This window comes from Diceros bicornis, chromosome 16 (assembly GCF_020826845.1).
Source record: "Diceros bicornis minor isolate mBicDic1 chromosome 16, mDicBic1.mat.cur, whole genome shotgun sequence".
In the NCBI taxonomy this organism is placed as follows: Eukaryota; Metazoa; Chordata; class Mammalia; order Perissodactyla; family Rhinocerotidae; genus Diceros; species Diceros bicornis.
Window position 1 is genome coordinate 12,305,394 of NC_080755.1, and position 144,179 is coordinate 12,449,572.

At 37.6% G+C, this 144,179-nt stretch overlaps 1 protein-coding gene across 1 annotated transcript; it reads right to left on the reverse strand.

Moving 5' to 3' along the window:
* Window positions 1-27,482: 27,482 nt before the first annotated feature.
* RBBP8 (RB binding protein 8, endonuclease) lies at window positions 27,483-114,712 on the reverse strand. Its single transcript, XM_058556815.1, has 19 exons — window positions 114,650-114,712; window positions 111,838-112,044; window positions 96,837-96,879; window positions 89,182-89,277; window positions 74,781-74,893; window positions 67,297-67,363; window positions 59,652-59,827; window positions 57,327-57,431; window positions 52,939-53,036; window positions 50,894-51,006; window positions 48,922-49,819; window positions 48,713-48,839; window positions 46,854-46,942; window positions 45,346-45,463; window positions 41,551-41,694; window positions 36,649-36,718; window positions 32,689-32,785; window positions 29,508-29,649; window positions 27,483-27,894 (listed from the first exon to the last, which is right to left on the reverse strand). The coding sequence occupies exons 2-19, from the start codon at window positions 111,944-111,946 to the stop codon at window positions 27,797-27,799; spliced, it is 2,703 nt and encodes a 900-aa protein (XP_058412798.1). The 5' UTR covers window positions 111,947-112,044; window positions 114,650-114,712; the 3' UTR covers window positions 27,483-27,796.
* Window positions 114,713-144,179: the final 29,467 nt, after the last annotated feature.

The window sequence follows — 144,179 nt, forward strand, 5'->3', positions numbered from 1 at the left end:
TAAGGTGGGCCTGTGTTGCTCTGAGTTTCCCTCTCAGGACCACTTTTGCTGCATCCCATATGAGCTGGTATGGTGTATTTTCATTTTCATTTGTCTCCAGATATTTTTTGATTTCTCCTTTAATTTCTTCAATGATCCATTGGTTGTTCAGTAGCATGTTTTTTAGTCTCCACATCTTTGTCACTTTCCTAGTTTTTTTCTTGTAGTTGATTTCTAGTTTCATAGCATTATGGTCAGAAAAGATGCTTGTTATGATTTCAATCTTAAATTTATAGAGGCTTGCCTTGTTTCCCAATATATGGTCTGTCCTTGAGAATGTTCCATGCCTGCTTGAGAAGAATGTGTATTCTTCTGTGTTTGGATGGAGTGTTCTATATATATCTATTAAGTCCATCTCATCTAGTTTTTCATTTAAGTCCACTATTTCCTTATTGACTTTCTGTCTGGGTGATCTATCCATTGATGTAAGTGGGGTGTTAAGATCCCCTACTATTATTGTGTTGTTGTTAATATCTCCTTTTAGGTTTGTTAATAGTTGCTTTATGTATTTTGGTACTTCTGTGTTGGGTGCATATATATTTATAAGTGATATGTCTTCTTGGTGGAGTGTCCCTTTTATCATTATTTATTGCCCCTCTTTGTCTCTCATTACCTGTTTTATCTTGAAGTCTACTTTGTCTGATATAAGCATGGCAACACCTGCTTTCTTTTGTTTACCATTAGCTTGGAGTATTGTCTTCCATCCTTTCACTCTGAGCCTGGGCTTGTCTTTAGAGCTGAGATGTGTTTCCTGGAGGCAGCATATTGTTGGGTCTTGCTTTTTAATCCATCCCACCACTCTGTCTTTTGATTGGAGAATTCAATCCATTTACATTTAGAGTGATTATTGACATATGGGGGCTTGTTGTTGTTATTTTTTTGCTCATTTTCCGGTTCTTCTGCATTTCCTTTGTTTCTCGTCCCATGTGTTTCAGACTACCAATTCAGTTTGGTAGTTCTGTATGATGGTTTTCTTAGTTTTCTCTTTATTTATCATATGTTGTTCTGATTATTAGTTTAGTGGTTACCATAAGGTTTGTATTAAAAAACTCATAGATGAGATAGTCCATTTTCTGATGGCCTCTTATTTCCTTCGACTAAGTCAATTCCACGTCTTTCCTCTTTCCCTTCTACATTATTATTGTCACAACTTATTCCATCTTGTGTTGTGAGTTTGTGGTTAAAGTGATGAGGTTATATTTATTTTTGGTGTTTTCTTTCCCTTTATCTTTGATGTTATAATTAAGTGTTTGCTAACCTGTTCTAATAGAGTGTTGCAATTTTTCCGATTTTGTCTACCTATTTTTCTCCTTGCTCAAGGCTTTGTATCCCCTTTCTCTTTTTTTTTCAGGCATGAGGGCCTTCTTGAGCATTTCTTGTAGTGGGGATGTTGTGGCAATGAACTCTCTTAGCTTTTGTTTATGTGGGAAAGTTTTTATTTCTCCATCACGTATGAAGGATATTTTCGCTGGATAGAGTATTCTTGGCTGAAAGTTTTTGTCTTTCACAATTTTGAATATATCATTCCACTCTCTCCTAGCCTGTAAGGTTTCTGCTGAGAAATATGCTGACAGCCTGATAGGGGTTCCTTTGTACATTATTATTGTTTTTTGTCTTGCTGCCCTTAATACTTTTGTTTTTGTCATTGACTTTTGCCAGCTTTACTATTATGTGCCTTGGCGAGGGTCTTTTTATGTTGATATAGTTAGAAGATCTATTGACTTCATTCACTTGTAATTCCAGCTCCTTCCCCAGGTTTGGGAAGTTTTCAGCTATTATTTCTTTGAACAAGCTCTCTGCTCCTTTTTCCCTCTCTTCTCCCTCTGGAATACCTATAATCCTTATGTTGCATTTCCTAATTGAGTTGGATATGTCTTGGAGAATTTTTTCATTTCTTTTTAGTCTTAGTTCTCCCTCCTCCCCCATCTGGAGCATTTCTGCATTCCTATCCTCTATATCCCTGTCCTCTCTCTGTATATCTATATCCTCTATAATTCTTTCCTCCATATTGTCAGCTCTGTTCTTTAAAAATTCCAGATTTTTCTTTGTCTTCTCCATTGTGTTTTTCATCTCCAACATTTCTGATTGGTTTTTTTTATAGTTTCAATCTCTTTTGTGAATAAGTTCCTGATTTCATTGAACTGTCTATCTGTATTTTTCTTGTAACTCATTGAGCTTTTTTATGATAGCTATTTTGAATTTTCTGTCATTTAGATTGTAAATTTCTGTGCCTTCAGGATTGGTTTCTGGATGCTTGTCATTTTCCATCTGGTCTGGAGATTTAATATATTTTTGCCTACTGTTTGAGGGTGTGGGTTTGTTTTTCCTTGTAGTGATAGTATCTGGTCTCAGCTTCCACCTGCTGCCACTGGGTGGGGTCAAGAGCTGTGTATTCAGAGCCTGTCTTGATCCTTTGGAGCTCTGACTGACAGGCTGAGCTGAAGCACTGGGCTGGGGCAGGGGCACTTTCTTTCACCTGCCCGATCCCAGGGGGTTCTCGCTCTTCCCTCACTATCTGCTTTCCTGGGGTGCTAGCTTGATGAAGACACCCCTGCAACAATTCAGTCACCTCTGTGTCGGGAGTTTTCCATGGGCTGTGAGGGAACTTGGAGAGTGACAGTTTTCCCACAGAGAGCCACCCCTCCCCCACCCTGAGAGCTGCACGCTCCCAGTCCTGGGGTTGCTGCTGTTGTGGATGGAAAGGAGTTCTCCTTACCTCCTTCCACTTCCTCCGGGGGTTCCAGCACCTCCAGCTACAGATATATGGCTGCGTGGGTCTCTCAGGCATCTTTTGTGTTGTGTGAATGTCTTCTGTTGGTATATGAATGTCCTTTTTGTTGTATCTTAGTGAGGGAGAGCTCACTCTTCTATGATGCTGACAAGGCAATTCTTAATCACTCTGTTGATAAGAGATGGAGTCAGTTGAACTGGTCCTGGAGGGCCCATGGTTACAAATCCTCCCTTTTTGTTGTTCATTCCAATATTGAGGGACATAGGGCAACAACTGCTCTAGCTTATTCCTGCTGTTAATGGGCATAGGTTCTTCCATCTCATTAAACCCATCTCTTAGTAAGGTGGTGATGCAGGTGGGCTCCCAAAGTTAGGCCTATCTTGTGTAAGCAAGTAACTAGGTATTTAATAAGAAGCATTTCTATAGAAACAAAAAGAAAAACAAGGTTACTGGTTAGAACAAATTATAAACCAGTTTCTGAGCCCAGGGAGAAGTAAGTTGGAAGATTTCTGGATGTCAGGGTCATAGCATCTTTTGCAGTTTGAAATGTCCCTGATGGTCTCTGACAGTCTGAAATGTCTCAGAGACAGCAGAGACAGGGAGCATGTCTCTTGCTCTTATACAGCAAGAGACATGAATCTCTCTTAAGTTTATGTCAAGTTGTCCAGCTTCAGTTTTCAAGGCTTCAGGGAAAAAGGGGGGTTTCAGTTCTCAATGATTCCAAATAAAAATGATGGAAAAAGTTTAAAACATTAGTTTGGAGATTTGTAGCCAGATATTTCAGAAGACTAGAAGAATTCAGGATCTAGTCCAGTTTACAGATAAAAAACAAAAAACCTCAAAGACAATTAACAGAATCTAATATCCGTGAATATGTACTGTAGTTTCTATTGAAACATAATTATTCTCTCTAAAATCACCCTCATTTTTACCAAAGATAGCCAAATTAAGACTCATTGCAAGACTTAATCAAGACTTTATTGCAAAATAAGTCTAATTTCTATAACCTTGGCCCAATTATTTGTACAAGTACAGCAAGAATAGCAGTTGATCATATAGGCTCTTTTAAATCTGCTTTGCTGGAACTTTTCATAAGGAATCTCAGATTGAACTTTAAAGGCCTCTTGCAGCCAAGTAAGCCAAGGACTTGTCATCAGACTCTGCCTGCAATACCTATAGATTTGGGTGGATTCCTCTCTTCTCTTGGGGTTTCCCCATATATCCTGAGGATCCTTGCACCTGCCAGGGAAGTGACATTCTTTACTCACCTGGTAAGGTCACTGGGAACCATATAAGCAAGGTACCAGGCCAATATTTCCAAGTGGCTTTATCTAAAAGGTCCAATCTTTGTTCCTCAAAGCTGTCTTGTCATATCTGAGTCTGTATGTTTCTCTCAAATATTACATTCCGGTCAAAGTTTTGGTACTATAATCAATGTTTCCAATTGTGTCCTGTTATAAGGAGAACAGATTCTTATTGAACTTATGCAAATAACTGTATTGCCGTGAAAACAATAATCACTCACTACAAGTTTACAAATTCTAGAGGGATAAGGTAGGGAGAAAAAACATAATAGACATAACATCAGCTTAAGTTTGACCAATAAATGTAGAATAAAGCCTGCCTGTCTGCATCATATCCAATGCTGATAACTCTGAGGACATGTCCATTTTAATCAAACCAACAATCTTAAATAAGCTTTCAGTTACCAAAGATTAATTTATATCATGTTAACAGACATTTGGGTTAGTTGCTATTACATTTAGAAATGATTTATATAAGCACTGACTTTAAGCCAATTGAATTGAGATCTTTAGACATTATATCACCCGGAGGTAAGATATCACATACATATATATATATATAGAGAGAGAGAGACACACACATACACAAAGACCCCACAGCTATTGTTTTCAAATTACTGCCATAAATCAGGTACAGTAATACAAGGCTCTCTAGCAATGAATCCAAATTTTGTTTTAAGCTCTTTTACTAATATTATGGAGAAGACACTCAAGATGCTAGATTTTTCATGAGGATGCTCTTATGGCTGTTTTTCTTTCCTTTCTTCCTGAGACACACCCCCTGTCTCCCTGCAGATCAATTTCGCAGAATAAAGCTGATTTCTCCCCCAAAAGCTGGTGCTGTAATTAATTGGCTGTTTATGTGCATCAGGCAAGAGAACCCCAATTTTGTGTGGTAACACCCTTATAGTGCAAGTATGATTTGCATTTACAGATGAGGAAACTGCAGCTGAGAGATGCTAAGCAACTTTTGCAAAGTCACACAACTAGTAAATAGAGAAGTCCCTGGGCTTGACATCACACTTTCCCCAGGCTCCAAAAGTAGCCAGCAGTTAGGTTAATTGGAATCTGATCTCTTTGTCACTTCTCACTGTTAATTATTCGTCACTGTTTAAAGGACTTAGTCTACTATCTGTCAAGAGTGAGAGGAAGGGGAAAAGAGACAATTTACAAGTGATCAAAAGATAGTCCTGATATTTAAGATTCTCTTACCTTTCTTTCTTTTTTTTTTTTTTGTGAGGATATCAGCCCTGTGCTAACATCTGCCAATCCTCCTCTTTTTTTTTTTTTTTTTTTGCTGAGGAAGACTGGCCCTGGGCTAACATCTGTGCCCATCTTCCTCCACTTTATATGGAACGCCGCCACAGCATGGCTTGCCAAGCAGTGCGTTGGTGCGCGCCCAGGATCCGAACTGGCGAACCCCGAGCCGCCACAGCAGAGCATGCACACTTAACCACTTGTGCCACCGGGCTGGCCCCTTACCTTTCATTTTTCAGTTTGGGGTCTTAGGCATCTCAGGTTCAGGCATCAAAGGACCAGAGCACCTACACCCCAGCTTTTCCACTGCTGGGGTCTCCCACCAGATTGGAAGCTGCAGTAGAATACAAAACTGTCTTCATAGTTTCAGGAGTGGCAGGAAGGAGAGGAGGGGCTGGGACAAGAAGTCAGCTTTGACTATCTGCCGGCTCCTCCCTTTCCCATCCCCCCAGCATTCAGTAGCTGCAGAGCTCCTGGTAGAGGGGTCAGGGGGGCCACATGACTCAGGCCTCACCTTCTTCAAGACCTCTAATTTAGTCTTATGACAGCTTCCTGTGAGGTTATGCATACAGTGGTATTTAGCAAGTGCATGTGCTGAAACAGTTGATTTGTTAAATGTGAACAAAATATGTCACATTTTAAGTAACTCTGCTTTAAGAATTTTCCTCCTCCAACTGCCCCTCTACTTCCCCCTCCCTCCCTCCCTACATTTCCCTTCTCTCTCTCTCCATCACAGAGGCCCTAGTAACTGACCTTTCCTTTAATTTCATACCAAGTTTGATAGACGTTTCTTTTTTTTTTTTTAATTTTATTTATTTATTTTTTTCCCCCAAAGCCCCAGTAGATAGTTGTATGTCATAGATGTACATCCTTCTAGTTGCTGTATGTGGGACACAGCCTCAGCATGGCCGGAGAAGCGGTGCGTCGGTACACACCAGGGATCTGAACCCGGGCCGCCAGCAGCAGAGCGCGCACACTTAACCGCTAAGCCACGGGGCCGGCCCCGATAGAAGTTTCTTAGTGTAGCCCCTATTGGTAGTACAATTGCCATTTCAAACCATTAAAGAAAAAGTTATAAGTGGGTGGAGGATAACATTTTGAGATAATAATTGAATTTTCTTTTTCTCCAGGCTTTCTTATACCCATTAACCTTCTCCCACCACTGGGGGGCACAGGGATAGGATCCTAAATGCACTACCCTCAGGAGAGAGCTGACAAAGAGACAAAGTCTTGGCTCTGAGTTCTAAAATAGGGTCTTCAGGTGCATAGGAAGGAGAAAAGTCTTGAAAGAAAAGTATTTCCACTGTAAGAGCTGGGTTTTTGAGAGAGAGAAGAATTTTAAGTTCTGAAAAGTTAGGCTTTGACCATCAATAGCCAGTGGCTTCAGCACCCAGGGGTGTGCCTGAGCTGCTTGCTCCAGCTCACGAGAGCCGATTGTGGACATCTTTTCTCAACTCCATGTTCAGTAGCTTGAAATCAACAATGGTGGCAGTGTGTACACTATGAAAATTGGCAAATTCTACAAACCAGGGTTTTTTTTTTCCCCTAAAGAGTTAGTTGTTAAACATTTACCAACATATCACTGCTTTATTCCATAAACAATTGATTAGAAAGAGCAAATGATGATGTAGAAACAGTTTTCCACCCTATCTAGATAAAGATCCCACAGATTGTGGAAAGAGCAGGGATTAAGAGAAAAAAGCACAGGTGAACCACCCAGTAAACCCTCTGGGCTGAACCCAAGGGGACACAGAAAAACCTCCAGATAGGGCTGGAGATAGGAGGTCCAGGGGACTCTGTGCCACTTCCCATCTGCAACTGTGTGAGAAGGTGGGAGCTACACAGAGTGCTGTGGGTGAAAATGAGCAGAAATGACAGCAGGGCTGATCTAGGTGTAGAGATGGGCTGGGAGAGCTGGTCTCCCTGCTGCTCCCACCACTGCCATGCCTCCCTCAACTCTTATGATGCCAAGGAACCCATAGAGATGTCCTGTCCAACGCCAGGATGGGAGCAGAGATCAGCTCAGAGACTCAGAGTGCACAGCCACTAGGCTCACTGACCTTCCCTTGGGGACACAGGGGTAAGGGCTGCTGTTAAGACCACCGAGGATGGCACAGCTCAGAAACCAACATGGTGGATGCCAGTGAGTAGGGACCGGGATTCCTCTCCTACAAGACCCAGGCTGCCTGCAACTTTCCAGGAGAAGTGTGAGGAAGAGAGTCAAGAATTGATTATTTTCCCCAGGAAGGACTGGGTTGGTAAGATGACATTTCTTGTTGCTGGGCAGAAATGGGGGCTTAAGAGATAAAATCAGGTACAGGAAAATAAAGTAAGTTAAAATTTTTTCTCCAGCCAGCTTTTGAGTCTGTAAAATTAAATACAAAAATACATTTATGAACTATCTGATGAATGTGCTTTCCTAGTTTTTCTTCTTTTTTTTTTTTGTTTATCAATAGTGACAAATGTGGGAGAATATAAGAGAGAAGTAATCTCCCTTATATATGAGTTAGTGCTTTTCACTCTGTAATGTTGATGTAGCAGTGAAGAGTTGGTAGGGGTTGGGAAGAACAGTGATGCCATAATTTTCCATCTACTGCCATCAATGAACAAAGTCAAGATTTATTCATTTGTTGATTAATTCATTTTTTTCAACAAACCAAATATTAAAACCCAACAGTGGCAACTTACTTTCAAGAACATCATTCATGACATTAAATTAATGTTCATTAAAGTGTTATTGATTTTTGTGGTTTTGTTTGTATTTTTTTAGTACTTTTGTTTTCACAATTATATGAGGGTTATAAGCACATGGGCTTTATGCCTAGCTTATATATGTAGTCTTTAAATAACATGATAAAAATCATTTAAGGCAATATTGAAGGTCCATGAGAATTATTTTTCCTTTAAAACGGATCTATAACATTTTTTTTCTCTTTAAAAGGGTCCATGAATTACACAATATTTGGTGACCGGATGTCACTGAGTTTTTTAAAAAGATGTTTTCTTAATAAGTCCTCTGGAAATTTGCACTATTTTTGTTGCCTCATTTTATCATAGGACTTATTAACTTTTTCTACCAGTTCTTCCTGTGCTATGCTTTTCTCACTAATGAAATCCCATTTAATGGGCAGCCACCCCAAGGATCCCATTTGAGATAGATCCTGTAGTTTCCCCTTCTCTTCTGATTGTTGAGTTCATGAAAATTCTGCATTGAGCATCAGAAAACTAGGAAGAAAATGCCCCAGAGGGCTGAGCCTGCTGTCGATTTCCCCATAGTTCTCTGATAGACATGGATTCCTGGGGCCCCCTTTCAAATGTAAGCCCCTGCTTACATAAGAAGAGACAGAAGATTGGCAAAAACCATAGAAAATGGCAACTGGAAAGTCGTGTGCTGATGGATGGAAAAAGGGAAGAGGGAACAAGTGGAGGAGAATCAAGACTGCAAGAGAATAAAAGAAACAGGGAAATAGAAACACATAGCAAAAATACCTGAGAGGGCCACAGAGGAAACAATGAGAAGAAAACAGATATGTGAGAAATACTGTACAGAGAACGCTGCACCCGAAAATAGCAGGATCCATGGAAGCACGAAGAAAATAGAGAAAGAAGAAAGAGAGAGAGAGGTCATGAGTTCCAATGTAACAGGAACCCCCAATTTCTATGCTTCCAGGGATCGTGTTAGAGGCAGGGAGCTGTTCCATGGCTCCATAATTCCCATCGAGAAACAAGGTGTTTCAAAGTTTGCCTGGTGTATACTGGCCTGTGAGAGCCAATTGTTAAATTTTCGGGAATTCTGTGATCTAGTTGTTAAACATGGTTATTTAAAAAAATAATTACAGTATATAAACTTAAAATTAAATGAATTATATTAAAAACACATAATAGATACTAAAAATTCACCAGGTTCTAATTATTTTGCTATATTTTACTGACTATGTATCTGTCAATCTATGTATCTACGTGTATTGTGGGGAAATACTATGTAATGGTGTGTTACTGGGTATCCCTTCTCAACATGCCCTCAAGTGACTTCATATTGGTAGATTGAAATCAGCCACAGAGGGAGTATTTACACCAAAGAAATCAGCAAACGCTACAAATCGAGGCTTAAAATATTGTTTTATTGATTGTCTAGATTTAACAACATGGTGGAGAAAATAATAATATAGATTAAACTTAAAAGTGTGTTGTGTCTGGAGCTGTTACATTGTGTATAACCCAAGAAATTGAGGAAATATTCTTCCAATATTCAAAAACTATTATCCAATTCATCAAAAAAACTGCTTACATCATTGACGAATGAGTCGTGTTCCAGCATATGTCTTTGTTGTTTCACTTTTGTCTTACTCATGAAAATAAATGCAAATATCAACCAACATTCATGTCAGAACTATACTTGTTCATCATTTGCAACCATTATTGGCTATAGATATAAGAGTTTGCACAAGTCAATGAAATCATTCCATGAAAATCAATTGCCTATGTGGAATTTAAAATAAAGAGTGTTGTATATTTTATTATTATTTGTGAATTGTGTAACTCACATCCTTTATATCAGTAAAGTTTAATAAACTTACGTAAAATGTTCACATACAGTATCTTTTGTACTTGTTGGAGAGCCAGTTGTTAATCATTTACCAGCACACCACTGGGTAGTTTGGTCACTAACCATTTCCTCACATAGCAATGATGACACCTAGAAACCTTCCTTTAGAAAAGGACACAGGGGCAGTGAAAAGCACAAACGTACTTTCCTTTCTTTTTTTAAATTTTGGTAAAATAACATAAAATTTACCATTTTAACCATTTTTAAGTGTACAGTTCAGTGGCTTTAAGTACATTCACATTGTGGTGCAACTATCACCACCATCCATCTCCAGAACTTTTCTTTTCTTTTCTTTTTGTGAGGAAGATCAGCCCTGAGCTAACATCCATGCCGATCCTCCTCTTTTTGCTGAGGAAGACTGGCCCTGGGCTAACATCTGTGCCCATCCTCCACTTTATATGGGACGCCGCCACAGCATGGCTGGACAAGCAATGCGTCGGTGCGCGCCCGGGATCCGAACCTGGGCCGCCGGCAGTGGAGCACCTGCACTTAACCACTACGTCCCGGGGCCGACCCCTCCAGAACTTTTCATCATCACAAACTGAAGCTCTGTACCCATTAAACAATTCTCTAATCTCCTGTTCCCCCAGCCCCTGCTAACTTCTACTTTCTGTCTCTGTGAATTTATTCTATTATATTCTGTGAATATATTGTGAGAGGCAAGTGGCCTCAAGGGATGAGAGAAGCAGCCAAGGGCTTAGCCCTTCTTCAGGGTCAGGGAATGCCACTGACACTGAGCAACCAGCATGATGTGGATCTAAATAAACTTTTTTTTAAATGCTGGAAATAATCCATCCTGCTTTGTGCCTGCTTGCTGAAAATGCCACCAGCCTTTTCCCAGATGGAACAAATTATTTGCTACTAATGCTACATAGTAGCTACTAATGCTATTTGCATTCATTTTTAAATGAATTTAAAAATAACATGACCAATCAGTGTATTTCAATGTTAGCTTATCTTCTAAAAAGAACTGAAGATAAAATGAAATAGTAAAAGTCTCCTTTCTTTCTGAAGGAGAAAACAGGTATCTTCGGTTCCTCTGAGCATGTGGTAGAGCTGTGTTCATCAGGGCAAGGCCAGCGTGACAAATGTGTTTATGTGACATCAAAGGGTGTGCAGACAGTGGAATCAAAGCTTGAAATGAAGAGCACTTTCAGATATATATTTTCAAAATCTTTTATCAGGCTTAGAAGAGCTTCCCAAGTTGTGGAGAGCTGGCCTCTGCTGATGTGTTGAGAGCCTTGATAAGGTAGGCGGGGCAGAGGATTGAAACGTAGGGATTGCTGACTAAAGTTGAATGCACTTACACAGCAGCCACCTTCCTTCAACACTGTCCGCTCTCTAATTTCCACCCTCCAAACCCCCAGTTTAGATGCATTTGCAGTTCACTCCTTAACTCTTGCCCACACTCCTGGCCATGTGACACTCTGGAAGCTTTGTATGTTCTGGGCCCAGTTTGTACAGAGTGAGCCAGTATTCAACTCTGAGTTACCCTCTCAGCTGTGCCCAGGTGACCCTCAAGACCATCCCTGTGCAACACGGCAGATGCTCTGGATTGAAACAAGTCACTTCAGTCCATATCCTCACCTGAGGTAGCTCATCCTGGCCTGACACCCTTTTGCTCAAAGAAATATATGAATCAGCAGAGCTGTGGGAGTGGTGTGTGTGTGTGTGTGTGTGTGTGTGTGTGTCTGTGAAGCATTAGCCCCAGAAGGGGCAGAAATCCTAAGGATCTAGGGAGTCAACCTGCTTTATTTTTTTCTGACCCTGTCTTAAAAATTAATACTCACCAGACGGCCATAAAGCACCCTTAACACCTCTGAAATTGCCATGGGGTAAAGCTGACTTCCATTTAAATAAATTTTGCAAGATGGGATTCCTATTGACAAAAGTAAGCAGATTTCCACTTCAACATAAACCATTTTCAACAGTTAAAAAATATAAACAATCTAATTTAGAAAATGGACAAAAGATATGAAGAGATATTTCATGAAGAGGATATACAGATGGCAAATAAGCACATGAAAAGATGTTCAGAATCATTAGCAGTCACAGAAAGGCAAATTAAAACCACAATGAGATATCACTACATGCCTAAAAGAGTGGCTAAAATAAAAAATAGTGACAACACCAAATGCCGGCAAGGATGTGGAGAAACTGATCACTTATACGTTGCTGCTGAGAATGTAAAAGGGGACAGCCACTACAGCAGTTTCTTATAAAACTAAACACACCACTGTTACCACACGATCCAGTAATGACACTCTTGGGCTTTTGCCCAGAGAAACGAATATTTGTGTTCACACAAAAACTGGTACATGAATGTTCATAGCAGTTTTACTTGTAATAGCCCCAAACTGGAAATAGCTCATATATCCTCCAACAGGTAAACCAACTGTGCTACATCCATACCATGGAACACCAGTCAGCAATAAAAAGGAATGAAGTATTGACACATGCAGCTATGGGTGAATTATGCTGAGCGAAAAAAGCCAATCCCCAAAAGTTACTTACTATATGATTCCACTTATCTAACACTTTTGAAATGATAAAATTTTAGAAATAGAAAACAGATTATTGGTTGTCAGATGACAGTGGTGGCTACCTGAACATGTGATAAAATTGTATGGAACTAAATACGCACAAACACAAATGTGTACAAACGCAACTGGGGAAATCTGAATAAGATGGGTGGATGGTATCAAAGGTAATATCCCGGTTGTGATATTGTGCTTTAGTTACGCAATATGTTACCATTGGGGGAAACTGGGTGAAGGGTTCACGAGATCTCTCTGTATCACTTCTCACAACTGCATGTGAATCTACAATTATCTCATCAAAATTTTCATTAAAAAACATTAATCATAAGTACAACATTTTCTTTAAAAAGCCTCACTCCAGGAAAACTCCAGGCCCAACTTTCAGTTCTATTATGGGATGCCACACGTCTTTCTCAGAACTTCATGTCACTTCAGATCACCTTTTTCCCTAAACATCTGCTCAGATGCACTTGCCTGCATATTTTTTCCCTAAAACAGATTTTTTTCTTTTCAGTCCTCCCTCCCTTCTCCCCATACTAATCTATAGAGTAGACACTAGGTACTTTGCATGTTGATGAATTAATCTGTGGCTAATGTGACCCTGAGCCCTTAACTGCCCTCTAGCTCCTAAAAATCTCATACGACAAGATTTCCTTTCTAAGAGGTCTTGAAATGGTCTAACAGATGATCTTCACAGCATTAAAAAGATTATGAATTTAGACCTACTAATAGAAAAGTCTTATATCCTGGAAACAAAATCTTTTTATAGGAAAGAAACTAAATTTTCTTAGTTTTTTTTTTTTAGTTCCTACCATGCGCCAAACACTGGACATATTACTTTGCTTTGTTTCATGTTCTTAACAAGCTTATGAGGGAAGATTAGTTTTGCTTTCTTATATATATAAGAAAACCTGAGGACAGACACTTGCCTGTGGTCATACACCTAATAAGTAGCAGAGTCAGGACTGGGGCCTGAGTTGATCTGACCCAAAGTGCGTTGTCTCTCCACCATACCTGCAGTTCTCAAACTTTTTGGTGTCAGGATCCCTTTTTTTTTTTTGAGGCAGATCAGCCTTGAGCTAACATCCATGCTAATCCTCCTCTTTTTGCTGAGGAAGACCGGCTCTGAGCTAACATCTATTGCCAATCCTCCTCCTTTTTTCTCCCCAAAGCCCCAGTAGATAGTTGTATGTCATAGTTGCACACCCTTCTAGTTGCTGTATGTGGGACGCGGCCTCAGCACGGCCGGAGAAGCGGTGCGTCAGTGCACGCCCGGGATCCGAACCCGGGCCGCCAGTAGCGGAGTGCACGCACTTAACCACTAAGCCACGGGGCTGGCCCCAGGACCCTTTTTGACTTAAAAATTATTGAGGACCTTAAAGATCTTTGGTTAATGTGGATTATATTGATTGATATTTACCATATTAGAAATTAAAAATGAGATATTTCAAATATTCATTTATTAATTCCTCTAAAAATAACAAAAATAAACCCATTACATTTTGACATAAAATAGAACATTTTTATGAAAAATAACTACATATCTCCAAACAATAGACTTAGTGAGAAGAGATGTTTCAAATCTCTTTAATATCTGGCTTAACAGAGGACAGTTGGATTCTCATGTTGCTTCTGCATTCAATTTGTTTGTGATATGTTGTTTTGGTTGAGGTAGAGGAAGAAAATCAGGCTTCACGCAGTCTTTTAATAGATCTTTCAGATAACTTTGGACATTAGCCTTTGATGCTCTATCAGTACTCTACAAGTGGTAGTTTCTTAAAGGTCAGTTGCAATGTAGAATTTGAAACCATATCAATAAATTTTTTTTTGTACCCTGTTGCATTAATGTCCATAGGTCTATCTTGCAGTTTGGATCTTTTACCCATGCATGATTTGTAAACAAATCACTGGTCATTTGAAAAATATTGATTCAACTGAGGTATGCAGATCTCCTAGATGTTGACACATTTTAGGATATGATAAAAATCACATTCATTAATACCACCATCAATCTCATCAGAAAAGTCTTTAAGAGGCAGATATAAGTTTTCCAAAATTCTAACTTTTATTTGAAAGCTCAAATTTTATCATTGGCAACGAATACAGACAATTGTTTCCCTTGAAGTGACAGGGTTATTTCATTCATTTTCGAGAAAATGTCTGCCAAATAATCAAGTCTGAATAATCATAATATTTCTGTTAATCCTTTCTAAATGGCATTCCATGCAAAGAGTGGGTAGTTCAGCTTGCAACTCAGTTGTACAAGTGCTTTTCCTCAAGACAAATATCCCTAGGCAGAATATGAAAAGGATGTTGAAATCTAATAAAATTAACATTTTTTCTTACTGCTTCAGCAAGGACATTCTTAAGTGGAAGTGGCTTTTTCTCCTTGCTGCTGCATGGCAGTGAAGAATACAGTGACTATTGCCTTGATTGTGTTAAGGCACTAGTTCTACTTACAGTTGCTTTGTGCTATCAGTGAGAATGTCAACACAGAGGAAAAGGCAAAGGATGTCCTAGTATTACTATGAAAACGATGTTGCAGGACCCCCTTGGGGCTATGCACCATGCCATGCAAACTCCCAGTAGAGGTAGAGCTACACCAATTTTGTCTTCTAGCATTAAACCTGCCAGAGCTGGTGCAGCAACACTGACAGCTGGGGCCTATCTAGTCCAAGCTCTCCATAGATGAGCACAATTTCCACCCAGATGAAATACCAAAACCAGGAGCCGACAGGAACCACTGTAGCACCCTCTTGCCTCTTCCTAGGAACCTTCTCTTTTGTGTCTTCTTCCCAGCATCCCAGGCGATCTGGGCTTCCTGCTGCCCAAGGGCACTCAAGAAGGGCCCCTGTTGTGCAGCGTAGCTTTAAAGAACAGGTACAGAGGAGCAAGCCTGCCATTAGGTACAGAGGAGCAAGGCTGCCATTATTGCTGTGCTCACTATGGCACATAAAACTCTAGGAACCCAAAGGAACAAACTCTGGGGGACCCTACGGACTCCACACTGCTGTCTTTCCCGGGAAATGCCTGGTCTGCTCCACAGGGAGTACTTTGTGCCTTGGAATCTTCTTTCCTTTCTTCAACATTTCACTTTCCAGAAAACCCTTCCCCAAGACTCTGTTCTCCTTTTCCAACACGGCAGCTGTTTCCCTGAGAAATGAATCACTGCCCAGGTAAGATGGATCATGAGAGTGTTCATATTTTACCAGGAGACTCCTGGAGTTCTACAGAATGCCTTAATGTAAAGAAATAATTCTGCGATGAGGAGCATTTCAGTTGAGGGTCACAGGCAAATGGGGCGATTCTGGAGCCCCTGAAGATACATCAGGGGTCTGCTACGCTGAGACAAAGTCAGAGGAACTGGAGGACTCAATGATTGGATGAGGGAGACAAAATCCACACCGCAGTGGTTTATCTACTCGTGAGATGAAGGCTGTAATTTTTTATTTCAGTTTCTAATGAATGAAAAATATGCACTGTTTACATTGTCAAAGGACAACTAGAACCACAATGCAGGTCTCAGCTTACACAGCTGATTTCAAGGATGATCACACTTCTAACATTTCCACATCGTTCCCCCTTGATGTTCGGACATGACGTAAGTAGGTCATGATTTAAATTTTGGGGGGCAAGTCTCCTTCCCATGTCCCCCACTGTACTGTTCTCCTAAGGAGGGCTTCACCTGTTTTCCACAGAGAGAGAGAGGGAGGAGTGTGCCAGGGAACATCTCTGGATAATTTAGCAGCTGTGTCAGGTTAACCTGGCTACTCCTCCCATCTGGAACACATGGGGTGCCCAGAAGGTAAGTCTGGGGGACGAGTAGTGGTGCCAAGCAGACACCTGGTACCTGAAATGCACACCCCCCAGCTGAGCTCTCAGCGTTCTCCATGCCGTGTCTGCACGCGGTCACACTGGCTTCTCTTTCAAGCTCTGAATTATGAAACAAGGTTGTGCACATTTTGGAAAATCCCTTGTGGGTGTTCTTCTAAAAATACTAGTTTTGTCTTTTGATTTTCCTCTGGTCCTAGGAAGACTTTTCACTTCTACCTCTAGTCCCTGCTGACTTCATTATGAGCAAATAGGTAGTGGTCAATTAATATTTATGGAATTAAATTCACTCTTTGAAAACGACAGCATTTGAAATGACTCTATGGCCTAGAAGTGAACATTTAGAAGGTGGGCAGGATCCAGGGCTTTCAGAGTATCGGTGCCTTGGAGCCCCTTTGTTCAATTTTACTCAGGAGATCTCGACTAAGCACCACGTGTGCCCCGTGGGTTGACTTCCCACTGGACTCGCCCAGCCCGCTTTGTCTTCTTGCAGCCCCCAGCACACCCTCCACACCCCTCCTGTTGTACCGCCTCCAGGCCTTGTTCAGTTGACCCTTTCTCCTCAGGAAACCCCCTCCTCCACCTTGCTCCCCCAGACTCTCTAAATCTTACCTAGTCTTCAAGGCCCAGCTCAAATTCCAACTTCTCCAAGCGGCCTTCTTTCTGATTCATCACCACCATCTGTGCAATACTGATAATAACGATGACCGCTATCAAGGACTGAACAGGTACTATGTACCACGCACTGTAGTAGCTCCCGTAGCATTTCATTCAATCCTTGCAATAACCTTGTTACTTGAAGGTGCAGAAAGCTCAGAGAATTGGAGTGCACTGGCCATGTCATGCTCTAAGTGATGGAGCTGGAACTCCTGCCTTGGTTTGCTTGGCTCTGAAGCCCATGCTTTTAACTGCTTTCCAGTCGGCCCTCCTGAAAGGTGCTGATCATCTAATTGTGAGAAGCTGATGAAGCTAAGTGGGACCTCAAGGTCCTATTGTCCAATCCTCTCAGTTTACAGATGAGGAACCTAAAGCCCAAAAAGGTGGAGACTTGACTGAGGTAACACAGTGAAGAGTTGGCAGAGCCTAGGCAAGTTTTCCTGGTTCTCAGACTCACTCATCATTTATTCATTCAACAAACATATATTAAAGCCTTCTGTGTTTAAGGCACTGTGTTGGGCCTCAGCATCTTTCCTGTTACACATTCTCTGGGTGCTCCTTTTGTGAGTTTAATGAATCCACACACAAAGCTGCCTTAAAATGGGGATAGAGTAAACCCCGGCCTCTTTCTTAGTGTGGCTCTGTGCAGAAGTGCCATGCACCTCCGATGGCCCCACCATGGTGCCCTTGTCATTGGTCTGACCCACAGAGCAGCTGCAGTTCCACAGGACAGGATGTGTTGGAGACTGGAGGGGAGAGTGATTACAGGGTAATATGGGGAGGGTAGAAAAGGCCGTGTTTATGAAGATGATTCAACACTCCTCAAGTAACTGTTCCAAGACCAAGCAGTAGAAAACAGGAAGCACGACTCCTAGTTCTGCCAACTAAGTCTAATCCAATTCCAAAAGACTTTGTCCCTCTTTTGCTGTGTTGTGTGTACATACATAGAAGTCACCAAGCTTATCCTCCTACGTGTCTCCCATCCTGGCACTGCTGACTGGCTTTATTATTATTATTACTTATTTCACGGGCAGGTCTGTCTGAGGATCCTTGGAGATGCCCACCAAACCTTCTCAAGTGAGCTGACAGGACTTGGGGGCCACAATGAGCTACTGTTTGAGATCTTGGAAGCAAAGGAAATGCACTTGTTCCTTGAGAGTTAAACAGTAATGTCAACACAAACTAGATCAGAGTAAAGACAAACATGCACATTGATGTAATGGAGAACAGCTACCAGATCAGCAGTATCCGACTGCAACTTATCTTGTCACATGCCACCCAAACAAGGGTGACTGACAAGACCACACACCAACAGGCCTTCTGAAATAGTGTGTCCCATGGGGAACACACAGGCACAGACGCAGCAGCTGCTGTGCTGCTGTCCGTCACATTCTGGTGCAGCCTATGGCGATCTAGAAATGCCAGACATCAGCCTGTAGGGGAGGGACCCTGGCACTTGGGCTGTGAGTCTTCTATGCTTCATAGTTGGAAGCACACTGAAAGCTCAGTCTGCCCCAGGTAGACCATCCTCCACTCGCAACATTCCCCACCTTACTAATACAAACTTCCTGCCAGGAAAGTCCAAGGAGGAGGCTATAATTACCACTGATTGGCCACCTGCCCTAAGGGACTATAAGCCCTTCTGCCAACATGCCCTAAAACCCAGTACCTCTGTTACTAGAAGAAGCCCAAACTGCAGGTAATCCTCCTCACCCAGACTGTTCTCTGTGCACAGTTTTTATGCATTCCTCATCTAACTCTAGAGGTTGATGTCTCCTACTTGGTCTCTCCTTTGAACTTCAGAGTCATTTACTCAGTTGTCTCCCTCACATCTCTACTTGGAAGGCTGATGGGCATCTCAATCTTAACCTGTCCAAAGCCAATTCCTGGCACTCCACCCCAAATCTGCTTCTTCTCCATTCATCTAGCTGCGCAAACCAAAAACTCTGGAGCCATCCTTGACTCTTCATTTTCCTTCATACCCTTTGGAACCACCCAACGAATCCTACTGATGCTCAACCTTTAAATAGCCAACTCCACTGCTACCCTCTTAAAGCGCTATCTTTCACAGGACAGCTGCAATAGTCTAAGCTTCCCTGATCCCATTTTTGCCCCCCATTATCTCATCCTCTCCTCACATCAGCTTGTATAATCCTTTTAAAACAGGTCAAGTCGAATCACATCCCCTCCCCCGATGGTTCATCTCACTTAGACTAAAACCCAGTCCTTTCTGGGCACAGGCACTGTGTCATCCTGTCCTCGCCTTTCTGACCACATCTCCCACCAGATTCCCCCACTCGCTCTGCTCCAGATTAGAGGACTCAACATACTAACACACTCCTACCCCAAGGCCTTTCTGTTACCGTTCTGTTTGGAAAGCTCTTCCCCCATTTTTGTTTGTCCTCAAGAACTTGGGATAGTATTTTAGTGCAAGTTTGCTGGTGATGAATTCTCTCAGCCTTTCTTTGAAAACGTCCTTATTTTTCTTTCATTTTTGAAAGATACTTTGAGTATGGAATTCTAGGTTGTCAATTATTTTCTTTCTTTCAGCAATGTAATGATGTCATTCCACTGTTGCCTAGATTTCAGTTTAAGAAGTCAGCCATCTCATTGTTACTTATTTGAAGGTAATATATTTTTCCCTCCTCTGCTTGCTTTTAAGATTTTCTCACGATTTTCAGCATCTTACTATTATGTGTCCAGATGTGGTTAGCTTTGCATTTCTGCTGCTTGGGGTTTGAAGAGCTGCTTGAATTTGAAGTTAATGTCTTTTGTTAGTTTTGAAAAAGTCTCAACAGAGCTACCAGTGTTGCTTCTGCCCATTCTCTCTCTCCTGAGACTTTAGTCTCACATATGTTCAAACTTTTCAACATGTCCCATGTGTCTCTTATGCTCTTTTCTGTAACTTTCTTTTTGTTTTGCTGAGGAAGATTGGCCCTGAGCTAACATCTGTGCCCATCTTCCTCTATTTGGTATGTGGGTTGCCGCCACAGCATGGCTTGATGAGCAGTGCGTAGGTCTGCACCCAGGATCCGAACCTGCGAACCCCGGGCCATCAAAGCAGCGTGCACGAACTTAACCACTATGCCACCGGGCCGGCCCTGTAACTTTGTTTTTCAATCTGTTTCAGTTTGGATATTTTCTATTGACCTGTATTCCAGTTTATATTTTGTCTTCTGGCATATCTAATCAATTGTTAAAGCCATCAATTGAGTTCTTAATTTTAGGTATGGTATGTTTCAGTTCTAGAATTTCCTTTGGATTTTTAAAATAGATTAAAATTTTCTGGCGAAATTCTCCATCCTTTTATCTATTTTTTTCAAATTTTCCTCTAGTTTCTTGAGCATATTAAAGTCCTTGTCTACTAGCTCCAGTATCTGGATCACTGGTGGGTCTGTTTATCCTCCTTGATTTTTGATTATATGGTCCTGTCTTTTGGCTTGTCTAGCAATTTTTTATTGAATGCTGAACATTGTGAGGCTCCACATACGAGATTTTATTCCTCCAGAGAGGATTCACATTTTCCTCTGCTGCTGCCAGGCAGCGTGAGGCTGATGACCTCAGTCCAATCAGGGGCTGAGCTGAGGTGGAGGCTGGTTGCAGTGGTGGTAAGGCAAAGCCTGCCTCTGTTTACCTAGCCCTATGTTAGCCCTCCAGGTCTTTCAACTAAGAGTCTGGTGTGTCCCCAGGGCACCTTCCCATGGTGAGTTCTGAACTTTATTGTTGGTCTCATTACCACAGCAATTCTGTTGAAAACTGTTTAAAAAAATTTTTGGGGTGGTAAACATGATGTAGTCTACACAGAAATCGAAATATAATGATATACACCTGAAATTTACATAATGTTATAAACCAATGTTACCACAATAAAAAATTTTAATTGTGATAAAATATACATAACATAAAATTTACCATTTTAACCATTTTCTTAAAAAGAAGTTTTTAGCAAAACTTTTTAGGCTCCCATCCCGTATAACTTCAACATTTGACAAACATCTTGAGGGGAAAATTGTGAATGAGGCTCCTCAAGTCTCTAATTTTGTCAGTCCAGCCTTGTGGGATGACTAGCGAGTCTGTTGGGTTCTCTGCTATGGTGACCCTCTAGTTGGTGAAGCCTGGATTTCTCAGCCTCCTGCCCCAGAGAAACACCATTAGCTGAATTCAGCTCACTTCTTGGAGGTTTCTCCTCTTTCTATGATTTTAGTATCTCTAGCCATTGTTGCTTCAGCAGCTCTCTAGTGCCTTTAAAGAGATGATTTTTTGTCTAATCAATCCTACCTGGAAACCTGAATACTCTTCTAATTTAAATTTAGAGGCTTTCCCTAGCTTGTCTGGATCTCTCTTTTCCCAAGAATTACTGACTTAGGCCAATGCCTGGCTCACTGGAAATCCATCATCCTTCAAACTCTTAGTCCACTTTTCCTCCCAACTATCTTATCAAAATAGATTGATGGTCTAGATTGATGGTCTAAGGTTGGCCTGAGTTTTACCTTTTATTAGCTCTGGCAGCCTTTGGTGGAAATGGTTAATGAACACTGAAAGGGCCCAGAGTCAGTCAGCATGAATGAATGATTATGTGAGTGAATAAATGAATACAATGAAGGATAAATAGAAAAGAAAAAAAAAGCAAATCTCTTGGACAAATCTCCAACTGGATGACAGTCACCTTTGAATTTGAGTGGAGAGTAACATGTACTAGGGAAATGCATTAGAAAGGATACGCTAGGCCAACTCGCTGCCCTATAAATTAATCTTGCCTATGATTTAGTAAATTGCTTTCGCTGGCCAAATATCCACTATTTAATTGTTGCTGAATCCTTTAATATCTAAAAGAAAAAAAGTTTCCTTTAGAATTATGGATGAATTCATTCTTGTTTTTAAGTTTTTTTTTTGCTGAGGAAGATTAGCCCTGAGCTAACATCTGTTGCCAATCCTGTTTTTTTTTGCTTGAGAAAGGTTAGCCCTGAGCTAATATCTACACCCATCTTCCTCCACTTTAAGATGATTTTATTTTATTTATTTATTTTTGTGTGTGTGAGGAAGATCAGCCCTGAGCTAACATCCATGCTAATCCTCTTTTTTTGCTGAGGAAGTCCAGCTCTGAGCTAACATCTATTGCCAATCCTCCTCCTTTTTTTCCCCCAAAGCCCCAGTAGATAGTTGTATGTCACAGTTGCACATCCTTCTAGTTGCTGTACATGGGACACAGCCTCAGCATGGCTGGAGAAGCGGTGTGTCAGTGCGCGCCAGGGATCCGAACCCGGGCGGCCAGTAGCGGAGCGCGTGCACTTAACTGCTAAGCCACGGGGCCGGCCCTTCTTCCACTTTATATGTGGGTCACTGACACAGCATGGCTGATGAGTGGTGTAGGTCCACGCCCAGGATCCGAACCCACAAACCCAGGCTGCCAAAGTGGAGTGCGCCAAACTTAACCACTACGCTATGGGGCTGGCCCCCTAAAAGTTTTATAATTATAAATGACACGTAGAACAAGGGTCTCTCCCCATTTCCAGTGGGAAGCCTCGTCCAGTGCTTACTTCTGTTTCTTATTACTACTGAGTTGGTTGTAGGCCACTGAGGAGAAACTGTTATCACATGCATCTTTGTATGCTCAGCTGCCACAGTTCTAGTATGTAACAGACAATTAAGTGGTTGCTTAAATTTCTTCCTTCCCATTCCTACTGGCACCATCTTGGCCCAGGTGCTCTTCATGCTTAGATTATAATAGATTACTAAATTGTTTTCTTGCACTCCTGACTCTATATCTGACCTCTCCCTGCCAAAAAAAAAAAATCATTCTATATATAGTGCTGCCTGATGATACTATCTAAATCAATGTATTACTACTCACCTCAAAATATTTTCAGTCAGGGGATGCTTGAAGCTTAACATTTTGCTATTTAGTTTTCCCTGTTGTCTCAGCAATATTTCTTAGATTTGCCTCATACTAATGATTGGGAACTTGCTAAAAATATACATGCTCAGGCTATACCCGAATTAAAATCTCCACGAGAGAAGCCTAAGAATTTCTATTTACTAGGCATCTGGGTGACTTGCATGATTAGGTACTTGTGGTCCTTGTACCAACAGCATTAGCATCACCTGGGAACATGTGAAAAATTTAAGTTTTGGGCCCCTACCCACTTTGGGGTGGGACTCAGCAACCTGTGATTTAATAAGCCTTCCAGGTGATTTTGATGTACACTGAAGTTTGAACAACACTGAACTAGCCTGGAACAATGACTTAGGGCAGTGGTTCTCAAACTTGGCTGCTACACTAGAATCACCTATGGAGCTTTAAAAAAAATACTGATGCCTACACCTTACCCCCAGATATCCTGATTTAATTGGTCTGGGGTGCAGCAAGCATTTGGGATATCAAGGATGCTGAGGCTGAGGTAACCTGCCATTCATAACTCATTTCACAATTTTTTGGTTGGATTTATAAGGTGCTAAATTTGAAAGCCTGAAACATGCCCTTAAAATATCATTGTTTATTGAGGTTCTGTATAAGATTTAATTTGAATAAAGAGATCTGCTACTAATGGTTTGAAAACCACAGGCCTACAGACTCAAGTCTAACCTCTTTAGTCTTGCCATTAAGACACAAGTTTACTGCTTCTTTCTTACTAATACCCCACAGCTCTACTCTGTAGCTCTAATAAATAACTAGGAAGTATGCACCTAGGAAGGGGAAAGAGCTCTTTGGGACCTTGGCAAGTCACTAAATCTCTTTGGGCTTCTGTTTCCTCACTATAAAGTGAGGGGCTAGAACCAAATTATCGCTAAGGTTCCTTCTGACTCTTAGTATTTTAGCATTTACACATTGAGGTTAGTTTCCCAGCTTAGACTGCATTGTCTCTTCCTCTTTGCTTCTGTTAACTCATCCTAAGGCATAGTTCAAGTTCTAATTATCCTTAACATGTCTTTGGCACTCAGTATAAGCTTCTTTGACCTCTTAGGCATCTTTTCATGTTTATGCCTGGTCTCCCAGTGGGTAATAACAGGATCTCACATATCTCTTTGTATCCCTCAACCCCCGGCATATGGTAACAAACACAGTGTTTGTTATTTTCTTTCTCAGGACCATGAATTATTGCCTCTGCCATGTCTTATTCCAACAATAGCTATGTTGAAAGCTCATTTTTGCCTAATATATGAGCTTTCATTACTGTACCAAAAGTTCCCAACTCATATCCTGTTAATTCTGGAAATTTTCTTTTATGATAGTTCTATTCAGCTCTTAGTTTCCACTGATTATTCTCCAAAAATAGCTCTCTTCTGGCCTCTGCTGGTGTGATAGCAGACAATTGTTTCATTAATTCTTGTTTAAGCGCATGCTAAAGAACTCAAGTATAAGGACACTTCAGTTTTCTAAGGAACCATTCTAACAGCCTCAACAGAGCAAAGAGAAAGACTTTGAGATGTTTCTTAAACTGCTGGGCTTGTTGGGAATAGACCGCTGGATGATAAAATCTGAGATATACTTCAAATGCTTATTTCTGAAGCGGCATTTTTCAAAATTAAATTCATGCTTGTTTTGTTAAGATGTCAGGAATAACAGAGTAAGTCTTAGCTATGTATTTCTTTAAAAGCTGGTTCTTTTGGAGAAAATTTGTCAAATTTTGCCTGATTTTGATACTGCATTTAGTATTGTGCCTGGTAAAGAGTGTTTAAAAATGTTTTTTACATAAATGTATTAGGTATCATTTGGTTTATGTAACACTATTCCTTTTTTATAACTGAGTTATGAATTAAAGACAATGGGGGGAGGAATCTTTGCAGTCTTTCAGTTATTTCTTTTAGAGGGCTTAAGAATGTCCTCTATGAATTTTTAAATACATACGACAGATGCAGTTTAAATTGAGTTACTAATACATTGAGCCTACCAAGAGCAGCCCTTCCAGTTGGACTTTGGGAAAATTTTTCACTACATGAAAGGTGTTAGGAGATATTCTGCTTCATTTTGCTCTTTTCTCAAGGTAGCACACTATGTCTTCTATATACCTTTGGGTACCCATGATTAACTCATTCAAACTGCTGCCTTTGACAACCTTAGGTTGCAAATGGTTTAATCAAAATACCTGCTTGTCAAAGGCAGGAAAGGTGTTACTCAAACGCTAAGTGCTGACATACACGTTCTGTATGCTTTCAAAGTTTAAATCAGAGGTCTTCAACTTTAAGCTCACAGGCAACCTGAAACTAGACATAACTACACAGAAACAGTGAGGGACATATATTTGTATGAAAATATTGTCTAACATGCATAATGCTTTACAAATGAATAAAGCCCTTTTACATATATTATCTTCCTAAAGAAAAGTTTGAGAGTGCACTATGTGTCCTACACTGCAGTTTTGCATTTAAACACATCCTTCTAACTCAAGTGTTTTTAAAAAGTTCTATTTCATTACTTCATTTAAAGGTAGAGCTGGTCAACAGCAGATAAAAAGGGAGAGAAACCTCAGTTTACCCAAACTCACACAAGGTGACCGAGGATAAAATGAAAAATACTAGTTATAAAGGGTTGGATTGCTATCAAGCTACTATCAGGTAGATAATCTCTTGCTGTCTCTGCTAAGGTTGCCTTTTACAAGGCAAAATCCACTGGAGATGTACGGTCTAACTGCACACCCTGTGGTGCCCTGTTCCAATCGAGGTGTCTCTCAGACTCCTGGCCTTTAGCAGCACTACACTCGAGTAGATACAAGCTCTGACTCTGGAACTAGGCAACCCTGGGCTCGAATTTCCTCTGCCAGTTATTAGAGGTAGCCAAGTAACAATTCTGGCCATTGAGAAATAGGGACAGTTACTGGGTGGGGCCTTTTGGAAAACCTTTTAAAGAGAGACAGAAACAAATGACATGTGCTTTTTTCCTTCTCCCTTCTTCCTGTCTAGAATATGGACATGGTACTAGAGGTGGCATAACCATTTTACAGTCACAAGATGAAGGCCACATACAAAGTATGAAAGAGCAGAAAGCTAGAAGAGAGCTGGGGCCATGAGGGTGTCATGGAGCTGCATTACCAGCCTTGGACTGCCGATCTCCAGACTTTTTAATGTGAGAAAAATAAAATCAGTCGTTTGCTGTTTAATCTGTGTTTTGGATCCATTTTTTGCAGCTTACCATTAAGTGGTTATATGAATTCACAAATTATTTGAGGATTAAAAGAGAGAAGTCTATATGAAGGGCACAACATAGCTCCTGGCATATAGTTAGTGACCAATGAACGGTTGCTATTATTTTGGGGTGATCAGTTGACTGCCAGTAGAGAACAAAAATCTAACATAGGATAAACAATTTGGGAAGAGAAGAAAACTGCTGAATAGAAGCTATGATAAGGTTGTAAAAAATTCAGAATCACATTCAGAATCAAACAATGTATACAGGGGATCTGACATATAGTAGATACTTGATATATGCGATTTCTTCTCCAATCCTCTTTGTGGGAACACAAACTGATGTCATTTATTCACATGAGAACTTTGATCAATGAGGAAGATAAAACTAAGCAAAGAGATTTTTAGGAACTGGGAGAAGTAAAGGTTACACTATAAGGTTACTTAGATTTTAGTGAGGCATTCCATTCAGTGTCTCATGTACTCCTGCTTATGTAATACTGACAAGATACGGATTAAAGGAATACACAAACAAGACATTGATAAAATGCCACTGGAAAAAGTGACACAGATGTGGTCAGTCATCTTAATGAACAGACACTAGGTCCCATAGGAGCAGAAAGTTGTTAAATAGAGAAATCTATTTTGTTGCCAAATTAGAAGTTCCTAACATTAGTCAATCCAGAGATACAATACAACCGAACTCAAAAACATGGACAGAGAAGAACTCAACAAATTCAGCTTGAAAATTGCACCAGAAAAAAAAAAACGATGAAAAGAAAACATGTGAAGAGCTGGAATACTAGGAAAAGATCAGAGGATGATGTTAATTTACAGTATATGGGAAACGAAAAAAAGTTGACATTTGTGGTCACCTTGAAAGGAATTCACTACAGAGTAGTACTTCATTTCAAGTCAACGAAAGAAAGAAGCTGGAAAGTTAAAAGGACTATTAAAATTTAGCCTTTTTTTTTTTTTTTTTTGGTGAGGAAGATTATCACTGAGCTAACATCCAGTGCCAATCCTCCTCTTTTTTGGCTGAGGAAGATTGGCCCTGGGCTAACATCCGTGCCCATCTTCCTCTACTTTATATATGGGACACCCGCCACAGCATGGCTTGATAAGTGGTACGTAGGACCATGCCCAGGATCTGAACCTGCGAATCCCGGGTCGCTGAAGTGGAGTGCATGAACTTTAACCACTAGGCAACCGGGCCAGCCCCTAGCCTTTTTTAAAAAGACTTAAATGTCAGACATTGGAACGACCCACAGAAGAGCAACTGATTAAGAGAATGAAAATCTGCAATGATTAACTGGAAGTCACCGCTGAACGTAAACACCAACGGACGATGGAGTAACAAGATGATGTCTGAAAGGCAATAAATCACAGACGACAACTACCGTATTTTCAAAATTGTAATTAGGTATTACCAAATAAAGTAAATAAACAGCTCTTAAGTTAGAGTGCAAAATGAAACCACCTTATTGTTTTAAAGGTGCAAAAGCAAGAAAATACAACGTACACTTATCCACATTTTAAATAGTTGTTTGTATGGTGGGTAAATGCCATTTAAAAATATTTTCAGTAGAAAAATGACTTATAAATCAGTTTACAGAAGATCAAAAAAAAAATCAATGTTTAATAACAACTTTAACTATAAATAACTAAAAAGAAAAAAAAATTGTGCTCTATCCTGTTTTTGCTTCAACACCTATGTCTTCTGCTCCTTGCCTTTAGGTGAAAACATTGCATTGTAAGGCTGCCGTCTTTTTGGACGAGGACAAGGATCAAGATCTTCCTTAATGTAACCTTAAAAATAAAGTACAAATTTAGAAGACTATATTTGCAACATACATTTCTCTCAGCATATACTCAGTAACATTTGTCTTATTTAATGCCAAGTTGACATGATTCTTCTGATTATTTAGCTGTGTGATGCTGACAAATGATTTCACTACTTAGCATCAGTTTCCTCATTTATACTAACAATAATAGCAGCAAACATTTTAAATGTGTTGTATACATTATCTCAGAAAACGCTCACTTTCCTTTGAAGTAGCTTCGACTATACCTGTTTCACAGACAAGGGAATAGAGACCCAGGGAAGCTAAGGAACTCGCTCAAGTTCCCAAAGTTAGGAAGTGGAAGAGCTGGGACCCTGCCCAAGACATGCCTAACTCCAGAACCAGAGATCTTAAGCACTTTCCTATCCTGCCTCCCACAGGCTGCAAATGGGGACAACGGCTGAACATGAACTCAAATGATAATTTCCAGGAGCTTATCAAAAAGACTTTTTGTGGAAGCTACTTCATTAGATGACACGCCCCTATACTCTTCCGACTATTCGGTTCTCCTAAGGTGTCTGCAATCATGTAGTTTTCAGGGCAGGACTGTGCTCTGCCATACCCCAGGCCATATTAGGGGTGCAAACACAGGCTACATCCAGATTGCCTAATTCTATTTGATGACCAGGCAAAGACATCATGTCAAAGAGGACTTAATCTGGCTTGTTAATAGGTCAAGTGGAAATATGGTAATTGCTGTCAGACTCTGCATTTTTTGGTAAAACTATCTTACCATTAAATATATGGAGCTTTTAAGTTGCATACATTCTCAAATATATTAAATATAAGTGCTATATTTGAAGGAGCTAGTTGCATGTCAACAATCTTCTAAACAAACAAACAAAGGTCCTTTTTACTTGTACATAGTTTATAAATACCCAGCATTCTGGATAAGTGAGGTTTTAAAATCTAAAAATCAGAGTAGTTGTTTTAAAAAGATGTTCTCTCTCTCTTTTTTTTATGCAGAGAAGGATTCGCCCAGAGCTAACATCTGTTGCCAATCTTCCTCTCTTTTTTTTTTTTCCTCCCCAAAGCCCCAGTGCATGGTTGTATATTCTAGTCGTATGTCCTTCTAGTTCTTCTATGTAAGCCGCCACCACAGCGTGGCAACTGACAGACCGGTGGTGTGGTTCCACGACCGGGAAACAAACCCCAGCTGCTGAAGCAGTGAGAGTGCCAAACTTCAATCACTAGGCCATCAGGGCTGGCTTGAGGTGTTCTCTTTTTAACAATATAACTTTGCTGGCAACTCTTGTAAATTATTTATTTTATTAAAAGTCATTTAATGATAGGATGATAAGAGAAATTGCTTTCTGAAATTTGAATGATAAACCAGGATAATGCATATACAACCACATTAAAGTGATTATGAACAATCTCTGATTACAATGAAATTACTTGAAGAGTTGAAAGTAAGCCTTTCATCTTTAAGAATTTGTTTTCATGTCATAAAAATAGCACCTGACTTGCAGCAGAAAGTAAAGAGAATCACAGAGAAAAAGTTTAATGTTTAGACTTGGGTATATACAGTATTAAAAAAAACAGTTAATTCCAAAATGTTATAATCTATACTCTCACCTCTTTCCATACAAGTCTGAGTGGAAGGAAAACCAACTTCCCAGAAATTCTCTGGTGTGTTAGGTGGAATGTAGCGAAATCGGTGTCTTGAGCAGGAAGCCAACTTCTTTTCTCTTTCTTCTGCTGGAATATCTGCATAATACTAATAATAAAAACTGGTAAATTTTTCACTTAGGAATAATAAATGGAGTGTTATGCTTACTGATTATAAACCAGAAGCTAAGGAAGCTATTAAGTATTTAGCATGGTAAGAAAACTCAATACTTCCTGATGATAATAATATTTATACATAGTATTACTTACTAATAGTAATTAGTGCTGGTCTGTGAAATGTTTGCTTCACAAATGAGAAAAGGAGCTTGTATCACAATGTAAATTAACATACTGTTTTCTTCGTCAATAAAGTCTTACAATGAAAAAAATGCCAGCTGAACTTCACAGTGTGCTTAGTGACATAGTTGATTTATATATTGGTGTGAAGTCTTCATCTTTTGTCAGACCAGTAACAAAAATGCAGAGGCTTGCACTGTCAAGAGCACTTTTCTGAATTGTTTATTGGAAATAATGTGTGTTTTGAAGTAATTTTCCCACCTCTACAATTCTTAAAAATAAAAGTTTAGCTTTGAAGTTTAGGCTTCAGGACTTTCTCCCTAAACTGTATTTTTCAATTAGGATCAGAGGCTTACTATGTTTTGTTAACTGCAATCATAAAGAACCTGAACTTCATGCAAACGAGGATAAAACCTACATGTAAAAACTGTTCAGGTCTTCAAGCTCTAGATCTAAAGAAAGCGAAGCAGTAATGTAAAGTTTAATAGAACACAGATGGTAGGATCACGTAATCCAGCCAATTCCATTTTACACCTGAGAAACTGAAAATCAAAGTGATAATTTACTGAAGATATCACTGATTGAAAGTGGCAGACTTAGGACTAGAATTTAAGTTTGAAATAAAGGTTTTTAAATACATTTTCATTTACATAGATTAATTAAAGGCTTTAGAGTATCCCTGAAACAACTTTTTTGGGGTATCTTTCTGATTATTCTCATTGCCATGAGTATACTGAGCCTTTGTTACCTTAGCCTGGGAACTGGGATGGGATGCCCTCAGACACTCATGGTTATCAATCAATGTTAGAGAAACATTGCCACCAAATTACAACATATTTAAAAATAACAGTAGGCTAGCGTAGCTGTAACACAGCAAGCAAGTGGGAGAGTGAGAAGATGAAGTCAGAGAGGGAGTGGGTGCCCGAGTTTCCTGTCCTGGAAAAGGACTCTGGATTCTACTTCTTAGTGAGATGGGAGGATATTTAAGGGTTTTGGGTAGAGGAGTGACATGACTTAACTTTTATTCTAAAAAGATCCTTAGGGAAAAAAAGAGTGTTGTGTTCAACAGTGCTGTGTTGAAAATACACTGTGAAAAGATAAGAATGAAAAGAAATGAAGAATGGGGACAGGGGTATATGGGAACTCTCTGTACTTTCTGCTCAATTTTGCTGTGACCTAAAACTGCTCTAAAAAATAGTTTATTAATAAAACAAACAAACAAACACAAGGAGGGCACTTAGAAGCTATTTCAATAGTCTAGACAAGATGAAATGGTGCATTGGTCCAGGGGATTAGTGTGGAGATAATAAGTGGCTGGAAATGAGATATGTTTTGAAGGCATAGTCAATGGGATTTGCTGATAGATCAACTGTTGAGATATGAAAGAAAAGAGCAGAGGATAACTACAAGATTTTCGGTTTAAAGAATAAGAAGAAACCTCACTCAGAGATGAGGTTTGGGAATTGGAGGTAGAAACTGTATGTATGCCTTTGAACACGTGAAATTTGAGAAGACTATTACACAGCCACCTGTGTACTACATACTCCACAGGGGGAAGAGGCATTGGGATAAATTTAGGAACCATAAGCATATAGACAATATTTAAACACATGGGACTGGCACTTTCACTCCTGGTCATGAGGGAATAACAGGGAACAGACTTACCCTCCTACCTTAAACAACTAAAAAAATGGGATAAAATGTATAAAACAATGGTTTTCAGAGATTGGATAACAGACTCCTGAGAGAAGGAAAACAAATTAACAGTGTTTCTAGCAAAAAAGCTTTTTCTAAACTGGTAATATTAGTTCCAGCTTGTAAAGAGTTATTGTTATAACTAAAGCTGGAGGTTTACTTAGTGCAGACCATGTTCCTTAGCAAAGAAATCATGATATATTCAAATTGTGTTATGAAAACTCATGCTACAGGAGTTTTCATGTATCACGTATTTGCTTGTATTGCCAAACTGTCCAAAATAGTGATCCCAATTTACACTCCCATTAGTGTACGAGAGCGTATTTCTCACCAAATGCTTACCCGTACTGCAATTTATTCACATAAAACTTCAATGTGCTTGGTTATCATGGTTGTTAAATAGGAAATTTAAAAGGGGAAGTAAGTTGCTAGAGGCAGGCATCTGGTAGCTAACGGATAGCAAGGGAAGAAATAAAAACAGCAAGTTTCAAGAAAACACAAAACCTGTCCGGGAATATTTAGTAATAAGACAATTAGTACTTTCTACTTCAATAGTCCAAGACAGCCAATGTATAAAAGGAAAATATAATTGTGTTCTAAGGATGAAGTAGAGTCTATTCATCACATTTTGTTTCAGAAAGAAAATGGGGGAAAAAATAAGAGCTTATGGTTATACCAGTTAATTAGAAAAAACATTTCTGAGTATATCTCATTTCCTGAGAGTGCTGGTGTGAGTAATAAATGTCACAGTAAAGTTTCCCATTGAAATATCAAAATTTTCCCCAAATAGTGTATAGATATAAGAGCATTTGCTGTAACACAACACAAGGGGAAACAATTTAAAAATTTAAATACAAATAAATATAGAAAAGAAAAATGGCACAAATGTCTTAAGCCAGTAATAAGAACTAGGGCTTAGGCTCCAGATTCACCTAATGAAAATCTAAGAGAAATCGAGGGCTTCTATTTTCATCTGTTTATATTTCTCAGGTCCCAGCCAGTACACTCTTTACTTATTCATCCTGTTATTCCTGGCTCAAACCAGGTTTCTAGATAAAAATATGGTTTATCTATGATTTTTAGATCATGCATTTATGATCTATAAAGCCATACTTAAAAGAAAACCCCAACTGGACAGTATTCATATAGTACTTACAATTTCACATTCCTTACATGTGTGTCCAAGCAATTTTCTTCTCTCTTCTTTTTTCCGAACCCTCTCAATATGAGGAAAATTTTGTAAGCTAGTCTCTCTGAGGGAAAAATGAATTAAATTTAAATTCAATCCACTTGTTACTACCAAGATCTTTGGTTTAGGTTTTAAATTAAGAAAGGTGAGAGCTCAGAGGAGAAATAATCCCAAAACATTCATTCATTTTACTTGAAATGCTTATTCAGTGTGTTAGAAAAACAAATATTTCTTCCCTTTCATTAAATATTTATTAAGTGCCTACTATATGTGAGGTATTTTTATGGATATTTTTCTCTTAATGAAAAAAGATAGCTATTATTTCATATTTTTGCCTCTGACTGGCTGAAAATAATTTTTAGGTTAGGAGGTAAAATATAAAATAATCTTTAACTAAAAAGGAATACTGTACTAATAAACTCACGAATTGGTACTCTTTAACATAACCAAGAAAGAGAATACTGCCTCTGTTAACTCAGTTTCTAGTACTAAAAGTCCATATTTCAGGGATAACCTACTATTCCCCAAAGAACAGATTCATCTGTTTGTACGTCATTTGCTATTTTCTCTAAAAGTTTCTTTTGCTGTTTCCACTCACCCTGAATTCTTCAAAATATTAGGCACAATTATCATTTGTGCTTGTCCTTAAATGGATCAGATCCTACTGTTCACTGGAAACCTTGGGAGGGTCAACATAACCGAGGTATGGATTAATGAGCTATGGAGTACTTTGGGAAGAAAAAGCAATCAGGAAGCACAAAACATTTTCTAAATTAATATACTTGTATCCTACTTTAAAAAGTCTACGATAGAAAAATCCAAACTTAGAAGATAGGTAAATAAATTAGAGTTACATGATGGCATATATATATTTTTAATAACAGAAACATCCCCAGTAAGCTTAAAGAGTCTGATTAACAAAAACTGATTTTTAAAATGACTTGTTGGTAACACATCTACTCGTTTGAGGTATTTTGATCATATGCCCCTCTAGCTGACATGCACTTTCCTTCAAAAGAAAGCTTTAACTGCTCTATTTCAAAGTATATGAGGATATAGGTCCTTTCTGTGCTTAAACCCAAGAACTCTCAACTCTAGAGCAATCTGTGAAATAAAAAAGGGAGACCAAGACAGGACAGATAAAAAATATTGCCATAATTATATTTTCTTTCAAAAAGTTTATGGAACCTTAAGCTTGTGTAGAATACAATTTGGTCATATCCTTCCCTCTGAAAACCATCTGTTCTGTTTCTGTGGTGTACTATAATGCAGCAGTGAATCTAAAGTAGACTGGCATCTGTAGTAGACCTCAAAGCATCACCCGAAAAGATTCCTCAGCTTCTTGGCCCTCACATAACACAACCCACCTTCCCAGGCTTTGCTAGCATTTTCCATGGGGAAAGGAACCAAACTAACTCGGAGACTTTTACCATCCCTACAACTTTATCCATCTCCTGCATCTCCAGCTTTCTAATGGTTTCAGAATAAATAAAACTACTCGTCTATTTTTTTAAAAGTTAGTGAACTTCTAACATGAAACATTTGAAATGATAGCCTTTACTCTGCAATCTTACTTCTAGGAACCCATCCCAAGGATACAGAGGCAAAAATTTGAAAAGATAACGCACAAGAGTATTGATTCACTGCAGCTCTGTGCATGCCAGCATAACTGTCAACAACCCAAGTGCCCACTGCTAGGGAATGAACTACAGTGCAGTCCATCAGTGCAGTACTAGGAAACTAAAGAAAGAAAGGAGGAAAGCACTATATACTATTATGCATGATTTCCAGGACATACAGTTAAATGAAAAAAGCAAAGTAGATAAAAGCACATATAGCATTCTACTATTTGTCTAAGGGCAGAGAGTGTGACTACGTATACCTATATCAATATAGATATATGTAGATAGAAATTTGGTTTTATTTTTTAAAATGGAGGGAAACTATGAATTTTTAACAAATGGTTACCCTAGGGATGAGGAGCTAACAGGGTGAAGGGAACAAGGATAGAAGCTAGCCTTATTTGAATATACCTTGTTTTGTACCCTCCGGTACCATGTACATAATTTACCTAATTTTAAAAATAAATTAAAGATAAAAAGAAAAAATAATTCCTAAAAAATCAAAATCAAAACAAAACAAATTTGGGTACTGAATTGCTGGCATAACTACACAGAAAATAATTATCCTAAGTGACTTTAAAACATAGTGATTTGACTGTACGTTTCTAATAGGATATATCTTAAGGATCAAAAGACACACAAAAAAGTCTTAAATCATTTTCATAAATCGTATCACTGGTGATAGTCTGTATAATTCTGAGACTGTTCTGTGTATGTATTGTGGAATAAGGTGAAATGAAGGGCCAGCCCGCTGGCTTAGCGGTTGAGTGCGCGCGCTCCGCTACTGGCGGCCTGGGTTTGGATCCCGGGCGTGCACCCACGCACCGCTTGTCCGGCCATGCTGAGGCCGCGTCCCACATACAGCAACTAGAAGGCTGTGCAAACGTGAGATACAAGTATCCACTGGGCCTTTGGGGAAGGAAAAAGAAGGAGGAAGATTGGCAATAGATGTTAGCTCAGGGCTGATCTCCCTCACAAAAAAAAAAAAAAAAAAAGGTGAAATGAGGAATGATGCTGGTGGCACTGAGAAGTGGGATTTTCAGTAGGCGGGAAAGCAGATACAGATGTGACAGAGGGGGTTACGTAAAAATCCTGCAGTCCTGAACTTGAATTGGAGCCATCAGTATAAACAAGTGTAGTTTATCTTAAAACACAAATGAAATAAAAACTTTATTTTTAACTCTGTCCACCTAAAAGGTCTAGAAACAAGGACTAATCGCAGCAATGAGCAAGGCTAGTGGCCAGATTGTGGCCTAAATACCATTTCTCACTAAAAGAAACTAGGGCTCCTGGAGAAATGGCAGATTCCAGGCCTAAGGAAGGAGGGGCACAAGAGTGTCTAGAACATCTTATCATACCAGAAGCAAGGAATCTATGAAAGACAACTAAGGTAGTATCCATTCAAAGAGGCTTCTACTGGGCAGATGGGACAATTTGACTATCAATAAGGATTAATAACTGCAACGGGTTGAAACATATATTTAAATATATTTAAATCCATGCGTCCATAATGATACTTCAAACAAAAAACTTCCCAGTCACATTTGAGATGCTAGGGTACAATTTTTTGGAAAACTGGTTAATAAAAGAATCATTTAGGAACAAAACGACAGCTCTTATCAGAGTCTTACAGACATCAATAAAAATTTATCTTGGCCTGTCATATTTCTAAAATTCTCAACAGACATAAAAGTGTAAGGACTAACTTTGCTTACTCAGTGACTCAATTTGCCAACATCATAACTTAAAGAAAAAAAGCATAAGATTTTTTTTGAATGAATTACTATGCCTTAATTCACTTCTAGAATGAACAATACATGACTAAAAATTACAGGATTTGCAATTTTACATAAAAGACAGAAAGTAGCATTATGGTTCAAAATCAAGATGTTTAAAGTTTTCTTTTTTTTTTTAAGGTTTAAAAATCCTCATAAAGTAATTCTAAAGCACAATCTAAGGCTTACCACCTAAAGTCTTAAACTATTTAAAAATTACAGTATACAAGTTTAAAAATTCCCAAAGTTCAAATAAAGTTACAATAAAATAGAACAAGAATAAAACGTTATAATAATGCAGAAAAAATAACTATCACCATTGTCATAAAAAGGGTAGTGGTGGTAAGTTTCTTTTTTATTTAAAAATTTGTCATTTTTATGCTTGAGTTCCATTTTTGTTATGGTCATAAAGTAAATGACATGCATTCTATTTTAACCAAAGCAGCAACATGAACAGTTCAGAGATACTCTGACAAAGAGCTCTGTTGCACGTCCAATTACAGTGCTGGTATTAATCAAGACCAACTTACCTTGCACCATCTTGAACATATGGCTCCACAAACGCTTTCTGTTTGACTTTATCTTGTTTATCACCATGAGCTATAAACAAAACAAGCATACCACAAACTGAATGCAGACCTTGCTGAGAAATAATTAGCTTTTTGGGGGGAAAAAAAGGGTATATGCCAAAACTTCCATTTTTATTGGGTTTCACATTCTAGGCCCCTGGACAACTTGTTTTTCCCTTCTTTTTCATTTGCATCATGAGGAGAGCACAGATTATCTCACTTACTTCAAAATTACTAAAGAGATAAAAATCATATGTATAGAAATATTTTAGACTTAAACTATACATAAAAGTAGATATATTAACTACATATAAAAATATTTTAGGCTTTAGAAGAACTACTCATACGCTCGCTATCATTTGGCATCAAACAACAAGATAGCTTTTAATGTTTCACTTACTAGTCCTGTTGAATTTTTATAATGTGTCTTTAAGGTAGGTTATAACTAGGAAATAAAGAGATTAAAGAACTTTATCAGAAAATCGGTGACAAAATAAGAACTAGAGCTCATGGACCTGAATCCCAAGTTGTCTAGACTCAAACAGCCAACTGCTATCATTTATTCAAATAATCAAGATTTGCTAAGCCTTGTACTAAGTTCTGGACATAAAATGTAGAGCGAGACAGGTCTCCTGTCCCCATAGAGTTTACACTGTGATAAGGGAAACAGACACTAAGCAAGCACACGGTTAACGTTTATCTGAGGAAGAACATGTAAGGTGGTAACTGATGAAAAAAAAGCAGCCAGCCATAAGAAGAGGTAGGAGTGGAGAATGTTCTAGGTAAACGTCTTGAGATAGGAAAAAGTTTGGTATGTTATAATACTAAGAGAAGGCCAGTGCGGTTGAGATTTAGTGAAGAAAGGGAGGTGCTGGGGGAGATGAGGTTGGAAAGGTGGGCAGGTAGCAGATCAGATGGGCCTTGAAGGCCAAAAGACAAGGAGTTTGAATTTGATTGTAAGTGCAATAGGAAGCCACTGAAGACTTCTTAAAAGAATCTACTTTGTTGATGTATAATTTACATACATTTATACATTTACAGTGTATTTATGATGAATTTTGAGAAATGTATATTTCAGTGTATAGCTGCCACCCAAATCATGACAGAGAACATCTCCATCACCCCTGAAAGTTTCCTCCTATTCCGTTATTTCTCATGCACAAGAATATTCTCTCATGTCTCTTCTGTCTCCCACAATCACTGATTTAATCTCTGTCAACACAGATTAGTTATGCCTGTTTTAGAACTTCATATTAATGGCAGTATATAGTATGTATTCTTTTTCATCTTTTGCATTTTTCTAGATTAACAAGTTTTGGAGATTCATCCACGTTGTTGAGTCTAGTAGTTCCCTCCTTTTTGTTGAGAAGTAGTATTCCATTATACAAATATACCACAATTTATATTTTTTTACCTATTGATGGACATTTGGGTTATTTCCAGTTCTGAGCTATTATAAATAGCACCGCTATCAATATTCTTGAACACTTCTTTCTGTGAAGATGTTTTCATTTTTCTTGGGTGTATACCTAGGAGTGGAATTGCTAGGGCACCGGACAGGTGTATGCCTAACTTTACAAAAAAAACCTGACCAACCTCAGTAAAGCTGTTAAAAAAACTCTGCTGAACTGTTTCCAAAGTACAATTTTATACTCCCACTAGCACTGTGTGAACGTTCCAGCTCTCACCCTTGCTAATGCTAGATATTATCAGTCTTTTTAACCCTTTCAGTGGGTGTGAACATCTCTGACCCTGATGTCCAATAATGTTGAGCACCTTTTCACGTGCTTATTGGCCATCCAAATATTTTCTTTCCATTGAAGGGTTTTTAAGCAAGAAGATATAATCTAATTTACATTAAAAAAATCACTTTTGAGTCTCTGTAGAGACTGGACTAGAGAGGAGAAATAACTAATATAAAAAGACCAGTTAGAGGCCTGCAACAGAACAGGTAGAGATAAGAGTGGTTTAGACTAGGGTGGTGGCTGCAGAGATGGAGAGGAGTAGAGCGTTATGAAATATATTTTGGAGAGAGCACTGGCAGGGTTAGAGCATTAGGCTGGGCATGAAGGAGAGGTGAAAGAAGTCAAATATGACTCCTACATTTCTATCTTTAGTAACTGGGAGGATAGTTACTGAGGTTTAATGAGACCCAGAAAGGCAAGAGAAGATCAAATTTGGGTAGAAAAATAAAGATTTCTAATTTGAATATATTAAGTTCAAGGAACTCATAATATGTCAAATAGGCAGTTGGACTCAAGTCTGGGGTTCAGAAGAGAGAGGAGGCAGCTGCGAGTAACGAATATAGAGAAAATCTTCTCCACTTGGCTTCCACAACAGCATATACTCTTGTTTCCCTCCTACTTCAGAGGCTGCAGCTCCTTTTTAATTTCCTTTGCTGGTTCTTCTTAGTTTCTCTGACCTTTTAAAGTTGCCATACCCCTGAGGTCAGAACTTGAAATGCTTCTTTTTTTCTATTTATATTCAATGCTTTGGTGATCTCATACAGTGCCATGGCTTAAGCACCATCTACTTGCTGTGGACCTCCTGCCCCCTAAACCATTTTTTGTTTTGTTTTGTTTCGTTTTTTTGGTGTGGAAGATTAGCCCTGAGCTAACAGCTGTGCCCATTTCCCTCTACTTTATGTGCAGGACGCTGCCACAGCATGGCTTGATAAGATCCCAACCTGCAAACCCCAGGCAGCCAAAGTGAAGCGCATGAACTTAACCACTACCAGCCAGCCCCCAAATCATTTTTTTATTCTGAATTTCTTGTCCAAACGCGACACATATCAACAGCTTACTAAACACCTCCACCTGAATGTCTACTAAGTATTAACACATCCAGAACTGAGCTTTTGATATCCTCCTTGAAACCTGCTCTTTCCTGTGAGGGAAGACGAGGTAGACTCTGTGATATGGGGGTCAAGAAAATGAAATACATGGACAATGAATCCTAGATTATACGCCTGGGTGACTGGGAAAAATAAAAATGTCTGAAAGATCACTTTTCAGTGGAAGAAATAAATGGAACTTGGGTTAGATATGTTAAGTTTAAGCCGTTGAAGAGACACAAAAGTAGCAATACTAAGAAATGCAGGACTGAGACACATCAGAGAAGTCAAACTAGAGACGCAGATTTGGAATCATATTTTCAAAGGTGGTTAATAAAAGCATCAGAAAAAAATGAAGGTGAGGGAAAAAAACAGAGTCTTGGAGATACTCTAGAAAACAGAAGTTGCCAGAGATCAAAAAAACAGCGCAACATTGCCACAAAAGCAGAGCGAGAAAAAATTTTGAGACGATCAGTGTGAAATGTAACTGAAAAAAAAAAGATAGAAATTAATAATTATACCTTGTAAAAAAATATCCTTTTTTGCAGTGAAACCAATATGCAAAAGGCTCTTCTTGGGGAAAAAAAGTGAGTTGAACAGTTGTAAATTTTTATTACAAAATTTGCTTGATCAAGTTTTTGCCGTGGACTAACCAAGCGAAAGCACACTGTTCCATATCTCTAGTTAGGGTCTCATTTACTCTGAGCTAAGGCCTGTCATTTAAAAAACCTGATGGGGGCTGGCCTGGTGGCACAAGCGGTTAGGTGTGTGGGCTCTGCTGCGGCGGCCCGGGGTTCACCGGCTCAGATCCCAGGCGTGCACCAACACACTGCTGGGCAAGCCATGCTATGGCAGCCTCCCATATAAAGTGGAGGAAGATGGGCACAGATGCTGGCCCACGGCCAGTCTTCCTCAGCAAAAACGAGGAGGATTGGCAGATGTTAGCTCAGGGCTGATCTTCCTCACAAAAAAATAAAAAATAAAAAACCTGATGGAAGCCTGAGAAAAACATTATCAAGATAGACTATACCACAGCAGAAGGTGTGCTCATCGTCAGTATAAAGCCATCTTTGCACTAGATTAAAAACTCTGACTGTTTTACTTACAGTAAGAAAATGAGATATATAGCAAAAATTTTAACTAATTTTCAATTCAGATCATCTACTTAAGAGTTTCACTTAGAGTATTCTTCTTTTGATTGCTACCCTACATTATAAATTACTGCTTCTAATGAAATGGGTCTTAAGAAGACTGATATACATAGTTATGTTAGGTTTTTGTCTGGGACGGTGAAGCATTCAAGCAGAAAATGTGTCTGAATTTTCTGCAAATCTTTCTCTTTTCATTTTATTACAATGATTGATTTATTACTTAAAAAGTTTCTCAAAACTTTTATCAACTTTATGCAGATGTTATAAAGAAATTTATACTATTGAATCAAGATTAATTTCTAAGGGCCAGCCCGGTGGCTTAGCGGTTAAGTGCGCGTGCTCCACTACTGGCGGCCCAGGTTCGGATCCCGGGTGCTCACCGAGGCACCGCTTCTCTGGCCATGCTGAGGCCATGTCCCACATACAGCAACTAGAAGGATGTGCATCTATGACATACAACTATCTACTGGGGCTTGGGGGAAAAAAAAGGAGGAGGATTGGCAATAGATATTAGCTCAGGGCCGGTCTTCCTCAGCAAAAGAAGAGGAGGATTAGCATGGATGTTAGCTCAGGGCTGATCTTCCTCACACACACACAAAAAAAGATTAACTTCTAAGTTTTGTTGAATATTTTATGGTTATATTATGTGTTAACATAGGGGAAGCTGAGTGAAAGGTACAGGGGAACCCTCTAAACTGTTGTTTTGTAACTCTTCTATCAGTCTAAAACTATCAAAAAAAAAAGTGAAAAAGAAATTTATACAAGAAACATGAAACTTTGTTAATATACCTTATGAAGCCTCGGCTAATTAGCTCGATGATTTAATTTACTGAACTCAGTGTAACTGAGAAGCCATAATTAGAAAGAAAACAGCCTTACTGTTTGGTTTCTTTGTGGCAGCTGACAATTCCTCCTCTTCATTTGCTGCTTGGGGGACACTATCTGCCAAACAGGATTCATACTCTTCATGTGTCGTCCGATCAAACATATCTTCCAAGCTATCATTCATTCTTCTTTCTCCATCTATAGGAAAGGGCCTTGGCTCAGGGAAACAAGCAAGCTTTTTGCTTTCTATGTGACCAATAGGAAACTTGTGGTAACTGCCACAAAATAATGCAGATGTGCACCAGACAAGAATAAATCTCTAAGTCTGGGTAGTTACTGCACATTTGCAAAAGCTTTATGTTATGACTTTAAATGTGCTATACTCATGTGAAGAGAATGCTAGTTTTTGTTATTGTCATTATAAACATTAAAAATCTTTTTCTCCGTATCAGCTCATGCATAATTCATACTAAACCAAAAGGAGTCCTACCAAAGAAACTGAGGAAAAGAATATACATCATAATGAATGATGAAAAATACTAAGTTTAAATAAAATGTGTATAAGTAGCTGGCATTAAAATCTCTATAGAATTTTGCTTATCTACTTATTTTTCTACAGTGCTGGCAAAAAAAGTATTTTATTGCATTATCATTAACATTTGGTAGTTTAGTGTTGATAGAAATAATGAATTCAATTCCATATTTGACATGCAAAGTGCTAAATTCATCTTCAGAGTACTAACTACATTTCTCATTGTATAGTCACGTTTTAAAAAACACCAGAGTTTACCAAAAAACAGAAATAGATCCAGCTGGCTAACAAACATGACAGAAGAGAAGCCTGCTAAGATTGCTCTATATAAAATAACTACCCCTCCCTGAATCCATGGTGCTCTAGTACCCTTATCCTACGTATCTTTCTCCAGCATTTACCATCATCTATCATACTACACATCTGCTCGTTTCTCTCCTATTAGAATGTAAGTTCCATGAAGTAGGTACTTTTGTTTTGTTTATTCATTATTTCCAGTTCCTGGAATGTTTCCTGGTATAGAATTGTGGCTCAATATTTATTAAATGATTAAATAGTTGTTTATTTTTCATTTTGAGGGTCAAATCTGTAAATACCATATAACTACATGCCAGACAGTGTGCTAGGCATTCCCAAAGCATTCTGTATACGCTGCTAGTAAATCACAATAATTGCTGATGTATTTTTTGTTAGTCTGACTTCTGATTGTGAAATACTTGAGGACAGAGACTATATCCTTATTGATCTATCACAGCATCTAGTAAGTCTAATACAGAGCAGGAATATAAAAACATTTTTTGAACTGAAATATTAGCAATAATTGGGAGTCTTTATTGGTATGTTTCATTTTTAACCAATTCTAAGTATTAAAAAGGTTTACCTTATGGGTAAAATCGGGAGATTGTTTTTTTCCAAAGATGGCCTCAACAACATCTCCTATCCCATGTGCTGCACTTACTCTGTGACCTTGATACTCCTCCCACTGAGGGGTGAGGGCTATGTTCTCTTGCTTTGAACCTGGGCAGCTCTTTGTGGCACTGTGCAACTTCTGAGGCCAGGTCATAAAAATGCCATGCACTTCTACCTTGCTCTTTTAGGATGCTCACTCTGGGAACCCAGTCTCCACGTGATGAGGAAGCTCAAACCAGCCCACATGGAAAGACCAAACGGAGAAGCTCTGAGACCGAATGAGGACAGAGATGCCAAGTCACCCCCATCTGTCTAGCTCTCTACTAGTCCAGCTCCAGCCACCATCTGTCTACAACTGCTTGAGAGACTGGAACACAGAACCACCCAGCCAAGCCCTTCCTGAATTCCTGAGCCATAGAAACTACGACAGATAAAAAAATGATTGTTGGGCCAGCCCCAGTGGCCTACTGGTTAAGTTCGCTGTGCTGTGCTTTGCGGCTTGGGTTCAGTTCCCAGGCACAGACCTACACCACTTATCAGTGGCCATGCTATGGCGGCAGCTCACATACAAAAAGAGGAAGATTGGCAACAGATGTTAGCTGAGGGCAACTCTTCCTCAACAAAAAAAAAAAGAAAGAAAGAAAAGAAAAAGAAAATGATCATTGCCATTTTAATCCTCTAAGTTATTGGAGTGATTTATTATGCACCAATAGTACTCAGAAAATCTTATTTAGCCAAAATCATCTCCACTCACTAGTTCAAGTTATAATCTCTCTTCCACATAATATTTGCTTCAAATATATTTGGGAAACTATCATTTTTTTGAACGAACTAGATAAATTTGAAGCCAACGTAGTGATACTTTAGTAGTCTCTTTTTCTATAAAAATGAGGAAAACATTATCAGGAGCTGGTACCTGGAACAAAATAATCTTCAAAGCAAAGTATCTTATTTTTTTTTTTTTTTGTGAGGAAGATAGCCCTGAGCTAATATCCATGCCAATCCTCCTCTTTTTGCTGAGGAAGACTGGCCCTGAGCTAACATCTGTGCCTACCTTCCTCCACTTTATATAGGACGCCACCACAGCATGGCCTGACAAGCGGTGTGTCAGTATGCGCCCAGGATCCAAACCCGGGCCACCAGCATCAGAGCGCGTGCACTTAACCACTACACCACGGGGCCGGCCTCGCAAAGTATCTTCTTGAGAAGAAAGTTAATTAAGTGTCATTCATAAAAAGACAATAAATCAATGTTAAGGTTTTTCTTTTAATAACTACTGTCCTCTCAACCCTGGCAGCCAGCTACCTGATCATATGGATAGTTACTCCTTACCAAAGAACAAAGAATTATGGCAAAGTATTACAATTTTCTCTCACTTACTGCATTTAGGACAGCAAGAGGTAAGGTGTTTCAAAAGAAATGAGGACAAGACTGGCTGTTTTAGACAGGTGGACTATGGAATACTCAGCAGAAGATAGGGAATGCACATACAGTCTGAATGTCTTTAGTTTCTAACAGATCATCATAGAAAATGCCTCTGCTTTTAGCATTGCATCCCCATGTGGCAGGTCCTAACGCTTCACTACATAAGGGTGATAAATGACAACTATTCCCAGTCTAGCTGATCTCATGTCATATACCTCTGTAGTTAGGAATGTTGCTAAGGTGTTGCTGACCAAAAACTTTCCCTTGTTCCCACCTCTTTTGGAACATTAAGGCTTTAGATGAAGAATTAACAGTTTCTTACTACAAAGCGCTGTCGATCCCTAATTTGGCCAAATCCTCTACTCTGTAGAAGGAGAATATGGCAGAGTAATTCAGTATATACATTCTTAGTTTACTGCTAATTTGTGAATCTATACTAATACTTCTTAATAGAATCCTACCTCCTTTTTTTCTTATAAAATTGCTTTGGAAAATCATATTTCTAAAACAGGCCTCTCAAGATTCCCTTTCACATCTTTTACAAAAACATTATCAAAACCAAGGATCAGCAAACTTTTTTTAAAGGGTTAGACAGTAAATATTTTAGGCAGGTGGGGCCAATAAGGTCTCTGCAGCAACTACTCAATTCTGCTGTTGTACTGTGTAAGCAGCCATAGGCAAGACATAAACAAATGAGAGAGAATGTGTTCCAAGAAAACTTTATTTACAAAACTGGTAGCTGGTTGTGGTTTGCAGACCCATGGAAATGATTTGAATTCTTTCTGAAACAAAATTTATTTTGGCTAACGATTTTTTTCCTGAAATACTGAAACTCAGCTTTACTAAGAAAAATCTAATATTATCAGAACAGGAAAAAAAAAATGGTTTATGGTGAAGAGGTCACTTGTGCTCATCAGTACAATGGTACAACTATAAACTTCCCTCCACATTTTTATTAAAATTAAAAAACAATCAAATCTTACTTGGACTTTTTTCTCCCTTCTGCTCCTGCTTCTTCATTTTTAAAAGCACAGTTTCACTAACCAATGTACAGTCCATGTCCACTGTCTCTCCTCCTGCTAATCTTGACTGACTGCCATCCTATTTAAAAATTCAAAATTTTAACAATTATCCCTTTATGGCCTTATATTTACTTTAAATATAAAAATATTTTGGTAAAATATATATAATATAAATTTTACCATTTTTCAGTGTACACTTTAGTAGCATTAAGTTACATCTACTTTTACCCTTTAGGAATATAGACAGATACATCTACTTTTGCCCTTTAGGAATATAGATAGATTTAGGTTTTATTGCCTATAAAATATTTTAGCTTCAATATTCACGCATCTTCTCTCAAGCCCAGAAGAACAAGGACTGCTGACAAGGAAGAGAGCTATGCACCACTGAACGCCCCTGAGCTTCTCCTTCCTTTCTTCTCCAATCTGCCTCACAGGAATGAACAGTGATGTACATGAACAGCAATTTCATAAATCAAATTTGATTTCTTGACAGATATATATGAATCTAGCAACTGTTAAATACTTTATTAATAAGCTACCAAGTGAAAAAGCACTTCTCAAACTATATAGAACCTAAACACAAGCCAAAAAAAGTTATTTCCACTATGAATTTTAATTAAAAAAAAAAAAACATAGTATTTTAAAAAATAGCCAGCTGGGAAAATGAAATTTTTTTCTTGATGGTACATTATTTTAGAAGTTATTCAAGGAGCCAGCCCCATGGCCTAGTGGTTAAGTTTGGTATGCTCCGCTTTGGCGGCCGGGGTTTGCATCCCAGGCGCAGACCTACACCATTCGCTAGCCATACTGTGGTGGTGACCCATGTATAAAATAGAGGAAAACTGGCACGATGTTAGCTCAGGGCTAATCTTCCTCAAGCATTAAAAAACAAAAAGGCAGTGAAGGTATATGATGGATTACTTTGATAAAAAATAAAATTACTTAAAATATGTAACGAGCTTTTTGCATTATTTTAAAACTATAATATTTTTCAGTAAAGGGCTTTAAAGTCCGAAAGTACTACCTTTTCAAAAATACCATAAAGGGGGCTAGCCTGGTGGTGCAGTGGTTAAGTGCGTGCACTCCGCTTTGGCGGCCCGGGGATCGCAGGTTTGGATCCCAGGCGTGCACCAACACACCGCTTGTCAAGCCATGCTGTGGCGGTGTCCCATATAAAGTAGAGGAAGACAGGCACAGATGTTAGCCCAGGGTCAATCTTCCTCAGCAAGAAAAGAGGAGGACTGGCATCGGATGTTAGCTCAGGGCTGATCCTTCCTCACACACATACACAAAAAAAACCCATAAAGTTGGAAGAATAAGCATTTTTATTTCTTAGTTTTCTGAATAAATAAATGCAGGTTTTAAGATGTATGTAATTATCTCAAGGTCACAGAGTGAGTTAGGAAAGAAGAATGACTAACTCACTAGAATAACCATATGAGCTTTGGTTTTACTTTCTAACTTACCTTTGTATCGATTACAGTAATATCCATTTTATACTGAGAAAGGTCTGCTCCTGGATCTATACTCCATTGGATATTTTCAAAAGATACATCTTAGATAAGGAGAAAAAAATACACAATTAAAAACAGATTTTAAAAATTCTCATCACTTTAAAACATTATGGGACCCACAGAATGGGAGAAAAGTTTTATAAATCAAATGTCAGATAAAGGACTTGTATCTAGGATATATAAAGAACTCTCACAACTTAATAAGAAAAGTATCCCAACTAAAAATCAGCAAAGGCCTGAATAGACAGTCCTTCAAAGGAGATACACAAATGGCCAACAAGCACATGAAAAGATGTTCAACATCGTGAGCCATCAGAGAAAAGCGAATCAAAACCAAAATGAGATACCACTTTATACCCAATAGGATGGCTAGAATCAAAAAGACAGGTAATAAGTGCTGGTGAGGATGTGGAGAAACTGGAATCCTTACATGCTCCTGGTGGGGATGTAAAATGCGGCAGCTGCTTTGGAAAACAGTTCCTCAAAAGGTTAAACACAGAGTTAGCCTATGGCCCAGCAATTCTACTCTCATAAATAACTCAAGAAAAATGAAAACATACATCCACACAAAATTATATATCAATATTCACGGCAGCATTACTCATAATAGTGAAAAATGTGAAATAGCGAAAAAAATCACAAAAGATATGTTGTATGATTCTATTTATATGAAAACTCCAGAATAGGCAAATCTACAGAGACAGAAATTATAGATTAGTGGTTGCCTAGGACTGGGGAAGAGGGGAGAGGAATGGAGAATGATTACTAACGGGTAATGTTCTTTTTGGGGTGATGAAAATGTTCTAAACTTAGACTATAGTGATGGTTGCACAACTCTGTGAGTATACCAAAACCACTGAATTGTACACTTTAATGGGTAATTTTTACCTCAATAAAATTTTTTTTTAAAAGTTGAAATTATAACATTGTTTGGAGGGGTTTTCAAAGTATGTAGATATGCACGATAACTACATAAAGTATAGTTACTTAATATAAAGTGGTACAATATTAAATCTAAGTAGATTGCAAAAGGTTAAGTAGGTATACTATAATCCCTAGAGCAACCATGAAAAAAAATAAAAACAAAAAGATAAAAAAATCAGGAATGAGAGTGAAAAAATGTTTTCATACAGAGATTGAAACGCTTGCTGGAAGAACAACTAAAGAATGTGCTTCAGGAAAAAAGGAAAATAAACCCAGAATGAAGGAATAACTTTCTAATGAAGAATAAAAGAAAAAACAATGTATATGAAGTACAGACATATTCTGTATTTGGTGGCTGAAAAACAAAAAGACTCCTTTTAAACACAATAAAATTATGAAAAGATTAAGGTACATATTAGAGCAAACAATGTTTTCAAACAAGAAGTTTAAAAACCCATATAAATGTATATACGCATATGGTTATAGATATACATGTAAATACAAAGAATAAGGACAGGCTACCTATGGGGTGAGGAACACAATTTGGATAATGAAAATTCTACTTTATATATTTTAAAATTCTTTTTAGTTTAAATTTTTAAAGCTTTTGTAAAGAAAACAAATAACTACATAAAATAGGTAAATCCACAAAATCACCTAAAAAATAGGTATTAAAGATCTCAATTCATTTTTTTCAAAAGCACAAGAGCAGGAAAATCACATGTAAAATGAAACCATTTGGAATCATCCCCTATACACTGAAACACACAACAAGAAATAAGATATTTTTCCCAAAACAATTCAATCTATCCAAAAGATATAAATAATATAATACTCAACTTAAAATCATTAAAAAAGAGTAGAAATACTATTTATAGTAGACACACCTTGGCTGTTTTGTAGAGACTTTGTTTTAGCAATTCTACATGGATTTAATTGAAGAACTGATGCAAGTTCACATGCTCCATGGACTGACCTGGTTTTTCTTTTTATCGGCTCATGAGAACCAGCACCCTAAAACAGAAAGAATTATCAGCATCTAGATGAAATCATAAACAACCATTTTAGTCAAAATCCTTGAACATTTAACACAAACCTTCATGTCATCAAAAAGATTCTCTGTCTCGAAACTTTCACGTGGACGTAGAGGGATTTTAAAAACAGGATTTTCTTCCTTTATTTGTAATGGTGTTTTATTATCTGGAGAGGATTTACTCAAGGACTGGAGGACACATTCCTGTAAATAGGGCTCCTCTAGGGAATTTTTGATTAATGTACAGCTCCCACTTAAGGCCTTGTGGCTTGAGGAAGAGCCTTTTGGAACGGGCTTCAAAGCCTCAGAGATAGTCACCTGCCTAAATCTGATTTTAGAGATCTCACTTCCTTGGCTTTTCTCTTGACGCGGAACAGCTGAAAACCGATCAGACAGATCTAGAGGTTTATCCATCACATAGTCTCCATTCATGGAAGAATGACTAGCCAGTGTAAAAGGAAAAGCATTTTCTTTATCAAAAGAGGCTTGGGGGCAGCTTACTTCATCTTCACTTTCTTCCTCAATTTTCTTCCTTTTGGATGTTCTGCCTCCCAGTGATTTCAGGGGCATCACATGTTTATCTTTATCAGTAATAGCATCTTTAATGTGATCAATACTATCCTGTTCACGTATGGATTCACTTATATTTTTATTTATAAGCATCTGCTTATTAGAAGATGACTGGCTAATGATCTTGTTCACTTCAGACTCAAGATTATGATGTGTGAAAAGAGCACTATCTTCAGATTTTGATCTAGTTTTCTCTGATCTAGAATTAGAAGTGTTGCTGAAAGGTGCTGTTTTCAGATGATTTTTTTTCCCAGTCTCTAAAAGACAAGGGGACAAACTTGTATTCAAACCTAAACTACTTTTCACATTAGACGTAGCTCCAAATACAGGAGATGATACCCGAGTAGGCAATTCTTCTGGAGGAAGAGTCTTTGAACTAGAATCCGGAAATCTAAAAAAATAAAGAGTGGTAAATTTTTTTTCCTACTAAAGAAATAGGGTAAAAATTAAAAGACAAGTATAATGAGAAAACTTTTGCTCATATAGAATTATTAACAGTAAGGTCTTATCCATGTGTTAGAGGCAGACAATTAACTAATATTTAAAATAGGGTATAGTTGCTGGCTTCTCTTCATTTAGCTGACAAAAAGCAGAGGAAAATGATACAGTAAATCTATCTCAATATCATAATAGTCCTATCTATAAATATTTTTCCTAAGTAATTTAAATAACTTCACTATAGAAGCAAATCATATTTTAATAAGTTCTACTGGGGACCCAAATTCCTTTGTTGTTATGAAATCTTGTCATAAGTAACTCCAAGAAACAAAATTCCCATACTATAGAATTGAACGCAAATTAAGACCTAGCCTGCCTTTAGCAGAGGGACAGCCGTGGTAGTAGAAGAGCATTAGGTTTAAGTTCGGAGACATGGGATAAGTAAGAGCACTGGCTCTAGTACTTAACAGCTATGCGGCCTTAAACAAGACATTGAACCTTTCTGGAGCTGCATTTTTGTTGACTGTAAAAAATGGAGGTAATAAAACCTATTTTAATGAGTCACTGTGACACATTAAATGTGATACACGTATCCAAAACCAAAAGCTCTTTTAAAAACAAAATGCTACATAAATATAGGATTTCTGAATGGATGTTAGTAAAAACGAGACGCAACACACCTTGGAAGCTCATCTAAGCTTACAGATGCATTTTATACAACATCCAGTTTTGGGAAATACAAACCCAGAAGGGATGACTGGGTCTTTAAAGGGGAAGAGTAAGAAGGCTGGGAACTCCTAAGTACTGCTTGATAGAAGTCCAGAAAGAATATAAAAATAATACCCATCTCTCTGCAGTAATGCAAAAAGCCCTCAATTGGTCATAAATTAGGGAAAATATTTTTTTAAATAAAAATTAATACAATCAGAATAACAAACTATATGCTGAGGGTGAGAAATAGTTTAATTATATGGAACTCACTGAACGGGATCTCACCAATACTTTTTACCAAAGTGCCCCAAATTACCTTAAACTATCTTCACTATTTCTTGTAGATTCCTCAAAAGGTTGTTTCTTGTGATCTCCTTCCAGACAGTGGTAGAGCTCATCACCAAGAGGGCTCATGGGGCCTTGAGATTCCTTCAATAGTAAAATGTAAAGTACATAAATACAATGGAAGATCATTCATCCTTAAAAAGGAATGAAATACTGGGGCTGGCCCGGTGGCGCAAGCGGTTAAGTGCGCGCGCTCCGCTGCGGCGGCCCGGGGTTCGCTGGTTCGGATCCCGGGCGCGCACCGACACACTGCTTAGCAAGCCATGCTGTGGCGGCGTCCCATATAAAGTGGAGGAAGATGGGCACAGATGTTAGCCCAGGGCCGTCTTCCTCAGCAAAAAAAGAGGAGGATTGGCGGATGTTAGCACAGGGCTGATCTCCTCACAAAAAAAAAAAAAAAAAAAAAAAAAAAAAAGGAATGAAATACTGATAAATGCTACGAAGTGAATGAATCTCAAAAACAGGATAAGTGAAAGGAGCCAGACTCAAAAACCACATAATGTACGATTCCATTTATATGAATTATCCAGAATAGGTAAATCTATAGGACAGAAAGTAGATGCATGGTTCAGGGGCTGTGAGTAGTGGGGAATGAGCACTGAATGCTTAACAGGGATGGGGTTTTCTTTTGGGGTGATGAAAATGCTTTGGAACTAGATAGAGGTGTTGTTGTATAATATTGTGAATGTACTAAATACCACTGAATTGTACACTTTAAAATGGTTAATTTTATGTTATGTGCATTTCACCACAATAAAAACAATATGAAGCACATTTTAAGTTTAAAGAGAGAAAAGCATCAATATTTTATTATTTTACAAAGTACATTCTATTACTGGTATATAAAACTCCAATTCCAAAAAACACTATTAAAATGAAGGGAAGGGAATAGAGATGATTATTTATACTGATAGGAGATGAATTTAAAAGGATCCTTTAGACAGCAGTGCTTCTCAAACTTTAACACGCATAAAAGTCAACTGCGGATCTTGTGAAAATGCAAATTCTCTTTCAGTAGGTCTGGGGTGGGGTCTGAGATTCTGTATCTCTAACAAACTGCAAGGTGAGACAGATACTGCTGACCTGTGGATCACACTTCGAGCAGCAAATCTTTAAAGATCAGCTCCCTTAATATACTTGGTGTCTAAACCACTGACTTGCCAGGCTTATGGGTAGGAGGGAATTAGAAACCATTCAAACACATTTAAAGTTCAAAGGCTAAAAACTACCCACTATTACTCGAAGATGGATTTAAAACCAGAAAGGATAAAAATAGCCCAAATGTAATGAAAAACCAATTCAATTTTTAGAAATTCAACAGCAAGATAATTTCGTAAGAGCACCTATAAATTTACTAACTAAAGCAAAGGAATACTGTTTTAAAGTTGTATCAAAATGAAACTTCCTTAAGATTGAAGAATTCAAGTTTTCTACTTTTAGAGATCAATTAAGAAAAAAAGTACACATGCCTGATGTAAGGAAGTACTAATGTAATAAAAAAAATCATGGGGTCAATTTCGGACCTAATCCCTAAAAATTAGGTTTATTTGGATTGGCATTTATAAGGACAAAGAAGAACTAAAGTATTTATAGTAGTCCCAAGAATTCAGCCTGTTTTTCAAATCAAACCCCACTTTAAAGGATGCTGAAAAGATCGAATAAATTCTGAAATCAACCTAAAGGTTTAAGTCTTCTCTTAGATGAAAGAGGGGAGGAGATAAGGGAGGAGACAGGGGGCAGGGAAGAGGGTTGGCCAAATTCCCTAAGTCATCATCACTTCTCTAAATTTTGACTAAATCCACAACCTATATCCCAAGAATTCTAAAGACTCTAGATTTCTGGGACCTCCTACAATAGATAATATAAATGGTCGTTCCCGGCCACATCGATTTTGTTCTATGCCTTTATCTAACGATCTTTGGAAAAAAATAATTTTTCTCTTGCTCAATTCTCTAAAAACTGACCTATAAGGACACCAATTAATTCATATCATCACCAAACTAAACAATTACTTACAGATTCTTCTTGAACACTAAGTCCAAGTGTTTCCGCAACAACTGTAGCTAAATTAAAAGATGACTTATCAGTGGGGTAACTGCTTTTTCCATGTGTTTCTAAGTAAGAAAAAAAAAACAATTATACAACTGTAGAAACTAGATGTATAAAAAAATACAAAAAAGAAATAAAAGGCTCAAAGAACCACTTTACAAGATGGCACTGGACAATTTTTTAAATTCTATGCAAAAAAAGCCCAAATATCTACTATAAACAGCAATAAGTTGCAGGTATCTAGTGTCTATACTTGCCAAACTTTTTCAGCTAAGTTTTCTATTTTTCCTAAATGAACTGAATGCACAGGTCTTTTCTTATTGCCACTGAAAAATAAACCATAAAAATAAATGGATTTATTGTGACCTAAGATATAGCATGAATATCAAACCATATTTACAGTACCTTTCATAAAAACATACTTTGTGGGAGAGATTTTCAGCACTGCATAATTTCCGAGTTTTAAGCTAACACATATTTATACAGAAATCACCTATGTTCAAGTATTTTATGAAGTTTTATGCGTTCAGAGTTTCAAGAACTCGACAAGTATTTATGGAGCACATACTATGTTCCAGGCATTATGGCTAGGCACTAGATGAAAAGAAAAGGTTCTTGTCCTCAAGGAGCTTATAGGCTATAGTTGAAATAGAAAGGTAAAAAGAAAATTGCAATAAAATGTGACAAACCTTATATAAAGGTACATGAAAAAGCGGTGATTTAAACATAGAGAAAAGATTCCTGCATCTGCCTTGGGAAATCAAGGAAAGCCACACCAAGCAATGCCTGATAGAAAGAGGAATTTGACAGGTCAACCGGACTCGTTAGAATCCTAGAGAGAAGGATTCTAGGGATGCATAGGGGTCCACACATGAGAACCAAAATTGCATGTTCAGGGAACTACATGTAGTTCAACTGCCGGAAACCAAAGTGCAACAGATGTAGTAGCAGCAGGACAGAAGCCCAGGCAGGTCGGCGGGGGATCAGATTACGCTAAAGAGTCTACAATCTATCCTGCAGGCAATGAAGAGATTCCAAGGTTTTTAACAGAGGACAGATGCAATATTTGGGTTAAAAAAACAATTCTGGCTGTGATAGGCTGATGGAGCAAGAAGCAGTCACTAACAGGCAAGAGGATTAATTAGAGTACTAAAACAGTCTGACAAGAGATGCTGACGGCCTAAACTAGTAAAATGGGGGTGCAGAAGAATATGTGTGACAGACATGCAGAAGATGGAATCAATAAAACTTGGCGACTATTTTGATATGAGAGATGAAAAAGCAGGAGTCTAGGGATAACTCCAAGTTTTTTCATTTAGGTCACTCAGAGAGGTACGGATGGTGTCATTCACTGAGACTGTAAATAAAAGGATGAGTAGGTTTGACAGGAAAGTGTCAATTTTAAACATGCTGAAGTTGAAGGATATCCAGGCAGACATGTTCAACAGCAGGCAAATCCACTGGTTTAGAATCCAGGAGAAAAGCCGTGGCCACAGATATAGATTTGGGATTTATCATTATATAGGTTGTGGCAGAATACTAACTCTAGGTGAGCTTCCCCCAGAAAGAGACAGAAAGTGAGACAAGAATAGGCCCAGACCATATACACTGGGGACAGTAACATTTAAATGACAGAGAAAGAATAGCCAATACAGGAAGGTGAAAAAAGTACAATAAGAAGTTAGAGAACCCAGAGAGTGGCACCACTTCAAAAAGCAGAGTGCTCAATAATGTCACAGGTCACAGAAAGCTCAAGTAAGATCAAGACCGGGAAGTATTCATTAGATTTAACAATCAGGAGGTCCCTGATGACTTTTGCCAGAGCAGTTCTAACACAAGGAGCGAGAGAGGAAAGTGTGCGACTGTGTTCTTTTTCCCTTTTCTTGCCCCTCCATCCTCCCTTCCCCTGTACCCCTTTAGCATGCTACTGCCCTGCCCCCTTCCCCCACTTCCTCTCCCTCTCTCAGGGGGTAGGGGATAGAGGGGAATCTTTACTATAGTGGATTCAACCAGAGTGAATAGGAGTTAAGAAAGAAGAGATATTGAGCATAGACCACTTTTTTAGCTTTGAAGAGAAGCTGTAGCTAAGGATGGAGACAATTAAGAGAGAGGTTATTTTTAAAAGATGGAGGATAACATATATGTATATGTTGAAAAGAACGAACCTGCAGAGAAGCTGGAGATACAAGAAAAGAGGACAACTGACGGAGTCAAGTCCCAGCAGCAGCAGAGGAGAATGGGCTCGAGTGCTTAGAAGTCAGAATCTGTCATATTCAGTGCTATATCCCCAGCATCCTTTGTCAGACAGAGTCTGTCTATACACATACACACATACTCACACACACTAATAGAAAATGACTTGTAACTTTCAGAACTTAAGTTTGGTACTAACATAAAATGAATAAGTGATTAACTTTGGCCATCCTTTCTAACTGGGCTCTGGACCCTCTCACCTTTTCAAGGATCTAGCAATTATTCCCTCTGTCTCCAGAATTATTCATTTCTTCATCTTTACTTGACTGTTCTACCAGCATAAAAATATGCTGAATATGCTATAATATCCCATTCTTTAAAATCCCCCCTTACCCCATGTTCCTCTCCAGCTACTGTCTCATTCCTCCTCCCCTTTACCACAAAACACCTGGAAGGACTTGTAAACAAGTGCACTCTCCACCTTCTCTGCTCTTAGTTTCTCTTCACCGTGATCCAGTCTAATCCATCACCCTTACTTACACTCTAACAGTTCACGTTAAGGGTTTAACACAATGATCTCCATGTGACCAAACCAGTGGTCAATTCTCAGTCTCCATCTTCCCTGACTTATTAGCAGCATTTGCCACATCTGACCACTCCCTCCTCTCTCCACTTGGCTTAAAGGACACAACTTGATCTTACTTCTCTATCTCACTGGCAGCTCCTTCTCTGGTTACTTGGTTGGTTCCCCCTCATTTTAACAACCTCTAAATCACCACCTTTGACAGCTGCGATATCGCCTCTAAGAGGGTGAAAAATGGTTCTTGGGGAGGGCTAAAAAAAATCTCTTTTTATGTATAAGGCACAGATATAAATATACTCATACAGTATATCTGTGGTATTAAAATTCCATGGGAGAAGGAATTAGGGGAAAAAAGTGTTTAAAAAGGCTGGGGTGGCGGTAATAATGAAAAAAGGTTGAGATCACTTCATATACAATGGAATGCCCCAGGGCTAAGCACCTGAACTTCTTCCCTTCCCTGTCTACACTCACTTGCTTACATGCTAACAACTTCCATTCATATCTCTATCCTAGACTTCTCTAAACTCACATCCACCAACCCATCCAAAATCTTTACCAGAATGTCTTTCCAGCATCCCAAGCAGAATATTCTCAAAACCAAACTCCTGATTCCTAACCACCCCCACCTCCACCCTGCAAACCTGCTGCTCCCAGTCTCTTCCCTCTCAGTTAACAGCAACTCTAAAGAATTGCCCAAACCAGTCTCCCCTTCACTCACTCTGCCCCAGCCACACAGGCCTCCTTAATGTTCTTCAAACAAACCAAACAGTACCCTCACCTCAAGGCCTTTGTGCTCGTTGACTTCTCTACCTGGGATGCCCTTCCCCCAGACATCCATGTAATTCACTTGCTTCCCTCAGTCTCTGCTTCAATGACACTTTTTTTGTGTGTGTGTGTGAGGAAGATTGGCTCTGAGCTAACATCTGCCAATCCTCCTTTTTGCTGAGGAAGACTGGCCCTGGGCTCACATCCATGCCCATGTTCCTCCACTTTATATGGGACGCCGCCACAGCATGGCCTGACAAGCGGTGCATTGGTGTGCGCCCAGGATCCGAACCGGCGAACCCCAGGCTGCCGCAGCGGAGCACGAGCACTTAACCACTTGCGCCACCGGGCCGGCCCCTCAATGACACTTTTAAAGTGAGGCTTTCTAATATTCCTTCTTACACTGCTTTATTTTTCTTCAGAGCACTTGCTTCCACCTAACATACATTTGCTTATTTTCTTTCTCTCCCAACTAGACTGTAAGCTCTATGAGGTTAAAGGCTTTGTTTTGTTCAGTGCCTGGTATACAGTAGACCTACTCAAATATTTGTTGAATGAATGAGTAAACCATAGTAAACCCTTGTTTACTTAAAATTATTAGCAATTTGTATTAATAGGATGAGGCATTAATATGAATTAATAATAGTATAACATTACTTTCCAATAGGAAAAAGACCGCTCAACGATTAGCAATTCAAACAAAATTATATGGAAAATATTTTAAAATATCATCTAATTCAGAGTGTTGGCCTCTCTTAACCCACCAATAACCATAAATTTTAAACTTATAAAGTAATCTCAATATCTTGCTTACTAGCCATTGGAAATTGACTTTGATCACAAGTCTCAGCCACCAGAATTTCATTTTCGTTAGGCTTATGTTGTAGATGAGTTGAAGATTTTGGAACTTTCCTCAATTCTAAGGGAAAAAAGAGGCGATATTACATATAAACAAACAATCATGATGAAAAATATTATCAAAATATTTTGATAAGACAGTACAAACCTGTTTTTTTTGTATGAGAAATGCTATTTTATTGATAAAATTTCAATATGCTAATGAAAAGTTCACCTCTTCAGTGTCACTAAGAAACAAAGCTGGAAGTTGTGACAGTGGGGCAGAGAGGATTAGAATTTGTACACAAGCTTCTTCTGATCTAAGTCTCCTATAGTTGTAATATTTTAATGTATCTTCTTTTCCTTGTATATTTGTTGCAAATCAGTAGGTTAATTTAAAATGAATACTGTATCATATATGTCCACAATCTTTATTTTAGAGTTTCTATTTTCTGGAAGGAAATCCTGAAACATGCTTTCTCAGAAATCATTCTATTGTTTAAGGAGTTAATTCAAAGAAAACCAAAAGAAGGACAAAGTAAAAGGAAATAGATTTTTACCAATTATAACTCAAAAATAGTATTAAAAAGCGCTATAAACGTGAAAATAAACAAGCAAGAGTGGTTAGAAAGACAAAGGGACTAACTAGTCATTAAATCAGTTTTAAAATAATTTGCATGGCTCAAAAGTTATTTTCTATTTTAAAACAAAAATTTCAGATTTCAAGTAAAAATGATCAGAATAAGAGTAAAGCAGACAAATTAAGTTTTTAAATAGTTATACGTTATTCTCATACAATGAGGAAATATACCAGAAGCATTTATACTAGATACAAAAGACTTTCCTAATTGCTGTGATTTGCTTTTCTGAATATTCTTACACAGGCATTTAAACATGATCTAAATTATGCAGTTGCTTATCTGTGGTGATTTATGTCCTGTGTGATGGCAGACTAAAAGGCCAATGAATGTTCATTCTAGAACTATGATATTAATTTTACTTTAGCTCCTAATTACACATAAAATTTTTAACAGTTCTTCTGTTTTCCACTAGATGGTGATACAAGCTCATATAAAATGGGGAAAAATTGTGCCAATTTTCCAATATCAAAGAACAAGATCTACTTATTTTTTTAAAGGCATAGCTACTGCCAACAATTTATTTGCATTATAAAAATATCTCTAGGACTACGTACACCCCTTCCCCGCAATGCTTTCCTTGTTACAAATAAATTTTAGGTTAAAAACTAAAGTCTTTACCATTTACTTTAGATCAACATTAAAAGGAATAATCATTATATCACGTCACATGATAAATTTCAGGGCTATATGAAAAGGTAGTACCAAAGCAATCAGCAGAAATGGTAACCTGGCCTGGAATTAGAACTATGACACTTAGAAGCCATCAAGCAGATACATTATAAAGCCATTTCTTGATTACCATCAATTGCTATAAATTCTAACAAATAAAAATAGCCTGTTAAAGACAGCTTCAATGGTGTGAGGAACTGTGGGCAAGACCTGCAAAGTACAAAAGTCCAGAGCCAGGAAGATCCATATTTGAATTTTGACTCATCTACTTGACACGAGACTCTGAGTTAACTCCTCTAAAGAACACATCTTTCCTCATCTATAAAACCAAGGTGCTAATAGCTACCTTGCAAGCCTGTCGTGAAAATTAAAATATAATAAAATGTACTCAAATCACTCAGCATAATACCTGGCACACAGTAGGTGAAAAAATTTTTTTTTTTTATAATTTTATTTATTTATTTTTTTTCCCCCAAAGCCCCAGTAGATAGTTGTATGTCATAGCTGCACATCTTTCTAGCTGCTGTATGTGGGACGCGGCCTCAGCATGGCCGGAGAAGCAGTGCGTCGGTGCGCGCCCGGGATCCGAACCCGGGTCGCCAGCAGCGGAGCGCGCGCGAGCACCTAACCACTAAGCCACGGGGCCGGCCCAAGTAGGTGAAAATTAAGGTTAAGTTCCTTTCCTGTTTCTTTCTATCCCACTCAGATATATACACATAAGTATATTTTTAAAATCAAAAGAAAAGAAACTATTCACTGTATTTATAAAAAGCTGAGTGTTTATATATTCAGATGAGCAATGCACATCTATACATAACACAGGCAGAAAATGCCTTCCCAGTCACTTCACTAATGGAAGTTGACTCACAGTTGTAACATAAGTCACCTGACAGTGACTGTCTTCTTTCCACTCGATTGAGTACCATAAAAACTAACAACAAACACTTGTTTTTTTGCAAAACCAGAGAACTGAAATACTCCTCCAACCTTACCGTCTGTACACACGGGGTGCTCCAGTTTAGCATGTGTTTGTTCTACGTATCGGACATGGAGGTTCTCCTTTCTTCGCAGTCGATTAATGCCAGAAAATGAAAAGGCTGTTATTGGGGAATCTGGAATAACATTTTCCTCAGATTCAAGCTCAGTTACTTGATGCTGTTGATCATTCCTAGAGGAAAATAATGACACTTTAAGGAAAATTAATTTGACAAATATCTATTAAAACGTCTTCCATATAATATGGAGCTACAGCAGAACACAAGTATGAAGCTATAGAGAGAGAATTCCCTGCATCTAATGTTCCAGATCTAAATACAAGGATTAGAGTACCAAGTGGGGAATATTATTGTGAGAAGTGAAGTACAAAGTGTGGTCACCGGCACTTGAGATGAAATTAAAAGAATTTCAAATAGCAGAGAAAATCAGCAGAGGATCCACATAGTTTGAGTGAAGGCAGGCAATTCTATGTACTTGTGTTAGAGAAGGGCGAGCTCAAGTACCAAAGGAGAGCCTTGATTAAGTGCTGGAACTACAGAAGGAGACCCTTGATTAAATGTGCACATAATTAAGAAGGCAAGAGGAAAGCAATTAAGGTTTTAGAGCATGGAAGTCATGTGATAATCTAGCAGCAGTGTGCAGCAGACTGACTAGGACAGAAAGGAGGCAAGGAAATCAATTAGGCGTGACTATATTAATAGTCCATGCAAGAGCTTCTGTGCCTTTGAACTAGAATGTTGAAAACAGGAATGGAAAGGAAGGGACCAATGTTAAACATTGTGGTAACAGAATCATCATGACTTGGCACACAACAAATATAGGATGATAAATAACATTAACACTGATAATACCAACATCTGTTGTGGGTTTCCACTGCCAGGCACTGTTCAAAGTGCTACACATATGAGTTTAATTATCACAACTATAGGAAGTATTATTACTCTCATTTTACAAACGAGAAAATGAAGACACAGAAGTTAAGTCACTTACTAAAATAGTAAGTAACAGAACCAGAATCCAAATCTCAGCCGTCAGACTCCTGGGACAATACTGTTAACCATTCAACATGTTATCCTTAGTGCAGACCATGGGACTAATGACCGACAAGCAGGAGTCAAACTTTGAGTTTCCACCACTGCTGCTAACAGGCCCCCTTACAGTCTATTCTCAACACGTCAGCCAGAACAGTCCTATTAAAAGTTAAGTCTTATTATGTTACTCCTCTGATTAAATCCTTCCACATTTCCCAATTTCACCGAAAACACAAGTCAAAGTTCTTTCAATGATTCACAAAGTCCTACATGATCTGATCGCCCCCCTGCCCCTATTACCTCTCTGACCTGTTATCCTTAGTGCAGACCATGAGACTAATGACCGACAAGCAGGAGTCAAACTTTGAGTTTCCACCACTGCTGCTAACAGGCCCCCTTACAGTCTATTCTCAACACGTCAGCCAGAACAGTCCTATTAAAAGTTAAGTCTTATTATGTTACTCCTCTGATTAAATCCTTCCACATTTCCCAATGTCACCGAAAACACAAGTCAAAGTTCTTTTAATGATTCACAAAGTCCTACATGATCTGATCGCCCCCCTGCCCCTATTACCGCTCTGACCTCTTTTCTTTCTTTTTTTTTTTTTTTTTGGTGAGGAAGATCAGCCCTGAGCTAACATCCGTGCTAATGCTCCTCTTCTTGCTGAGGAAGACCGGCTCTGAGCTAACATCTATTGCCAATCCTCCTCTTTTTTCCCTTTTACTCCCCAAAGCCCCAGTAGATAGTTGTATGTCATAGTTGTGGATCCTTCTAGTTGCTGTATGTGGGACGAGGCCTCAGCATGGCTGGAGAAGCGGTGCATCGGTGCGCGCCCGGGATCTAAACCTGGGCCGCCAGTATCGGAGCGCATGCACCTAACCGCTAAGCAATGGGGCCGGCCCGACCTCTTTTCTTTTTATACTCTACTCCAGCCATTCTTGCTTCCTTGAGATTCTTCAAACACAGGAGGCATACTCCTACCTTAGGTTCTTTGTTCCAGCTGTGCCATCTGCTTGGAATGTTCATCCCCAGATATCACATGGCTAATTACCTCATCTCCTTCAAGTCTTTGCTGGAGTTTTACCTTCTCATCAATGAACATGCTATTTACAACTGCAACTCCCTTCCCACACGCCAGTACTCCTGTTCCTTGTTATTCTACTCTATTTACTTTATCCATTGCATTTACTACTCCTTAACATAGTCTATAAGTGATTTGCCTATTGCTTACCTGCCAGAATGTAAGCTCTAAGAGGATAAGGATTTTGGTTCACTGATGCATCACAAGTGTCTACAATAGTAGGCACTTGGTAGGTGCTCAATAAATATCTGTTGAATGAATGAATATGAGAGAGTCCCAGATTCCACTAGAAAAATAGATTTGTGCTGCTCTGGGCACATGTTCTTGCCCAACTCAATTCAGGGCCAATGGCACCTAAAGACTGGATTTGGATTGAACTGTGGTTGAGAAAAATAAAGTTAATTAATTCAATTGACTTTCTCATGTCAAACCATTACTGATCTATTTGCCAACCAATTCAGGCTTTATGTGACAAAACCAGTTTGTTCTATTATACTCATATCAACTTTCAATACTATTTCCAAACAAAGAATAATATGAGAGTTTTATAAACTATGATCAACAGAAATTCTAAAAAAAAATTAGAAGACAAAGATTAATTTTTCCTAGCATAGATTTATATCTTAATTTCCTAGATAATATCAATCCTACCTGTGGTCTATAATCCTATATTCAATACTGAGGAAAACCTTTAGAGCTAATATCTAATTTTTAATCTCTCCCTACAATTTTACTGTCTTATTCTGGAAAAACAGAGGAAGCCCAAGTCATATGAGAAAGTCTTATAAATTAATGAAGTGTGAAATCCACCTGACCTAGCTTTAACTAATCACGTCACAGCCTACCTGCCTATTAGTCATAAAAATTCAACCTGAAACATGAATGAGTCACGAGAAGAAACTGATTTCCTGGCAGAGTCAATCTAGAAGTAGCTAGGATCACAAAAGGAAAAACAAAACAAAACAAAAGCAAAACTAGCTCCAACTAGCACTGTCCAAACTAAGTAAACAAGCGCTGGCTCTGTCCTCTTTTGTCCTTTGTCATAAAAGAAAAGGGAAAAAAACAAAACAACTTCCATGTGTTAACCAAATTTCTTCTTTAAAGCATTAGGTCTCACTCTGATTTTCTGAGAAAAGTTTAACAAGTTCTTGCCACAGCTGTTGGTTAATTACGCACACTAGTCATCTTTCTCCTTCCACTTTCCTTTCGAATGGCCTAAGAGTAAATTTTTTTGGTTGTCTGTTTTATTTGTAGGCCTCCCCTTAAATTACTGTCAAAACTATTTTAGTTGTTCTTTTTTCTAAAGACCTATAATGGTCCAGGGTCTCCCTTCATAAAGAGTCTGTGAAAAAGTTTTTAACTTCCAGCTTTTCTCCTAAAGAACTTATATTTCCAGTTAAAATATAATTCAAACTTAATGAAGCAGTTATAGCCATCAAGTTCACTAAACATTCTGATTTTCAAAAACGGGAAGAAGAGGATTCCCTAAAAACAAACTAGTGAGTCTGATACCCTGATCTCTTGGAACCAGTATAAGTTTACCATATGAATAATTTAAATAAGACTAATTTTAAAAACAAGGGCTATTAAACCAGTGGTTCTGAGGAATGTTTTATTGTACATCTAGCTCTCAGGAAGGCATCTGACAATGATTCTCTTGATATCTTCTTATTGTAAACAAAAAGAAGAAATACAAACTTGGTATTAACAGAGAAAGACAGTCTCCTAACTGACCGAACAATATCACACAAAAAATTATCATTAATGAGGGAAATCTGTAGTAGTATGCCTAATGGTTCCATCCTCAGGCAGGTTTTAGTCAACATCTTACTTATGATTTTGAGGCAGGGCACTGATGGAATAGTTATCAGATTTGTGGAAGACACAAAGCTGAAGCTAACCTGACACATGGCAGGAAAAAAAAATCAACATATGAAAGACCCTCAGAGGTTGGAATAACGGGCCAAATCTAACAAAACGAAATAGAACAAGATAAATGCAAGATACAAGCCTTACTGAACTGAGTCAGAAGAGAAAGAATCCAGGTTCTGCCACCTGAACAGTGTGGCACCATGCAGGTAACCTTTTGAGGCTGTTTTAGCATAAAACTATAGAAAAGGTATACAAAATGTGAAGTGAGGTAGACCTGGCTTCAAATTCTGGGTCCGACACTTACTAGTCACATTGGGAGGTTATTTAACCTTTCTGAGCCTCAGTACACCATCTATAAAGTAGGCATGGTGCTATACTTCCCTACTTCCTTTTTGTAGGAAAGTTGTGAAAAGGAAATAATGTCTGTAAAGATGTAATCCAATGCCTAGAAAATAGTATTTAATCAATAGTGCTATTATCTTAAAATGAAGGAGTAGGCTAAATGATATAAGGTTTCTTCAACAACCTACTATGAAGCCATGACTCTGAAGTCCTGTATTTTTATCTAAAACAAGTCTACAAGTAGAGGATAGGGAAGACTTTGACTTTAAGGTTCTAGTTAGCAGTAAACCCAATAAGGAACCACCAGTAATATATGAATCTTTTGACCACATTAATATAAAGATACAGAAAAATGGAGGGGGCAGTATTGCTCTACTGATCAGACTATACCTAGAATAGTGAGTTCTTACTTAAGATATTGACAAACTAAAATATTAAAGAGAAACAGTACTTTGAAGAGTCTTGAAGTAATGCCGCATGAGGAAGAGTTAATGAAGAGAGGATATTTACTCTAAAGATAAGACTCAGGAGGGCCCTGATAGCTGTCTTCATGTAAACAAAGGGCCATCAAGTAGAAGAGGAAGTACACTTGTTCCAGATGGTCCCAGAAGGCAAAATCAGAAATCAACAAATATAACTTGTACGTAGAGTGATTTCTGCACAGACTTAGAAGTTTCTAATAATTCCATCTCACTAAAATTAAATAGGCTTGGGAGACAGCGAATTTGTACTAGATGTGTACAAACAGCGGTTATTTGTTAAAAAGTTATACAAGGAATTCAATTTAGAAGAGTTGAATGGAATGACTTCTACAGTCCTTAAGTATATAGATGCCTTTGACTTTCACCGACCCAGCATATCCATTTCCCAAAACAAAAAGGGTCATAACCTCAAGACCTAGCTTATTTAATTTGCTTTCTGTGACTGGCAGAGTTATATACAATATATATTATATATATATACGCAATTTATAATGGCAAATTTTTACTTAATAATTTCTTACTATAATGTGATTAAATAACTGTCCTACCATATAAGGTTTCTGTAACATCAAACCTAGCTTAGAAGAGTTAGAATGACTGCATTTAACAAGCAGAAGTATAAGTCAAAAATATTTTTTTTTACAGCTCAGGGGAATTTCAGGCACTAATAGTATAATGTTGCAGTAGTTTAGGTATACAGAGGAAACTAGGTTGCCTTTACAAAATAATACTTGCTATATTTTTTTAACTGCCAAGGAAAGGAAATTTGTTTGAAGAGAACAAGCTATAAGAGAAGTTGGCTCATGAGAATAACAACTGTCTTAAGAATTGAAAGACACAATAGATTACCTCCTACAATGGACTAAGGCATGTCCTAAATAAAACATACATACCCTGAGCTCATCTATATGATTAATCATTACTGTAATTTCAAACTTCAGCTTTTACTTCTTTTCTAAAATATCAATTCAACAGGAAAAAATCTGTGAATTGGAGAACACTAAAAATAAACTAATTCTGATTGGAATTCATACTTCTGAAAAATAAACTAATTCTGATTGGAATTCATACTTCTGCTAAGCAAAGGACATTATCTAGTTTCAATACACTTTATACACCGTGGTTTTTGAGGCATTTGCCTACTTAATTCTGTATTAACCTTTCCACACTCCTTATCTTATTCATCGTTGTATTCATAAATATCAAGGCTGATATGTTCAAAATACCATAAGCTACATGTGCTAAATCACTTCACATAACAAATAAATGGTCAACAGTTATCTGAAATCTTAGGAATCAGATATGATTCAGAATTCAGATTTCTTTCTTAAATGAAGGATAATTCAAAGCATATACAAGTTATTACATAATACTTCCAGTGGAACCTAAGGTATCATCCTTTAGTCAAGCATATCGATATTTTCAAAGCGAAACAGAGGAATGCTCATATGAAGTGAGATAAACAAGGACTATAAATAGCATCCTGCCAGTTGAGAAGAGATTAGGTTGTGAATAACATTTCAAAAAAACCTTTTGGGTTTTGGAATCATATATAAAAGATTGTGGATCTGTGTCTAGCCTCACTTCAATATACAACTTGAGTAAAATTAGAAAGTGTTGACATTTTCATACACGTTTCATAACCTCTGTCTGATCCCATAGACTTCTTTCCCCATCTGACTATTATCCCACCTCAAAATTCCCTTTGGCTACCAATATTCACTAGATTGATCACAGGAGAGGAATATCAAAATCCTATTAGACATCCACTACCTAAAAGTATACTGATAAGGATGTTAATTTCACCTGTGAGACGCGTTTATACATAAGAACAATAACTATTCTAAGCCAAAATAATATGTTACATCTGCTTAGTTTACCAAAGTTTTTGTAGATGTTCCTCAAATGCAAAGGATCTTTAAAAACCCTATAAAACCATTAACACTATCCTGAATCCTAACTCAAAAAATATTACACGAGCTTTTCATAAATGGGAACTAAGAGCTGGCCACATCTCTGCTCTGCATCAGTCAGGCCAGACCCAGAAAGATTCTTTTGTTGAGACACTGTTGCATAATGGAAAGAACAGAGGCCTTTGAGTCAAAAGACAGCAGTCTGAGTGATGGTCCTATTACCTACTAGCTGTGAGACCATGGCAAATTATTCGACTTTTGCGAGCTTTAGTTTCCTCATCCGTAAAGTAGAGATAATAAAATTACCTTGAAGAATCATAGTGAGGATTAATAATAAACATAAAACACAAAGGAGAGTAACTGGTACACAGGATAAAAGTTATTATTTTTATTCTTTAAGAGAAATGGGGGAAGAGGGGAGAGGAATAGGAGAAAGAAGTTCTCCAGGCCTGAGAAGTGTCTAAGAGGAAATACTTACTCAGTTAGCTTTTATGAAGCTTCTGGGACAGGGTGGAGGAGAGGTAACAAAACCCAAATATTTATTTGAACTATAAGTATTTTAATAATTTATTATTTATAATAGATTATAAAAATTAAAATGCTTTAAAATGTTCTGATACTTTATATATTCACGCACTAACCTAAGAGATGCATATACTTTCTTCATATAATATATGCATATATATGTATACATGTGTGTATATGCATATAAGAGGTGCACATACACACAAAAATATAGCAATTTTATATCTTTAAAATTTTAAATGTTTAAAAATGAAATGATTTAAAAAATGATTAAAATTTCAATTTTAATCTTTAAAAATGAAATCTGTAACTCAATATATCTTTATTTGTATAGCTAAGTAAGATGAAGAAAGAAATAGTCAATTTTCTGCTACAGTTTAGGAAAAATACTTACTCAATTTTCTGCTGCAGCTGTTCAGAAAGCTTTTTATTTTCTTCCTGTAGAGTATTCTTTTCATTCACTTAAATATAATGTGAAAAAGAAGGCACATATTACAGCTATATTAACACGTATGTCAGGCTTTTTCAATAATTTCAACAATTACGAAGAAACTAGGATTTCCAATTCTAAGTCATAATGTTAGTCAGGGTTAATGCTACTGTGCAAAACTAATTTGTTACTAGGCAGTGATTACTACATCTCATATTGTGCCAGTTCCATGTAACTGATTAACTGATCGTTTTATGTAATGTTTGTGGGCAAAAACGCAAGAATACTTCATGTACTGGGGAGTACAGTCTAATTATTCATACTGAGGACAAGAAAGCATTCCATCTGCTTACTCAGCCCTACTAATTTCAAATACCATTTTAGTGAAAGTCATTTACCTTGAAATAAATCTGATCATAAAAATAATATAACACTGAATATCACTGTAATTTTTATAACAAGCACAATTAAGGCAAATTTTCTTCCTTAGTCATACTCTGTTTCATGAATAATTGTTATCAGCAAAATTTAAATATATGTACTGAAGTAATAGTTTATCTGAATCTACCTCGACCAAATTTTCCTATCCATCCTTATTTAATTTATAAAGCAGAAAGTCAACTTGGGGCTATAATTTCTTTTCTTTTCTTCTTTTTTTTTTGTGAGGAAGATTAGCCCTGAGCTAAAATCTATTGCCAATCCTCCTCTTTTTTGCTGAAGCAGACTGACCCTGGGCTAACGTCTGTGCCCAGTGGGACTATAATTTCTACTGTAGCCAACACAAAATTCTTATCAATCTTTAGTATGATGTCACTGGTCAAGCATGTGTCTTACTAGGAGGAATATACCCAAGAGATCAAGTCATAGTAAATACAATTAACCTCTATCAAAGAAAGTTAATCATATTCCAAAAATTTGTTAATAATTGAGTGGTTTATAAATCTTACATATTTTCTTACATTGAGTAAATAAAAATTTTTTGACTATCTACAATATGTGAGATAAACTACCTCCTGTGGAGGATCTAAAAAAACCTTAAGATATAGACAATAACGTAAAGGAAAGTGCTGTCTAATGAGAGACAAGATATTACGTAAATATGTTTTATACAGCTAAAAGTGACAAGGGCATTAGAGAGGGAAAGATAAAGTACTAAAGGAAATTCCAAGGAGAAAAAGGTTACTTTGGGCCCTTGAGAAGATCAGGAAAGGATTCACCAAAGAGAGGAGAACTGAGCTGTCAGGTGACCATTCTAAGCAGAGAATTAACGAAACAAAGTTAGAAAGAAAGATTGGGTATAATAAATGGTAGAAAGCCTTCAAAAGCAGACTAAGAAATCTGAAATATATTATCTTAAAAGATTATCAGGAATCATTTTTCACAGATGAATGATGAGAAGACTGATTTGTTAGTATGTATAGCACATGCCAAAGGGAGAAGAAAGCATTGACAAGTCAGACAAGCACTAAAAGAAATCAGTATCTGAACTAACGTGGAAGGTGCAGAAATAGGAAGTGCGGACAGGCAGAAGAGCAGCTACAGAGGCAAAATCAGTAGTTATTTGCAACTCAACCTTTGTAGGGTGAGAGAAGTCAAAAACGACCATAGCTTTCTGATTAAGATGCTTTACTTGACTCTCCCTCTCCAAATCCCAATGAAATGACAAAACAGCTCTAAAAATAAGTTGCAATACTGAAAAGCCAGAAAGGGTGCCACTAGCAGATTAGAACTATGAAAAATTCCTGAATGATTTAAAAATAGATAGGTTCAGTCTGATGGTAAAATCAAAGAAAGAGCCTTAAAAAAACAAGTGAGCTTTTCCAGCAGGACCTCATAGTAATTCCCATATCGGAGGCAGCAAGGCCCAGAAATTACTGAATGGGTAAATAAAGGGTAGCTAATAGTTGCCCTTATGCTAAAGCCCTGAGGATAGATCTCCAGAAGTTTGAACATAGCAGAGTCTATTAATAAATAATGAGACAGCGATCAGGGCAGTGCTCCCAAGTAACTTATAATAGCCAATAGGGAAGGCACCCCCGTACCCCTAAGACAAAAACGATCTATACACCCTAGAGAAAAGCTCTCCAGTCAAGTGTCTTCCCCTCCCATTTTCAGCCACTGGCGTAGGGCTCCTGTAAATCAGAACCTGCATTCAGTATCAGCAACGTGGGGATTATTCCTTGAGCTAAGGAAGTGAGACCGCATTTAACAAAACCATCAATTTAGAGACATCTACAATTACAGACAATCGAGTCAACAAACACTTTAAAAAAACCTAAAAACACTTAAAATTTTTTTTTCGAAATTAAAAACCAGTCCAAAAGAAGAATTAACTTTTGGATAAGTAGTTTTAATAAAGCAAACAAAAGATATGTAACATCTTCACAAAGATTTCAAAGGCTGATGGATCCACTAAAAAAAAAGCAACAGGCTGCCATGAAAAAGAAACAAAGGTCATAAAAATTAAAAACACGAAAAATGGGATGAAAGCAGAATAAATGTGATTGAAGACAGAATTAATATCCACCTAAGTGATTCTCCCAGAACTCAGTACAAAAGAATAAAGTTACAAAGCATAAAAGAAAAGTTAGGCACATGCTGCCTAATATGAGTTCCAAAAGAGACAGAGAGAATGGAAAGGAACAAACACTCAAAGAAGTAACAGAAAAAACCTCCTTGGGCTGAGAAAACCCTTGAGGGTGTTGGAGTGGATTCGATGTTTTAACAGTAGTCTTACTACAAAACAACTAGATCCTGCATAAAAACATATTTTTTACCAAACCGCTGAGCTCAGAGGAAGAGAAGTCCAAGGGACTCCCACACCACCACAATCATCAACAAAAACAAAACAAAACTGTGAGCTAAAACTCAAGCAGTGTAAGTAAGCAGATGTTGTTATCAGCCCTGCTGGGGGAACTGAACCTGAGATTTCCAGTCTAACCCAAACTCCTGAAATAGAGCCAAAGTGATCTTAATTTACTTACCACTAGAGTCAGCAGAAAATAACTCATATGTATATCAGATAATAGAATTATCTTATATAGCAATGAAATGTTTAAAGATTTAAGATGGAATGCCCAAGATGAACATACTAGAAATGATCATAAAAAAGGAGTAGGCAGACAAAATAGAGATAATTTGAGCATCAATAATAATGAATGTAACTGACTGACACACATTGGATATATAAAATGCCATGTGTCTATTATACTGAAAAAAGAGAAAGCCCCAGTCTCATCAAAAACAAAATGAAACATAATGCACACACACACAAAACCTCATGTGTCACCACTGTAGGCAACTACTACACAAGACTTTACTCTGAAAACTGGTAATTAAAGAGAAAAAATTAAGATGTACCATGCCTTTCCAGTAAGAACTATATTCCAAGGTAACCAACAGCCCCAGTTGATGGGGGAGAATTCTTATTTACAGAATGCCAGCTGATAAATGTAGAAAGAATAAGAGAAATGGAAAATTATCATTTTGTAATCTCTAATTAAATAATTGATTCAGGCAAGGATCACCAATGGATGCTAAAACCATTAAAGAAAGATTGAAGGAGAATTATATTTTTGCAAGATTTCATGGTATCACACATCCATCCTCCCATTCAGATTACTTGGTGGTGCAAGAGGATAATAGAACTCTATCACAGAGAAATCTGGCCATCACCTTAACCCAGTGATCAATCTTAGAATCCCTAAGAGTGGAATAACCTGACAATATCTGTCTCCCAATATGATGCAATATGAAGTAGACAGTTTTACCTATGTAGTACTGCTGTCAAAAATGTTTAATCTCGACCTAATAAAGCCTTCAAATTCAATTTCTATTTTATAGGAAATAAAGGAACAAGATAAAATTATGAGAAAAATCCAGAAGGTGGCATAATTTTAGGAAAATGGTCCTACTTCTTCAAGAAGTCAATGTCATGAAAGAAAAAAATACGAAAGGGAGCTATCCTAGATTAAAAGCAGACAAATGCAATGTGTGGTCTGTGATTGGCAGGTTTGAACAAAACTGCTGCAAAAGACCTTAAATTGTAGAAATATGAAAATGGACTGGCTATTAGAGAATATTAGCAAATTATGGGTAATCTTTGGTAGGTAAGGTAATGGTATTGTGGTTATACAGAAATTATCCAAGTATTTAGAGAAGAAATGATCTGATGTATGTAATTTACAGTAAAATATTTCAGTTTGAAAACAATGAAAAAAAAGTAAAATATGAGCAACTATTAAATCTATGTGATGGGTGTATGAGGGTTCTTTACTATTTTCCCTACCTGTCTGTATTTTTTTTTAATTTCATTAAAAAAAGAGACTAGGCAGACTTGAAAAAGAAACAAATAGAATTTTTAGCAATGAAAAATTGGGTTACTGAAATAACTCAGCATAACAGAATTGTTGAAGTACTTAGTACACTGAACAAGAGATCTGAAGAAATTACTTAGAATGCAGCAGAGAGAAACAAGGGGATGAAAAATAGCCAAAGGATGTTAAGAGATACGAAGGATAGAAGGACACGGTCTCATCAGAATCGCAAAATAGAGAGAATGGAAAAGACATAATATTTGAAGAGCTAGTAGCTCAAAGTTTTCCAGATATGATTAAAGATGTGATTCCATAGATTTCGTAATGTATACTAAGCAAAAATTTTTTTAAAAACTTAGTTGAATTGTACCAAAACTATAGAACACCAAAAACTAAGGAGAAAATCTTAATAGTAGCCAGAGAAAAATAATTGTTATCCTGCAAAATAGCCTTACAAAAATGAAGGTAAAATAATAACATTTTCAGATAAAAACTGAGAGTATAGAATCACAAATAACCTCTAGAGGAACTTCTTAAAGGATCTATCCAGAAAGGATAATAATCCCAGAAGGAAAGTGAGATGTAAAAAGCAAAGAAACTGATAAACATAAAGGTAAGTCTTTTAAAAATTGTCTGAATAATTTTTTAAAAACTTTCTAACTTGTCTAGCTAAAAAAAAAAATGCATGTAAGTGGAGGAGGAGGCGATCAGAGTTGAAGTATTTTAAAGTCCTTCTATCATTCAGAAGAGGGTTAAGATACTAACTTTCTATTTTAGGAATGTGTGGTAAAATTTCAAGGCTGATCAAAAAGAACAGAAATAAAGAGTTAAAAACAGTAAAGGATCAAATAAAAATGAAGTAAGACTAACAAATATCCTTAAAATTCAATAACCAGGAAAAGTAAAAATAGAAAAGAAAAAAAAGGACAGGAAGAAAAAAGCAGCAACAAGATAGAAACACCAAAAATTCATGAACATGATGCCCTTAGTGTTTTTATTCTTATAATAAAGTTGTTTGGGATTTGACCTCCATGATTTTCCTGTTGCTCATTTCAACGTAAAACTAAGTTTTCCTGAACTTTTCAGTAATCACGTTGGTGATATTATTAGTGGTGTTATTCTGAGACTTTTCTGCTGGTACTACGAGATTAAAAAATAAGCATTTATGAGATATTTTAATTTTATCATCCCTGTGTCCTCGAGAACCAGGATTCTCAGTGCGGAAGAGAGAAGATATAGAAGTTATTAGAGAAGAGGTTAGTAAAAGCTGTACAGTCTTGAATTTGAATTTTCAACATGAACTCATGAAGTATTTTATCTATCCGAAAATTAGGCAAAGGATATTCAAGCCGTTCACTCAAGAAGAAATGCAAACTCAAGATCATGTGAAAAGATACTTGACCTGAATAGTAACAAAGAGAATGCTAAGTCTAAGGTAGCCTTCTTTACCCACCAGATTAGATAGTAACAATTAATACATTTTTGTCCAAAGCTGAAAAGGATGTAGGAAAATGGACATTCTCAACACTCAAACAACTAAAAAACTAAGCATCCATCAATATGAAAATGGCTAAATGAAAGACATCTGCACTATGGAATACAATGCAGCCACGAAAAAGAATGCTGTCCTTATTCCTTAATACCTAGGTTTTTTCCTTGTTTGAAGTTTTTGGCTATTTTTCAGACAGTTAAATTTGCTGGAAATCTGACTATTAGATATGTAGACATTACTGGAGATTATTTATAATAATAATGATAATATAATTATGGACCTCAACTATGTTTATTGAGATATAATAGTTTTCTACTCATTGGTAATATTCTTAAATTCCTAAATAAACACATGCATGCATTCACACATATACACCACAGAATCTATAGAACTAAATTTATTAACATGTAAAGACTTCTAATGTGTAAGTCTAAAATGAAATGACACACGTCAGAACAAGTAGTATGGTATAATCCCATTAAAATTTAAAAGAGAAGAGAGAGAAGGGGGTAAAATGAGAGACAGAGAGAAAGACAAACTTGTAACTGGAAAGACACTTATCAGATTGTTAATAGTAGTTATCTCCGGGAGTAAAATAAAACTACGTTCTTTCTCTTTTTAAAATAATGAGCAGGGGCCGGCCCCATGGTTTAGCGGTTAAGTGCGTGTGCTCCGCTACTGGCAGCCCAGGTTTGGATCCCGGGCGCACACGATGCACCGCTTCTCCGGCCATGCTGAGGCCGCGTCCCACATACAGCAACTAGAGGGATGTGCAGCTATGACATACAACTATCTACTGGGGCTTTGGGGAAAAAAAAAAGGAGGAGGATTGACAACAGATGTTAGCTCAGAGCCGGTCTTCCTCAGCAAAAAGAGGAGGATTAGCACGGATGTTAGCTCAGGGCTGATCTTCCTCACAAAAAAAAAAAAAAAAAAGAGCATATATTCATGTGTTCTTGCTTGAGTATCCGAGGACAGTAACATAATTAATAGAAAAAAAAAACACCATCAGAAGATGAAATTAGTTTGGAAAAGAAGATAGATTAATTAGATTTTGGACATGTTGATCGTGAGTTGCTTATGGGAAATCCAGGTAAAGGTCACTAAGTCAGTATTTAAATAGTTAAGAGAGAAAAACGTTAAGAGAGGTGTTAGAAGAGACCAGGTTAAGAGAAGAAGGCCAACAATGTAAGAAAACCCTACATTAAATGGATAAGGAGACAAAACAGTATACTTGTAAACAGTATGTCACGAAAACCAAAAAAGGTGCACACCTTTGTAGAACCCTAAATTGTCTGCTTTGTATTTAGCTTTACTAAACAGTCAAATTAGATGAAATAAAGATAAAAGCAAACAGGCAAATATGGATACATCCAAAGGAAATCTGCTTCTTGTCTCATAGCTGGTGAGATGTGAAGGCCACTGTGGCCAGTATCTGCACAATCTTCCTGTACCGTATTTCTCACTAAAAGAAGCACGAGATTAAATCTACACAAAGGGGAAAAAGGACATCTGAACTTTTGCTTAAAGAAGGAAAAATATATGTAAACAATCCATTTGATTGCAACCAATTTACTAATAGGTTTTAACAACAGTACCTTAGGCTTTGAGTACTTAATAAATAAAGAGAGGAAACTCACTAAGCTCTGTGATAAGTTTAAGATTCTGTTGCCGGATATTTTCAAACTCCTGCTGTTTTTTCCGCATATGTTCTTCAGTTACTGCACAGCGATCACATAATCCTGCTCGTAATCTATGAAACAAAAACAAAACACTTTTAGAGTAGAACTTAAATGTTGTCAGAAAGAAAGTTACGTGATGGATGTATTAATTAACCAGATGGTGGGAATCCTTTCACAATGCACACGTCTATCAAATCACCATGATGTATACTTCATTTTACAGTTTTGTCAATAACACCTCAATAAATCTGAAATATTAAAAAAAACAAAATATCAAAATATTTTTCGGGGCCCGCCCGCTGGCGCAAGTGGTTAAGTGCGCGAGCTCCACTGCAGCGGCCTGGGGTTCACCTGTTTGGATCCCAGGCGCGCACCAACGCACCGCTTGTCAGGCCATGCTGTGGCAGCGTCCCGTATAAAGTGGAGGAAGATGGGCATGGATGTTAGCCCAGGGCCAGTCTTCCTCAGCAAAAAGAGGAGGATTGGCAGATGTTAGCTCAGGGCTGATCTCCCTCACAAAAAGAAAAAAAATACTATTTTTCAACTACCAAAAGATATTTCCTTATATTTGAACGCCAACATTTTTATACTTTATGAAGATCTAAAGAATTGATTGGGCACATATAGAGAAAATTAACTGGTTTAATGATGTATTATACCTTTAACATATTCTCAAACAGGCTGAAATAATGCTACAACATCATTTCCTACAGACTGCAATTCTGAGTGAAATTCTGTAAAAATCTTTCAACTTTAAACTCTATCCAAGAGAATTTATTTATTGAAGAAACTGACCTTGTTTTAATTTATTATAGTCAAAATATGAACCGAGGGGCCGGCCCCACGGTGTAGCGTTTAAGTGCATTTGCTCTGCTGCTGGCGGCCCGGGTTCGGATCCCGGGCACACACAGACACACCGCTTCTCAAGTCATGCTGTGGCGGCGTCCCATATCAAGTGGAGGAAGATGGGCACGGATATTAGCCCAGGGCCAATCTTCCTCAGCAAAAAGAGGATTGGCATGGATGTTAGCTCAGGGTTGACTTTCCTCACACACACACAAAAAACATGAACCCCAGTCCAGGATCAAGGAGCAGAACTGTATCTTAAGGAAGTTTATATTTGCATGCTCAGCACAGCATATACTACAAAATGATTATTCAACAACTTTTTTAGTGGAATAAATACTAAAGGTCATGGAATACAAAGTTTTAAAATAAAAGTCACCTCATATTTTGCTCTTTTCAGCATTTAAAAAAACCCCAATGTTAGTAAAAATTCACAATGTACTATTAAGTAAAAAAAAAAAGATTACAAAATAGCTTTTACTAATTATTTGTGAGTGCTGAAGGGAAGAGGGAAAGAAAGGTGTACTCCAAAATGCTATTAATAGTTATATTGTAGGTAGCAGTATCCAGGAGATTTTCTTCTTAGTGTTTTTCCATATTTTTCAAAATGTCTCTAATTTCATTCTTTATATAATGAGGAAAAAATATGGTCAAAAGAGAGACATATACCCCACATTAGGAATTTAGGAAATATATATTCTAAGATAATAACTTCAACTCAGTAACTTAAGTCAGTAAGATATTTAAGTGTCTATGGAAGTCACAGCATGGTAGTATATGCCATGAATTTTAAAATAAGTTACAGAGATAAAACATGAAAACTGTAGAACTAAAACAAACAAAAACAACCTAGAGATTTTTTACATGAAAGCAAAACGCATTTCAACAGTGTTGATAAGGATGTAAAAAATAAAGATTAGAGATCATAGGCTGCATTAATAGAATTAGAATTTGTAGAATGAGGGAATAGAAAATTGGGCATCATGGTTTAATTGGAGCACATTCCAAAGAGAGAAATTAGGATGATCAAGATCTTTGAAACTATAGAGTATGATGAACAACATCTAAGTAAAGGTGACAAAGTGAAAATGTGCATCAATTTTTGCTCTCTCTCAAAATCCCACAAAACTACAGTAAAGATACATGTATATTTTTAAATACACAAACCCACGAAGACAGGGAAAACGGGAGAGAAAACAAAAAAAACTGAAAGTAAGCTAGCTGGTGGACAAATAAAAACCGACCTGAGGATGCTGAATACTAAGCTAATGGTGGGGAAAAATCTAGAACTGCATTGTCTAATATGGTAGCCACAGCCACATGTGGCTATTTCAATTTAAATAAATTAAAATAAAATAAAAATCAAGCTCCTCAGTCACACTCGAGTGCACAGCAGCCACATGTGTCTAGTCACTACCATAGTGGATATATTGGACAGATATAAAACATTTCCATTATCACAGAAAATTCTATTAGACGACACTGAGCTAGAACCAACCCGATTTACACTGTAGAATTCTTAGAAGGTTCAAAAATTGATACCAGGAATAACTGATTTAAAGTATGCTTCAAGAAATTATCATTCCAACATATTCTCTCCTATACTCTGAACAGTCAAGTGATTATACCATTCCCAGCAGAAGACTGGAGGTTTCATCTCTAGAGAGTCTAAAACACAGAGTGTCTGGTCTGGGAGACACCAGGTACATTAAGGACAGGAGTACAACAATGAAATGAATGCATATGCACACCAAATTCTTAGCCCTAGCCTACGCCCCTCATCGTCTACTTGGCTTCCAGAACATTGGTAGCCAGTCCTATTATACATTCCAGGAAGTAGATTTAAGGACACTTCTCTAGGAAATCTGACCAGCCTAATAGGAAAGACCTAAAGATTACTGACATTAGGGGATCATCAGTGAAACAGACCAGGCAGATGACCATACACAGAAGCTCACAGTTCACAGCTCCACTCAGAGCTTCTAATCAACTTTTATCCCCCTCTCTTAAATATAAACACATGACAAAGTATCAACAGACAGTTGAGAAAAGCTTATAAAAGGAAAGAGACTAAAGCAAACAGGACATTAAAAAAAAAAAAGAAATATAAGCTATGTAGGGAGAAGAAAGAGAGAAAACACCAATGCCACCAAACTATAAAGAATACCCTCAGAGAAATAAGAAAATACCAATCTATGGAATGAAAACAGGATTGCCAGAAAAGGAAATATTCTGAGAATAAAAAAAAGATCTTAGAAATTAAAAATATAACAGCATTAAAAAAAAATACCTCAATAGAGGGTGAGAAAATAAAGTTGAGGAAAATCTCCCCCCAAAATAGTGTAAAAATGCAAAGAGAAAAGATAAGAAAACTAGAGGATTATCCTAGAAGGTCCGTCATTTGAGTAATGAGGAGTTCCAGAAGTGTGGGGCAGTAGGAATGGAGGCAGAACAGGAGGAAGAGAGGAACAAAAAAGACATGAGACTTCACTGCTGGTGGAATGCAAACTGGTGCGGCCGCTACGGAAAACAGTACGGAGATTCCTCAAAAAATTAAAAACATAAATACCATATGACCCCTACTACTGGGTATTTATCCAAAGAACTTGAAATGAACAATCCAAAGAGGTTTATGCATCCCTGTGTTCACTGCAGCATTATTCACTATAGCCAAGAAGTGGAAGCAACCCACATGTCCAACAACTGACGACTGGATAAAGATGTGGCATATATATATAATGGAATACTACTCAGCCATAAAAAAAAAAGACAAAATCGTCCCATTCACAACAACATGGATGGACCTGGAGGGTATTATGTTAAGTGAAATAAGCCAGACAGAGAAAGACAAACAACATATGATTTCACTCATATGTGGAAGATAAACTAACATAAAGACAGAGAGAACAGTTTGGTGGTTACCAGGAGGAAGGGGGCTGGCGGGTGGGTACAAGGGGTGAAGGGGTGCATTTATATGGTGATTGACAAATAATAATGCACAACTGAAATTTCACAATGTTATAAACTATTACAACATCAATAAAAGAAAAAAAAAAAGAAGACCGAGACACACACAAAGCAAAATGACTGCCTAAATCCAACCATATCAATAATAACATTAAACATGAATTGATTAAATACTCCAATCAAAAGGCAGAAATTGTCAGGACAAAAACATAAGATCCAACTATATGCTGTCTACCATTGACACACTTTAGTTTTGAAGATACAAATAGGTTGAAACCAAAAGGATGGAAAAAGATATACCATGCAAACAAAAACCAAAAGAGAGCTAGTGCATCTACATTAATATCAGACAAAATACACTTTAAGATAAAAAGTGTTACTAGAGACAATTTTATAATAAAAGGGTCAATTCACTAGAAAAATAACAATTATCAACACATAGGCATCTAACACTAGAGCCCCAAAATACACAGAATTGAAGGAAGAAACAGAAATTCAACAATAAGTTATAGACTTCTACTCTCAATAATGGACAGAACAAGTAAGAAAATCAGTGTGGATCCAGCAGACTTGTCACACACTAACAACCACCAGACCCAAATGACACCTATAGAACACTCCAGCCAACAACTGCAGAATGCATTCTTCTCAAGCACACTTGGAACATTCCTCAGGATAGACCATTTTCTAGGTCACAAAACAAGTCTTAATAAGTTTAAAAGCACTGAAATCATACAAATTATCTTCTCTCACCACAATGGAATTAAATTAGAAATCAACAAGTAAATCTGAAAAATCCACAAACGTGAATCTTCAACAATGTACTCCTAAATAAACAATGACTTAAAGAAGAAATCACAAGGGAAATTATAAATACAGATCCGTAGCTGAGAGCCAATGTCCTGGTGTAAAATCCTACCCGCTGGGGGCTCTCCAGGCCAAAGGATAGCTCCCTATTTTCTTAATGAAAAGTAAAGCTCCCATGACATAAGGAGCCCCAGTCCACTTTCCTATTCATAGGAAAACTCCTGGGGAAACGGAGAAAGAAGAAGGGCTGGGGTAAAACAATATACAGTTAAAAAGCAGAGGACATCATGCCAACTATGTGGAAAATTCAACCCAGTCTCACAATCTTAAACACAAGACAACCAAAGATCACCAGTGTATGAAGCAAACCAGTAACGTGAAAGAGAAAAAAAAAAAAAAAAACAAAAAAAAACTGATCCTAGAGCAAAGCATCAACTCAGAGGATACAAAAGAACTTCTTGGGGGAGGGGAGCTGTCTAGTATCCCTGGAAAAATGAGAAGGGATGCAGCCATAAAGCAAAAAAAAGGGCACACACACACACACACACACACACACACACACACACACAAAGCAATGATCAACAACAAATAAAAAGCTCTTGGATACTAAACGTGATTATCAAAATAACTTCAATAGCAGAGTTGGATAATAAATCTTCCAGAACATGGAAGAAAAAACAAAGAACAGAAATAAGACAAAAGATTATACAGGATCAGTTTATGACCAAGAAGTGCTCCAGAAAGAGAACATACAAAAATGGAGAGGGGGAGTAACAGAAAATAAAAATTGCCAGACCTCAGGAGATACTAGTCCTCAGGTTAACAGGCTGAGTGTCCAGTACAATAAAGGAAACATACACACACACACACACACACATACACACCTCATGATGAAATTTCAGAACAAGGATAAAAAGATCTTAAATTCCAGAGAGGAAAAACTTCTATTACCTATAAAGAAATGAACATTAGAATGACACCAGTCTAGGACCGGCCCTGTGGCTTAGTGGTTAAGTGCGTGTGCTCTGCTGCTGGTAGCCCGGGTTCGGATCCCGGGCGCGCACGGACCCACTGCTTCTCCGGCCATGCTAAGGCCGCGTCCCACATACAGCAACTAGAAGGATGTGCAGCTATGACATACAACTATCTACTGGGGCTTTGGGGGAAAAAATAAATAAATAAATAAAATTAAGAATGACACCAGTCTTCTTATCAGCATTGGATGCTAACAGACAATGAAAAAATGTCTTCAAAGTTTTGAGGGAAAACTATTTTGAATGTAGAATTTTATGTCCAGTCAAAATATCATCTAAATGCAACAGTAAATAAAAACATTTTCAGACATGCAAGGACTCATTTACTTCCTATGCACTTTTCAGCAGTTATTTGAGGATGAGCCAAAACAAAATGAGCATGAAAAACCAGTAAGAAGGAAAAATGGGCCCACGTGTTTTATCCATCATGTTCACTGGTGTATCTTCACAGTCTAAAATAGTGCCTGTACAAAGCAGGTGCTCCACAGATATTTGTTGACTAATGTGAGCTAAAAGAAATAATGGAATTAACGTTGGGATGCAGTAAAAAGAAATCCCAGAATGGCAGTTGTAGAATAGCCTAGAAAGTAAATGGTCAAAATTAGGACAGCAAGTTTTTCAGCCCAAGAAGTATGCCTTCAAGAAAAATAACAATAACAAAAAAGATTATAATCAATAAATAAAATAACTATGGCATTAAATAATATTAATAACATGGTGAGGAAAAGATGTTTCTTATCTCAATATGAAAAAAGGTAGTTAGAAATTCTAGGAAAAACAAAGCAAACTTATAAAAACATGACTTTGTCATAATATAATTATGAGCTGATTTGAACAACTGATTTGGGAGAGTAGAAAAGAATCTATTTGACCTGGACATTAGAAACACTCTCCTCAAGTAGCACAGAGGTCGTGACATCAGACCTGTAAAGAAGGAAATGTCATCCTAGCTCTGCAGTGAATATTCACACAGTCAATAAATAAAAACAGTTTACTATTTTCCAATTTCTACAATCAACTTATAAACAAAATATAAAAGATTGAAATCTAGTAACAGAAAAGAAAGTAACTATCATCCGCTTTGTCAATATTTATATGTAAAGGTTCAGCCGACACAGGCAGGAGGTAGAAAGAGAGGAAGCGTGATGCAGGGAAGGGTAAAAGTATCAACATCCTCCTGTAATATAGTGGGGAGTCCAGGGAGACTGTTTAGATGCCTCTCTACAATATATTTGAGTTATATATTTGCATAAATATATGTATTAAGGTTCAAAGGTAAATTAGAAGAACTAAAATAATGACTATTCATGGGCCTGCCCTGTGGCTTAGTGGTTAAGTGCGCGCGCTCCGCTGCTGGCGGCTCGGGTTTGGATCCTGGGCACGCACCGACGCACCGCTTCTCCGGCCATGCTGAGGCCGCGTCCCACATACAGCAACTAGAAGGATGTGCAACTATGACATACAACTATCTACTGGGGCTTTGGGGGGAAAATAAATAAATAAATAAAATCTTTAAAAAAAATAATAATAATGACTATTCAAAAATAGATGAGGGAGGGAAAAATAGTATCCTCATCTTCATAGCAAGAAGTAAACAAATATTGTCTCCAGTTGAAAAATCAGGTATTAAAGTGAAAATACGTCCTTTAGAACTTTGGAGAACTAAAAATTGGAACAGGGAGGGATGAAAGAGTGAACAGGAAACTACTGTTTTCATTATAAGTATACAACTTTATAATGTACATGTATTACTTGAATACAATGTCAAAAGGAAGGGAAAAAAATGATAAAAGAAGCCAAATAGTGCATTACTCCTTTTCATTATAGCATTTTAATTTAATAGTATTATGTTCTAGAAAACTTGACAAGAAATCTTTTTGAGAATTAAGGTACTAAAAAGGACACACAGCTTATCTTTCTGTTATAATACTTAATATTTTCAGGATTTCAAGCATTTCTAAAATTAACAGTAAGTCTATTTATGCCTTTAAAATTCCTAAGGCAATAAGAATAAAGTCTTTCTAAACTATTCTAAAACCAAGACACTGTTAAACTGTTGTAAGAACAAACTCAATTTTACTATTTGTTTAAAATACTTGAAATTTCATATTTACATTTCTCTTTTAAGATGTATTCTAATTAATAGCTTGGAGTCCATGCAATATTCATTCAAACAGTTGACCTGATTGTGGTAAATAATTTATACACAGAATTATTAAGCTATAGAGGCCTAAGAGCACATGCATTGAAAAGTCTTGAAAAACACTGAAGGAGTTAAATGGCATTAAACAATTTTAATGAATTATTTAAATGTCATTCCACTAGTCAGTTTGTCATTAAAAACTAAACACCTTATTATTTCTAAGAAATTAAATCTGATATATTAAAATGCTATAAAATATCATGGAAAACAATCCCTGAGCACCCCTAGTTTCCAAGTTTTAAACTGCCACTGGTATAGACAGTTATAAAATGAAGCAATATTCCCTAGCTTGTTTATTACTTCCAGTTTTCTCCTTTCAACTGCCGCTCAATAATATCTGGTGAGTCAACTCATGATTGCTCACTGATCCTAGTTTAAATTTAAATGGATGTGAGGAAATATGCTAGCTCCCATTTCCATCAGCAGGGTTCCACTGCTTTCCACTTGCCTATCTTCCACTGCTGCTGTCAGAGAAAGATGTAAGCGCTTCACTTCACAGGAGAATGCATTTTCAGAAGCTATACACAGGCAAAAGGGAAAGAAGAGTAATTCCACTTTTAAGAGCAGACAGCAACATGCATTCTGAGTTTTACCCCAGTTTGATCATAGACATGAAGAAATAAAAGCTTTCATTTTACAATTAAAACTTACCAGATTAACAAGTATGCACAGTTGTTTGCTATATTCCAAAAAGATTTCCTCAAATTTATTCATTTTCATTCAAAAAGGTTTCACTGAACACCTACAGTGAATACTATAGGTGTAGGTGCTATAAATACAACAGTGGCCAAGATAATGTCACTTCTTTTAAAGAGTTTACAGTCTACTAGAGAAAGACAGACAATAAAAAAGTAATTACAACAAAGTATGATTCACATGATGACAGTGGAAAAAACAGGACACTATGAAATATGAAAGCACACAGCAGAACTTAACCTAGTTTAGGAAATCAGAGGTCTCCTGAAGAATATGATGTTTAAATTCAAATCTATGAGTAAGAAGAGTTAGCAAGACAAAAGGCGGATATTTGCTCTAGCGTTTGAAAAGCAGTTGCAGAATCACAAATCCTCTGACTATGAGTACCAATTTTCCCTTTTAATGACAGTTGAAATATAAGATGAGTTTCCTACGACTGCCAAAAATGCTTTTAAAAATATTAAAAATCTATTAGACAACTATGGTTTAACTACTTTGTTCAGGTTTTTTTTTTTTAATGCATTCTGTCTACTTCTCCGGCACAGTGACTGTTTCTCAGATTTAGTGAAATACTTTGGTTCCTTGAAGGAAAGTTTGTAAATGTAATAATAGTAGTAAAACATAAACGAACCACATAAAATTAGAACTTTTTATTATCTAATTTACTTTTACTGGGTAATTCCTTTCATTTAAACATCTCACAATGTTCTCACAACACTAGAATAAGAAATAATCACCTCATCTTACAAAGAGTAGGTAAGAAGTTTCAGAATTACTATTCAGAAATTTTAACAAAATACATGTTGCTTTTTAAAGATCTCAGTAAAACATTTTTACAGATTCTTAAAGCTTGCTCTAGATCTCATTCTTATAAATGACCTAAACCCAAAATAAAATTTTAAATAAGGCAGAACTTTACCAAATGTTTCCTACTTAGACATTTAAAGGTAGTATTTAGTGAGTAGTAATTTAAAAAAAAAAAACCTTCCAAGAAAACAGACTAGATAATAGCCAATGGTGAAGACAGTATTTCAGAGTATCCGTTTTGGTAATTTTAGGCCAAGCACAAATACTTCGAGATAATCAGTAAAGGTGTAATTCATCTACACAACATTTATAAAATTAAGACAACATACAGATGAGGCATCATGAAACAGCAGAAACTAGGGGGTTTGGAGGGTCAAATTAAACTAATTATCCATTAACTATGTGATCTTGGAAAGGTTTCTTAACTCTTTGCCAGCTCAGTTTCCTCACACATAAAATGGATTTATCATCTACTTTATATCATTAACGTGAAGATTAAGTGCTAGATGCCTGGCCACAAAATGATCTCTCAATAGATAGCAGTTCCTACATAAAAAAAATAATAGATCTAGGTCATTCTTGGTTTAAGTAAATGATGCTTCATGAAACGAGGGATAAATCTTAAAGTATGCCCAGAAGGACATTTCAGACTTGAATGTGAAGGAGGGAAAAAGCATGTGTGTAAAGAAATAGGCTAGGGGCCGGCCCCGTGGCTTAGCGGTTAAGTGCGTGTGCTCCACTGCTGGTGGCCTGGGTTCGCATCCCAGGCGTGCACCAACACACTGCTTCTCCGGCCATGCTGAGGCCGCGTCCCACATACAGCAACTAGAAGTATGTGCAGCTATGACATACAACTATCTACTGGGGCTTTGGGGGAAAAAAATAATAAATAAATAAATTAAAAAAAAAAAAAGATGTAGACTTAAAGCCTTTAAAAAAAAAAAAAAAGAAATAGGCTACACTCCTTGCCCCACCCACACTCCCCACCACCAAATTAATACCACATAATGAATTATAGGCCCACCTACCTAAGGATGTAAAGGTGAATGGAATGAAAGGCAAGAGAACATTGAGGATATGAAACAGCAGAGAAGCATGGCATCCACATGAAATTAGTGACCACAGATCATAAATAGAAAAGAATCTAGTTTTAAGAAACTGAAGAATAAAAAAGACAATTTTAGGGCTGGCCCCGTGGCTTAGCAGTTGAGCGCGCGTGCTCCGCTACTGGCGGCCCGGGTTCAGATCCTGGGCGCGCACCGACGCGCCGCTTCTCCGGCCATGCTGAGGCCGCGTCCCACATGTAGCAACTGGAAGGATGTGCAACTATGGCATGCAGCTATCTAGTGGGGCTTTCAGGGAGAAAAAAAAAAGGAGGAGGATTGGCAATAGATGTTAGCTCAGAGCCGGTCTTCCTCAGCAAAAAGAGGAGGATTAGCATGGATGTTAGCTCAGGGCTGATCTTCCTCACACACACAAAAAAGACAATTTTAATTTTAACAATTAAATATATTAACTGAATAAAAGAGAGTAATTTAGACAATACTTCAATGGAAGGGTAGGGGACTCATTCACTGACATTTCTTCTCAGAATGGGCCTGGAAAAGAAAAATTCACTTACAAAGGGAGGCACAAGATGCAAAGAATAACAGAACTGGAAGCCCAAACTTTAAATCATAAAGTGAAGAAATGTTCTGATGACACTAGAAAGGAGTATTTTCAAGGGCTAAGATGAAGAACACTGTATCTGGGGGATGAAATGGAGAGCTGATTGCATTAAGCAATTCAAGCAAAACAATGAAAACTTTACCTTGTGATTTTTTCAGTATACTAACTTTGGGCCCTAAAAACTTGCTAATGACCAACTAAACAGGAAGAGTGCTGGAAATAAATACAGTCATGTGTTGCTTAACGATGCGGATACATTCTGAGAAATGCATCACTAGGCGATTTCATTGTTGTGCGAACATCATGGAGTGTACTTACACAAACCTAGATGGTACAGCCTACTACACATGTAGACTATATGGTACTAATTTTATGGGACCACCATCATATATGCAGTCTGTCGTTGACTGAAACATCATTATGCAGAGCGTGACTGTACAATCAGTCCTTGGGTATGGCAGCTAGGAATATGCATCTCCTACTGTGGGAAGTAAAATCACTGGCTCCAGCTGTTATGTTCTGAAATCCTTCACCTGTTCATACAGGTGAACACACCAGGTATCCCACAGCCAGATGCCGGCCAATGAGTAGAGCAAGGATACTACGGCTCCAGGACTCCCCAATGGCCTTGGTAAAGCTTTCTTAAAACTGCCATGCAGTCTAAGACCTTCCTTTTTCCTCTCTTCTTCAAAAGGGTTAGATGCATGGAGATCTCATAACTCTCCCAGCCTCCTCCAGCTCCTCCCTCATTTACCTTACAAGTATTTCCTCCAATAAATCTCTTGAATGTCCAATATCATCTTGATGTTTGCTTCTGAGAGAACTCAGACTAACATATTTAGTTAATGTCAACCTTAAAATTTTCTTTATGTGGGAATCACTGAACAGAAAGAGTTTCTAATCTCTTGCCATTACTACCATCATTATAGGGAAGAAAGAACCACATTGCTTATGGAAAGTGGCGGAATGGTAGAGATGAGAGAAAAAATATAATGAAATAAGAGAAGGAAATGTTTCAATTGTTGGAGAGTTAAAGGCTCAGAAAGATATGCTCTCCACCCTTCCTCCCAAATCTTCTACTACATATCCAGAGAAAAGAGAAGGAAATGCCTCACCATACTAACTAAGAGACGAGTAATTGATGATTTCCTTTTTGATCCTGGACTGAGGAAGGGTGAGAGGGATGGATGGCTTTCTATCTTCCTGATATCTCAGCTGGAGAGAGTAGATCTGGCTGTGGTATAAAGTATAGACTAGAGTGCTAGAGGCTGGCATCTTATTCACCAATTAGGAGGGATATTATAAGTCTTTTTAAACTGCTATTATGTACTTTTATTTGCATTATCTCACTTAATCTTCAAAATAGCCCTGTGAAGAAAGTATTGTTCGTGTCATGCCGTATGTTCCCAGCTTTTCTCCTACTCTGATAATTTCTCTTTCTCAATCTTTTTTGCTGGCTGAGTCCTTATTCTTCATTAAACCTTAATTAGTAGGCCCAAGGATTCAGCCCTGAGACCTCTTCTACTCTCTTCCTATACTCTTTAAGATGCCCTTAGGAGATCTTATCCAGTCCTGAGTTTTTAAATGCCATTTATACATGGATGATAACTTTCAAATTTGTTTCTCTAGCTCTGATCTTTCCAGCTAGTTCCACACACATATATACAACTATCTCCTTGACATCTCCATTTGGATATAGAAGATGCTATCAGTATTCACTCATATCTCTCTGCCATTTCCCTGCTTAAATGCTCCAACGCAATGTTCCCATTGCAATTAAAATCCAAACTTTTTGCCTATATCCCTACATAATCTAGTTATTTCCCACCTTTCCAATCTTATCTCCTATCATTCACCCACTTATTAAGTTAGAACCACAGTAGACCTTCTATTCCTCAAATATTCCAAAACTTATTTCCACCTTAGGCTTTTGCATTTGTCTGTTCTCTTTTGACCTATGGTTCCTCAAGTGATTGGCTCTTTTTTATATCATTCAAGCCTCAATTCAAATTGCACCTCCTCAGAAAGGCCATCCCTGACACCAATCAGTATCCCTTCACTTCCCAATGATCGTAGTCACTCAATTATATCATTCAATTTTATTTTTTTCACAGCACTTAATATTTAAAATCATCTTATTTGTATGCTGATCTTTGAAAATTAAATGTCAGCTCTATAACATACCAAGGATAGTATTACCCCCAGTCCCTAGAGTAACACCTGGAACAAAGTAAGGGCTTAATCATCTGTTGTTGAATCTGAATTAAGGATATAGTGTGAAGTTGGAATTCAGATTCACACCTATGATTCCAAAGCACCTGGAGCTTTATTCCACAATAGGCTGCCTATTCCAGTAAATGTGCATCCACTGAGACAGCTACTTGTAGAAGAAAGAGTACTCAACTTCAGTTTGCATATGTGCAGAATATTAGATTATTCCACCACTAAAGGCACAGTGGCAAATTCAAACCATCAGCCCTCGGTAACACATACAAAAATAAAAATAAAGGAGAAATATTAACTAAAAAGAAAGCAGGAAACATTGTTTATTATAAGGTCCTAAACAGCAGGTTCAGATAAGAGAATACAGCAAAATCTGGAAGCCTTTTTTTTTTTTTTCGTGAGGAACATCAGCCCTGAGCTAACATCTGCCAATCCTCCTCTTTTTGCTGAGGAAGACTGGCCCTGAGCTAACATCCGTGCCCATCTTCCTCCGCTTTATGTGGGAGGCCGCCACAGCACGGTTTGACAAGCAGCGCATCAGTGCGCACCTGGGATCCGAACCCTGGCCGCCAGCAGCAGAGCGTGCGCACTTAACCACTACGCCACCGGGCCGTCCCCTGGAAGCCTTTTTTAATGTAGGGTGTTAACCTCATAGAAGTGGGAAAGAAAGAAGTCAGATCGTGGAGGTGAAGTAAGTGATAGGGATTATCTTGGGAATATTCAGAAAGAATAATCCCTAGACTGCCTGGAAGTGGAGAAACATGCAAGGAAGAAAAGAGAACGGCAGGAATAAGACAGGAATAGAATTGTGAAGCAGTTTCCATCTACTTGAAGTAAAAATGGATTAATTAGAACATTGTTACTCTTAAGCTCATCCTACATCAAATCAGATAAAGAAACATCATTTTAAGGGTAAATTGATGTGATTACTGTAATGAAAAAACAAAACCGTAAGAGTGTATCTTTAATTTCATGAAGTACAGTTGACATAAGGTTGGGAAAAAGATCACTTGCTGTCCCAGAACTGACTACAAATTAAAACCCATGCACACTCTCTATTAAAGGGAAAGTCCCCTCTTACTCAAGAAGACCCAAGAAGCCGACTCACCGATCTTCTAAAACTTTAATAGTTTCATGAAGGACTTTCTGTTGCTCTCTCAGCTGTTGATTTTTGGTGAAGAATTCTTCTAGTCTTTGTGCATCTCTAAAAGTCAAGAAATAAGGTTTATTTTTAGGGAAAAATACTCTAATAGGATAATTCTGTCATAAGAACTCCTAAGTATGGTCTCACAACTTATGTATATCATGAATTTGTTCCATCAAAACATAAAACTTAAAAGGTGAGGTTTGAATATATTGTTAATCAGAGTTCAAATTATACTAGAATTTGCTCTGCAGTATTTTTACGTACTATAGAAGTATTGTCCTAAGCACCAGTTATTCATTATGCAATGCTGGAACGCAGGTGAAGGAGTGGACCCTGATGCCACCAGTGAATCAACACTGTCAGAAATTGCTATTAAAATGTACACTTGCTGTTTTTTATTATTTTGTCTACATTTGTTAATGTAAATAACATCTCTCTACTCATATTATCTCTATTCCAATTATATGATATTTATACTTTCTATTTTATTAATTTCTGTGTTGCTTAAATTTTTACCTGGTATTACTTTGAAGCCAGAGCTTACAGTGGAGTGGAAGTACACGAATCCTACATTCTGATGCCTAGGTTTGAATCTCAGCTCTGCCACTTACCAGCTGTGACCTAGTGCAAATAACCTACACTCTCTGTGACTCAAAAAATGTGGATACATTGTATCTACCTCATATAGCATTTGCAAGGACTACAGTACTAATGTATATACAGCATGCAGAACAGTGCTGGCACACAGCAAGTTCTATTAGTGTTTACCATTATGATTTTATAGTCAGGAAAAAACAAAGATATCTAAAATTTTCTTCTAGTGGATTACCTGGTTACTTTCCAAGGTTGTGTCATTTTACCCTTCCATCATTATACTAAAAAAAAAAATCACATTACTATATAAAGTATGCATATATTTTAATTCTCAGAAAACCTATTAGAAATTTAATTGAGATTTTCTGTGTGGTCTTGAAGCTGAAAATATAGGATCATACTGTTGTTCAAACACATCTTCCCCCAGTCCCCTCAAGGGTCTAAAATACTAAATCAAATAAGGGTGACAAACCAGACTGCCACAAAAAGTAGGTTGTGTCAAAATGGCTAATATGTAGAATATAACATTACTGGCAGCAAAACAGATGAGTAAAACAACTAAGTCCAAATGTCCAATATAGAGGGCATTTCTTAAAATAGTGGTTGAAGAGTTGATATTGAATGAAAAACTAATACATCTAAGAGTGACAGCCTCCTGCTATACAACAAATATACTTCTGGTAGCATAGGTAGACTTCTGAAATTCTGGAAATGATACACAGTAATAGATAGCTGAAACTTGTTAATTTGGCTGTTTCTCATTTACTTAAAAAAAAGATTTTCTAATACTTCTAGAAAATGTATTTAATTCAGAAGCAGCAGGTTTTCATTGATCCTATTTTGGGAGCACTCAACAAATATTCAACAGTCAACATTTCTACATGTTTAATTTTGTACATGAATTTGTGTAAAAGAGAAATATTAGCCATGTGCAGAGACAACGATCATCAAAACACAGGTCTGAAACAATTCAGTGATGGACAAACATAGCATAGTTATTGATTACTTTTCTAACTGCTTCCTCCATGTGGAAAGCCCTAAGGACTGTGATATCTTACAGATACAGTTATTCCAACAATATGGAGATAAGACATCCTAAGTGTTACTGCACCCTGACTGTCTATTGTAAAATATACTGGGAAAGGGGGATTATGGCAATATAGGCAAACCCAAGTTCCTGGTCCCAGAACGCAAAGACCTAACTTACTATAAAATAGAGCATCTGCTCAAGTCTCTGACTACTCAGGGAATTTAGTTACTTACCTGTGCTTCAAAATGTATAACCCCAAGCTACTTGAAGTACACAGGTACAGAGTAATCACAATATATATTAAAAGGCTGCTAAGAGGATCAAATGACTCTGTGAACTGTACAGTGAAGTAAGGCATTATTATCAGCTACTGAATAACCAGCTGTGTTTCCATTCTTTAAAATTCAGAAATGATATAGGTGAGTTTTGGGAAAGTAACATTCAACAGTCATTTACAAATTTAAAATTTTTCGTGTGGCTGTTTGGTTAGAGGTGTAGAGAAAGACACATTTTGTATAAAAAGTCTCAGTTATAAGAAGTGCCTTTGTCATAAGCAAACCTAGAACATTTTTAATTATTTTAATTATGTCATCATTCAATCTGCAGGGAAATAATTCTAAGAGGAAATACTATTTTATATCTATAAATCTATCATTTAAAATAGTAATATTTTAGAAAACAAAATTACTAGGCCTACATGAAGGATCCATTTTAATAAAACTAAATTCCTTCAAAAACATTTAGCAAACATAGCTTAAAATGTATAATCAGGGGCCGGCCCCGTGGCTTAGCGGTTAAGTGCGCATGCTCTGCTGCTGGCAGCCCTGGTTCGGATCCCAGGTGAGCACTGACGCACTGCTTGTCAGGCCATTCTGTGGTGGCGTCCCATATAAAGTAGAGGAAGAGTGGCATAGATGTTAGCTCAGGGTCAGTCTTCCTCACCAAAAAAAAAAAAAAAAAAAAAAAAAAAGAGGAGGATTGGCATGGATGTTAGCTCAGGGCTGATCTTCCTCACACACAGACAAAAAAATGTATAATCAAATAGCAAACACAATGATTTCTGGGTTTTAGTATTGCTTCTTAAAAGTGCCCAACATTTTGACTCTAAAGGATGTCATTCTAATCAATGGTTGTTAATCCAGCATTTAGAAGATTATTAACTTCAACACTGAACCAAGATACAATATAAAGAGCTCACTGTCTAACTACTAATTAACTCTGAAACATTATGCTTCTGGTATTAGAAAAGGTCAGAGAGAACAAGAATTCTTATATAGTGTTACCATACATAAAAGGGGAGACTCGTAGAATAACTCCAACAAACAGTAATTAGCTGCTTAGTTTGGTATGTGTTAAATCACTAAACCGAGTCACTGATAGCATTCATCTTCTGATTAACAATGCCTGTAGCATCCATCACTAGCTGAACAATAAACAAAAATGAAGATGAAAACAACAGAGTAAGTGTATTTCATAATTTTTAATCTCAAACCACTCAAATAAAACATTCTCACCACTGAAGAAAAGCATATTTATTCCTAATTAAAACAAAGATATCTTCCCTTTTTGATTTCAAGTGGATAGAAAAAGAAATTTTACTTATTAACCAAGAAGATGATCCTATTTCCCCATCCAACTAATGCAATTTCATTATATTTATTTTGGAATAATTTTTATTATAGGGGGAATTTATACATAAAGAGTTTTCTGTAACTATTCAGATAATTCTAATATACATAAACATAAGATAATACCATCAATATTAATTAAAATGCGTTAAAGGGCTGGAAAGTTTTTGAAATCCCTATTGCCCACAGAAACAAAAGAAAATTTGTGGGGCTGGCCTGGTGGCATAGTGGTTAAGTTTGAGTGCTTCGCTTAGGCAGCCCAGGGTTTGCAGGTTCAGATCCTGGGTGCAGACCTACATACCACTCATCAAGCCATGCTACAGCAGTATCCCACACACAAAATAGAAGACGACAGGCACAGATGTTAGCTCAGGGCTAATCTTCCTCAGCAAAAAGAGGAAGATTGGCAACAGATGTTAGTTCAGGGCCGATATTCCTCACCAAAAAAAAAAGAGAAAGAAAAGAAAATTTGTGTCATAAAAGGAAATCATGCCTCAAGAAGTGCACTGGCTACACTCTGAGCCACAGGAGTGGGACTCGTCAAACTGTAGTGATATTTTAGGTTGTCTGTCCAATAGCCATTTCCTTCTTATTCCTTGCTAAAAGAATACTGATTTTCTACAATATTCAACAGCTGTTTGGAGAGAAGTTAATCTTCTCTCCAGACTCGGAGGATGAATCTTAAAATTTTTTTTCATTTTTTAAACATTTCATCCTAAAGTAATTTCAGACTTACAAGTAAGTTATAACAAAGAACAAACACTATCTGTATACCTGTCATCCAGCTTCTCAAAATGTAAATACCTTGTCTAATCATGATACAATTATCAAAGTCAAGAAACTAACACTGATACAATACTATTAACTAATCTATAGACCTTATTCAAATTTTGCCAATTGTCCCTCTAATATCATTTTTCTGGTCCACGATCCAATCAGGATCCTACATTGCATTTAATGTCATGGCTCCTCCAATCTGGGACAGTCTCTTCATCCTTCTTTGTCTTTCACTACCTTGACACCTTTGAAAAGTACTGGTGAGTTATTTTTAACTGTCCTTCAACTTGGGTTTGTCTGATGTTTCCTCATGATAAAATGTGGGCTGTGCATTTTGGTGAGAATATGACAGAAATAAGGTTGTGCTCTTCTTAGTGCATCATACTACTATGGAGGTATGTGAGGTTGGCATATCTGGTTACTAGTGATGTTAACTTGGATCATTGGACTGAGATGAAGTCTGCCTAATTCCTCTGCTGTAATGCTGTAACTCTTCCCTTCGTAATTAATATGTATCTTATGTGGAGATATTTTGAGTAATTTGCAAAACTTGTAATTATTGTTTTTATCATACTTTCATTAATTTTAGCCCCCATTGATAATTCTTGCCTTCAACAATTATTGCTGTGATGTTTGCCAAATGATGATTTTCTATTTCTAACATTCTTTCTACATTTAGTAACTGGAATTCTTCTAAGAAGGGGTTGTCCATTTATTCTGCTGGTAGAATAATTCATTACTATCATTATCTCATTGTTCAGGTTGTCCCAGATTTTGCCATTAGGAGTTTTTTCAAGCTCTCTTCTGTATTTTTTCAAATGCCCCTATTATTTTTTGAGCATTTCCTTATTTTCTGGCACCATAAGATATTCCTGTACATTTTTTTGTGTGTGTGTGAGAGGAAGATTAGCTCTGAGCTAACATCCGATGCCAATCCTCCTCTTTTTGCTGAGGAAGATTGGCCCTGGGCTAACATCCGTGCCCATCTTCCTCTACTTTATACGGGACGCCGCCACAGCATGGCTTGACAAGCAGTGTGTCGGTGCACGCCCGGGATCTGAACCGGTGAACCTCGGGCTGCCGCAGCAGAGCACACGCACTAAACTGCTACGCCACTGGGCCGGCCTGTTCCTGTACATCTTGTACTTTGCATAGTCCCAAGCCCTAGAATTGGCGAATTCTCCAAAGAACCATGATTACCTTTACCGAAGAATTCTCTTTAGAAATCAAGATCTGGGCTTTAGGTGTGCTCATTCCTACCAGGAATCACAGTTTCTAGACCCTCTCAAATGGACCAAGCCCAGGACATATATTCAAGTCCTCACATACACGAACCTTATCTATATCTATTTCTATATCTATTCATCTATATATTAAAAACCATGAATTCATACTGATAACTCCAATTCCTACCCAGCAGCATAGGGTTCATTCTAGCCTTCTCCTTTTTCTTATTTGTAACTCCTTTCTCCTGACAGTGAGGAACCCGGCTCTCATTGTCAATAATATACTTACTTATTTGCTCAATCCTAGAATACATATAAAGTACTGTCAGAATCTTTATTAGTCTAAGCCAATCCTGTTAATTCGATTCCCTGTGGCAGTTATTGTTTAGGAACAAGCACATAATTATCATCCATCAGTTAGAGGAAGTCTGCTGGGGGCTGCTTCTGGCAAACTTTTATAATTAGTAAAAAGGGATACAAAGATGTTCTGCAAGTGATAACTAGAATGATGATGGCCATCTTGCCATTCTGCAGTGAGTCAAGGCTAATAGGGCAAGCCAGAACACTGAAGATGGCAGAGAAGAAACACAGAAATAACCTGAGCCTTTGATGATTTTTGAGTTACTCAATAACAGGCCTAGAATCTCCCTACTTTTGGGCTTTCTACGTGAAAAAATACATTTTTTCCTTACTGTAAAAGTCACTTCTAGTGTTTTTCTTCCTCACGCTAAGAAAATATCTTAATAAGATATACATGCTAAACTTATTTTTCTGAAAGAAAAGGCTTCATTTCCTATATAAGTAAAGAAACATCTCTCAATTGTGGGAACTAAACACAGCTCTAACACAGAAAGAGAAATGGATTATTCTACGGGTGAAGATGTTTAAAATGACATCTTTAAGGTAGGGACAAGTACACTTTCAATAAGGCAAAGTATTTAAAAGTGTCACTAATTAAGAAGAATCATAAAATTATTCTTCCAAAAAAAACTGTTTTAAAAATTTATGCCTTTATATTCTGAATATAAGCCATCTTCCAAACATGACTTTCTAGGTGTAAAGAAAAACTACACAATTTTCATTTTCAGATTTTAATGGAGAAAACAGCTAGGGGTGTGTGTGTGTTTTATTTTGTTTTTGTGAGGAAGATTGGCCCTGAGCTAACATCTGTTGCCAACCTTCCTCTTTTTGCTTGAGGAAGATTGTCGTTGAGCTAACATCTGTGGCAGTCTTCCTCTATTTTGTATATGGGATGCCACCACAGCATGGCTTGATGAGCAGCATGTAGATTCGTGCCCGGGATCTGAACTGGCAAACGCTGGGCTGCCGAAGTGCAGCACGTGAACTTGACCACTATGCCACCAGGCCAGCCCCAAGCTAGGTGTGTTTCGATGGGTGGTTGGTAACTCTAGCTTTTGATTACAGCCTTGGAAGCTTTAGGAATATGATGTAACTGAGACCTGCTGGTATATACTGTAAAGTAAATGTAATTATTAGTCACAATAATATTAATTTTTGTTATGACTAATAATATACTATGTCATCTGTTTCCGATTCCTGAATGTGGAAGCTCTAAAGAACCATGAGTGGTGGGCTGGCCCCGTGGCGTAGCGGTTAAGTGCGTGCGCTCTGCTGCTGGCGGCCTGGGTTCAGATCCCGGGCGCGCACTGATGCACCGCATGTCACGCCATGCTGTGGCGGTGTCCCATATAAAGTGGAGGAAGGTGGGCATGGATGTTAGCCCAGGGCCAGTCTTCCTCAGCAAAAAGAGGAGGATTGGCATGGATGTTAGCTCAGGGCTGATCTTCCTCACAAATAAATACATAAATAAATAAATAAACGAACCATGAGTAAAATCTGCTCCTGACTTAGAAAATCAGATCTGATTCTGTGCTTAATAACCAAAACAATTCAGGAGAACCACTGCTAATTTCAAACTAGTTAAAAGGGGTCTCAGAATATCCATTTAGTTCCCAATTCTTATATGAGTTTAGAAATCCCAGAATTATTCTGCTTCCCCTCTTGTAGTATGTTAAATTCCAGGAGTTACTCACAGTTGATTAAAGAATGCTGTTGACAGATCAGAATGAATTTACAGATCAGCTCCTGTCTTAATACTTTATGGAAAAATATTACATATAAAAATTATATTAAAATATAAATATATGCAAATATTAACTAAAGCTATATTCAAAATTATTGTTACTTTGTACTTTAGAATTTTGAAAAACTTGCTGTCAACTATCCAAGGTCCACACTAAGTAAAGCTAATTTCCTTATAAGTAAGACATTGAGGTCAAATGTGACATCAGAATCAATTACTTTATAAATAAGACATGAGTGTTATATACTGATACTTACAAAATTCGTTCCTTTTTCAGTTTGGTTACTTTTACTTGTAAACCTGAAAAAGAAAGAAAACCATAGTATTTTAGTTAATACATTTTATCACTTCTAAAGCAGTTGGTCTAAGTTTCTTTGTAAGTCTAATGCTACACTATTAAGTCATTTGAGTCTGGCCTCTGAATAATGAGCCAGGTCCCATTAGTTTGAAGAGAGTGTATTTCCCTTACTTGTGCCCTGAGGTCACAAACATATATCCGCAACATTATTGCTTTTAGTCTGTTAAATGACAGCCAAGTAGAATGAAATGTTCTCCACCTGAAGTGAGTTACTTCCTTTCTAATAGCAGGGGCAAGCATATAATTAGAAGTTCACTATAAATAAAGGCCTACGTTCTGACACAGCCTATGTATTTGCTAACGGCAATAGTGCTTATGTAGGTTCAAATCTTCTGGGATTAAAACAGATTGTAGCAGGAAGTCCTGGACTAGGAGCAAAATTGCTTACAGAAAAGTACTTAACAAAGGGTACTAGTGTTTTTATCTCAAGATATCTGTTATACGTCTTTTTTATTTTTTTTATTTTTTATTTTTTTGTGAGGAGATCAGCCCTGAGCTAACATCCGCCAATCCTCCTCTTTTTTTTTTTTTTTTTTTGCTGAGGAAGACGGCCTTGGGCTAAAATCGGTGCCTGTCTTCCTCCACTTTATATGGGACGCCGCCACAGCATGGCTTACCAAGCAGTACTTCAGTGCGCGCCCGGGATCCGAACCAGCGAACCCCGGGCCGCCGCAGCGAAGCGCGCGCACTTAACCGCTTGCGCCACCGGGCCGGCCCCCGTATTTTTAATTTTAATTAAGTCTGACACAAAACATAAGAGAAGATCCCAGCCTATGGAACTTGGGTAGTTACTGTGAAGAAAGCAGGCTGATGGGCATTGAAAGTGCAAGGAAGAATATGGACAAGACAGAGAGACATTTCTAATTTTCAGAAATAATAATTAAAAGGAGAAAAACAGCCATTAAACAAACATGAAAATATATCCACCATCACTAGCAACTAAATATAAATCCAAACCAAAAAAATTACTTGAGGGACCCGCCCAGTGGCGCAAGCGGTTAAGTGCACGTGCTCCGCTGTTGTCGCCCGGGGCTTGCCGGTTCGGATCCTGGGTGTGGGTGCGCACCGACGCACTGCTTAGCAAGCCATGTTGTGGCAGCATCCCATATAAAGTGGAGGAAGATGGGCATGGATGTTAGCCTAGGGGCAATCTTCCTCAGCAAAAAAAGAGGAGGATTGGCAGATGTTAGCTCAGGGCCGATCTTTCTCACACACACAAAAAAAATTACTTGAGGAAATTCTAAAAGTTATAATACCCAATATTGATAAAACTGTTGTAAAACTATATTCTCGTACTTTGCTGGAGATGTTATAAATCGGTACAATTCTTTTGGAAAGCAATATAGCAGTATGTAACAGGACTCTTCTTCATCAATATCTCACTTCTTGGATTCTAACCTAAGAATATAATCCAAACTATACAGAAATTCACAGTCAGAATATTGAACAATTTATAGCAATATAAAACGTTTAAAATAGTTTAAGTAAAATATGATATAACCACTTGATGGAATAATATACAGCTATTAAAATCATTAAGTAAAAAAAAAAATTGTCTATTTAGCAACACTAAACTATTCGGTTTTCTATTTTCTCTATGATCTCTTTCTGCAATGTGATTATCATAAAGGAGGGAAAAATCCGTGCTTACTTTTTCTAATTCCTAAATCAATTCTTTTACTATTCTACAACTTCGCCAGTTGTGGGTATTTTATTTACTTTTTAAAATAATGCCTAGAAAGTTTGAAAGTTCTATATCTACTCAAGAATTTATTTCATTTGGGGCAGTTAGTCTCCAATAAATAGTTATTAGTCGACTGATTTCTGAAAAATCAAAGATTTACTATTTGTTTTTGGTAGTTTATCTGTAGATTCTAATAAGTTATACACTTACAAAAGCTTTCCATATAATGTGTATAGAAACATTAATAAATCTGTCATTTCTAAGAACAGGATTTTTCACTATCTGTTTAATTTAGGACAATCTTTTGAACAACATAATTTAAACAAAAAAGACTTTTAAAAATCAAACCTATACATTTCCCCACCGTCTCCCTCTCCATGGTGTTGACTAGGGATGAAGTTAAAAGTCATATAGATACTTATGGGGAAGTCATCTCTTCTTATTGCCCCAAGTGGTAATGATTTAATGCCAGGAAATCCAGATATTATGGAAAAATAAAGGCCCCAGAGAATTTTTTTGTGTTACACTTTTGCCCTATATTTCAAATTTCACTTCTAGGAAATAGCCAACTGATACGATACATTTTACTCTCATTTTTGCAGCCTATAATTTGAACAAATAAAATGTTATGAGTAAAATAGTGAAAGAAATGTTATGAATATACCTGTAATAAAATATTCACAGCAGCTTTATTCGTAACAGCCAAATACTAGAAACAACCCAAATGTCCTTCAATGAGTGAATTATTAAAAGAAAAACAAACAAAAACTGTGGTGCATCCTTGTACTACATGTACTACTCAGCAATAAAAAGGAATGGAGTATTGACACATTTGTAACAACTCCGATGGACTGCAAGGGAATTACCCTAAGTAAAAAAAGAAGTCAATTTCAAAGGGTACATCCTATATGATCCCACTGACATGTTTTTGGAATGTCAAAATTCTGGAGATGAAGAATAGATTATGGGTGGCCAGAAGTTGGAGGGGTTGGTGTGGAAGGAAGGTGGCTGGGGACTTAAAAGGGTGGCATGAGGGACCCTTGGTGGTAGTCACAGGAATCTACATGTGATTAAATTGCATAGAACTAAATACACAATACACTCACAAATAAGTGCACACACACAACTGAGTGGATGCAAAATTGGTGGAATCTGGGGGGCGGCCCAGTGATGTAGCAGTTAAGTTCACACGCTCTGCTCTGGTGGTCCAGGGTTCACAGGTTCGGATCCCGGGAGCAGACCTACGCACCACTTGTCAAGCCATGCTGTGGCAGCGTCCCATATAAAGTAGAAGATGGGCATGGATATTAGCCCAGGGCCAATCTCCCTCAGCAAAAAGAGGAGGATTGCCAACAGAAGTTAGCTCAGGGCTAATCTTCCTCACACATACAAAAAAATAAATAAATACAAATTGGTGGAATCTGAATAAGGTTGGTAAATTGTATCAATGTCAATTGCTTGGTTATGATATTGTACTATAGTTACAGAAGATGCTACCACTGGGGGGAAGAGGATACAAGATCTCTGTATTATTTGTTACGACTAAATGTGAACCTACAATAAGCTCAAAATAAAAAGCTGAAAAATATTTGCCCTAAGAGAGTTGGAAAACCGTTAAACTATAAAACATAATAATAAAGGGAAAACATTATTTAAGAATGTTAAGAATAAAAACTGGTGTGATCTTTTGATTTTTTAAAAATCTTTTCCATCTGTCAAGTTCCTAGCCTGAGAAGCTTCCTTCTTTTTCAGGTAATGATGACAAACTCATGGGACCTTGAAAGTACTTAGGAAAGCATCAAATCATTCTTGAAGAACTGAGAAAAACACTCGTGACCCTACTAAGCCAAAGACTAGAGTCAGCAGTTTTTCATTCTCTTCTTCTCTTCCCAAAGTGTGTGAAAATTTACTTGTTAACAGATTTTCTTGTTTTTAACTTTGGCCAACTTCTAAAAACTTGGGTCTGCCTTTAGAAGTGAAAAGTGCACCCAAAGATGAAATGGATTCTTGCCATGAACGATTTTAAGAAAAGAAACAATGAGATAGAAAAATCCACATAAACTTCAAAAGAAAATTCTTGGGAAATATGGAAAGACTCCTCTTTTATCTTGTAAGCATTCAACACCTGTGAGGCATTTGTTCTGTCACGCAGATCAGCCCCGAAACAGGTTTATGTGTGTATGTGTATCTGTTTAAATTTTAGCATTTGCTATTCATCAAGTCAATTAGGCATCTACAATTAGAACCCTTATAAAGTGCGCTTTAATCCTGCTCCACACCCATCGGAAGGAATGAGGCTATACAACAATGCGGCTCCTGTATGAACAGGTAGTCTGTTCAACAAAGTATTTGGGATTGTAACACTGGCAACCTGAGACACCTATTGAGGAAACAGTGCTTAAAAGACCAAGCACTGTACTACGATTAACCCCATACCCACTCATATATGAATTTTGGAGGAAATGAAATAATTAAGGGCCCAGATGTGTAGTTACAATACACGAAACAATTTTAACTAAGAATTCAGAAATAAGGCAAGAATTCAATTCATTATCAACCAAATAAAAATCACTGCTGTTAATTTTTACTTATTTTAGTTCTCTACCCAGAACAAACCATATATAATGTACTATCACTTTAAAACACATTATTTATGGTTTTGAATTACAAATTATAAGCTTGATAACATCTTTCTTGACAAATAGTGGCTTTATACATAGCTCAAATAATTTAAATTCTACCAAAAATACTACTACTAGTATTTCTGTAATTGCCTAATAAATTATTTCAACTCCAAAGTGAAAACTCTTATCTTTATGCGAGGCAGCCATTCTTAAGGTATGCTTAGGTTGCTCTTAAGATTTAATTATCTCAAAATGAGTAAATTAAATTTTTGTGGATTTTATTGAATTTATGGACATTAATGTAAATGGAAAAGTAACAGATGTGAGAGTTACCAACAGTCGTCTTAATAATAAGTAGGACACCAATGTTATAGTGTCACGTTATAGTGTCAAAATTACATGCAATTCTTTTGTTAATTTGTGTAGTCTTAATAAGAATGTTATCTTTTTGAAATTTTTCATGAACACCTGATAAAAATTAATGGAGCAATTCAAAACTGAATCAAGAAATATTTATTCTGTCATATGGAGCCTCCATAATTTCCCATTTCTTCAAAGGGGTTCCAATTTCATCCCAAAATATCTGCCTGGTTTTCTATGAAACTGATTACCATATTTATCAGATATAGAAAATATTATCAGACAAGTGTTGACAGCAGAACCGGGCATAGACAAGAGACCACATATTAAAATGGTGGTGTTCTGGAAAATAAATATTCTACATTCTATTTTATTACTTGTGCTTTTAAATAATAAACCTGATACTGAAAGAGATTTAAAAAGGCAAAAAAAATAAACTACCCAAATGAAGGCTTTATTAAAACTTTTGAAATTTAACGAATTCTGAAATTTCTATTAAATTCTTTTTTGTGTGTGTGTGTGTGTGTGTGTGTGTGTGTGTGTGTGTGGAAGATCAGCCCTGAGCTAACATCCATGCCAATCCTCCTCCTTTTTTTCCCCTTTTTCTCCCCAAGGTCCCAGTAGATAGTTGTATGTCATAGTTGCACATCCTTCTAGTTGCTGTATGTGGGATGCCGCCTCAGCATGGCTGGAGAAGCGGTACGTCGGTGCGCACAGGGGATCCAAACCCGGGCCGCCAGTAGCAGAGCTTGTGCACTTAACCGCTAAGCCATGGGGCCGCCCCCCTATTAAATTCTATTAAAGCTTGTTAATTCTGAATTCAAAGCATAAAGACCGTATTTTATCAGTAACCATTTGTGTTTAACCCTGACACTAGCAGCATTTGTCACAAAAGGAACATAAAACACTAGAATGAACAATCATTAAATGATACAATTATCCTAAAGATAAAAGATATAAAAACTCAGCCATTAATGTCTCCAGAATTTTTCAACAAAAATGGTCTGGTTTGCATATTGCTGTTCTTCAACAGAAGTTCAGAGACTTTGTTTATTATTTAAAAGAAATGCATGTAGCTTTTTATATTCTCATGATCAGTGTACGTACTGTCTTGTGTTTATGTTTTGCTATCATTTTATTATGTTTTGGTCAAAAAACATAATATGAGGTAAAATGAGGCAAAAATGAGGCCAAAAAAAAAAAAAGCTCTGGATACTTATAACAGGGTATTCAGATGGACCTAAGTTCCTATAGGTAGACTTTCTTGGATATCTAAGTAAAAATTATATATCTCAGGTACTACCATTCGTAACTTTTCTTTTGTTTTTTTTTTTCAACTGACATAAAGGTTTAAAGTAATGCATCAATTCTGATTCCTATACATACTTCAAAACCTGGAAAGTTCAGACAAGTCCACGTTTGATGTCTTTCAAATAGCCTCTTATACTGGTTTCTCCAAGTGGATCCTCCACCTTAAAAAAAATTAAGTACCCCTCAGGCATGTCTTTGATGTTATCACACAGTCAGAGGATCTAATTTTATATGGAACTATGTGGAACACAATGACAAAGAACTCTGTTAAAAAAAGTCCTGCTTTCAGCAAATTTGCCTAGCCCCAACCAAAATGTTTTTAAATAACACACTAATTAAAAAAAAATAGTGCTCATTCATTTAATACCTTTAAGAATCCATAAGTGATTTTGAAATTAGAAAATGTAGCCTGATCTATATAACGTACCAGAGGTTATATTCTCTCATCAGCTCAACCATATATCCAATATCTATCATTCATAAAGCACACGGATATTAACCAAATACACCAACAACTACTGTATTCCTCCCTTCAAGTTTTCAGTGTATACAAACTAACTCTCCTGAGAGTGTGATGACTATTAAAATACAGCCACAAGGGGCATACAATTTAAAAACATTATCCACTATGTAGTATTTGTGAAGTGAAGAAGGCTCGCAGGAAAAAAATTGATTCATTTGAAATATAGTGGAGGAGAGCTCTACAGATACCCTGGACTGCCAGAAAGATCAACAAGTAGTTCCTAGAGCAAAGATAAAACTGAGGCTGGGGCCGGCCCGGTGGCACAAGCAGTTAAGTGCGCGCGCTCCGCTGCGGCGGCCCGGGGTTCGCTGGTTCGGATCCCGGGCGCGCACCGACGCACTGCTTGGTAAGCCATGCTGTGGCGGCGTCCCATATAAAGTGGAGGAAGATAGGCACAGATGTTAGCCCAGGGCCGTCTTCCTCAGCAAAAAAAAAAAAAAGAGGAGGATTGGCGGATGTTAGCTCAGGGCTGATCTCCTCACAAAAAAAAAATAAATAAATAAATAAAACTGAGGCTGGCCTACCTTGGGCACATCATGAGAAGGCAGGATTCTTTGGAAAAGACAATAATCATGAGAAAAGTAGAAGGCAGCAGAAAATGAGGAAGACCAAATAGGAGATGGTTTGACTCCATAAAGGAAGCCAAAGGCATGAGTCTACAGAGGCTGAGTAAGGCTCTTGAGGACAGGACACCGTGGACACCACTCATTCACAGAGTTGCCAGGAGTCGGAGCCAACTTGATGGCACGTAACAACAAATTTTTGTGAGTTTTATATGTTCTATAATCTGACGAATACAGCATATTGTTCTTATCAAACAGTATATTATTTATTTTCTTGATGCTGCTTCATTGTAAAATAGAGGTCTCCTGAAGACCATGAAACACCAAGAAACATGAAGAAGAAATCTGCCAAATATTTCATCCCTGTTAAATTAAGAGCCTAAAAATAAAACTGGCCCAGTTTTAAGTGGGTATGTATAAAAATTCTAAAATGACAATTATGTGCAACATGAAAAACAAGCAGTTTGGTTAAATAACGAAATAACAGCAAAAATAAGCCAGACATAAAACATTATGTACACTGATTACACCAATACAATAAGCTACACGCATTTCTTTTAAAACTAGGAAAGAATAAACAAATGTCATTCTTATAGAATGGTGATTTATTTTTCCTTTCTCGACTTTCTACTACCTATTCTAACTTTCTATTATCTAAAAATAGAAAATTTAAATTAATGGGTAGTAAAGTATTTCAGGGTTTTAGACAGATACAGAATTTTGATATTTTCATATATTACAGGATTTCAAAAACTGACATTCAAGAAAATGTTCCACTGATCCGGCTATAGACTATGCAATTCATTCAGATACCATTTACTGATTTTTTTTACTATTTGCCAAGCACTTTTACCTACGGAGATGTAAAGATGAGTAAGACAGGGATTTGGCATAATAAAAATTTAACAATCTTTTTAAAACCAGTTATAAAACAGAAAGTAATTATTTGAAGGATAAAGAATTTAATCTTATGCTTGAAGATGTCAGAATGCTAATTCTCCTCTATCAAATGTTTAATAAAAGCACATCTGGTCCTATCTGAATTATTTCAAAATACTGTATTTGCTTCACTTCCAGGTCACAAAGAATAGGCTTTTTTACAACATGTAGCTCCTATAATAGTTTAAACTTGAAGCTGTTCTTATAGGTAAACCTACATACTAGAGTCACAGTATCCAAAATCAAAAGGAAGATACTGCTGCTCTTCAACAGAAGATGGGAGACAATGTTTATTCCTTCCCAGTTTTAAAAGAAATGCATGTAGGTGACTACATTGTTGCTATCAGCGTTACCAAGACAGACTGTCTTGTATCTGGCTTATGTTTGCTATCAATTTATTATATAATTATATTATTTAAATATTTTTCTAAAGAAAATGAAGACAATGTCCAAAAAACCCACGGTGTCTCCTTCATTGTTGTATCCTCAGGAACTGCTACCTCTCCTGGCATATAATTCAATAATTACTCACTGAATACGTGGCAAGTCAGTACTAAAATTCAGAATCCTTCCTCAATGGTTCACACTAGATTTTCTGGGAGAAAATAGTGCAGACAAAGGAAGAGCAGAATTAATGTAAAATATTCATATTTGTCCCTGAACACAAGCACAGTTCCCTTTAAAATTAGATCTTTACCACTAAGAACAAATTTGAATTTCTAAATTTTTTAATATTTGAAGTCAACTAATCTGCCTTGGATATAAAGTCCTAGAAATTGGTAGGAAAAAGGTCAACAACCCAAGAAAAGAGTCAATGAAGTATATAAACAGTTCATAAAAATAAAATACAAATCACCCTTAAACATAAGCAAAGATGCTTAATCTCATTCATGAGAGAAATATAAATTAAAGCTACCCCGGAAAAAAAGCAATAGATATATTAATCAAATACAACATGAAGATGTCCCTTAGATACAGATTTGAACAAACCAACTATAAAGACATTTTAGATAACTGGGGAAATTTGAACACTAGCATCAAATAGGTATTACATGATATTAAAGAATTTGTTTTGTTAGTATGATAATGGAATTTTTTTGTTAAAGACGACTACTGGAATATACTGAAATATTTATAGATGAAATTATGTCAGAGACTTCAAAATAACTGAGTAGAAGAAGGATAGAGAAGTATATGGAATATAGGTGAAATAAGATTGGCCATGTTCTGATAACGGTTGAAGCTGAGTGATGGGTAAATAGGAGTTCACTATACAATTTTTTTGTGTTTTTTTTTTGTGAGGAAGATCAGCCCTGAGCTAACATCCATGCCAATCCTCCTCTTTTTTGCTGAGGAAGACTGGCGCTGCACTAACATCTGTGCCCATCTTCCTCCACTTTATATGGGACGTCACCACAGCATGGCCTGACAAGCGGTGCATCAGTGTACGCCTGGGATGGGAAACCAGGCCACCAGCAGCAGAGCGCGTGCACGCTACGCCACGGGGGCCGGCCTGTACAATTTTCTTTACTTTTGTATATACGTAGTATTTCCTAATTTAAAAAAATCTTAAACTTTAAATTAGAAAAGAACATAGAAGGACACATACACATACAAAAGATAATAAAAATGGTTACCTGTTTGTGTGTCTAGGGGGGAGAGAACTTTTCACTGTTACTTTGTGTTTTGATATTTCTAGAAAAAAGCTTAAGTTAAAAAAAAAATGGATAAAACAATAACTCCATTGATACCTGGATTTTTAAATGAACACTAACATACTGACTGCATCAACAATCCGATATGCTGAAAGAGAGCTTTAATGGAAACATAGATCAGAATAATCTATCAAAGAATGAGCATAAAAAAAAAGAATGAGCATAATAGAGCAATAAAGGATGTAGGCGAAGTAGTAGGGGTAGTTAAACTCCAACTTGTCATAAGAAAAAAATTAAAAAGTTTCTAAAGTTTATTTCAGCTAGAAATTCAAAAACTATAATTATGAAATGGAGACTTTCAGGGCCAGCCCAGTGGCATAGTGGTTGGGCTCACACACTCCCCTTCAGCAGACCAGGGTTTGTAGGTTCAGAACCCCGGGTGCGTGCCTATATACCTCTCATCAAGCCAGGCTCTGGCGGCATCCCATATACAAAATTAAGGATGATGGGCACAGATGTTAGTTCAGGGACAATCTTCCTCAAGCAAAAAAGAAGAAGATGGCAACAGATGTTAGCTCAGGGCCAACCTTCCTTACCACAAAAAAAAAAAAAAAAGGAAATGGAAACTCAGCAAAGTTGCAAGATACAAAGTCAACACACAAAAATCAGTGGTGTTTCTATACACTAACAATGAACAATCTGAAAAGCAAATTAAGAAAACAATTCCATTTACAACAGCATCCAAAAGAATAAAATACTTAGGAATAAGCTTAACCAAGGAGACGAAAGACTTGTACAACGGAAACTACAAAATGTTGCTGAAAGAAATTAAAAACATAAATAAATAGAAAGACATCTCATGTTCATGGGTTAGAAGACTTAATATTGTTAAGATGTCAATACTACTCAAAGCGATCTAGAGATTTGAGGCAATCTGTATCAAAATCTGAATAATGTTTTTTGCAGAAAGAGAAAAATCTGTCCTAAAATTCATGTGGAATCTCAACGGACTCCGAATAGCCAAAAAAATCTTGAAAAGGAACAAAGTTGGAGGTCACATACTTCCAGATTTCAAAACTTAACAAAAAGTTACAGTAATCAAAACACTGTGGTACTGGCATACAGACAGACATATAGACCAATGGAAGAGAATAGAGCCCAGAAATAAAGACTCACATATATGATCAAATGATTTTTGACAAGGGTGTAAAGACCATTCAACCGGGAAAGGACAGTCTTTTCCACAAATGGTGTTGGGAATACTGGATATCCACATGCAAAAGAATGAAGTGGGATCCTCACCTTACACGATACAAAAATTTAACTCAAAATGGATCAAAGACCTACACATAATAGCTAAAACTATAAAACTCTTAGAATTTTCTTCTTTCTTTGCCTTATGTTTTCCGTAAGGCAAAAGCTTAATCACATTGGTTTTGGCAATGATTTCTTGGCTACAACACCAAAAGTACAGGTGGCAACAACAAAAAAATAGATACATTGGACTATACCAAAATTAAGAACTTATATCCATCAAAGGAGACAATTAACAGAGTGAAAAAGCAACCCATAGAATGGGAGAAAATATTTGCAAATCATATATCTGATAAGGGATTAATATCCAGAATATACAAAGAACTCCCACAACAACAACAAAAAACAACCTGATTAAAAAATAGGCAAAGGGGCCGGCCCGGTGGCACAGCAGTTAAGTGTGCACACTCTGCTTTGGCAGCCAGGGGTTTGCAGGTTCGGATCCCTGGTGCGCACCAATGCACCGCTTGTCAAGCCATGCTGTGGCGGCATCCCATATAAAGTAGAGGAAGATGGGCACGGATGTTAGCCCAGGGCCCATCTTCCTCAGCAAAAAGAGGAAAGAGGAGGATTGGCATCGGATGTTAGCTCAGGGCTAATCTTCCTCACAAAAAAAAAAAAGGAAAAGGACTTGAACAGACATTTCTCCAAAGACACACAAATAGCTAATAAGCACATGAAAAGATGCTCACCATCACTACTCATTAGGGAAATGCAAATCAAAACCACAATGAGATACCACCTCACATCCATTAGGATGGCTACTACTATCAAAAAAAAAAAAGAAAAGAAAACAGAAAATAAGTTTGGGTGAGAATGCAGATAAATTGGAACCCTTGAGCATTGTTGGTGGGAATGTAAAAGGTGCTTTTACATTTACTTTTACTGTTAAAAAACAGTATGGCGGTTCCTCAAAAAATTAAAAATAGAATTACCATATGATTCAGCAATTCCCCTTTTGGTATATAGCCAAAAGAATTCAAAGTAGGGTCTTGAAGAGATATTTGTGTTCCCAGGTTCACAGCAACATTATTCACAAGAGCCAAAAGACGGAAGCAATCCAAAAGTCCATCGATGGATGAATGGTTAAGCAAAATGTGGCATATACATACAACGGAATATTATTCAGCCTTAAAAAGGAAGGAAATTCTGCAATATACTACAACATGGATGAACCTTGAGGACATTATGCTAAGTAAAATGAGCCAGTCAGAAAAACTGTGTGATATAAATACTGTATGATTCCACTTATATGAGGTACTTAGAGTGGTCAAAATCATAGAGAAGGAAAGTAGAATAGTGGTTGCCAGGGGTAGGGAGGGATGAATGGGAAGTTATTGTTAATGGGTATAAAATTTCAGTTTTACAAGATGAAAAGAGTTATGGAGATGGATGGTGATGATGGTTCCACAACAGTACGAATGGATTTAATACCAATGAACTGTACACTTAAAAATAGTTAAGATGAGGGCTGGCCCCGTGGCTTAGCGGTTAAGTGCGTGTGCTCTGCTACTGGCGGCCCAGGTTCGGATCCCGGGTGCGCACCGATGCACCGCTTGTCAGGCCACGCTGAGGCGACGTCCCACATACAGCAACTAGAAGGATGTGCACCTATGACATACAACTATCTACTGGCGCTTTAGGTAAAAAAAAAAAAAAAAGGAGGAGGACTGGCCATAGATGTTAGCTCAGGGCCAGTCTTCCTCAGCAAAAAAAGCACAGGATGGATGTTAGCTCAGGGCTGATCTTCCTCACACATACAAAAAATAGTTAAGATGATAAATTATATGTTATGTATATTGCATGAAATTTTTTTTAAAAAGTAAATATCCCCAGTCCTCTCCCTGGCCCCAAAGATATGGAAAGTAAGAATTTTCTAAGATTTCCTAACCATTTCAATTTTCTGATGTTTATTATTTTGGTCTCTTTCTGCTTCCTCTTAGAAAACAGCAGTTTAAAAAATCATAAAGCAGATAATAAAAAGTAATCAGTATGTGAAACTTCTGTTAACAACTTTTTTGAGAGTCCCATTGTCTCTAGCTGGCATGGTCCATAGCAGGCATTGATAGTACATAATGGCTGCTGCTTCAGAATGACTGCAACAGCTAAAACATATACTGCTTACTACATGCTGGACACTCTTCCAAATGCTTTACGTATATTAAGCTACTTAATACAATCTGAGGTAGATATTATTAGTATCTTTTTTACAGATACAGAATGTGAGGCACTATAAAGTTAACTTGCAAAGGTCACCACCTCTATTCAAGCGGTGGATATGGCTTTCGAATATTGCCAATGTAGATCCAGAATTCACGGACTTAACCACTCCATCACACGGCCTCTTGCTCAACACAGCACTACTCCCACCTACTCTCAATCAATGGAAGTAGGCACTCAAGAAGAAAGTTTTAGACTTAATCTTAAAGAAAGGCATGATGACAATCATGCTTTCAGCATAGTACATACTGTTTTACATTATCTGGACTTATCTACCTTTCTAGCATGATCTCCTGTCCACCTCTCCAATAAACTCCCATCTCCCAACCCGTTCCCTCTTACAGTTACACTAAACTGTCTACAGTTCCTTGAATAAAATCAAGCTGTTATCTGTAAACTTCACATATCCTATTCTTTTTACTCAGAACATTCCCCTCTCTCCTCTCATCATCATCTTTGCCTGGATAATTACACTTAACTGTAAAGCCTGTAAACCTCCCACAGTAAAACTGTCCCCCCTACCCCACTCCCCTGGTTCTTCCTGTATATTCCCAGATAACATGGTACACTACAAAATCCCTTAAAACTAGGACTATATATGATTCATTCTTATTCACAAGATCTGGCACACAGTAAGTGCCCAAAAAAATATTTCTTGAACAAGTGTCTCCAAGTACTCTGGGGCTTGCAAGAATACTTCTAGGGTTCTTATTTCAGAACCCGTTAATTAATGGTGAGTTTATCATGAAGTTCTGCCATAAATTAAATTTATCATGGGAAAACACAGACCCACATACTACACTTTAGGTGGATCATGTTTTAATGGCACTCCAGTGTAATATTAAAACTATAAAGCACTGCAGTATTAAACCTACAGTTGCAATTGGTAATCAAGAAACAAATGTAATATGAAGAATTTCCCACACATGGGAAAAATGTATTACATTAAAGTCACAGAATTAGATAAGTATATTAAAGCTTAATATCAAACCTCGAGTTTAGCTTTAATAGAAAATTCCTTTATATGGAATATATTTTACTCCATATAAAGGATTTATACAATCATATTTATAATTTATACCATTATATTTATACAATCATAAATATTTATATACTCATCCCAATCACAACGGCTCAATCCTCTGTACACTCACTGCACTTCATATAAAACTTTTAGCTCTTATTTCACTATATTGTAATTATCTGTTTACATGATTCTATCTCTACTAGACTGCAGGCTCTCTGCAGGCAAACTGCCATTCACTTTTGTATCTTAGTGCTCAGTAACAAATAGATTCCTGAAAGTTTGTTGAATGACTTAGGTACTATTTTTATGTCTACAATCCTGCAAATAATTTTACAGAAGAAAATTAAGTTTAGAGGTTATGTAACTTGACGGAGATCAGAGGGCAAGTAGATAAATGAAGTCAGAATATAAATCCAGGCCTTTGTGTCAACAATTTCTATGCCCTTTCCACCACACGATACATATTACCACAAGTAAGCAACTGCAAATTGTGCAAGAGCTGCATGTTGCAGTAGTTGTCTGTAGTTTAAAAGCAACAACTCAACCATAAAGATGAGTCACAAAAAATTACAATAGTAAAGGTCTCTTAAAAATGAGATCTTTGAACTTTATACAAAATTGGTTATTACTATTACAGTTTCAGCAGAATACTGCTGTAATTATTTAAGAAAAGATTTTACCTTGTACTTCTTTATCATGATACTCCTTTAGTTTTGTCCAAAGATCCTTAAAGTCATTAGATATATCTGCAGAACTAGGGCTTCCACAACTGCTCCCAGAGACGTTCATCTTGATTAAGACGCTCCACACTTCTAGTTGCCTAATGTTTTCTGACCTTTTCTGTTACATTATACAGGTATGAAGTTGTCTTTGGACAGCTGAAATACCTGAAACGACAGATTGCAACATAAATGAATTCTGCATTTATCTTTACTTAATCTGAAGTCAGAATGACTTCCAACCCAGCCAGCTGTTCTTAAGTTTCCTTATTTACCTACAATCAATCACTTTGAAAATTTGGGGGGTGGGAATTGAGGAAAGAAGAAGATTATGGTGAGAAAAGCCCTGATTTCAGTTACCTGGCCTTTAGTTAAGCTCAATATTCAGGCAAATTTTCTCATACTTCTCCTAGAAGGAATTACCTAAATTTTGTTAAATTGAAAGGATCTGATATAGAGAGGTTTGTCATCATTTATGGTCAGTATTGATTCACTATTCTAAAAGAATTTATTGCTTTTTTAACTTTTGAGTTGATATGGAGCGCAACAATATATCGAACCAAAAACTGGAAAACATTCTGAAACATTCTTAACAAGCATTCATCTATATACACACATCCACGTACATACAAAGACACATGTTATAAAAGAGCAAGAAAGATGACTGACATATTAACACACATGAGTATCTGAATAGCTTTCTCCTAACAAGAGAAATCAGTGAGCAAGATACAGATACAGCAAAGATCTATGAATACAGAAACATCTAATAACAAGGCAAGTAGGGTAGGTATTTTGTACCTCTCTCAGAGTAGAGGTGAATGATTAAGTTTACTATTTGTGTAGCCCTTGAAGGAAGCAACAGGCTATTAAGAAGTTCAAGTGGATTAATAAGTATTTTAGAACATGTTCTTAGGGCCAGCCCCATGGCTTAGCGGTTAAGCGTTCGCGCTCCGCTATTGGCGGCCGGGGGTTCAGATTCCGGGCGCACACCAACGCACTGCTTGTCGGGCCATGCTGAGGCCACGTCCCACATACAGCAAGTAGAAGGATGTGCAACTATGACATACAACCATCTACTGTGGCTTTGGGGAGAAAAAAGGAGAAGGATTGGCAATAGATGTTAGCTCAGGGCTGATCTTCCTCACAAAAAAAATAAAAAAAAGAATGTGTTCTTAAACTGAAACCATTAACTAGCTACCACTAAAAAAGTAAAATGATTAACAAGTCTACTAAACCTCACAGCTGTCTCTTAGCCAATGCTTTACCATTGTTAACAAGCGTCCAAATTGATTTAAGTGTCTCTTGCTAACCATTTCTTGAGGTCTCTGATGAAGAGGCTAAAATAAGCAAGGACATTTTTTAAAGGAAGCAGATTATGTGTGAAGCCACTTGGTAAAATGTAAAGCACTACAGAAATAAAAATATACTTTTATTAAGCTTTTTAAAAATTGTGATTACACTTTTTTTGAGACAATCAGTGAAAACTGAACATGTACTGGATTTTCAATAATATTAGCTAATTATTTTTAATTTTCTTGGGTATAATAATGATGTGGTCATGTTAAAACAAAGTCCTTTATCTGTTAAAGAAATATATACTGAGGTGTTTACAGGTAAACTGACATGTTCTTTGGGATTTGCTTTAAAATACTCCAGCTAAAACAAAAAACGGATGTTGGGTGGGGAGATGAAATAAAAAGGGCTGAACTTTGACAATTATTGAAGCTAAGTAATGGATGGGTATATGAAGGGGTTCATAATTCTAGTGTCTCTCTCTTGTGTACCTTTATTATTTCCTTAATAAAGTCTTTAAAAGTGGGATTGGGTGCACTGCATTAGTACTGCTTTATTTCCAAAAAGACTCGTATTCTACTATTTCTTAACTGTAAAAGATAAATCAGTGGGCCTATACTATTGTCAACAAAAGCCACCATTTATTAAGTGTTCACTATACACCAGGGATCGTGCTGTTTTGTAATCATTTTTTTACTTAATTTTCAGAACAACTCCATAAAACAGCTACTACTATTAATTTCATTTTAGAGTTGGAGAAACAGCCTTAAGAGATTAAGTGACTTGCCCAAGGTCACACTGCTAGGACTCAAGTTGTAATGCCAATTAACTACAAAATACTTCTAAGTAGCCAAAAAAAAAATAGTAAATTAATTATTTCTATTAAGTAGTTTAAAACAAAGTTTTAATTACTTTAAAAACGATTTAAAATTGCATAGTATTAAATACTTTAAAACCAATAGTGTAAAATAAACGTCTTTTAAGAAATATTTCTATCTTCAGAGGTAGTAAACAAAAGTTGTTTTTCCCATATGAAAACAATTTATCAATACTAAACTTGCAAATTCTGGCTCACAAAACCCTCTCTAACCTATGCCGCACGCCCAGCACTTTTTGTTGGCATGTCTCGGCAGTGAACCGCTATTCGCTGCACGACACTGCGCTTTAATTTCTCAGAACGAGCACCTTGCCTGTCAGGCTGCATCCTGGGCTCAAAGGTCTGCTGTAATGTACACGTCTGTGCATCCTGTAGCAGTGCAAACACGCACTGAAAGTACTCAAGGAAATCTTGCTTTCCTGTCACACCACACCTATTCTCACACAAGTAAAGCAAGAGCCGCGCCTCGAGTCACCCAGGAGCCCTAAACTGAATAGAGACTTCGACGGGACCTCTCAGAAGTCCAGAGGCTCCCATCTCAGGACCTTTAACCATCTGCCTCTCCTCCCGCGCCGCGCGGGGCTCGCGGGCCGCACTCACCAACACGCTCCGACGGCGGACAGCACGACGGCGCATGCGCGGGGTAGGGAGGGGGCTGGGCGCCGCACTGGGAGGCACGTCCTCAGCCCGCGCGGGAGATCAAGGAAGAGCACGGAGCGCGGGGTCGTCCTCCCTGCTGTCACCTCCAGCCGCGTTTAGCTCGGCCCCAGCCCACTTCCTCAGACTCAGCCCCAGAACCGCACGGCCACCCCCACTCCAGGGGCCAAACGCCTTCGGTCGGCGCGCAGCTCCAGGCCGGAAGCAGCCGCTACGACCCAGCACGGGGTCGGGAGGAAGAAGATTCCTCTTACTCACAGCTTCCAAGATTGCTTCGAGATTCTCGAAAGCCCCAGGAGGGAAGCGGGCCTGGTGTGGGCCTGTAAAGAGACGGCCGCTCGCTTTTCTCCTCTTTCCCTCACCAGCCTGCAAAGCCCCGGCGGGAAAGCCGGCCCCTCGGGCGGCCCGCGTTTTCCGGGCACGGGGGAGGGCCCGAAGGCCGCCGGCCGCGCTTGGAGGCGGCCGGACCCGCCCGCAGCGCGCGCGACGTCACGCCCCTTCCTCCCGCCGCGCAGCGGGCGGCGCCCCTCGTGACCCCCGCGGAGGAGCAGGGTCGACCGGGTGTCCCAGTGCGAGGGGCGGTGACTGGGGAGTGCAGCCACCTCTGAGCTGTCGGGAGCCGCTGCGGGAGCCGGCGGCCGCCTCAGCGCTTTTGAGATGCCCTGGAGAGAGGCCAGGCCGTTCTGTCTGGGAGCTTCAGGTGCTTGGTGTGAGGTGCAGGTTACCGGTGTCTGACAAGCACCCTTCGGGGAGCGCGTGTATGCGCGTTCTGTGCCGAATGCAAAGTTGAAATTAACTGATGGGGGAACAGACACGGGTCAGGCTAACGTAGTTTTCTGCCTTATAGCTATTACCTACGGTTTAGTGAAGTGACTTGACAGGACAGGGTGGTGAGGCCATAGAGCAAAACGATGTGTATTTTGCTGAGGTGAAGTGGAAAGTTTCTGGCAAACCTGAAATGAGAAGGACTCAGAAGTAACCAGCATTATTTGTTGGAACGACATGCTGTTAGGTAATTTTTTTAAGTCAGCATTTCCTGTGGCTGTTTGTTGATAACATTCAGACTGTTAGTATGTTTTCCTGTTTATCTTGATTTCCAAAAGCGTTTTAGCATTAGAAATTCTACAAATGAAGTTGAAGAAAACGAACTGAATAGACTAGAGTCACAGTGTCTTTTCAACCAGTACACTAGTTTCCTGTAATACTGCTGAGATCTGAGAGGAAGACAGAGGATAATACTATAAACTTTAAAAAGGTAAGTAGTGTTCAGAAAATCGTAAATACAAAATGTAAAGGTAATTTTTCCACTCATTTCCAATCTTGAATGCATATGGCAGCCTACTACTTGCGATTGGACATAACGGGATGTTTCTGTACTGTTCTAGCAATGCTGTAGGAACCTTTGTATCTTTAAAAAAGAGGGCTGCTGAACCTTCATTACCCTGTTGTAACCATCATTCACTTCCAAATTTTATAAGATTTAATTCATGACACTTTTAAAGAAAATGGGTGAAAAATTGACTATGCCGTTTTTAATACGACATGAGGCGTAATTGCTTGTATAAATGTTTATGGTAGAAATGTTATCAATAGAAAGAACCTGTAATCAGTTTGTCGTTTAACAGCAGATTGAAAGAACAATGTACTTGTGATCCAGAGAAAAACTATCAGAACAGAATGACGTAACCTGTTCCTCTGACCCCTGCGAGTGGCTCCACTGTCCAGTCTGTTTATGCAAGTCAGAATCCAAAGAATCATCCTTGGCACCTTATTCTCCCTTAACCTTCATATCCAATCTATCGTCAAGTCCTGTCAATTTTACTTACCAAATATCTCCCACATCCATCCCCGTCTCTCCATCACTACCACCATATTCCAAGATACCATTATCTCTTACCTAGTCTACTCATGGTCTACTTTCCATATCCACCCAACAGCCCCACCTGAACCTTTCTCTTCACTAGTGTTCAGAAAAAATTTTGAGCATCTGTTCTTAATTCATGTATGTATTTAAATTTTAAATTGTATACATGTATTGCTGAAAAATGGTATATAGCAAACTGAGTAAGTCACAGGCTCTGAAGCAGATCTCCTGGGTTTGAATCCTGCTCTAATACTTCCTTACTAGGTGACCTTGAACTGGTTTCTTAACCTCTGTCTCATTTTTCTTACCTGTAAAATGAGGATGATAATAGAACCAACCTCACAAGGCTATGAAGAGTAAATGAGTTAATATGTGTAAACTGCTTAGTACAGTGTTCACATACATATTATGTGCTCAATATAAAGCTAGCCCTTATTAGGGCTAATATTCTGAGCTAATACACCATGACTATTATAACACATCTTTAAAGACTTTTTTTATTTTTATTTATTAAATTTTTTTATTTTTGTTTGTTTGTTTTGGTGAGGAGGACTAGCCCTGAGCTAATATCTGTTGCCAAACCTCCTCTTTTTGCTGAGGAAGACTGGCCCTGGGCTAACTTCTGTGCCCATCTTCCTCTACTTTGTATGGGATGCCGCCACAGCGTGGCTTGACGAGCAGTGCGCGCCCCGGATCCGAACCTGGGAACCCTGGGCCAACGAAGCAGAGCACAACGCACTTAACCGCTGCGCCACCAGGCCAGCCCCTAAAGACATTTTTTTAAAGGATGAGAAAAAATAGAAATCTAGTATCCTCTCCCACCTTAAATTTTGCCAACTTTGAGACCACTTCTCTATACTGCAGCTACTGTGATCTTGAAAAATAAATCTGATAATGGCACTGTGCTGCTTAAACCCCTTCAATGGCGTACTGTTACTGTTTGAAGAAAGCCGCTTTGAACAACCTCTACTACCTCTTCAGGTTCATTTCCAAACGTTTTCTGCCCTCTGGCCCAGCTGGCCTCTTAGTGTCCCCTGTTGCCTGTGTTTGGAATTCTCAACCATACTTACCCCGACCTTTTGCCTAGCTATTTACTGATCTTTTTATCTTGTTTTAATAGTCTCTTCTATTAGATCCTCTTATAGCACTGTGGACCTTCCCATGTTACACTTTATTACAGTTTTAATTATTTATTTAGTTTTGTCTCCCTGGTAGACTGTAAGTTTCTTGAGGTCAAAACCATGTTTTGTTCAACATTTTATCTCCAGAAATTAACCCAGTGCCTGCCACAGAGTCAGTACCCTGTGGATAAATGAATGAATTGGGCATCCCTTGAGGAATTCCTATTTTTTTATGTAAGTGGAGAAAATCTTTGAATCCGTTCAAAACTCTTAGATTCTCTTTATGAGACTTTAACAGGAGAAATGGTGGGCATACTCATATGCCCCCGATAAGGAGCTTTAAGCCCCACATGGTGAAATAAATTACTAAGTCCCAAAGATCAGTGAGAAAACTTAACAAGAGAAGCAGCTATTTTGAACTCTTCATAATACTGGGTTTCTCATATTTATGGCTTAGAACAATGCTTCCCAAACTTCAGTACTTAGAAAATGAATACTTGTGTTAGACATGGTGAGAAAAAGATGAGGCTGCTTCCATCCAGAGGCAACAGAAGTCAGGACTCAGTCACCTCAGGGCCAGCGCTGCCACCTTGAGGGCTGGAATTTTGATGTCCCAGCATAACTGTAACCCACTGGAGGCCCCTGGTTAGCATGCTCGATTTAAAAATTGTCTGGTGAAATGATTAAAAAGGAAAATTTTATATTATGGGCATTTAACTACAATAAGAAAGATTGTGGGCCGGCCCCGTGGCTTAGTGGTTAAGTGTGTGAGCTCCGCTGCTGGCGGCCCGGGTTCGGATCCCGGGTGCGCACCGACTCACCGCTTCTCCGGCCATGCTGAGGCCGCGTCCCACGTACAGCAACTAGAAGGATGTGCAGCTATGACATACAACTATCTACTGGGGCTTTGGGGGAAAAATAAATAAATAAAATTATTAAAAAAAAAAGATTTGTGGTAGCAGTAAAAACTCTAGGATTCTTAGAACTGTAGAATTTTGGAACTGTTAGATTTTAACATGTAACTCAAGCCATTTTACAACTGGAACTCTTGATTCTGCAATCTGCTTAACTCCTACAGGTGGGTAGCTGAGCGTTGTGAAGGGAAAGAATCACATAACAGGTTAGCCTGATATTACTAAAATTACATGAGTTCAAACCTCATGTAGGGCATCAGTTAATCCTTAAAATAGCCTTCGTTCAGCTCCTTCTGTTTCCTTTGCTCTTTCAGACCCTCACTGTTTTCCTCAAGCTTCTGTACAGTATTCTCACTCTCAGCAGACACCCTAGCCTCCTGGTTAAACAGGACAATTGGGCTCAACAGGTATGATCTTCCTGAACTTCCCTTTTCCTTTCTCAACACTGTGAATGAGGCGATACCATTTTGCAGATAAAAGTGCAACCCAAATCCAGTTGCTTCTCACCGCCTCCACTGCATCCACCACTGGGCCAAGCCACCATCATCTCAAACCTCTTCTACAACAATAGCCTCCTTTTTTTTTTTTAAACACTCTTTTCCCCTTACAATATATTCTCCAAAAGCAGTCAAAGTGATCTTTTAAAACCTAAGTCAAAACATGACTGTGCCCTGCTCAATACTTTCCGGGGTCTTCCCATCATCTTATAGAATAAAATCAAATCCCTTTCCCTGGAGTCAGTCACGATATTCTACTGATGGGACTTTGTAAACTTAGTTTTGAATTAGTGCCTTCCTTTCCATCCTCACTCTTATTGCCCTAGTTTAAGCCCTGATATTTCTTACCTAAATTACAGCCTCCTTGCCTCCAGTCTTGCTCACTGTAATACAGTTGCCACACAGCTGCCAGAGATCTAAATCATTATTTCTGATCCTGACACTGCCTTGCTTAAAACCCTTCTGTGGCTCTCCATTGCCTGAAGGTTAAAATTCAATCCCTGTATAATGTCACAGAAGCCCTTCTTAGCCTTGCACACTCTCTACCCACCACCTCACCGTTTCCCTCTAAAACAGGAAACTGCTTTTATTCCTCCCTCCTCCCCTTTGTTGTTTCTTTGTCTTGGCTCATACAATTCTCTTCTCTTGGAATTACCTCCACCCAGATTTATATTTCACCTTTTTACTTATCCTTTAAGACTCAGCTCAGTTAGTGCTGCTTCCAGGAGACTAACCTAACTGCCTCTCTTCACCCCTCCTTCCTACCTCCTTCCACAAATAGCACTCCTCATTCTCCCATACCCGTCTTTGTATCTTTATCACTGCATTTAACACCATTATATTGTAATTATTTTTATATCTTTTATTTTCCCCAGCTAGGCTGTGTGTGGGGGGCGGGGCGTCCTTGAAAGCAGAGACTGCTTTCTTTATTCTTCTCAGTATTCCTAGTTCTTACCAGAGAGTCTTAGCACAGCACTACCCAATAGAGCCACATACATAATTTAAAATTTTCTGGTAGCCACATTAAAAAAGTAAAAAAAGAGGTGAAATTAATTTTATATATTTTATTTAACCCAATTTATATATATAAATATCATTTCAACATGTAATCAGTATAAAAATTTATTAATGAGACTTCTTATGTTCTTTTTCTTCATACTGAGTCTTCAAAATCTGATGTATATTTTACCTTTATAGCATATCTCAATTTGGATTAACCGCATTTTAGGTGCTCAAAGCCACATGTTGCTAGTGGCTACTGTATTGAACAGCACAGGCCTAGCATATATAATGAACGAATGAGTGTTGAAAGAACAAATGAGGTTACATGATTGACCTTAAGAGCCAGGATGGAGCTGGGGCAAGACACAGAAATCTGATTCCTCCATCTAAGGCTATTTGTGCTGGGCATTTCCCATCTCTTTCTTACTCCCTACATCATCCCATTCCCCACGCGCCCCCCCCCCCCCGCCCCCCAGCACTGAGGGCCTGTATCCCCAGGCAAAAGATTTAAAAGTAAGTGATTAAACCCATTATGATTGTTTACATAATACTGTCCAGCACCTCTAATATGAACACACAATACTTGTAAACTGTGGTGAGCTATATACCTATAGTCAGAACTATTTTAAGAACAAGACAAAAGGCTGTTGGAGAGATAAGAGGAAGGAGAAGCTTTAAGACAAAAGAAAATTAACTGTCGACATTTGTGTCAACTTAAATGAACACTTGATGTAATTTTTTAAAAGTTGTTTACAGTAATTACTAAGTGTTATTTGGGGGTAGGAATATACATCAGTTAGTGCTCTTGCCCCAAGTGCCAAAATGTTTCATTTATGGTTTGAGTTGATGATGCCAAGATTCCAGTTAGGTTGAGCAGTTTTATAATTGTTTGAAAAGATGTATTTAACATTCATGAGGGGTGTCAGTATCACAGTTTTTATTTTGACAGTTTTAGGTGGTCATTAAAGTGCTTATAACAGAAATTAAAGATTATACATTGCTTTTCAATTAGAAAAATTCGCCTCATATAGTCTGGCCAACTACTTCCAACTTAGATAAAGAAGCTTTATTTTGATTTTTACTATGGCTACATATACCTCCTTCATTTCCCTTTATAAGCTATTAAAGTAGTTTTTCATTTGTGTTTGTAAATATCATTCACTTAGCTACTTCATTTCATATCAGTAATGGGCAAAGTTTTATTAGATAAATAATTTGCCCAATTTAGGAACTCTCTCTTTATACTTGATAAAGATTCCTGTACAGTATACTGTATACTTGCTTAGTTGCCTAGGTTTAAATGATGGTGGGCTGATCAAGAATGTTAAAGACCTGTTATTGCAAAATGATTTAATATCGATGGAAAGGAGCATCTTTTTCTTCCAGGTCATCCATTTATAATACAGTGACTGCTTAGGCAGTATTTCTTACCTATGCACATAGGTTTACGAAGCCCAGGAATTTTGCTAGATAGTTAGCCCTTAGGCCTTATTTCTTACACTGGCATTTATAAGAACCTCAGAGCTGAACTGCTGTAGAGATGATAAAAAAATTTAAGAGTGATCACTAAGACTGTCGAGTAGAAAAGTGGATTTTGTTTTGGGAATCTTGAAAAACTAATCTTTACCTTTTTATCCAGTAAATATAGTATATACTGCATTGTCCTATGTACATATGTATAATGCCACCGTGGTGGAAGCTGTGGGAACAATATTTACAGTAATGTAAATGGAAAATATTATGAAGGGTTAACTGTAGGAACAAGTCACTGATACTTGAGTGTATTAATTAAAGCGTTCCTTGATAGGTTCACAAAAGCAAACATGTTTAATATTCGTTGCTTTGTCCACTTTTTAAAAAATAATGATTCACATCTTAAATGGTCATTTTTCCATCTGTGAATTGATCAGTTTATTCACTACTGGCAAATAGTTGTGATCGTTAATGTACTCATGCCTCACAAGTTACAGCTATGTCTTCAAACACACTGGCTGACTTTTTTTCCCAATTTTCCTCTATTCTAACTATGCTTGAGAAAGACAGACTTTGCTTAAAATATTGGCTTTTTCCTTTCCTTAATGCAAATGTTAAGTCTAAGGTTAAGGAATCTTTGATAGTTACCTTTCCAGAAATGTTTTACTTTCAGAATTCAGTTCTTAGAGGAGACCTTCAGTTTTAGTCAATACTTTTTCAATTTTACTTCAGTTACAATGAAAATTACTAGAAATGTATAGTGAATTTAAATTATGTTTTAATTCACTTCACACCCTTGGTGACAATTTTTTTGTGTGCACTATTTAGGATACTGAGAGTGATAAAGACTTCCTCTTCTCAAATCTAGGACACTTTTTGTATAAAGTGACCATATGCCCTGACTTACCAGCAACAGTTCTGGTTAATGTCTGTTGTTCTGGCTTGATTATTAATAGTGCTCCCGTTTACTCTCAAAAACGTCATGATTTGGGTGATAAATCATATGGTCAGAAACTTTAAGGAATCTGAAATATAAACTAATAAAAAAGGGAAGATTTAAATGACCTTTTGTAGTCAGGAGTATTTCCTTCTCAACTATATACAGACCTATCTAAATTCTTTTTAGGGGCCGGCCCGTGGCATAGTGGTTAAGTGTGCACACTCCGCTGCTGGCAGCCCGGGTTGGGATCCCGGGTTGGGATCCCGGGCACGCACCGACGCACCGCTTGTCAGGCCATGCTGAGGCGGCGTCCCATATAAAGTGGAGGAAGATGGGCACGGATGTTAGCCCAGGGCCAGTCTTCCTCAGCAAAAAGAGGAGGATTGGCATGGGTGTTAGCTCAGGGCTGGTCTTCCTCACAAAAACAAAATAAATAAATAAACTCTTTTTAAATATAGATAATATAAGCCGTAAGAGAATTGCGTTTTTTGATTGATAGTACTCTGAAATTCCTATGAGTTGAGAATGATTTAATACTAATAGAAAATGGATTCAAGAACAATTGATGATGGTAAAATACAAAGTACTTATCCTACATATCTTCTACTTTTAACGTAGAAATAACTGTGTCATAAAGGTAGAACAGGTACAGTTTTCATCTTTTCACAGAGATTGAGAAATTAGGTGGTCTGACTAGCATTATATGTACAAACTAGTAGATAAGTTGACCAAAGACTCCAAACTCAGTCTTCTGGCTATAAATCCTGTATCTGTGCTCTTTACAGTACACCACACTATTTTATACCATGCTCTTTTTGAATAATAGAATCTATATAAAGCTTATTCTGTGCTTTTCTATTTTTCAATTTAGAAAATGTTTTTGAGACAATAACCAAATAAAGTTTCTGAATTTTGATCAAAAATTATCACCTAAAGGCTAATTTGCAGTCCCGGTACATTTTTCTATTTACTTCAGAAAGCTTTACGTTATATGAGGTTACTAAAAGGACTTGTAAATTTCATAGCAATTTAAGTTTCATAATTGGGAAGAAGAAAATAAACTGGGCTCCCTCAGTCAGGGTTGGGTGAAGCACCTATTATATGGACCAATCTCAGTTCATTTTTTCAACTTTTTTGCATTGTATTTCTTTGTAATTATGGCGCACATGCTCTTTTACTTGCCTTACAGTAGGTATAGATATTTGAGAGATACATATAAATTGACTTCTAATGGAATTAGCAAAAGTGTTATACTTGTTTTCCTAGCCCCGAGAAGTAATACCCCGAGGTATTACTTCTGTAGTAAGTTTAAAACTAAGTATATTGAAGGGCCTTGAATTATATTGTAATCTCAGAAAGGACCAGAGCAGGAAGTGCTCCAAAAAATTGTGGCCATGTTCTATAATGAGTGATGGTATAGCCACATTCCCAGCCTATGGTACTGTGCAAGTTTTGAACTGGGAGCCAGGACCACGGTTTAAGCTCTTGCCCTATCTCTGATTATCTGCATGTTTCCTAGACAAGTCTTATTTCCCCAACTAAAAAATGAGAATACTCATACTTACTGTGTCCAAGATTGCTTTAGGAATGTAATAATATAGGGGCCGGCCTGTGGCTTAGCGGTTAAGTGTGCGCACTCCGCTACTGGCGGCCTGGGTTCAGATCCTGGGCGCACACCAATACACCGGCTTGTCGGGCCATGCTGAGGCGGCGTCCCACCTACAGCAACTAGAAGGATGTGCAACTATGACATACAACTATTGGGGCTTTGAGGAGAAAGGGGGGGAAAAAAAGGAGGAGGATTGGCAATAGACGTTAGCTCAGGACCAGTCTTCCTCAGCAAAAAGAGGAGGATTGGCATGGATGTTAGCTCAGGGCTGATCTTCCTCACAAAAAAACAAAAAGAAGGAAATAATATATATGAAACTTCTTAAAGAAGACTTCATAGAAGTTTTAAGCAGCATGCCTGTTGGGAGCAGAGGAGTAGAAGGCTTTCCAGGCATGTGCAGATGTTCTGCTCAGGAGAATCATGGTGAGTTCTGGAAACTGTAAGTATATAGTAAAGTATTTGTATAGGTTAATAGTGGGGAATCAGCAGCAGCTCCGCCTAATTTGTTGGATGAATTCTAATTTTTAATTATAATCCTATTAAGTAATTTAACTTCTCTGTGCCTCAGTTGTTTATCAGTGATATGAAGAAAATAATATATACCTTGGATATTTCACAGAATTGTTGATAGGACTGAGTGATCATGTATATATTCAAACAGTGTAAGGAACTGGTGTTAATAGTAGATAGATTTAAGAGCTATAGCTAATCAGAGAGATCTCTTAAATTGCTAAAGTTAATAATTATAGTGAAATTGTTGAATTGCTATGTAAATTGTGAGAGATTTCTAATTATAGAAGGGATTAGATTACGATTTTTTAAGTGCTTTTACGTACCTTATTTGATTCGCATAATTAAATTTAAAATAAGTCAAGTAGGGGCCGGCCCGGTGGCGTAGTGGTTGGGTTCCTGTGCTCTGTTTCGGAGGCCCGGGGTTCGCCAGTTTGGATCCTGGGCTCGGACCTGCTCACCACTCATTAGGCTGTGTTGAGGTGGCGTCCTACATAGAAGAGCTACAGCTCTACAACTATGTACTGAGGCTTTGGGGAGAAAAAAAGAAAAAGAGGAAGATTGGCAACAGATGTTAACTCAGGGCCAATCTTCCTCAAAAAAAAAAAAGCTTTAAAAGTCAGGTAATATTATTATATTGTTGTTATTTCTATTATATTCCAAGGGACTTTACAAATCATCTAGCCCAACCACAGGATTGTATAGAAAGAAGAAACTAATTTATTCGTTTATTTCAGAAATTGGTGGTTATAAGAAATCATTTATTGGGGCTGGCCCCGTGGCGTAGCGGTTAAGTGTGCATGCTCCGCTGCTGGTGGCCGGGGTTCAGATCCTGGGCGTGCACCAATGCACTGCTTGTCAGGCCATGCTGTGGCAGCATCCCACATAAAGTGGAGGAAGATGGGCACAGATGTTAGCCCAGGGCCAGTCTTCCTCAGCAAAAAGAGGAGGATTGGCATGGATGTTAGCTCAGGGCTGATCTTCCTCACAAAAAAAAAAAAAAAATGAAAAAAAGAAATCATTTATTTAGCAGAGATTTATGATCTACTAAGCTTCAGGTCCAAGAAAGGGAGTGTTGGTGTCAAGTTGATTGTGATCTGAGCTAGTTTAGTGAAGGTCTGAGTATATTTGATAACTCCTTTTGAAAATAGGATCTGTTGTTGAGCTTTGTTCAGCAGTGTGTGTCCCGCTTTTTCTTATTTCTGTTCTCTGCTCAGTCTAGTTTCCCTGTTTCATCCTTATCAATTCATTAGCTAATTTAATCTCCTTCTAAGAGTTTTTTTTTAAACTCAGATAATTATTCTGTTTTAATATAATTCAAGTTAAATAAAAAGATGATATGCTTTTAATCAGATTTCTGTATTTGTACCTATCTCTTCCTCGTTTTCGCTAAACTAAGTTTCTGTCATTATGCAAACAAATATGGTATTTACTTAATTAAAGCACATAAGTGGCTTAATCTGCCTGACTAGAGCCTCCATCTAACGTATTTTTCAGAGCCATGCTCCAGGATCACATTATACATTATAATGAATTAGTTCTTGTAACTAGACCCTCTTGGACACAGTCCAAGACAAACTTGTACTATTCAAAATTCCGTGTTTCACTATAATGAGAAGTGTTACTTGAGGGTTCAGCATAGTCAATCTCTTTTTACTAGAATTTTACCAATGTAAACTTAAACAATAAAGTCTTTGGATCAATGCTGGAAATAAAAGTATTTACAGAGTACATACTAATTGTTCATTTTGCTGCTGTTTGGCCCTTTAAAAATTGGCAACCAAATTCAGGAAATGAAATGTAGTTTATTAGAAAATACCTTTCTCACAGAAGATCAAGTTTCAGTGCATCTCATGTTCTGTGGGAATGGGTCAAATATATCAGACAAAAATAGGCTCAAGTTCCTCACTTTCCGTTTGAAATTGCTGTACTCATTTCTCATAAAATCCATTTTAGTTATGTAGTGTATTAGTTAAAATTATGTTGGTAAACTAAGGAAAAAGGCATTTCACCCTATTTGTCCTATAATAGTGATGTACTGGATACCTTTTGGGCCTTGCTTGCTCCAGCCATTGCAGTGACAGCCAGATTCACGCAGGTGAAACCTGACAGCCCCTCGCCTGACTTTCTGCCCTGGGACCTTCTCTGAAGCCTTTGGAAACAGCAGCACAACCTGAAAATATGAGGAAATAACCTATGAGGCATCCCTTAACGGATGAAAGTCAGAACAGGTGACTAAGTGCTCCTCTCTCACATCTTCTCGCAGGCAATTCTGAGGGAGCTTCGTGGCTCCTAAGAAGGTACTGGGATTGAGCCCCATTAGCCCTAGTCGGGGATAAGCTCCAGGGTGCACTTTGTATTGGCTTTCCCTCCCTCCCCATTTCCTTCTCCTAATTCCCCACTCCTCTTCCCTGGGATGACTTCCCAAATAAAGAATTTGCACGTAATCTGGAGGACGCAGGCTCTACTTTCCACAGAGAACCCAACCTAAGAGATAAAGGTTAAACATAAGATTTTCATTTCACTATTTTTAAGTTATTAGTGAAAAATTTAACTTTTGAAAGTTGGCATTCATGGATGGGACAGTCAAATTAATTGTGTGCAGTAATTTGTAAGGATGTTAATGTTGACCCTGGTTTGGTTGGACCATGTGCATTTGAGGCTATTTTTTGATAGTGATAATGGCTGGATTTGAAGGAACTCATATACTCTTGCTCAGTCTCTTATGGGCAAGAGAATCTTTTCTTGCTGCTTCTCAAACGTCGTTGAACATTAGAATAATCTAGAAAATATGTAAATATATAGATTCATAGGATCTACCCACTAGAGATTCTAATGTGATATGTCTAGAATGGAGTTCAGCCGTATGCATTTTTGATAGGCATCCCCCAAGTGAATCAGATTGTCCAGCAACAACACTTTGAGAAACATTGCTACATTATTACAGTAGTAATACTGCTGGATATAATCTGTGACTACAAAATAAATTAAAGCTAACTGACTCCACGAGGACTCAATTAGTATCATGGCACCATTAATCACATGTTCTAATAAACTGAGCAGACAAACCACAGCCAGGGAAGTCAGATTAAAAAAACATCCCAATTTTAATTTGAGTCACTGTGCTCTTCTTTTATAGAAATTTGATTTGATAGTGCTTACTTGGCTTTAACATTAGTATTAACATGTGGTTTGTTATGGTAACAAGGAACTGCTAAGAATTTAATTTACGCTAGGTGTGTTTAATTTGCACTTACTAGTGGAACTAGAACAACATGTCATTCATTTCAAAGAAGTAAACACTCACATCTTAACAAGTAAAACTGGGGGAAAAGAGACTGGTATCGTCATGCTGGAATGGGCAGGACAACTTTTCTTGCTGAATGGCCTGCAGCCAGGTTCCAATGTAACCTGGTTCCAGGTCCAGTATACAGATTCCTGGCCTGTAGGCAGGTTCCAGTGGTTAGTTCTATATTATAGTTAAAAAACAGTACACTTGTTCCTGAGCAACATATATTTGTTTTAAATTTTGTCAAACAATAGCTTGGAAAGTGACTAGAGTGGAATTTAACAGCTCACTAAAATGCTATGTAGATGGTATTTACCATTCAGTACTTATTATATTATTGAATATTGATTACAATATTAATATTTTCAGAAATGTGAATAATCCTTCCATCTCAGATTGTATTTCATCTACTTTCAGTTAGGAGACCCCTGCCCTCCAAATTTAGACCTGTATATGTTAAATGTAAATTTTTTATAGAAGACCTCAACACAGAATTCTATAATATTGCTCCATGTCTGTAAATATTGTACTGCAAGCTACATAAAGTTATCGATCTTGTATTTCTTTATGTTTCAAGATTCATTCAGAAATTCATTAGATTTAAAGTGTTTTCATGTTGGAAGGAAGAGTTTCTTGCTTCTAATCTAAATCATTGTAGAAATGATAGGCAAAGAACCTTCAAGAGAATAGACTTAAGATAGAACTTCGAAACTAAAAATTTGTTATGCAAGGTATATTTTCACTTTGTCAGTACTTCAAAGATAAGTACTTTTTTAGTGTTCTGATAACTTTTAAGGTTATATGTCTTTAACACGATGAGCTTATGACATTTTCTATTTCCCAGTTAGTTTTTGAAGCATAGTAAGTTTGGTTGTTAGTCCTAAATTATCCAAATTAGCTATTTATATAGAAACATTTTAAAAATATATTTTAAATTTATATTACTCTGCCTTCTTTTCAGTTGTTTATTATAATATGCACTCTAAATGTATGAAAATAAATGCAAATTAAATACTAATTTAATGAATAGTCACAAGGCTAAATTGCTTATGTATCTAATAAAATAGTTTTAATAAGAATAATTAGTGGGCTAAATTGGTGAAGTGGTACTTTTGTCTTTAGGTATACCATCTACCTATAAGCTTTTCACTTGGAGAAAAACAAAATTCGTTTACCGTGAATATACATTTCAAATTATAGTATCAGCGTAAAGCTTATTTATGTAGCAGTTAAACATCTTTCAGGAAATTAAAGTTGATTGCAAGAGCTCAATAAGATCAGTTTATGTTATAAGCGGATCTATTTGTTGGTTCTAATATCAAGTCATAACCTATTTCCTGTTCTTTATTCACACATTGGAAGATGTGTCAATTGACCCAACCTTAGTTAGGCAAGCTTTTAGAATGTTTTGTCATGTTATTCTGAACTACCTTCTGACCAATCACATACATTTCATAAATATCCCACTTGTGAACTTTGCTCATTGGCTCTGTCTCCTAATCAATTTATCAGTCTAAGGCTAATTTAATATTATTTTTAGAAAATGTTAAATCCTATTCTATCTTTTTTTCTTTTTTTTTGGTGAGGAAGATTGGCCCTGAGCTAACATCTGTGCTAATCTTCCTCTTTTTGCATGAGGAAGATTTGCCCTGAGCTAACATCTGTGCCAATCTTCCTCTATTTTGTATGTGGGATGCTGCCACAGCGTGGCTTGACGAGCAGCGTGTAGGTCTGCGCCTGGGATCTGTACCCACGAACCCCAGGCCACTGACGTGGAGCGTGCAAACTTAAGCACTACGCCACCGGGTCGGCCCCCCCATTCTATCTTACTTCTTACACTCAATACATTTTGGACTTACTCTCCCTGTCATTATTTACTATCAAGAGAATGCAATATAATTTAATACTAACCTACAATAAATTTAATTTGGAAGAGAATATTTTGGAGGAAAAACATATTCTAGAGCCCTGAAGAATTAATTCAATTGGTAGTAGAAAGAGCACTATCCTTTGAGTATATAGAAATCCTTGGCCAACTAATCTGATGTCATATGAAATAATAGATATAAATAGATATAAAATGCCTTTGGAAAACTCAGATACCAGGTACAGTAAGGTGTAACTTAGACTGTCAATGTCACAGTTCCTTTCTTTGGTATAGATGATTGCAATTTGAATTTTTTAAAATTATTTAAACCTTTTAATCACCTTGGTATATTGCTCTCAAAATCTCAAAATACATTTAACAAAGGCTTCTTCTTTGAAGTGATTCTTTAATTGGACTCAATTATATGGGTTTCTAATTTTTTAGTTTATTTTTTATTTTTTTGTGAGAAAGATCAGCCCTGAGCTAGCATCCACGCTAATCCTCCTCTTTTTGCTGAGGAAGACAGGCTCTGAGCTAACATCTGTTGCCAATCCTCCTCCTTTTTCTCCCCAAAGCCCCAGTAGATAATTGTATGTCATAGTTGCACATCCTTCTAGTTGCTGTACATGGGATGTGGCCTCAGCATGGCCGGAGAAGCGGCGTCGGTGCACGCCCGGGATCCAAACCCGGGCCACCAGTAGCGGAGCATGCGCACTTAACCGCTAAGCCACCGGGCCGGCCCTAATTTTTTAGTTTAATAAGGTTAAAATATTATCCAATATTAAATCTTAATGCTTTCCAAGGTTGCTGATATATCTCTCTGACAAAAATAAAATGTATATTCTAAGTTAAGCTTTGACTTCTCTTACTCAAGCTATTTGTTGAAATTTATTACATATTCTAAAGGAGTGGGAAGTATATTGACATTTGCTGCATCTACTATGTTCTAAGAACTGTGCTAGGTGTTTTACACACAATATCTCATTTAATCACTTAATCCTTCTGACAACTCTTAGAGAGTGGTATTAGTTTCCTTAACTTACAGATGGAGAAAAGAGAACTCAGAGAGTTAAATAATTCCCAAGGATAAACTAGTTTGTAGCAGTCAGAATTTGAACTGATCTCATTTTGGCTCAAAAGCCCCTATGTTTTTCAATATACTACCTTTTCTCTTAATTGTAAAGATAAGAAAGAAATGGAAGTAATTATTTTCCAGAGTCCACTTGGACTTAACTAAATTTACCAAATTTAGAAGCATCCCTCAGGTAGGCTTTTACCTGTGAAAAGATAAGGGGATTAGGAGAATTAACATTTAGTTCCAGGAATCTGAATTGACATATTCTGAGCTTTTGGTTCTGAAGCTTTCTGTAGTCCCATTTCCTTGGAATTCCTGAAGTTAAAAACGTTTAAAGCATTTTTTGAACACTTGTGTGCAGAGCATTGTATCAAGAGCTCACCCCTTAATTAACAGGTTCTATCACCTATAAGATGGGTTTTAAATCCTGCAATTCTGGTCTTCATAACCTTATTGAAATTTTCCTGTCAGTTCTCACCAAATTTTAGAAGTACTAACTTCTTAGGCAAATCGTAAACTATATCCATGTGAGTGACTAAAACAATACAAAAATACATACATACATACTAAGAAAATAAACAATTGAGAGTTTAAAGCAATATTAAGTCAGAAAATGACAGCAGGATCCACAACTACTCTGGGCAAATGTGAAGGAATGTGAGGTACTCTTATCGGTTTGATGCAAAATTTTATGATGGCATTAAGAGATTAGGGTTGGAAGGGGTAGTCACCTTCATTACCAATGGCAACCCCATAAATTCAGCCACTCTGCCGAAAAAGTTTGGGGGCAGTAATGATATAGATTAACATATAAAAGCAAATAATTTCTTAGTTTAGCAAAAACTCATTAACATAACTATATAACACAATTTTACCTTTTTACAAATCCTTTAGAAAACAGATTAGATTTCATGTAGTATTCAGAAGAGTCAGTGTAGGGTACTGAAAAAATATTAGTCTGAGTTTGTATTCAGGAAACTGGGATGTTCTGGTCCCAGCTCTACCTTTGGATTGTGAAGTAGTGATACAGCTACATTTTTGGGCTTTTCATTCAACTCAAAAATGAGGAGTTGGATTCATTAGTTATTCTTTAAGAGTCTTTCTAGCTCAAAAATGTCACGATTCCAAGTGCTTTTGGTAGGAAACACATGCAGATATTCAGGAAGGAAAGAGGTTACAATTGTTAAGAAAGCTAGCATTGTTGATAAAAAGAGGCATTGTGTGCAACTGTGTGGCTAGGAATAAAGACAAAGGAATGCATCCCTGGCTAGACTTAAAAAATAAAAAGATTTTTAACTGAGAAAACACTTTTTGACCTGGGCCCTGAGAATATAGGGCTATATATACACACACGCAGACACACACATGTACAAACACACTTGACTCTTAATTTGATTGAAATCCATATTCCTTAATTTTAATCGAAACATCATGAGTTATCAATATTAAAAGGAATCATTTATGGAAAATACATAAAAGTCATATTTAATACGACTTTTATATTTTTGAAACTGAAAATTCTAGTAAATGAAAACTATAGACTAGAATCCCTCTCCAGAATTTAGAGTTAGGCTTGAAATTTTACCCATAGATTTTATATGAAATACATATCTAGTTCCTAAATAGCTTTCCTCAAAACCGTAAACATAAAAAGTGCTCAATAAATAAATTAGAACCCCAGATTAAGTTTATCTTTAAACAGTAAGCCTTGTATTTTAAACAGTATGGTTTACATTTTCTAAATTACTCTATATATTTACCAGAAACACTAAAGTATACTGTATTGACATATATCTATATCTTGCTTGAAAACTAATTGAAAAGAGTAAAATTCAACCAACTAAAAATTTCAATCTGTATTCCCCCCAAATTGTCAGAATACAGTTTATGCTGAATAAAATTAATTTTGGTTTGCTGAATCAGCACATTCCTTTTGCAGATTCAACATTACATAGCTTTTTAGAAGTTTAGCTAAATTATCAGAAGTTTTATGCAGAATGTCTTGGAGTAGGACTAAAAGGTATCCAAAGGGTTTCCCTGCAAAAAACTGAAATCTCATCTGAACATTTCTTCTCACATATTTTTTAATTCTTCATTAACATCCTAGAGAAACTCTTTTAGCCTTTGAGTTTGAACGTGGACTCCAGGGGCAATGCAAAGGATGCATCAGTCTTGCTGTTCAAAGCATTCATATTAAGATGGCCTACAGATAGCTCTTGAGAGGAAAATATTCAGTATAAATCTGTTAAAAAAGTTATTTTAATTCCCAGATAAATTCATATGTCAGCTAAATTGATTCATATGTTATGCTAAATTGAATGCCCAGAAGATGGGTGCATTTAATTCAATCTAATATTAATAACCAACGGGGTAATTTGGTATGCAAAATAAAGGGATTGGTAACTTTCATTTTAAATGACACAAACTACTAAAATAATTAGAGCAAAGAAAGAAAAGTAAAAGAATTATTTTAAAATATAAATGAAAAGAAGATCCAAATATCCTTGAACCTAAAAAGTTTTTCAGTCCTAAATAGGCATGACAAAACCTGTCTTCATTCCTTTCTATTCAGCTCAACAAGTACTTTTGAGCTCCAATAGTTAATCAGTTACCAGATTCCACAATCTTTGTTTTTCACACTTCTCAATTCTTGCTGTGAATTGTTCCTCTATGTACTTAGGATCACCAAGCAGGCCGAGACTATTTTTTTTATGCCTTAAAAAGGCAATTATTATTTTATCCACAATTAGGTTTACCATATAAAATTGTTGCCATATAGCAACAGCCTGTAAAACTTAATAGTATATTATCAAAGAAGTAGATGGTTCAAGATGAATCGTTAATAGACGAAATATATTTAGTAAAATTATTCAGCCTTAGCTTTCTTAATGACTATAGCCATGCCCAACTTACAAAAAAAAAAATAGCAAGTGTATTATATACCAAATAACCTTTATCAAAACAAATCAATGAACATGTATGCAAGTATTATAAAACAATATGTCACCAGCTTTACATAAAAGGTATAATGTAAATATTGCCATGTTAAAAATAGATAAGTTCTTAAACATCATTTCTGAATTTAACCTTCTAAAAGTGCATAAAAAATTGAGAAATACAAAAAAAGTATTAACTTACCTTTCAATTTATTTAGAAAACCTCTGCTCTTGGCCAAAAGCAGAAGGTGTTTCACTGCTGACTTTCCCTGAAGCTATGAACTTGAACAGTAAGACAGAGGAAGCCACCCCTCTGGACCACACTCGAGTTTGCTAGACACTACTGCTGTGTGGAAGAGTTCTGCTGCATCTGAGCTATATACAGTGTGCAGTGAAGAACCTAATATGCCTTTCATTTGACTGGCTGGGCAGGTTTCTACCGTCTGTGGAACATGGAATCAAACCAGAATATGTTGGCATAACAGGCCAGTCAAACCGGTTCTTCTGTAGATCAGGAACCTGTCCAACCAGTCTGCATCAAAGGCTTGCCCAACAAGCTGCAGCTGCTCAGCCCTGCTAAGCTTGTACCGGGTGAGTTATCCCCACCTCCGTCAACTCCCAACAAACTGCTCAGAATGTTGTAGCCTCCAGCAAAATAATTCAGAGTTCTAGTAGGAGGGGTAGATCTGTAGCAGGTATAGAAAGAGTCCATTGTTATAAACCTCTCATTGTAGATACTTGAGTATCTATCATCCTCAGAGGTAGGTAATCCTTTTTTTTGTTTTGTTTTGTGAGGAAGATCAGCCCTGAGCTAACATCCATGCTAATCCTCCTCTTTTTGTTTTTTGCTGAGGAAGAGTGGCTCTGAGCTAACATCTATTGTCAATCCTCCTCCTTTTTTTTTTCCCCCAAAGCCCCAGTAGATAGTTGTATGTCATAGTTGCACATCCTTCTAGTTGCTGTATGTGGGACGCGGCCTCAGCATGGCCGGGGAAGCAGTGCGTCGGTGCGCACCAGGGATCCGAACCCGGGCTGCCAGCAGTGGAGCGTGCGCACTTAACGGCTAAGCCACCGGGCCGGCCCTAGGTAATCCTTTTTAAAAGGTACTCCAAGGCTCTCTGCAGACTAAAGCCTCTAGAAAGAGATTATCTACAGTAAAGAAGAATCCATATGCCTGACCTTTTCCACTAGTCCGTTTGTCTCTAGTTGGTCTAGCTTAGCCTTGAGGGGGAGGTTGATAGTCCCCACAAGGGTAGTGGCTCTGAGAGCTGGAAGGAAGGGTTTGTAGAGGGAAGAAAACAGCATAAATTGACCAAACATTTGCCTGGGTGTGTTACCTTCCTTGTACTCAAATGATCCTCATACCATTCCAGTCCAAAAGTGGAAAAACTGCTATTTCTTTCTACTGGGACAGCTTGGAGAGATTTCCCTTTGCATATTCAACAGTTGAACACAAATTATTGATATCTAGTATGTGCCAGGAACTGTGCCAGGTATAGGGTTACAATGGTGAAAAAGACAAGTTTAGTAAGAGATGGGAGCAATGTCCAAGTTCACAATTAAGCACATCTAGTAATTTTTTGGAAGGAAGAAGTGAGCAACACAAGATGACATTTTGACAGAAAGTGGTTTGTATTAAGGGAGATCATGTGAGATTTGTTCTTACTCTCATAATACTTGCACATTTAGAGACAGTCTTTCCTATCTACTGTTGCAGTGATTCTCAGACTTTCCTGCTTAAGTATCATCTGAAGTTCTGATTAAGAACACAGATTACTGGATCTCCCTGCCAGAGATTCTGATTCATTAGGTCTGGGATGTTACCCAAGCACTTCTGGTGATTCTGCTACAATTGTTGCAGAGACGGTAGGCCCAGACTCCATGCTGAGCTGCTTTTCTATTTTTGTACCTAATTAAATAGAATACGTATTTTGCCGTATTCATTTTTGTATCTCCAGTGTCTAGAACACTGACACTTAGAATGTATTTAATAAATGCTTATTAAGTAAATATCTGTTCAGCTGCAGCACCTGGTAGATCCTAGGTGAATCACAACTAGTAACAGTTATGTGAATCAAACTGTATTAACTACTATAATTATAATAATTGAGGTAGGAGCACAGAAAAGGGAGCAAATATGACTGAGTGTGGGAAAGACTTCACAAAGGAGATGGTTTAGAGACTTTCCCTGGGGCCAACCCGCTGGCATAACGGTTCAGTGTGTGTGATTTGCTTCAGTGGCCCGGGGTTCGCAGATTCAGATCCTGGGTGCACACCGACGCACCGCTTGTCAAGCCATGCTGTGGCGGTGTCCCATATAAAGTAGAGGAAGGTGGGCACAGATGTTAGCCCAGGGCCAATCTTCCTCAGCAAAAAGAGGAGCATTGGCATTGGATGTCAGCTCAGGGCTAATCTTCCTCACAAAAAAAAAAAAGGATACTTTTCTTTTTCAACCATGACCAAAGATTGCTATCTGCAGGATAACAAAAGGTTGAGGGAACAATCGAAAGAATGCCTTTGATTTGAAACAGTAATAAAAGTTTTAACTACCTGAAGACACCATGACTTCAAAACTTAGTAAGGTTATTTTCTAGAGCAGGGGTCAGCAAATTTTTTCACAAAAGCTCAGAGAGTAAATATTTTATAGTCTGCGGGCCAGATTGTTTCCGCTATTCAACTCTAACATTGTAGCACAAAAGCAGACATAAACAATAGTCAATGAATGGGTGTGGCTATGTTCCCAATAAAATTTTATAAAAACTGATGAAAGGCCAGTGGGCCATAGTTTGCTGACCCCCGTTCTAGAGTGAAACTTGTGAAAATTAACAAGATTGCATAATTGTTTAGAAAAATGGTGTTGGGAGTCAGAAAGACTTGGGTTCCATCCCAGTTCTGTTCCATATTAGCTTTGTCACCTGAATCAAGCTTTAGTTTTATTTATAAAATGTGGATGAAAGTGATAGTATCTACCCCTTAGAGGTATTATAAGATTCAAATAATAAAATTCCTGTGAGGCTTTATCCAAAAATCTAGTACTCAGTAAGGGCCCAATAAAGTGTCAGCTAAAAAATAAAACTAGTTAAGCATGGTAGTTGAACATAAGTATTTATTTCCATTATTTCTTAAAGTCCCACTAAAATGACAGTAAAGAACCAAAACAGCATGAACTCTTAAGGATCAAAAAGAATGAGAAAGGAAGCAGACAAAAGATGTCCATAAATTTTGGAAGAAGGAATGAGGATGAGTGGTGACTGATTTTTTTTTTTTAATTGCGGTAACATTGGTTTATAACAAAAAATTTCAAGTGTACATCATTATATTTTGATTTCTGTATAGATTACATCATGTTCATTACCCAAAGACTAATTACAATCCATCACCACACACATGTGCCTAATCATCCCTTTGCCCGGTCTCCTTCCCCACTTCCCCTCCAGTAACCACCAATCCAATCTCTGTCTCTATGTGATTGATTGTTGTTGTTTTTATCTTCTGCTCATGAGTGAGATGGTTCGCTATTTGACTTTCTCCCTCTGACTTATTTCGCTTAGCATAATACCCTGAAGATCCATCCATGCTGTCACACATGGCTGGATTTCCTGGTTTCTTATGGCCGAATAGTATTCCATTGCATATATATACCACATCTTCTTTATCCATTCATCCCTTGGTGGGCACCTAGGTTTCTTCCAAGTCTTAGCTATTGTGAATAATGCTGCAGTGAACACAGGGGTGCATGTATCTTTACACATTTGTGTTTTCCTGTTCTTTGGATAAATACCCAGCAGTGGAATAGCTGGGTCGTATGGTAGTTCTGTTCTTTTTTTTGAGGAATCTCCATACTCTTTTCCATAGTGGCTGTACCAGTTTGCACTCCCACCAGCCGTGTATGCGAGTTCCTTCTCTCCACATCCTCTCCAATACTTGTTGTTTGCTGTCTTGTTAATTATAGCCGTTCTGATGGGAGTGAGGTGATATCTCATTGTAATTTTGATTTGCATTTTCCTGATAGTTAATGATGTTGAACATCTTTTCATGTGCCTGTTGCCCATCTGTATATCTTCTTTGGAGAAATGTCTGTTCAGAGCTTTTGCCCATTTTTTAATTGGGTTGTTAGTTTTTTTGTTGTTGAGATTTAGGAGTTCTTTATATATTTTGGATATTAACCTCTTATCAGACATATGGTTTGTGAATATCTTCTGCCAATTGTTAGGTTGTCTTTTCATTTTGTTGATGGTTTCCTTTGCTGGGCAGAAGCTTTTTAGTTGGATGTGGTCTCATTTGTTTATTTTGTCTTTTGTTTCCTTTGCCCAGTCAGACATGGTACTTGAAAATATGTTGCTAAGACCAGTGTTGAAGAGTGTACTGCCTATGTTTTCTTCTAGAAGTTTCATGATTTCGGGTCTTACATTGAAGTCTTTAATCCATGTTGAGTTAATTTTTGTGTATGGTGTAAGATAATGGCTTACTTTCATTCTTTTGCATGTGGCTGTCCAGTTTTCCCAGCACCATTTATTGAAGAGACTTTCCTTTCTCCATTGTATATTCTTGGCTCCCTTGTCGAAAATTAGCCGTCCATAGATGTGTGGGTTTATTTCTGGGCCTCGATTCTGTTCCATGTTTTCTGTACCAGTACCGTGCTGTTTTGGTTACTATAGCTTTGTAGTATATTTTGAAATCAGGGAGTGTGATACCTCCAGCTTTGTTCTTTTTTCTCAGGATTCCTTTGGCTATTTGGGGTCTTTTGTTGTTCCATATAAATTTTAGTATTCTTTGTTCTATTTCTGTGAAAAATGTTGTTGGGACTTTGATAGGGATTGTATTGAATCTATAGATTGCTTTAGGAAGTATGGACATTTTAACTATGTTAATTCTTCCAGTCCAAGAGCATGGAATATCTTTCCATTTCTTTATGTCGTCTTCAATTTCTTTCAACAATGTTTTATAGTTTTCGTTGTACAGATCTTTCACCTCTTTGGTTAAGTTTATTCCTAGGTATTTTATTCTTTTTGTTGCAATTGTAAGTGGGATTGTATTCTTAATTTCTCTTTCTGCTACTTCATTGTTAGTGTATAGAAACACAGTGTATGTTGATTTTGTATCCTGCAACTTTGCCATATTCATTTATTATTTCTAAAAATTTTTTGGTAGATTCTTTAGGGTTTTCTATATATAAAATCATGTCATCTGCAAATAGGGACAGTTTCACTTCTTCCTTTCCAATCTTGCCTGATTGCTCTGGCTAGGACTTCTAATACTCTGTTAAACAGGAGTGGTGAAAGTGGGCATCCTTATCTGGTTTCTGTTGTTAGAGGGATAGCTTTCAGTTTTTCACCATTGAGAATGATATTAGTGGGGCCGACCCCGTGGCTTAGCGGTTAAGTGCGCGCGCTCCACTACTGACAGCCCACCTTGGGATCCTGGGCATGCACCGACGTACTGCTTGTCCGGCCATGCTGAGGCGGCATCCCACATACAGCAACTAGAAGGATGTGCAACTATAACATACAACTATCTACTGGGGCTTTGGAGAGAAAAAGGGAAAAAAAGGAGGAGGATTGGCAATAGTTGTTAGCTCAGGGCCGGTCTTCCTCAGTAAAAAGAGGAGGATTGACATGTATGTTAGCTCAGGGCTGATCTTCCTCACACACACAAAAAAACAGAGGATGATATTAGCTGGGGCTTTGTCATATATAGCCTTTATTATGTTAAGGTACTTTCCTTCTATAAGAGTAGTGACTGACTTAGCAGAACAGAGAAAGAGGAAATGTACTTGCAATAATAAAGACAAGTCTATCTCTGTTGCAGAATCCTAGAAAACTTTAGGAATTGTAGACACCAGGTACCTCTAAATATACTTGGGGAGTTGAGGGGGCTTGAAATGGGAGGATTAGTTGAAAGCTGCTTAAGAAGCAGTTTGCTCCTTAGATCCCTTCCCCAGCCCAGAAGCCTGGAGACTGCCCTTTCTTCAGTGTTGACAGACAATAGGTAGGACTTGTTGATTCATGCTGGGAGAGATTGTCCCAGGATGGTTCTGGGCTTGAGAATCCCAGGCAGGGCTGAGGGTGAATGGTAAAGTTCCACACTGAAAGCAATGAGATTGTGTTAGTTTCCTATGGCTGCTATAACAAATTACTACAAACTTAATGGTTTAAAAAGACACAAATTTATTATCTTACAGTTCTGGAGGTCAGAAGTCCACTATGGGTTTCATTGGGCTAAAATCAGGGTGTCAGCAGGGTTGAATTCCTTTCTGGAGGCTTTAGGGGAGAATCTGTTTTCTTGTCTTTTCTAGCTTCTAGAGGAAGCTGCATGTCTTGGCTCATGGCCCCTTTCCGTCGTTAAAGCCAGTAATGGCCAGTTAAGTCTTTCACATGTTGCATCATTTTGACATTGACTCTGCTGCCTTCCTCTTCCATATTTAAATCCAACTGTATAATCCAGGTTAATCTACCCATTTTAAGGTCAGCTGATTATCAATCTTAATTGTATCTGCAATCTTAATTCTTCTCTGCCATGTAACATAACATATTCACAGATTTCTGGGATTAGGATGTGGACATCTTTGAGAGACCATTATTCCACAGAGGTTAGGTCAAAGTCTATATATTGAACGGTGACATGCCCAGGTCCATTCCTCTGCTTGACTTCTGAATACTAGTAACCAGGTTCATACTCCTCACTCAGAAAGCAGGAAACTGGAGAATCTCTCTCCAAGAAACTCTCAAAACTCTCATCACCATAATGCAGTGGTTATTAACTAGGGACAGTTTTGCCCCTGGGGACCATTTGGCAATGTCTGGAGAAATTTTTGACTGTAAACAACTGAGGGAGGTGGGGGAAAGGTGTGCTACTGGCGTCTAGCGGCTAGGGGCCAGGGATGCTACTAAACATCCTACAATGCATAGGATAGCATATCATCCCCCCCTCCCCATCCCCTAAAATAATTATCCTATCCAAAATGTCAATAGTGCCAAAGATGAGAAACCCTACTCTAATGTTAAGCCTACCAGTCAACATTACCCTAATATGAATAAATAAATTCCATGTAGGCAGGCAGAGTTGTGAATTAGCATTTTTGTCTCTCAGTCTAGGTATAGAGAGCATCTAACATGAAAGAGACAAAAAGAAACCAATAGATAAAAAGAACTTAAAGAAAATAGTCAACGTAGGGAGCAGAATAATACTTTAAAAACTCCACTGTATTAATAACTTAAAAAGAAATAAGAGAAGAAGATACTGATTACATAAAACGAGAACAGAAGGCTATCTACAAGTGGAACTTTAGGAGAATAAGAAAGAGATACTGGAAAGTAAAAATATGATATCAGAAATAGAGTCAACAGAAATTGGAAGATAGGGCCGCCCCGTGGCTTAGCGGTTAAGTGCGCTTGCTCCACTACTGGCGGCCGGGCTTCGGATCCCGGAGCACACGAACGCACCGCTTCTCCGGCCATGCTGAGGCCGCGTCCCACGTACAGCAACTAGAAGGATGTGCAACTATGACCTACAACTATCTACTGGGGCTTTGGGGAAAAAAAAAAAAATTGGAAGATAAAGTTGAGGACATCTACACAGAAAATAACATTAAGAAACAACTGAAGGATGTGCTACAAAATAAGGTTAAATTAAGAAAGATGAAAACATGGAATCCAGAAGTATCTCCACTTCTCTTTGCTTAAAGTTCAACATGGCCACCAGTCCCAAGATCATAGCACTATATAGGGTCACTGTACACCAATAAGTCATTGAAGACTCTGTGATTTTTGCTTAAAATTCACATTGCCTATGATTGAGGGAAGGAGAGAGAGAGAGAGAGAAGATGTGACTATGATTGGATTTTGGTATTAGATTTAAATTTAAAAGATTTTTTAAAATGCAGGTATTCACTTCACCCTTCACCAAGGATTTGATGTGCAAAGATCATAAAATGAGGAAGGCAATCAGACTGGTACAAGTACAAACTTGCACCTGCAGAAAAAGTTTGCACAAACATTTATATCTGCCAATATTCATAAGTAAGGGCTTGCAACATACTAATACCTAGTAAAACCTGATCACTATGAAATTAAAAGCATGTTTTACCTGAATAAGCCCAAATCAGGAAACCTGATTTTGAGCTTGCCTCAGTTACTCTTAGGGTATGTAACATGGGTTAGTTATTTATTTAACATGCTGAGCCTCAGTTGCTTCATTTATTAAATGAGGGAGTTTGGTTGGATATATTCTAAATATCTATTCAGCTCAACACTTTTATTCAAAAGTTCTTTTGGGCACATGAACAATTAAAAAATTGTGGGAGCAAAAACAAAATAAACCAATCGAGACATTTTACAGAAGAACAATTTTAAAATGTGAGCTAATTTTAGGTTGTGTTCTCCAAAAGCTGACATTGAGATATGGATTCAGGTAAAAGTGATTTATTAGAAATGTGCTCCAATATGAAACCAGTAAGGGAGTCAGGGAGGCAGGACCGGAAAGGAGAGTAAGAAAAGCAAGGGTATGATTTCAACAACAGCCTGGTCCCAAGGAGCTCCAGAGCATAAATTACAAAGAAGGAGTTTATCCCACATGGCGGCAAAGGAATTAGGCTTTCATACTCCTAAACCAGTCACTGGCTACTGGCTATTCTAGGGATTTGTAAACTTCAGGCACTGTTGCCTCTCCATGAGAAGTGGCTGTAGTAACTGAAGAACAGTCCTTTGAAGAAAGTTGCAGGTGCTATAACATTAACAGTGAAGCATTAAGACTTCTGCTTCTAGCCCAGATGGAATTATAGGAATCAGATTTACCCTGCCACCTGAAAAAACAAGGGCAAAATGTATAAAACTTTTTTTTTTAACAGTGGTTTTTAACACATTATACATCAGTCAACAAAGAACAGTTATCTCTAAGAGAGAGTAAATAAACAAGGTGAGCCCTACAGTCACTCCAGCTTACTGCCTGAAGAGAGTTTCCAGGCCATGATGAAGAGAGGGGTAACACAGGTAGAGTTGAATAGTCTCACAGAGGTTGTCAGATTGGGTAAAAATGCAAAACCCAAGGATATGCTGCCCCCAGTGAACATACTTTAGATAATAAAGACCCAGATAAGTTAAAAACAAAAGAATGGACAAAGAGGGGCCGGCCCAGTGGCACAAGCGGTTAAGTGTGTGCTCTCCACTGCGGTGGCCCGGGGTTCGCCAGTTCAGAGCCCGGGCGCGCACCAACGCACCACTAGTCTTCCTCAGCAAAAAAGAGGAGGATTGCAGATGTTAGCACAGGGCTGATCTCCTCACAAAAAAAAAAAAAAAAGAATGGACAAAGATATATCATGCTAACACTAATCAAAAAACATCTGGAATGGCTATATTAATATCAGACAAAGTAGGTTCAAGATCAGAGAATATTACTAAAGATAAAAAAGGTCATTCTAAAAAGATAAAGGGGTTAATTCATCAAGGAAACCTAATAATGCATTTATGCATCTAATTATATAAATCAAAAATATGTGAAGCAAAAGCTGATAGAACTGAAAAGAGAACAGAACAAATCTATAGTTGTATTTAACAATTGTATCTGGACATTTCAACATTCCTTTCCTAGTAATTGATAGAATAAGTAAATAGGAAATCAGTAAGAATGTAGAAGACAGTACTATCAACCTACTTGATATAATTGATGTTTATAGATCACTCAGCCTAAAAACAACTGAATGCACCTTCTCTTCCAGTGTACATGGAACATTTACCAGGTTAGATCATATTCTGGGTCCTAAAACAAGTTTCAAATTTAAACAGACTCAAGTCATACAAAGTATGTTTTATGACCACAGTGGAATTAAATTAGAAGTCAATAAAAGAATGATGTGTGGAAAATGCCCAAATATTTGTAAACTAAATAACATACTCCTAAATAACTCATGGGTCAATGATGAAATAAAATGGGAAATTAGGAAGTATTTTGAGTTAAATGATAATGAAAACACAATGTATTAAAATTCGTGAGGTAAATATGTAGTTAAATTCAGAATGCTCTAATGTTATAGTGGTGGTGGGTAAATCACTTATAAATCTAGTAAGAAGGTTAAAAGACAAGTTAAAAATAACTATAACTATAATAATTTGTTAATGGATACACAAGGTAAAATGATGTAAATTGTGACATCAAAACCAAAATGTTGGTGAGGGGAGAATAAAAATGTAGAACTTGTTTGTTTGTTTGTTTGGTGAGGAAGATTGTCCCTGACCTACCATCTGTTGCCTGTCTTCCTCTTTTTGCTTGAGGAAGATTGTCCCTGAGCTAACATCAGTGCCAATCTTCCTCTATTTTGTATGTGGGATGCTGTCACAGCATGCCTTGATGAGTGGTGTGGTCCGTGCCTGGGATCTGAACCT

Excerpts from the sequence above, each read along its gene's own strand:
- RBBP8 (XM_058556815.1), bottom strand. The coding sequence starts at position 111,946 with ATGAACGTCTCTGGGAGCAGTTGTGGAAGCCCTAGTTCTGCAGATATA. Across the intron at positions 57,432-59,651 it reads GCACCCCGTGTGTACAGACG|AATTGAGGAAAGTTCCAAAA; the intron begins GTAAGGTTGGAG and ends TTTTTCCCTTAG. Across the intron at positions 32,786-36,648 it reads TATGTTCAAGATGGTGCAAG|AGAGACTAGCTTACAAAATT; the intron begins GTAAGTTGGTCT and ends TTTTTCCCTCAG.